This window comes from Anolis sagrei, chromosome X (assembly GCF_037176765.1).
Source record: "Anolis sagrei isolate rAnoSag1 chromosome X, rAnoSag1.mat, whole genome shotgun sequence".
In the NCBI taxonomy this organism is placed as follows: Eukaryota; Metazoa; Chordata; class Lepidosauria; order Squamata; family Dactyloidae; genus Anolis; species Anolis sagrei.
The window spans coordinates 92,052,225-92,196,403 of NC_090034.1; the positions used below are offsets into that span (position 1 = coordinate 92,052,225).

General features: G+C 41.2%; 2 protein-coding genes across 2 annotated transcripts; one reads left to right on the forward strand and one right to left on the reverse strand.

Moving 5' to 3' along the window:
* Positions 1-2,138: 2,138 nt before the first annotated feature.
* On the reverse strand, positions 2,139-108,234 carry LOC132780258 (dynein axonemal heavy chain 10-like). Its single transcript, XM_060783866.2, has 79 exons — positions 107,981-108,234; positions 98,624-98,710; positions 96,098-96,246; positions 93,553-93,661; positions 91,987-92,102; positions 91,623-91,839; positions 91,015-91,172; positions 89,661-89,891; positions 89,215-89,405; positions 88,753-88,951; positions 88,307-88,501; positions 87,899-88,069; positions 85,408-85,584; positions 84,967-85,143; positions 84,658-84,827; positions 84,068-84,219; positions 82,006-82,170; positions 77,009-77,216; positions 76,766-76,922; positions 75,226-75,702; positions 67,688-67,846; positions 66,702-66,818; positions 66,517-66,619; positions 66,039-66,217; positions 65,040-65,251; positions 63,710-63,866; positions 61,830-62,063; positions 61,458-61,580; positions 61,075-61,308; positions 60,721-60,944; positions 57,145-57,414; positions 56,216-56,399; positions 55,916-56,050; positions 55,586-55,738; positions 55,310-55,498; positions 54,985-55,131; positions 54,116-54,307; positions 51,720-51,838; positions 50,107-50,265; positions 47,930-48,065; positions 47,350-47,469; positions 45,712-45,846; positions 43,925-44,141; positions 41,972-42,091; positions 41,396-41,541; positions 40,802-40,954; positions 39,399-39,659; positions 37,629-37,801; positions 37,140-37,233; positions 35,237-35,404; positions 34,695-34,883; positions 34,259-34,430; positions 32,544-32,747; positions 32,285-32,365; positions 29,674-29,871; positions 29,217-29,378; positions 28,415-28,589; positions 26,487-26,668; positions 26,084-26,220; positions 23,604-23,821; positions 23,166-23,387; positions 22,284-22,431; positions 21,263-21,542; positions 20,081-20,310; positions 18,302-18,575; positions 15,941-16,045; positions 14,864-15,018; positions 14,531-14,685; positions 13,584-13,767; positions 12,561-12,761; positions 11,565-11,774; positions 10,910-11,005; positions 10,488-10,659; positions 7,674-7,805; positions 5,037-5,248; positions 4,774-4,941; positions 3,959-4,139; positions 3,033-3,178; positions 2,139-2,480 (listed from the first exon to the last, which is right to left on the reverse strand). Exons 1-79 carry the CDS (start codon positions 108,198-108,200, stop codon positions 2,334-2,336), a joined length of 13,875 nt encoding a protein of 4,624 aa, XP_060639849.2. The 5' UTR covers positions 108,201-108,234; the 3' UTR covers positions 2,139-2,333.
* A 20,008-nt stretch (positions 108,235-128,242) lies between these two features.
* LOC137097926 (epithelial membrane protein 2-like) lies at positions 128,243-138,065 on the forward strand. The gene is made up of 4 exons (XM_067473389.1): positions 128,243-128,498; positions 132,326-132,457; positions 135,803-135,925; positions 137,611-138,065. The coding sequence occupies exons 1-4, from the start codon at positions 128,312-128,314 to the stop codon at positions 137,682-137,684; spliced, it is 516 nt and encodes a 171-aa protein (XP_067329490.1). The 5' UTR covers positions 128,243-128,311; the 3' UTR covers positions 137,685-138,065.
* The last annotated feature ends 6,114 nt before the right edge of the window (positions 138,066-144,179 follow it).

Sequence of the window (144,179 nt, forward strand, 5' to 3'; positions counted from 1 at the left end):
CTGGGATCCTCTTTTCTTTCTTTACAGGCCTGTGTCTTTCTTGGGATGTTGCACAAGGGGATAATTGCTGCCTCTTTGTGACCCATCCAAACAGACACATCCGCGCCTCTTTCAAGCTCTGGGAGCACATTTCCTGGCCATCCATCCCAGCTACAGTTCTGTGGCTGGAGAAGAGAGCAGAGGTTACTCCCACAGACCTCTAGCAACTTGCAGAACCACAACTGGATGCTGCTTGGTCCAGGGCTTGAAAGCCTCACTGCCATATGTCCAACTCTGCTTCTACAAACTTGAACTGACAGAATCTGCAGAATCTCTCGCTTCTGCATGTATAGGACACCAACAGGTTTCTGATCCATATGTATCAATTAGCTAACACTTATAGACTGGTATTGGATAAACAAGAACAACTACTGGGTGAACGACCACTGTTAAGAATGCAATTGTCACTGGCCATATCAACCCATTTAATTTCCTTCTCCCCCTGAAGACGCAGGTTCGCAGCTTGGGAGTGATCCTGGACTCATCGCTGAGCCTGGAATCCCAGGTCTCGGCGGTGGCCAGGAGAGCTTTTGCACAATTAAAATTTGTGCGCCAGCTGTGCCCGTACCTTGGGAAGTCGGATCTGGCCACGGTGGTCCACGCTCTTGTTACATCCCGAATAGATTACCAACGCGCTCTACGTGGGGTTGCCTTAGAAGACTGTTCGGAAACTTCAATTAGTCCAACGGGCGGCAGCTAGATTACTCACCGGAGCATCATATAGAGAGCATACCACCCCCCTGCTATGTCAGCTCCACTGGCTGCCGATCCAGTTCCGAGCACAATTCAAAGTGCTGGTTTTGACCTACAAAACCCTATACGGTTTCGGCCCAGGGTATCTGTCCGAACGTATCTCCCTCTATCTCCCACCTCGGAGTTTAAGATCTTCCGGGGAGACCCTGCTCTCGACCCCGCCTCTATCACAAGTGAGATTGGTGGGGACGAGGAGCAGGGCCTTCTCGGTGGTGGCCCCTCACCTGTGGAATTCACTCCCCAGGGATTTTTTTTTACTTTACTTATATACTCTGTTCTCAGCCCAAAGGCGACTCACAGCGGTTCACAACAAATAATTAGATTATCGTCATCCCTCTTTTCCTTTAGAAGGAAATTAAAGACATGGATTTGGGACCAGGCGTTTGGGCAATCTGGCAGATAAATAAAGGATGACGACGACCGATAGGAATGGAAAATGTGGAATGAAATTATGGACTCTGAGTTGCAAGTGCTGAGCATAAGATTAGTTTTTATTGATTAACTGTGATATATATTGATTGTTTTAACTGTTATAACTGTTTTAATTGCTGTTTATTTTTTATCTGTATTACTGTGTAGGCATCAAATTGTGCCTTTTTGTAAGCCGCCCTGAGTCCCCCCTCGGGGGTTGAGAAGGGCGGGGTAGAAGTACACGAAATAAATAATAAATACGTCCCACCTCGGAGTTTAAGATCTTCTGGGGAGGCCCTGCTCTCGGCCCCACCTTTGTCACAAGTGAGACTGGTGGGGACGAGGGACAGGGCCTTCTCGGTGGTGGCCCCTCGCCTGTGGAATGCACTCCCCGGGGAAATTAGGTCATCAACATCCCTCCTCTCTTTCAGAAGGAAATTAAAAACCTGGATATGGGCCTTCGGGTAAGCTGGCAGATGGATAAAAGACAATGACGACTAGAGTAGGAAAGGACAATGACAATGCTGGATGGATTATGGATTTATGAATTGGCGAACATTGACCACAAGATGATTTTATTGCTGCTATTGTATTGATTTGATTGTTTTAATTAGTTATAACTGTTGTCACTATATTGTAATTTGTATATTGTATTTTGTGAATTGTTGGGCATCAAATTGTGCCTTTTGTAAGCTGCCCTGAGTCCCCCCAAGGGGGTTGAGAAGGGCGGGGTAGAAGCACTCCAAATAAATAAATAAAATAAATTCTGCACTTAGTGTTTGCTCACCCCTGGCAACCACATGCATCATGTATCTAATGACAGACCCTAGCCTATGAAAGCTTATGAAAATTATGTGTTGTAGTCTTTTGTATTTTCAAATATCTTTGAGGCTTTTAAAAAACAAATCGGATTCGTTGCCTGTGCTGAACAAAACAGAGTTCTTTATTTTCAAACAAATGAAAGTATTTAAATATTTGTAAAAATCTTGAGTTATGCTAGGTAAACACAAATGTTCTTCAAAATCACAACCAATAGTCTTCCAAAGGTAAAAGCAAGTGGAACTGAATGAATTCTGTGTGTGGCTGTTAATATATTTCCCCATCCACAGAATTTGCACCAAGTTCTGCTCCTAATCGGCATTCAACGAGAGGCAAACCCCTTGCAGCACCCAGTGAGAAATATGCTTTGTAGTAAAAAGGTCGGCTTCGAAAACCAGGCCCACGCCCATAGCGTTCCTCCGCATGGATGTTGTGTACACTGGGGTCCGGAAAGTGTTCTGACAGGAAAGAAATAAGAGGATTTACTACATACCTGCAAGCCACTATCGTCACACATAAAAATTACTTGCCTTGTTTCTACTTCAATATATTATAAAAACAAAGCTTTGTAGGTAGACAAATTCAAAAGGGTGGGTTTTTTTTTCGCTACAGAGCAGACCATAACGGGAAAAGAGGGTATGGCATTCTAAATATGTATGAAGATGAAAGTGCTTTTATAATTATGGTGAAATGAACTGCAATGGGAACCTGGGATAAATCATGCACAACAACATGCTGATAAATGTTTTCTAATGTACTGATGCACTTAGGAGTGAAGGGGAAGGCTGGAACAGTCACATTCCAGTTTTTGAAAGCTATCTAGTATTTTCTGGGATGGAGGGGAACATTCAGGAAAAAGGAACTGCACCCACAACTATGTTTAAAAGAGTGTGAACCGTATGTAAACAGAAAATCTTGATTGTAAGTAGGAGAAAGGATTCCTGCATCACGTTATTCCATGTCGCCTGGAATTAAATAAAGACCTAAGACCTGCTCTTGGCAGCTTGTACCTGTAGTTTGAGACGATGAGCTTCAATGGGGATTATTTTCAGGATGGGCAAGTCGACAACCAATACTTTGGGCTTACTCTTGATAAGGCAGCCATTTTCAAGGTCCCAGTCGGCTCCTTCCAGGTACAGGCCAGAAACAAAGCATCCTAGTGAAACCCGGAAACACAGGATCTGCGTGAATCCACTTGCAAAGTCGGATATCATTTTAAATATATCATGAGACTGACTACATTATTTAATAAGGCCTTGGTTAATGCTAGATAAAGGTAAAAAATTTCCCTGAAATTAAGTCTAGTCATGTCTGACTCTGGGGGGTGGCGCTAATCTCCATTTCTAAGCTGAAGAGCCGTCGTCCGTAGACGCCTCCTAGGTCATGTAGCTGGCATGACTGCATTGAGCTCCGTTACCTTCCCACCGAAGCGGTATTTATTGATCTACTCACATTTGCATGTTTTCAAACTGCTAGGTTGACAGAAGCTGGGGCTAACAGTGGGAGCTCACCCTGCTTCCCGGATTTGAACCGCCATGCTTTTGGTCAGCAAATTCAGCGGCTCAGCTTTTCAACCCACTGTGCCACCAGGGGATCCCATGGAGAAATTACAACACGTGCCTACATCAGGCTGGTACAACCAGCTTTATAGTAACTGAAACTTGTAACATAAACTGTAGTCCTTACTTTCAATCCGTCAAGCAAATAAACCTCTTAGAAAAATCAAACTACTGCTAACTAACTAAAAGGGAGGGTGTGGCTTGTTCCTCCCATTATTCCAGAAGGATTATTGTTGTTTTATTCTATTGAATCCCACTCCCTGGAAGCCAGGAAGTCCTCTTTAGCGTGCACATCCTGTTTGCAACAAACCAACGTTCCTTATCCAAAGGACACTTCAAATGCTTTCCCACAGAACCAACGCTTCAAATGGTTATACCCTGTCCAGGGCGCTCTGTGACCTCTTCTGCAGTCCTGTATTTGGTCACTTGGGTGTACAGGGTGGAGCGGTCCAGAGGCCAGCTATTCTTCCGGCAGGTGGCCTGAACAAGTGCAGTCAGATATGACTCTGGGATGTGAAGTCCTGACAACCACATGACGCTCGGTTCACCCTCTTCAACCTGAAAACACAAAACCAATTGGCTGAATCCTTTCCAGCTTAAGTCACCATGTCCAACATTTCACATGCCTAACTAGTTTTGGAAATGGCCCTTAGCTCACTGTAGACATGAAATAATGCACACGTCAGGTAAAGATGACTAGAACACAGGAAGCTGCCTTTTATCAGTGTAGACTATCTGGCCATCTATACCAGAGCTTTTTAAACTGTGGGTCCCGACCCCATATGGGGTCCCCTTAGCATAATGTTGGGGTCACACACAAAAAATGGCAGCAGTAAATGTTTTCTGCTGTAGACATTTACATGAATCTGTTAATAATATACTAATAGTGTTTATAGTCAGCTACAGAAAATGCTTCAGCTGGATTCCACAAAACGTTCAGCAAATGCTGGCTTGTTATAAGGAAATGTTTGGTTTTTATACCTATTTTATATACCTATATATCTGGGGACATAAAAAAAATTCTCAGCCAGAAGAGGGTCATGAGTGGAAATGGTTTAAGGAGCCTTGATATAGACAAGTAATGGTTCTCAAGATCCTGTCTCTCACCTGGACCCTCCATATGCAAAGTATGCGCTCTACTGCTGAGCTACAGCCCTTTCCAAATTAAATTTCAATTGCATTGTATACTTACCCACGAGGTGTACTGAAGATACCTTTTCTTAAAGTAAATCATCCAGTTGCCAAGTGTTTTCAGTGTGTCAGGGGCCAGTTTTCTCCAGATGTTTGGGATTTGCCCATTGAAAAGAGCACGGGCCACTTCATCTAGTTCATTGCTCATTCCAACTTCCCCAGCCAAAGCCTAGTAAAAAAAAATGCCATGGAAAGTTTGTTAAATTAACAATAAAAAAAGAAAGGCAACCATGATGAGTTCTTTTCCTCAATATCTTTGCTTACTCTTTGCAATTCAGCCAGTGACTTTGTCATACGGATCATGAGTCTGTTAAAGCGCTCTAGTTCCTGAAGTAACACCACTGTTGTCGGTGTAATGTCCATTCCAAAGCTCTTTCTTATCTGATCGATATCAAAGATCTTGGGCATCTTGTTCTCTATGTCTTTCGCAACCTGGCCAATGTATTCATCCCGACTGATCCCAGTACCGGATTCACCTAAAATTAATGAAATTTGCAGACATTAAATCTTTGCTTGGTTTGAGGAAAAATTCATACAGATTATATTATGCCCAATCTCTTCTCAATCTCTCTGGTTTTCATCTTCTGTATCAAACCAGAATGAACCTTCATGGTAAGTATCCAGTTCTTAGAACTACACTGAGTACTGTTGAAGGCTTTCATGGCTGGAATCATTGGGTTGTTGTAAGTTTTTCAGGTTGTATGGCCATGTTCCAGGAGCATTCTCTCCTGACATTTTGCCTGCATCTAGGGCAGGCATTCTCAGAGGTTGTGAGGATGCCTGCCAGAGACCTCGCAACCTCTGAGGATGCTTGCCATAAATGTTGGCAAAATGTCAGGAGAGAATGCTTCTGGAACATGGCCATACAGCCCGAAAAACTTATAACAATCCTACACTGAGTACTTTTAGTCTGTGAGAAGACTAAATGAAATATGGAACCTGTAGACATATTTTATTACTGGGCTCTAAATAATCTGTAGTTCCCTCCATCATCAAAACATATTACAGACACAGCTCTCTATTTTTAAACATACATTCATAAGACCACTTTATTTGATGACCTAATTCGTTTCAGCCAACCTCACAAAATCTATGCAGATGACTCATTCCATAATATGCTTTAATTGTTTTTGTGTTCATAATCAGGCTGAGAAGTTCCAGTATTCTTATAATCTCATGACGTGTTTTCATCACCGTACATTAATCTATAACAGTCTTTACAGATTGTATAAGTATGAGGCTGGCCACACTCTGTGCACACACTCTGACTCTCTGTCTCCCACACACACACTCCCACAGCACAGGGGAAGGAGGAAGGTGCCATGATGAGGGTAATAGGGACACACGAAACTGACATTGCTTGGAAAGGAGCCCCAAAGACCATCCAGCCCAACCTCATTTGGCAGTAAAGGAAGACACCACCAAAGTCCTCACAAAAGATGGCCAACCAGTTGGGAGCCCTAAAGGCCATCCAGTACAACCCCCTCCTTCTCTCCCTTTCTCTACTTCCCTCCCTTCTCCTTCCTTTACTTCTTTCCCTCCCTCCTTTCCCTCCTTCCTCCCTTTCTTTCCTTTTCTCCCTCCCTGCGCAGGCACAGAGATACCAAATGTGCGAATTCACAGGTGACTACTCAGGAAACTAGTTACAAGTAAACAACTTATAAATATGTGTGTGTGTTTTTGCACTTGTGTTGTAATGTATTTTTTTTATTTTTTGGCTTTTTAAGTCTCTTCTGCTGTGTTTTTCAGTGTTTTATGAGTGATGGTCACTCGTTGGCCTGATAGATGTATTGTGTCTAAATTTGGTGTCAGTTAGTCCAGTGGTTTTTGAGTTATGTTAATCCCACAAACTAACATTACATTTTTATTTATATAGATAGTATTACTATCTATATAAATAATACTATATAACATAAATAATACTATATAATATAATGTTACTACTATATATTACTATATTAAATAGACTCACAGAATAGAGTTAGAAGGGACTCTGGTATTGGGGGAGAACAGGCCGGAAGGAAGGAGAGAAGGAAGGAAAGAAAGAGGTACTGAAGGAAGGAAGAAGAGAAAGTAGAAAGGAAAGAAAAAGGGAGGGGAATGCAGGAAAAAAGTAAAGAAGGAAGGAAGTAGAAAAGGAAATAAAAAACGAAAGAAGGAAGGAAACAGGGAGGGAAGAAAGGAGACGAAAGGAAGAAGTAGAGAAAGGGGGAGGAAAGGAAGAAAAGAGAGAAGGAAGGATGAAACCAAAGAGCGAAAGAAGGAATGAAAGAAAGAGGTAGAGAAGGAACAAAGGAGAGAAAGGGGAAGAAAAAGGGGGGAAGGAATAGGTAGATACCTCTCTTTTATAATAGTCCAGATATCTACCTCTACTTCTAAAATTCTTACTATAGGCCACAGCAATGCATGGCAGGGCACAGCTAGTCAATTATAAAATTGGTTGAAATTTGTACTGCTTCATGTTTTTTTTGGGGAGAGTGTCTGAAAGTTTTCAGAAAATTGTAGAAAATGGAGCACAGCAATAAACATATGAAAAGTACATGCTAACATGGGTTGGTGACCATTCAATGATCAGAGGCATGAATTTCTCCCGTAAACTTGAAGAATTTCACTATTGTGGTTTGTTGTAGGTTTTTTTGGGCTATATGGCCATTTTCTAGAGGCATTCTCTCCTGACGTTTCGCCTGCATCTATGGCAAGCATCCTCACTACCTCTGAGGATGCTTGCCATAGATGCAGGTGAAACGTCAGGAGAAGATGCCTCTAGAACATGGCCATATAGCTGAAAAAACCTACAACAACCCAGTGATTCCTACAACAACCCAGTGATCCCATGAAAGCCTTCGACAATACAATTTCACTATTGATTCAAACCTCACTGAAAATGGCAGACCGGCGTACCTGTTTGAGGCTGCAGCTCCAGAAGGTGTGACCACATGTCCCGCGCTGCCTGCGTGTAGTATCCAATCTCAGCATTAGAATGGAGGCCAAACACCTCGGGGGTATTAGCAAGTGGAAGGGACTCAATCTCTTCTGCAAAACGAAGAGAGAAAAGGGAAAGGGAAGGGGCAGAATAAAATCAATGTGGCAGTCCGACTCCCTTCGGTTAAGGTTATCACAAGCAAGGAGATGGAATTCATTTTTAAAAAGGCAACGCTGTTGTTTATTTTAACTAGCTTAGGTACTTGGCGATGCTTGGGGTAGATATTATGGATGTGGGTGAACTAAAACCCCTATAATCCTTTGTCAAACCCCGCCAGTGTTTTAAGATGGTCATGATAGGTATGTGTGGTAGGTTTGGTCCAGACCCATCTTCAGTGGGGTTCACAATGATCTCTGGATGTGGGTGGATTCCGACTCCTATGATCCTGAGTTAGGCCCCCTCCAAAAAAACCCCCCACCAGTACTTAAAATTGGTAATAGAAGTATGTGCGCCAACTTTGGTCCAGATCCGTCGTCGGTGGGATTAACAGTACTCTCTGGATGTCGTTGGACTACAACTCCCATCATCCTGAGTCAATTCCCTCCACCTCCCCCCCAATCCCCTTCAGTATTGAAAGTTGGTCGTGGGTGTGTTTGATCCAGATCCATTGTTAGCAGGATTCACATGGCTCTCTAGATGTGGGAGCAGCTTGGAAAACACAAACATGCATAGATTGATGGGTGGACAGATGGATGATTAGATAGATAGATATATTTTTACTTTTTTACATACATAGAAATATATCTATAGATAACCACTAAGCCCCAATGAAAGAAAGACAATAAAGGCCTAAAGAAGACCAAGATTCTACATCATAGCCTACATGTTAACTCTACAAATCCATAGCTACAGTGCAGAAAAGTAATAAAACCCAGTGACTGAATTGTGAAGATGAGCATTTAGGCACTGGCAGGAGTGCTTTGAGGCATATCACTTGCCCCTGATGCACATTGCTGCCCATGGTGCTTCAGTCGCTCCACTGGCTATCATGCAACAGCAGGAGCTGCATGAATACAGATGTTGGGAAATTACTCATCCACGTGAGTCCACTTATAAAGGTCTCACTCAAAAATCCATCTGAAACCAACAAGAGTGCTAAAGGAGACCCTTCATAAACAGAGGCTGCTTTCAGTGTTAAGCATTTGAACAACTAAGCGTTGCAGCATTTTCCCATTATTAGCATAAATATCTCCATAGCTTGCGGACTTTGGACAGAAGTTCTGAAGCTTCCTGGGATCAGTATTGGAAAAGAGCCAGAGCCAGAAACACATTCCAATCAGCCTAGCATAGGGTTGTTGTAGGTTTTTTTTGGCTATATAGCCATGGTCTAGAAGCATTCTCTCCTAACGTTTTGCCTGCATCTATGGCAAGCATCCTCAGAGGTAGTGAGGTCTGTTGGAACTAGGAAAATTGGGTTTATATATCTATGGAATGATGTCCAGGGTGGGACAAAGAACTCTTGTCTGTTGAAGCTAGGTGTGAATGTTTCAATTGGCCACCTTGATTAGCATTTGATGGTCTGGCAGTTTTTTGGTGTGGCTTGTTAGTGCCGAGGGGAATCTTTTGTTAAGAGGTGATTAGCTGTCCCTGATTGTTTCCTCTCTGGAGTTTCTAGAGTTTTTTAATATTGGTAGCCAGATTTTGTTCATTTTCGTGGTTTTTTCCTTTCTGTTGAAATTGTCTACATGCTTGTGAATTTCAGTGGCTTCTCTGTGTAGCCTGACGTGGTTGTTGAAAGTGGTCCAGCATTTCTGTGTTCTCAAATAATATGCTGTGTGCAAGTTGGTTCAATAGGTGCTCTGCTATGGCTGACTTCTCTGGCTGAAGTAGTCTGCAGTGCCTTTCAGGTTCCTTGATTCATGTCTGGGCACTGCGTTTTGTGGTCCCTATGTAGACTTGTCCACAGCTGCACTGTATACGGTAGACTCCTGCAGAAGTAAGAGGATCCCTCTTGTCCTTTGCTGAACGTAGCATTTGCTGGATTTTCTTGATGGGTCTGTATAGTTTGTATGTTGTGTTTCCTCATCAGCTTCCCTATGCGGTCAGTGGTTCCCTTGAAGTATGGCAAGCCTGCAGCTTTTCTGATGTCTGAGGTGGAGTATCCATTGGCCTGTAGAGTCCGGTTTAAGTGGTTCAGTTCATCTTGGAGGAGGTGGGGTTCGCAGATTCTTTTTGCATGGTCTGCCAAGGCTTTAATTGTGCTTCTTTTTTTGACTTGGATGGTGGTTGGAGTTTTTATGTAGGTATCTATCTCTGTGTGTGGTTTTTCTGTAAACTGTGTGACCCAATTGTTGAACTGGTTTGCAGATGACTAGGCCATCTAGAAAAGGCATTTTTCTTTCATTTTCTTTTTCCATGGTGAATTGGATGTTTGGGTGGATGCTGTTAACATGGTCTAGAAACCTGTTTAGTTCTTCTTCTCCATGGCTCCAGATGATGAAAGTGTCATCCACATATCTGAACCATATAGTGGGCTTTTTTGTTGCCTAGCATAATTTGTTACCACCGTAAAGAAAGAAAAAAAATTCTTGGAAGGACTGCATATAGAATCATAGAATCATAGAGTTGGAAGAGACCTCATGGGCCATACAGTCCAACCTCCTGCCAAGAAGCAGGTCAATCGTGTTCAAAGCACCCCCAACAAATGGCCATCTAGCCTGTTTAAAAGCCTCCATAGAAAGTGCCTCCATCACCACCACCACAGCTTGAAAGCCTAAATAAGTTTTGCTTACCAACATAATCCTCCTTTGACTCTCCTTCAGGGATCCTGTAGTCAACATCATCATTACAGTAAAAATGGAAGGGCTGGAAGGTGTCAAATATAAAATCCCCCAGGTACTCATCCATGTAGATGGTCAGGATGCGCCGATCAAAGCTGTCAATGGCCCGTCCTCCATACATCACCTATGAAACACAAAGCCCGCATCAGGTTTCCCTCTCTTATCATAAAGGTAAAATAAGATGCTTATGAAGCGGCAATATTTCCGGTATTCCTTACTACCCTGTCACTGGTCATTTGGAAGCCACAACTGTCATCTCTGGCACTTCCCTTTGGGTAGTAGGAAAAGGAACAAGCCTTGGAGAATCAAAGGCAGGGCCAGATGTTACAAAAGGTAGCCATAGAAACTGACTTCTCCAGAATATGCTTGCTTACCTCACCAATAAGATACTTGAGGCTCCCCCATGGGATTTTGTCATCATTTTGCTGGAATGCTTTTGTTAAATACGTATTCAGGATCTCCATGCAAACCTAAAGCAGTCATGAACAGTAGTGGGATGAAAAGGGTACAGGTTATTCACTTGATTCAGCCTTTTCCCCCAAACTGTATTTGCAGACATTCCATCCGGTTGCAAAAACAAGCCGGCTGTGAACATTTATGTAATGGGAAAAAATAATGATAATAATAATAATAATAATAATAATAATAATAATATATTTATATTCCGCTCTATCTCCCCAAAGGGACTGGGAGCAGATTCCAAACATAAAAGGCAAACATTCAATGCCCAAATACAACAACAATACATCCATACTAACAAAATTTATACAAACCACCATATAAATACGAATTATAACTTAACAAACTAAAATTAAATAAAAAGCACAGCCTGTTATAACCGACATAAGACAATTACTCTCATGTAGCACAACTCTACTACAAACGTGTACTCTAAAGGAACTTTACTTTGTACAACAGGGCCAAGAATACAAGGAATGAAGCAAGTTGGAAGCCACAGGGTTTGAAGTAACCGCCACCACGGGCAATGGTGTCCTGCATACTTTTGGGCAGCAGAGGTTCACTTCTTACCTGGAAATCCGATTCATTAAAATCGTAAGGCACATTCCAACCAATCTTCCCAAATTTCCTTCTTTCCTGAACCACAGCATGGAAAAATGCTAAAACATAGACCAAGGACATGAAAGCCGGGTGTGGGCACTGCTCAAGTGCTTCATTTGATATTTTGAAGTATGTGGCTCTCATGTTCAGCTTGAGCCCATTGGGAGGTTCTGTGACCACCTAACAGAACAGGGGAAACCAAAAAGAGAAGCAACTGGATATTATCAAATAACCACAAAGAAGGAGGGACATTTTTGTTAGTGGGCATCTGACAAAGCTGAAAAAAATTCAGAAGACTATACAAATGTCGATGCAGGACATTTTTAAAATCAGAATTCAACAGAAACCTGAATTATTCGTATTGAGAATGTCCAATGAACAAATGAAAGGAATGAATCTGAAGGCGTTGCATGAGATGGTTTTGGCAGTGAGACTCAAAGCGAGAAGTGGATTGGATTTTTAAAAGATCTTTGAAATGGTATACATGGATAAAATGTCCACCTTGGTTGCAGAAAGACATAGGAAGCGGCTGGGTGCCATCATTCTCTGAGTCTGTCTGCCCCACTGACATGGAGGCCTAGTCAGCAGGGACATCGGTCCCTCATTCTTAAACAGGGGGAAAGAGGGAGCGATTGTGGACAGGCTCCAATATATTTGAAAGAGTTCAGTTGTGAAGCCCCCATTCCCTCCACACAGAAAAACAAATAAAGTACACTTACTGTCGAAGGCCTTCATGGCCGGAATCACCAGGTTGCTGTAAGTTTTTCAAGCTGTATGGCCATGTTCCAGAAGCATTCTGGAAGATGGCCATACAGCCCGAAAAACTTACAGCAACCCAAAGTATGCTTAGTCCACACCTGATTTGTGGGAATACAAGACCCAACCAGGCCAAAGCCTATTTCCACGGCAACAAAAGACTTCACACGCACACTCACCCACCCTGATCTTATGGCCCTGAACTGATACCTTTAGAGATTTCTGGAGTATCCCAATTGGAAATCCCTTTGTAGGGTCAGTTGTCAACCACAAACGGAAATCAGGGTGTGGCTTAACAATCTTTTCCAAAGCCTTTTCAAGGTCAATCAGCCACTTCACCAGGAGGTGACAGTTCTGCAACATTAACCACTGTCCACGGGCCACAGCATTCTCCAGCAGCTGCAGAGCAACCTGGAAAAAAAGAAATTGGGCTTAACTTGAAGGTACGTTCTGGGATGGCAGGAGGAGCAATCCACTACCATTGGGGTTAACTGCCATTATGGTTGGAACGTAGAGGGTTAAATCCAATTGTAGAGGACTGCAACTCTTTGCCATTCCAAGAATCAAGAACACATTTCATAAAGGAACGTGTAGGTAAATGTTTACAGGATAACCAGTTTGTACACTTTATGTCCCTCTTAAGTCCCAACCATTCAGCTAAGCACACCTGTGTGATCACTACAAGTCCACATGACAACTGGATTGACATTTCTCTCTCCAGTCCTGGTGCAGTCCATGTGGACAACTCAAAAGCAACAATATCAGCAAATGCTTTGCTTCCAGTTTTTCCCACCATTGCTTAAGTGCCAAAAGGGTGGCACAGTAAGTGCCGCCATGAGCAGTAAGAGCAAGGAGAATGTTCCTTCAATAGTAATGTGGTGTAAAGTCAAGTGGGTTCAAAGCAAAGGTTCTGTCTGCCAAATCTGTAAAAGGAACGCCTTTCCTGCAGTACTAGGTAAGTAGTGCAAAAAGAGCAAGAGAGAAAAATACCCAGCCTCTGACCAGGTAGGATTTGAGATGAGAAGAGGTTTTTTTACATACTCGAGGGGATTCTGCATATGAACTGTAACTCCCACAATCCTTCATCTCTGGGTCAAAATCATTTGGAGTCCCACCCCTAACCACAATCAAGTGGCTTTTTCCTCTACCACTTAATGGAGAGAGAGAAATGCTTACTAGTAAATCCTCCAAAATATCTAAACCCTTTGACTTGAGTTTTGGGGCCAAACTTACCTTCTCTTGCCCTTGTCCCATGGCCAGGAATTTCAGCCTATTTGCCCCAAAACCTGAACGTTCAGCCAGTTTCATGAGATCACTGGCAGGGTCAGATCCAGGGCTTAAAATGAAAACGATGGGTGAACTTGGGGTACTCTGCTCAAAGATTGCTTCAAAGCTGATCACTGGAGGCTGGACATATCTAACAAAAGGAGAAGGAAAACTTAGGTGAGTAATGTAAGAGGCAGAGACATAACTTAGTTCATGTGACGACACCGGGCTTAGATTCTCTACAGCAGGGGTGTCAAACACATTTTCATGGAGGGCCACATCAACCTTATGGCTGCCCTCAAAGGGCTGTTAAATCCATGGAGGGAGAATCCATGGAGACGTTGGGCCAGGTAGATAGATAGATAGATAGATAGATAGATAGATAGATAGATATGTAGACAGACAGACAGATAGATATTTGTATATAATTGTCAGTGTTCTTCAGCTTTAAGCCAATTTGGGTCCCCAAATATTACTGAATGACAGGTCCCATCGCTTTTGATTATGTGGGGATAAGGGGAATTGAAGCCCAACAGCGCCTGTGGTTCTGAAGTTGGGAAAAAGTTCAAGGGCATTTTAATGTCAGACATCATATCCACAAGTCTTGAAAATCGATTAAAACCCCACTTTCCTAGACACTGCAAGTCACAAAAGGTGTTAGTGAGTATTATTACTTTTATTGTTGTTGTTATTATTATTATTACAAACTGCAACTTTCCAGATGTTACTCTATTGCAATTCCCATTAGCTCTAGTCATAATGTCTAATACAGAAGTTGTAATACAGGATCTTGAGGACAACATAAAAATGACATGGCGGGCCAAATTCAGACCGAGGAACTTGCATTTGACACATTCAGAGACACATTGCATTTGACACATTCAGAGGTTTAAAGGCAAAGGTCTTACACTTACTTCACACCCATTGTGAGAGTGACATAGTCAGTCACGGCACGGTACACACGGTCCACCCGGAAGCAACGTAAAAGCAGTAGCTTTTGGAAGTTGGAGAGGCTTTTCCTGTATTGCATGGGAAATGGGACTTGTTCAAGGGCATCAACATCATACCACTGCAAAGGAAATATGGGAGAACAATTCAGTCATTCAATAAACATTGAGTGCTGCCTTTAAGGAAGGATACAATTGCTAGGGATTTTTCATCTCACTGCTCCTCCCTGTCCCTCAAAGTACCCCTCTCCTTTCATAATACTGAAGGTTTGAGTTTTCAGGGTGGAGAATCTTACTCACATTTTTCCAGTCATCTGGATTATTTTCTACGTCATCTGGGAGGCTTCCAAATTGTTCTGGAAACAGTTCCGCAATGCGGATGACATCCTCCCAGCCTTGATCAGAAATCCACGAACATGGCTTCTTTCGAGCACTTTTCTCCAAAGAGATATTGCCTAGAGTCAGGGCAGAAAAATGTGAGCAGCTCCACCAGTGCACATTTTAGAAACTCATTAAGAACAGCAAATATTTTTCACTCAATTTGTGAAGAAAATACAGTATATACCATGAAGAAAATACACTATATAAACCGATCCGAATATAAGCCAAGGCACCTAATTTTACCACAAAAAATCGAGAAAATGTATTGACTCAAGTATAAGCTGAGGGTGGGCAATGCAGCAGCTACTAGTAAATTTCAAAATAAAAATAGATACCAATAAAATTACATTAATTGGGGCATCAGTAGGTTAAATGTTTTTGAGTATTTACATAAAACTATAATTTTAGATAAGACTGTCCAACTTCTTCAATGTAAATGTGCTTACTTACCCTTCCAATAATAATAGTGTAAAATAATAATAATAGAGTAAAATAATAAATATAATAATAACAATAATGGAGTAAAATAATAAATGTAATTATACACAGAGTAAAATAATCTAAATGTAATAATAATAATAATAATAATAATAATAATAATAACAACAACAATAATTAGAGTAAAATAATAAATAACTTTAATTCAGGTATAAGCTGAGGGGGCTTTTCAGCCTAAAAAAGGCTGAAAAACTTGGCTTATACTTGAGTATCTATGGCAATTGTCCTGCCCTTTGAGGGAAATAACCCATTGCCATGACAGGTGTCTTACAACTACTACAAGTGCTAAAGTTGTAACATATGCTGACAATGGGGTAAAAGCCTCCATGTTATTTGAATTGTGTTACCCATAAAAGTATGATGCTTGCAATACTCATCAATCCTGACTATATGATACAGTTAGGTTATCTTAAATAAAGTGGGCTTATTGCCTGAACCAAGTGAGCCTACTGCTGAAGCTTCTTTGTTGCTAGCAAGGTTTGGAAAGTATCTAGCTACCTTTTAAAAAGAAATCCAGTTCATCCTGTGGGATTCTGTAATCCGCCTGCTCAATCTTGATTGTCATGGTAAAGGAGTAGAGTAACTTGTGCCTCTCAAACAAGCCTGTAAAAGCAACCACAACAGCCTTCCTTATTAAACACAATGCATTCCCAACATTTGTTAGGCAAGTTTGACAGTATAGTTTCTCTTTCAACATGCAGGAAATCCCTGACTGATGCATAGGAGTTTGCCAAACTGATGTGGGAAAGGTCTCCTTGAAAATGGAAAAACTTTAGTCCAAAAACACCCATCCAGGGCTTTCTTTAGGTGTAGCTTTATAAGCCTCTTAAAGACCCTCTGAAGTCTGAAACACTTACAATTAACTGATCAACCATACATATACTGGTTCGCCATGCAATGTTACCTTGCCTGGATAGAGATCATCTAGAGTTTTGGACTAAGATGTTATCTGTACGCAGATGATGTCCAAATCTGCCACTCCTTCCCACCTGTTACTAAGGAAGATGTTCAGATCGTGAACCGATGCTTGGCAGCTGTGTCGGACTGGATGAGAGCAACAAATTGAAATGGAATCCAGACAAGACAGAGGTCCTCCTGGTCAGTCAAAAGGCCGAACAGGGCATAGGGTTACTGCCTGTGTTGGATGGGGTTACACTCCCCCTGATGACACAGGTTCGCAGCTTGGGAGTGATCCTGGATTCATCGCTGAGCCTGGAACCTCAGGTCTAGGCGGTGGCCAGGGGTGCTTTTTCACGGTTAAAGCTTGTGCGCCAGCTGCACCCGTACCTTGGGAAGCCTGATCTGGCCATGGTGGTCCATGCTCTGGTTACATTCCGAATAGATTATTGCAACGTACTCTACGTGGGGTAGCAGCCAGATTACTCACCCGAGCACCATACAGGGAGCATACCACCACCCTGTTATGTCAACTCCACTGGCTGCCAGTCCATTTCTGAGCACAATTCGAAGTGCTGGTCTTGGCCTATAAAACCTTATATGGCTCCGACCCAGCTTACTTGTCCGAACATATCTCCTTCTACATTCCACCTCATAGTTTAAGATCAATCGGGGAGGCCTTCCTCTCGGTCCCACCAGCTTCGCAAGTGCGTCTGGTGGGGACGAGGGACAGGGCGTTCTCGGTAGTGACCCCCCACCTGTGGAATTAGCTCCCCAGCAAGATCAGGTCAGCTTCTTCCTTCCTTTCCTTTAGGAAAAAAATTGAAACCATGGTTTTGGAACCAGGCCTTTGGCCAGCTGGCATGATAGTACTTTGGACATCGAACTGGACTATACGACTGTGATAATAATGGAAATGACTATATGACTGTGATAATAATGTTTAATTGTTTTTAATCTATTGTTCTATTTATTGTTTTATATTGCTGTTATTTGTTATATTTGCGGCATTGAATTGTTGCCAGTGTAAGCTTCTCTGAGTCCCCCTCCGGGGGTTGAGAAGAGCAGGGTAGAAATGTTGTAAATAAATAAATAAAATAAATAACCAGCCGTTACTTTAATATTTCCCAACATTATGGTTTTGCCTCCTTGCCAGCATTGGACAGAAGCCCCCAGCCCTCTGTTGTTGAAGATGAACCTTCTAGTGAGCCCCCCATGGCGCAGTGGGTTAAACCCTTGTGCCGGCAGGACTGAAGACCGACAGGTCGCAGGTTCGAATCTGGGGAGAGGCGGATGAGCTCCCTCTATCAGCTCCTCATGCGAGGACATGAGAGAAGCCTCCCACAAGGATGATAAAACATCAAATAATCCAGGCGTCCCAAGGGCAACGTCCTTGCAGACGGCCAATTCTGTCACACCAGAAGCGACTTGCAGTTGTCTCTTCACGACAAAAAACAAAACAAAAACAAAAACAAAAAAAACCCTCTAGTCACCAGCCTTAACTTTCTCTTCTTTGACTTTCTCCTAAAAACCACTGAATCAAAGAGTTGGAAGGGTCTGTCAGGCCCACTTGATCCAACCCCCTGCTCTGAAAGATGCTCATCCACCACCCTCCAAGGAAGTCTCTTCCACTATTAAACAGTAACAAAGTTCTTCTTAATGTTTAAGCAGAATCTCTTGTAATTTGAATTTTTGGCCTGGTTCTCTGAATGTCCTGCCCAGACTCAACTTACCTAAGGACAGAAAGAGCTGATGGCCATACCAGTACTTCTATACGCCAGGGCAGTATCAACACAGAATACCTCATTAAGAATAGCCCATATTATTCAGAGCACAATAATAAAACAGGGCTGAAAGAATGTCTTTTTGGAAAAACAAAATGTTAATATAAATGCCATTTTGTTTTGTACACCAATCATGCTTTCATCACTGTTCCCACCTTCATTTTTCACTGACACCAACCTGTACATCCATAATTGTATACATTGAACGTTAGTGTGTCCATGATGTTTTTCAGCCTTTTTGCCAGAATGGTGTCAGGTATCGATTTCCGAAGAGAGAGACCAAAGACATCCAAGAAGGCAGCCAAGGAGTACTGATACATCGTGTTGACCAAAGCCATTTCCGACAACACAAAGAACAAAATGGCACCTCTCTTGGCAGCTGGACGGTAGCCGTCACGGAGTTTGTCAATGTCTATCGCCGTTTTTTCAGCCAGCTTGAGTTTCTCTGAAACCTGGTTGAATAAGAAATGCACGCATTTTGATTAGATGAAGAAGTTGCTGCGGCAAATATAAGATCGGAACAATGTTGAAAAAATAGTGTAAAGTAATCTTAATGTCAAAATTTTTCAAAGCATTTATCTTCTTCTCAAAAATGATTTGCACTGTTCTTACCCACTTCGAGTCTCCTTTAGGAGAGAATATGTGGGATATGAAGAAGAAGATGGAGGAGCGAGGGGGGAGAGGAGGAAGAGGCATACATTGTACCAAAACTATGTCTTCCTGCAGGGATATTTATATTTATCAGATCAACAAGCAAAGCTGGCCTAAAATCATCCAATTAAAGTATCTCTTCACTTTGGGGCCTCGAACAGAACGCAGATTTTTGCAACATGTCATGATCACATGCAACTATCAGCCCTGACATAGAGCACATGGCCATTGGCAAAAAGGGAGGACAGGATGCTGGAAGGACATATTTATTTATTTATTTACAACATTTATATGCTGTCCTTCTCACCCCGAAGGGGACTCAGAGCAGTTTACAAGTTATATGTACATACAATATATTATATTATTAGCATAGCACAATATTAGTATTATATATTATTATACTGTACTATACCACTATACTGTAATATTGTTAGTAATATTACATGTAATATGAAATATAAAATTATTATATTGTATTATTATTATTATTATATTGTATTATATTATAATATTATTATCAATATTATATGTGCATACAATATATTATAATATCAGCACAGCACAATATTGGTATTATATATTACTATATTGTTGCTGGAAGGAGGGGCTCCCAACTGATGACCCAGGGGACATGGTGGAACTCTGTCTTCCTGGCTCCCCTTCTTCACTCTGGCTCCTTATGAACTCATATGAACTGGTTATAAAAGTTAATTGTCCTGAGGTGGGGAAAGGTGGGCTCTGGTACATGGGAAAGGACAGGGACCAGGCGCCAGGACTTTTGAGTGATTTCTGACAATATAGCTAAGGCCCTATATAGATGAGAAGTAGTGCTAGATTCTTGTATTCTGAACAGTAAAGATGTGTGGTATCTTCAGCCCCTGTGCATCTTGGCGTATTCTTTCAAGAGAAGACTAAACCTATAGCAACATAGTTGGATCAAATCCCTACACAACACCAAACTACTGGCAAATCTAGACCCAGCTGTGAGCAGTAATATTTTCTGGTTCTGGCTCCTGGAAATCTCTTAAATGGAATAACCAGGAACTAAGTCTATTATGTTAATGCAAAGGACATGCTCTATCACTCAGCTGCAGGCTTATGGATACTGCAATGAGAAAATGCAGTTGAGATGAAACATAGACTTTTTTCCCCCATAACATAGAACAGTTCTGCTCCTTTGAAGAATCCATGTGTGCATTTCCTATCAAAGAATTGTAAATACTCCTGACATTTCAACTCAAAGGTAAAGAGGAAAGCAAGAAGTTATTTAGTGGACAGTTCACCAGACAATATGAACTGCTCATACCTCAGTAGCTTTGGCTTTAGTCTCCTCCAGAGTATGCACCAAGTCAACGTTGTCTAGCATATTCCCTGTCGAAGTTGCCAATTCACGGAGGAGCGAGTCTTCCAAGTCTTTCAACAAATTTTTGTTTTCACTTGTTTCCTGAATGAGATGCTCTCTCTGCTCTTCTAGTTCTCGTCTTTCGAATCCCACAATAACACTGAGCAGTTGATCTTCCAAACCTTTCAGAGTAACTGGTAGAAGGGTTTAACAAGAATGAAGTGAGTTTTCCATGCTACCTTCACTCTACTATGCCATTGCAGTTAATCAGTTGTGGTAGCAATTAATTAGTACAGCACTGGTTGCAGAGACTGAGATGACTAAATCAAATTTTCATCAAGTTCAGTGAAGAACCATGAACCACAAAATGAATTGTATGTGGAACAAAAGGAAAAAAAATATTCCCGCAACAGTAAAAGTTAAAGGACACAGTTTATAATAGGCATACAGTTTTACACCCAAGAATGCCCAAGGAATTATGACTAACCTAGGACCCAGTAGAAATGCATATGATGTAGCAACTTTTTTGCTGAACCTAATTAAATCAAATCCTACCAATGTTTGGATAGAAAAATGCTACATTCAGTTCTATGGAAGACAATGGGATATAACTATTACATGTTGTCTTTCCACAACTGCCCTATAAAATGACAAACAAAACAAAATTAAAACTACACAATGAAAAGAGCAATGTGAAGTCTCTCCAACACTTAAATGGAATGGTTGGCTGATAAATGGACAACAGAAATCACTCCCCCTGCCCCTTTAGAAAATGGAAGAACTTAAGGCAATTTATTACTTCTGGAATGGCTCAGCTATAACCAGCTCCTAACTTTCAAAGGGTGAACGCAATACATTCAATAGTTTAAGCAAGGGGTCCTCAAAATTTTAAACAGAGGGCCAGGTCACAGTCCCTCAAACTGTTGGAGGGCCAGATTATAATTTGAAAAAAGCATGAATGAATTCCTATGCACACTGCACATATCTTATTTGTAGTGCAAAAAACGGGCCTTAGTTTGAGGACCCCTGGGTTAAGTTAGCTTTACCACAATTAACTATTTATTGCTTGAGCTCCAGACATATATAATACAACATCAATAATACAGGAGATGGACACTGTTTTGCCAGCCAGCCAAATTTGCCCACCTGTGTAGTTAATGACCATCGCTTTGCCAAACACTGATGGTGAATATTTAGGATTGGCCAGTTTGGTGTTCAAGTACAGCTTGAAATTGTTGTCATAGTCAACCTCCTTGTCACCAAGAACAATGTAGGTTCGGCCCTGGCCAGTTTTGATGTTCTTTTCCAAGACATTATCGATCACAGGATCAATGTATTCATCCACGTCATGGAACAAGAAGGGGTTCCCATATTTTATGGCCATTTCAAGTTGTTTAAGGAAATCAGGGTCATTGAAGGATGACATCTGAGAGAGAACAAGAGACACATTGCAAACATTCCTCGCAATGACATCAGTCAACAAAGCTTTCCTTCTGTGTAGGAGCCATGGTGACGTAATGTGCCAGATGAACTGCTGACATGAGACAGGGTGAGCTCCCATCTGTCAGCTCCAGCTTCTCATGCAGGGACATGAGAGAAGCCTCCCACAGGATGGTAACACATCTGGGCATCCCCTGGGCAACATCCTTGCAGATGACCAATTATCTCACACCAGAAGTGACTTGTAGTTTCCAAAGTCGCTTCTGACAAGAAAAAAGCTCTCCTTTTAACCAAAGAAGTATGCATTAGCATACATAGAAAAACAGATCATGTCACCAGTGACTACACCACTTCCTATCATGTCAAACCAAAGATAAACCAAAGCATTGCTAGCTTTTGTTCATGCAACACATGGCAGCTTACAGAGAACCCTGTGATGGAGCCTTGCTTTGTCCTGGCCTGAAAATATACTGAAATATGATCTGAAATAGGAAGAGGAGCCTTTACTACTCCTTGAGTCTGCCCTCAACAGTCACTCACAAGCTCCAGAATAGTTAGCTATGAATAAGAAGCACATTCTGCAAGAACGCCAAAACCACTGGTGACAAGAAGAACTAGGAGGCCACAGAACGGAGCACACCAAGTTGGGTCTTTTTCCTTTCTTTGAATTACACCTGTCTACCTATATATTTAAGGTCTGGGGGCAGACTTAAAATGTTGGCCTCACCCTCAGGTTATTTTTTTCTTCTTTCCTCTTGATCCAATTTAAAGCTTGCTGCTGTGGATCAATGCACATTGGGAAACGGCTCGCTCGGGTGGTGAGGATGCCATTTTGAACCGAGAGCTCATCTGGAGGCAGGCCTTGAGATCCCCATCTGGAAGTAAAGCAGTTACATGTCTATATAACAAAAGAGAATGTGTATTTTCTGTGAAAGGCTCCCAGGACGAAGAGCAGGCAACCATCAACTGTATAAATAAGCATATGTGACACAGGACACATAACACTGATCAACATACATTTTGGTGCCTCAAATGTGAGCCCTGCTTCAAAGTATATTTGACCTGCTGATTCCATGGCACCAGTTTCCCCCTATCAGCTCTAGTTTTTGAGATGCAGAACATGTGGCATCTACCTGTTGCCATCTGCTTGCCCACAGAAAACCAGGATAACCCTATCTAAGAAACTAGAGCTGATGTTTTATGAGATTGTTTTTATGATGTTTGGCATCCTATGATGCTTTTGTGAGGCTGCCCAGAGTCCCCCCTTGGGGGCGAGAAAGGTGGGGTAGAAATATAGGAAATAAATAAATAATAAATACATAAATAAATAATATTCAAAGCAATTTTCTGAATCAGCGCCCCAAATAATCCCAGGCACAGGCCAAAAAACCAAGACACCAAGATTTTCTTCTTGTCGGGCAGAGATAGGACAGAAAACTATGAAGCCTGGCTAGAAGCTAAACTAACAAGCACCAAAAAGGATGCTTCACAAAAAGGTGCTGCAATATACTCAGTCCACCCACTGGCCTCATCTCTAAAGGCAATGAGAAGAACCTAGGATTTGCAAAGCTGTGTCAATTTGAAAATGGGAGAAAAAGTTCTGACCTACCTGCTAATCTCAACATCATCCGTCAGCAGGTTTTCCAACTTAAAAGGCTGGCTGAGGGGAATTTCTCGGATCAGGATATCTGTCTGCCACACGTCCTTAATCATTTCATCACGAAATTCCCAGGTGAAGGCCCCCTCATAGCTTAGGAAGGCGGCACACAGGAGACAGTCCCCAAGCAGCTTCACTTGACGTCTCTTTAATTCCTCCAAATCATTCAGCCATCTGATAAAAAATTAACCAAAACACATTGATGCGAGTAAATCCATTAACAGTTACAATGATAACAATGAATGAAGAGAAGGCCTGGGATCCCACTGCCCCAGGAATGAGAGAGGGAATTGACAGTGAAGGTTCACTCTGGGATGAATGTGTCTGTTTAACCATCCCATTTTCACCATAAAACTTCAAAGCTAGCAGAAGACATTTGCTCCCACTGACCTGATATTTTCTGATCCCAAGCCTGAGATGAGCTTGTCAGCAGCAATAAGCCGCCGTTCCATAATCTCAGCTTCCTCCTGGAGCTGCTGCTTTCCTCTTATTGCCGCTTCATATTTATCTCCCAGAGCTTTCAGCTCATTCTGGATGGCCGTCAGCTCTGCTTGGATCTTCTCCAGGTCACGTTTGCTTAAGAAGAAATTCCGCTCCAGTCTGGCCACCTGCAGAGAGGAAAGACAACTCAGAAGACAGGGGCTCTACACCAACTCATCATGACTGCCACCAGCTCATCCAAAAGTTAACCACACTCTTCCAAAAACTTTGTAGAATGTTAAACATTCATCCAGGCAGCTGGTTGCCAAGCAGGCAACCTCCTTTCTGCCTCCCACAAACCACATAGCACACTTTCTCCCAACAGGCAGCAGTTCCATCCCAGGAAAACAATCTATACAAATACAACTAAAAAATGATAGCCAATGGACTAGTGCTGTTGGCCACCAGTCTGCAGAAGATTTCCAAGAAAGAAACAGTTGTACTCAATGGACATAAATATGGTTCCAAGGTTGCCCCTGACATTAAGTTCAGTTGTGTCCAACTCTGGGGGTTGGTGCTCATCTCCATTTCTAAGCTGAAGAGCCGCTGCTGTTGATAGAGGCCTCCAAGATCATGTGGCCAGCATGACTGCATGGAGCGCCGTTACCTTCGCGCCGGAGCAGTACCTATTGATCAACTCACATTTGCATGCTTTCGAACTGCTAGATTGACAGATGCTGGGGATAACAGGAGAAGCTAATGCTGCTCCCCGGATTCGAACCTGTGACTTTTGGGTAAGCAAGTTCAGCAGCTCAGCAGTTTAACCCACTGTGCCACCAGGAGCTCCTAAAAATATGGTGCCAATCCCTGGCATATTGAGGAACAAATCCTGTCAGCCCTCAACATTGAACAGCTTAAGAAGCACTGGTCTATTATACTGAAATAGCATTATACAGCTGTCACTTCATTTTGGTGGGTTTACAGATGCAGCACGGTTATGAAAGTGGAAAAACGATTAATATTTCAGGAGACCGGGAAAGGGGGGGGGGGGCAGAGAAAGAGGAGGAACACTAAGGCATGCACACTACTTTGCTTAACCTGAGGAACCCAGATTCTTTGTCTGTGTGCCCCAAGTATCTCTTTCACCTGGACGAAGAAAAGGAGATACCAAGAAGAATGTGGCAAACAGGAAGAAGAGGATGCTCCTGCAACAATATTTATCTGGCAGACCTGGTTTGCTCTCCTCTTCCTATGTGCTGTTTGCTCATATTCCCCCAGGTACTTACTTTCTTTTTTCCTGGGAGAAACAGACATTCATGGAACATAGCAAACGGAAGATGGGTAAGATCTGCAGGTTAAGTGAAGTGGCACATGAAGACAGCTCCTCCTCTTCCGCTGTGCCATGAGTGCATGTTTCACCCAGGTGAAGGAAGGGAGGTACTGGCAAAACAAACACATGGAACGATGGGCCTCTTGTGTGAACCTTCATATGCCAGCCCTAACTTCAGGAAGTAGGGGTGGCATTTCAGGCTTGTGAATAATAAAACCCTAAGTGTAAAACCCACAACAGTAGAGAGACGGCCATAATAATGCCCTGAAAAATATTCTTGAATGTGTAGCCACTTGCTTCACTGGCACAGGGTAGGTATCTGCTAGTAACTGTGGAGTGAGAAATACAGAAATGCCTAGATTGTCTAGGGCCAACAGCAGTTGCTAGGGCTCTTCAGGTGTTCTGGACTTCAGCTCTAAAAATTCCTGGCCATTAGACAAGCTGGCTGGGGCTTCTGGGATTTGAAAGCCCAAACACCTGGAGGGCCACAAGTTTGACACCTCTGTTCTAGGGGATAGATTAAACAAAAGAAATGAATCACAGGCTCTGGAGCCAGATATGACTACCTTGGGGTCCTAATCCCACACCTCTGAGCTTCCCTAGGTTCTCCATGACCTTTACTGTTGGTAGTTTGCCTGTTTTGCATCTTTTCTCCCATTCTAAAAGATTGCTAAAATATCCTCTTTTTTGGTCCCATCCTCTTGCCATTGGACTCATTCACCATCAGAGTGAGTGACAGAATGTCCCCCTCCCCTGAACATCTCCCCTGAACATCTCTAAAACTGAATTCAGCCTTCAGGTTGAAAGAGGCTCCCCATTGCAAATTATCATGTTATAGGGATAGTTCCTTCCTGCACCCTACATTCACACTCTAAGGGCCCTTCCACACAGCCCCAAATCCCAGAATATCAAGGCAGAAAATCCCACAATATTTGCTTTGAACCGGGTTATCTGTGACCACACTTGGATAATGTGGAATTTTCTGCCTTGATATTCTGGGATATAGGGCTGTGTGGAAGGGCCCTAAATCAACTGCTTTTGAAAAAACAGTGCTGATGATGCAACTGCTACGTCATGTGCATTCTGAACCTTCACCTATTTCCACGATTCCCTCTTGTACCTTTTCTCTTTTTGGCTTGACCTCCTTTGCTACATCACAGTAACTCATAACAGCATCAACAAATTTCAGCATCCCCAAGCCAGCTCTGCTCACAACTTCCATTTCTTCAAAGGTTGTGTTTAAGTTCTTGAGAAGCCCTTCAGATTAAGAAGTCAGAGTAGTTAGTTGATTTATGCTCCGTTTTTTTTCCACAATACAGCTCATAACATCTATGGAAGGCAATGGATACATTAGAGCCATACACCTGATCAAGTGCCTGGCACAATCTTTGCACACCTGCCTCTCTACTCATGTTTCCCTATTCCCAAAGAAGCTGAATCCCTGAACAATATGCTGCACCATTTGCAGTATCAACCAGTGAGATTCAGTACAATGTATCCTGCCGCTATGCTGAGCAATTTACCTCGGACTGATTTCACTTGGGCCTGGGTAATACTATCAAAATCAATTTCCATGAGCGAACGCAAGAAGTTGGCCTCTGACATCATCCCTTTGGCATTCTTCCAGTTGAGCTCCTTGTAGCCTCTCATGATGAGAATGCACTCACAGACAGTCTGCACCTGCTTAGGGGGCTTAGCAAAAGACCTAAAATTAAAATAAATAAAAGATAAACAATCAGTCCAAAGAAGCATTGTTGTCATCTGAATAATGTTGACACTAAAATGAAGAGACTCTGAATAGCCTTCCTTTATGTTTTCCTGGTTTGTTTTTTACTTGATTGAATTGCACTTCCGACATCTCTCATTGATCATATGCCAGGATGCTGCTTTCATGATATCCTGGGCAATGTTACTCACTTAATCCTTGACACAAGACTCTGAGCCCCAGAACAGTGCAGATTCGCAGACCACATGCCCATGACAAATCAAGAGAAACTCTACCCAACCTCAAACCCAGGTAAGGGCATCCTGATGGACTACAACTGCCTGGGTGACAGCTAACAGACTGAAACTCAGTCCAGACAAGATGGAAGTACTGTGGGTGGCACAAGTGGTGCCCATCTTCTTCTTGGACGGGATGTTCTTTAAAGATTCAGGTTCAAAATATGCAGTTGCTAACTGATCCACAAACAGGTACAAAAACTGATCACCAGTGAAGAGTCTTCCAGCCATTTCAAAGCTCTACAAAATTTGTTTTATGGGATACTAGTCACAGAATCACAGTGTTAGAAGAGACCTCATGGGCCATCCAGTCCAACCTGCCAAGAAGCAGGAATATTGCATTCAAATCACCCCTGACAGATGGCCATCCAGCCTCTGTTTAAAAGCTTCCAAAGAAGGAGCCTCCACCACGCTCCGGGGCAGAGAGTTCCACTGCTGAATGGCTCTCACAGTCAGGAAGTTCTTCCTCATGTTCAGATGGAATCTCCTCTCTTGTAGTTTGAAGCCATTGTTCCATTGTGTCCTAGTCTCCAAGGAAGCAGAAAACAAGCTTGCTCCCTCCTCCCTGTGGCTTCCTCTCACATATTTATACATGGCTATCATATCTCTTCTCAGCCTTCTCTTCTTCAGGCTAAACATGCCCAGCTCCTTAAGACGCTCCTCATAGGGCTTGTTCTCGAGACCCTTGATCATTTTAGTCGCCCTCCTCTGGACACATTCCAGCTTGTCAATATCTCTCTTGAATTGTGGTGCCCAGAATTGGACACAATATTCCAGGTGTGGTCTAACCAAAGCGGAATAGAGGGGTAGCATGACTTCCCTAGATCTAGACACTATGCTCCTATTGATGCAGGCCAAAATCCCATTGGCTTTTTTTGCCACCACATCACATTGTTGGCTCATGCTTAACTTGTTGTCCATGAGGACTCCAAGATCTTTTTCACATGTACTGCTCTCGAGCCAGGCATTGTCCCCCATTCTGTATCTTTGCATTTCGTTTTTCCTGCCAAAGTGGAGTATCTTGCATTTGTCCCTGTTGAACTTCATTTTGTTAGTTTTGGCCCATCATCTCTCTAATCTGTCAAGATTGTTTTGAATCCTGCTCCTGTCCTCTGGAGTATTGGCTATCCCTCCCAATTTGGTGTCGTCTGCAAACTTGATGATCCTGCCTTCTAACCCTTCATCTAAAGTCATTAATAAAGATGTTGAACAGGACCGGGCCCAAGACGGAACCCTGCAGAACTCCGCTCGTCACTTCTTTCCAGGATGAAGAGGAAGCATTGGTGAGCACCCTCTGGGTTCGTCCATTTAACCAATTACATTTAGTCCCCAAATTGCCCAGCGCTGGCTAGCAGAGTCTGGGAATTATACTCATTAGATTCTTGCCAACATGTAGACATTTCTATGTGAAATCATCTCCGAACCAATGCACCGATGACAGCTTGAGTACCTGATCTCAGTCACATCGGACTTATCAAGCTTCTGCAATTCCAGTTTTGCTGCCTCCAAAATTGGCATGGCCTCTGCCAGGGCTGTCTCAGCTTCCTTCTTCTCCACTGCAATAACTTTGTTCTGCTCTTCTATTTCAGCTGCTTTTTCCACCGCTAGTTTTTTCTTTTCCTCAGCTGAGAAGAGACAGTGGCTTTACCAGTTTGCGCATTGCTACAATACCATCATTATAACAACAGTGTGGATAGATAGATAGATCAATAGACTAGATACAGATACACACATAGAAGGGATATGTCAAACTGGAATGGATTCACAAGGGAAGAAATCCCCAACAGGTATATGAATGAGACAGAACAATGCTTTTGCCCTTCAGTTCCAACATAAGCCCCCATACAATTACCTCCCCTAAGGTGGGGTTACAGTTAATTTCATTAGGTTCTCTGAAAAGAATGAATTTTTAAAAACACAATTAAATACATGGTCAAAATGCTATAGTTCAAACTTTATTTTATAAAAGGAAAATCATTCATGAAGTAAACTCAAAGGGAATGCAATCTGGGGGTCCCAATTGTTTTTAGAAGAAAGAGAACCTTGTGAATGCAGACTTAAAAGGTGACTATATTTTGCAGAAGCAAAATGGATCCACCACACAAAAATGTCTAGAAGTTATCTATATGCTTCCAGGGCATAGACATGAGTGAATGAAAGATCATTGCCAGCACTTTTGTCAGAGATCTAAGTAAACTCTGGCTTATGGAACAGATGTACTGAATCCTAGTGCACTCAGAAGGGACACTTACCAATTGCAGTGTTGGTTGCAATCTCCTGGAGCAAGGCTTCACACGCTGCCGTTTTCTCTGCCAGCACAATCTTTTGCTCAGCAAGCTTCAGGTTGAGTTCATCAAGCTGAATGGTTGCTTCTTTAAGCTTGTCTAAACCACCCTCTAGACGTTTGCACTGAGCTTTAGAAAAGAAAGGAAAGCTTTACAATGAAGGTAGCTGCTGTTCACGCTTTCCTTGAGATATGGCTGCCTTGGCAGCACACACCAAACTTTGAAGACACTCTTAACGTTCATAATTGATGGCAGAGGTGTATAACCTACAACCCTCAGCTTCATTTCAAAAGCTCACTGGAATACAAAAACATCATTTGCCTCCCCTTTTGGATGGAAATCCAAATGACTACAATGGATTAGCAGGAAAAGCAAACAACCCTGTCTTGCAGAATAGTGTAAAGCCAACTAAAAGCATATTTACCCAAAATGAACTGGTTTTTCTCCTGCAGCAGTTTGGAGTAAGTGTTAATGAAATCAAGGAAATTCTTTGGGGTAACGTAGTTGCTCCTTCTAAGTTTCTGAAGAAACTTCTTGCTGTAGAGCCCTACTGAACCATGGACCATGACACTGTGTTCAACGACTGCCTCCATGTTTTCTAGTGGGATCAAAGGATTAAGGCCTGGGAAAGAATGAGAAGAAAAAATCCATCAAACCATACACACGCCTAGTGTTTTTGTCCTCGTAAGAATGTATAAGGGCACTAAGAATTTACATAGGAAATGTGAAACTCACCAAGGGACATTTTGCCATATGTTATGAAAATGCCATAAAGCAAAAAGAAAAAGAAAAAGAAAAAGAAAGAAAAAACTTCTGGAAGATGCATCATGAAGTTAATTCAAGGAATCTTTAAAGCCAAAATGGAACTTGACCCAATTTTATTCTTACTGGGCCTACTGAATGAACAGGCTAAAAGTTCAAGTTTACAATAATGCATCATATGGTTTTTGCAGCGAGAAAACTTTATGTTCAAAAAGGGAAAACACAGATCTAAGTTAAGAGAAAATTGGATTATAAAACTGCAAGAAATAGCAAACAATGACAAGTCGTTTGATAAAAGAGAAATCAACAGACACCTTTTTAATAATCAGGAATCTTTTATGTCATATTAAAAAGAAACAAAATATTATGACACTTGAAGAGTAGTGAAACATTAATGAAGTTAGCGGATAGACTGTAGACATAATATATAATAATAGAGCACGGTAACAACTAATTTTATTGAATATTTATTTTGGTTGGAAGATGGCAAGGCTCCTTCTTTGGAGGTTTTTAAACTGAGGCTGGATGGCCATCTGTTGGGGGTGCTTTGAATGTGATTTTTCTGCTTTTTGGCAGAAGGTAAGGCTAAGATTCTACTTTGATTTCTCCATCATTCCACATGGGGAGGATATCTGGAAAACTGGTACAATGTTTTACATACCAGGCTCTCGTTGACGATTTATAATATTGTTGTTGTTCATTCGTTCAGTCGTCTCCGACTCTTCGTGACCTCATGAACCAGCCCACGCCAGAGCTCCCTGTCAGCCGTCACCACCCCCAGCTCCTTCAAGGTCAATCCAGTCACTTCAAGGATCCCATCCATCCATCTTGCCCTTGGTCGGCCCCTCTTCCTTTTACCTTCTACTTTCCCCAGCATAATTGTCTTCTCTAGGCTTTGCTGTCTCCTCATGATGTGGCCAAAGTACTTCAACTTTGTCTCTAGTATCCTTCCCTCCAATGAGCAGTCGGGCTTTATTTCCTGGAGGATGGACTGGTTGGATCTTCTCGCAGTCCAAGGCACTCTCAGAACTTTCCTCCAACACCACAGTTCAAAAGCATCTATTTTCCTTCGCTCAGCTTTCCCTAAGGTCCAGCTCTCACATCTGTAGGTTACTACAGGGAATATCATGGCTTTGACTATGCGGATCTTTGTTGCCAGTCTGATGTCTCTACTCTTTACTATTTTATCGAGATTGGACATTGCTCTCCTCCCAAGAAGCAAGATTTCCTGGCCACAGTCTGCATCTGCAGTAATCTTTGCATCTAGAAATACAAAGTCTGTAACGGCCTCCACATTTTCTCCCTCTATTTTCCAGTTGTCAATCATTCTTGTTGCCATAATCTTGGTTTTTTTTTATGTTTAGCTGCAACCCAGCTTTTGCGCTTTCTTCTTTCTCCTTGATTAGAAGGCTCCTCAGCTCCTCCTCGCTTTCGGCCATCAGAGTGGTGTCATCTGCATATCTGAGGTTGTTAATGTTTCTTCCAGCAATTTTCACCCCAGCTTTGCATTCATCCAGCCCCGCACATCGCATGATGTGTTTTGCATACAAGTTAAAAAGGTTGGGTGAGAGTATGCAGCCTTGCCATACGCCTTTCCCAATCTTGAACCAGTCTGTTGTTCCGTGGTCAGTTCTGACTGTTGCTACTTGGTCCTTGTACAGATTCCTCAGGAGAGAGACAAGATGGCTTGGTATGCCCATCCCACCAAGAACTTGCCACAATTTATTATGATCCACACAGTCAAAGGCTTTAGAATAGTCAATGAAGCAGAAATAGATGTTTTTCTGAAACTCCCTGCCTTTCTCCATTATCCAGCGGATATTGGCAATCTGGTCTCTCGTTCCTCTGCCTTTTCTAAACCCAGCTTGAACATCTGGCAACTCTCGCTCCATGTATTGCTGGAGTCTTCCTTGCAGGATCTTGAGCATTACCTTACTGGCATGAGAAATAAGGGCCACTGTACGGAAGTTGGAGCAGTCTTTCGCATTTCCCTTTTTTGGTATGGGGATATAAGTTGATTTTTTCCAGTCTGATGGCCATTCTTGTGTTTTCCATATTTGCTGGCATATGGCATGCATCACCTTGAGAGCATTATCTTTTAAGATTTTAAACAGTTCAGCTGGGATCCCGTCGTCTCCTGCTGCCTTGTTGTTAGCAAGATTTATAATATTGGCTTGCGGTAAAATCACAAGAAAAACTACATAGCATTAACATAAAGTCTCAAGTGTCCCAAAACTCACATTGTGCAACCCAGTCTGCAATTAAACTCCTACCTAAAAAGAATTTCGCAACTGCGTCGAGAGCCTGAGCTGGCCAGGGCAAGAACCAATCGATTCCAGTGTTGTTGACAAGGCCTACAAAGGGAACATGATATGAGAGTAAATAATAACACACAAACAGGAAGGAATAAAGTGTTGGTAATGAATAACTGATATACGACCCACTCATATACCCATTTATTGTTTTCTTGTTTCTACGTTTCTGGGACAAAGAGGAGAGATCAGTTTACCTACAGAACCAACTGTTTGGTACCTGGGAAATTTCGACAGCGTGTTCTCAGTGTCTCCCCAACTGGGGACATCCCAAGGACAATGTGGAGGTTGTTGGCACTCTTGTTCACAAAGTACTGCCAGACACTTTCTTTTGCTGGTGCAGTGCCAGCTTTCATGGCTTCATCTGTGATCTGACTTAAAATACCATCTCTCTCATCATCTGGGAAAAGAGCTGGAACCATGCCTGTCAAATAAAGCCAGAAAGTGACTAAGTTGGAATAGTTAAGGTCTCAGGATTCTACTCTGTAAAAAGTAGAAGACAGCATCCTACCCTTCCTATCCTACTAACTGGGGATAGGGAGCATACTATGCCCCTATTAAAACAGCTCCATTGGCTTCCGACAAGTTTCCAGGCCCAATTCAAAGTGCAGGTTATTACCCATAAAGCCCTATATGCTTCGAGTCCAACCTATTTTCGAGACCACATCTCCTTCTATGAACCGGAACAGGCTCTGAGATCTGCTGGGGAGTCCCTTCTCTCGGTCCCACCACCATACCAAGTACGGTTGGTGGGGATGAGAGAGAGGGACTTCTTGGTGGTTCCCCGCCCCCACCCCCCAGCTCTGGAATGCCCTCCCTAGAGAGATTACGTTAGCCTCCACTCTCCAATTTTTTCATTCTAGTCTAAAAACATGGTTTTTTAAACAGGCCTTTGACCTTGAGTAGATTTTAATGGTTTGATTTGAGGACTTAGTGATTGTTTCACTCCGGCATTTTGGATTGTTAATTGAAGACAGCCACTTTTATTCGCAGGCACTGTTGCATTTTATAAAATTATTTTTTTAATAATGTGACGTTTTATGTGCGTTCGTTGTTGTAAACTTGTCACTGTTTATATGCTTATGTACCATTTATTTTATGTGCAGCACTCAGGGGGTGCTTTTGTTTACTATCATTTTTATTTAACTCCTCCTGTGCCTAAAATGGTCTAAATCAATGGTTCTCAACCAGTGGGTCCCCAGGTGTTTTGGCCTTCAACTCCCAGAAATCCTAACAGCTGGTAAACTAGCTGGGATTTCTGGGAGTTGCAGGACAAAATGCCTGGGGACCCACAGGTTGAGAACCACTAGTCTAAATGCTCAAGAGGGATCTCAAACATGCTCCCCAGATGGCATTTTTGAGCACAAAGGTTAATTTCTGGTGGGACTGAATATAGCAAAAAGTGCTGCCCTCCAAGGTCTCCTGGATGTGCTAATTCAGCCTCCCGTGACCGCTTTCATTTTGATTTTTATTCTTAAAGAATGAACCGATGAGGTCACATCAAGAAAAGGGCCAACACACCCAAACGGAATGTTTGATGATCAAGAGGAGACAAAGTCATTAGGGCAACAAGAAATATATTGGTGTTCAATGGATGCAACAGTAGCTTCACAGCAGTGGTCTACAAACCTTTGTCTCAGATCTGCTGTAAGTTTCTAGAAACATTTGCCTTCTCTTGATTCCCTGTAAAGATGTTCCTCTTGTTGAAGAGTGTCAGATATGCATGGCAATTCCCTTAGTGAAAGGAATCATGCCCAGAGCCATGAAAATAGTGCTTGATTACTCCTTATTTCTTCAGCTCATACAACTTGCCAATGACATTGGTTTTTCTTCAATGTGGATTTTCCTGAACCGAACAGGAGATCCTTTCTAACACCATGATATTTCAGTTTTAACAGTGTGGACAACTGAGGATACACACAGACCATATATTACCTGATGTCAGCATGTTGTTGATGAGCTCCAAAAATCCCTCCTCTGCTACATGAGCATCAGTAAACAGGAATATCATTATCTTATTCTCAATCCCAAGTTTGGTATACAACGACTTGAGGTCCTCCCGCAAATTGTTCTCGCTATATCCTCGGCTCAGAACTATTTCAAAAACCTAAAAGATAAGTGCAAATATTGATGTGCTCTTTTCATCTGAGCCTCTGATTTGCAGAATGGCAACTGGGCCATCTCTCTGGGTCAGAATCCCCTTCTTATTCAGGTAAACAAACCCTAAGCCCCAGTTTCCCATAAGTCAGTGGCTGATTATATTTGCCTTCTCTTTTGAAACAGTTTTAATATTACCAAACTGTTCCAAACAGGGAGGGATAGTGATCTGAATTAATTCAAGAGAAAGTAAGGGTTCAATAAATGTGCAGACCTCGCATCCTGCTGTATAAGCTGCTAATCTTGCCAGTGACTGCTTTCCAGAGCCTCCAACACCGACGAGCAAAGCATGACCACGGTCCATCCTGATAATACGATGGACGCGGGTCAAATGCTCCAAGGCATCATCAAACAGGACCAGATTCATTTTAGTATTTATTTCATTGTATTCTTCAAGAATCTCCTACAAAAGAAAGTTAAGGGAGTGAAGGCTTGCAGAAGCAATTTGATATCCAAAAAGGCATGTGAAAAAATAAATACGGCTAGAGTAACAAGCCCATTTACCAAAGCTGGGGTGAGAGCTAAAAAGGCAATCAGCTGGCCTTCTAAAAAACGTCAGTTCTATCTATGACGTTCAGCTAATACTGGTGGATGCAAATGAAGGACTGTGACTGAATTGTGAAAGGGAAGCATCTGCTTGAAGGAAATCTACAGACAACAATCCTGACTGTTTCTGGAGCAGGCAGGATCAGGAAAAAAAGAACACCAAATCAAACCATTAAAAAAAACCCTCCTTCCCCAGTTTAGGTTCTGTACCTCAAAAAGTGCTTTGGCTGCATCGTAGTCCTGGATGTCTTCATAAACACGAGGTTCGCCTTCATTAAGGGCCATTCGAAAATCTCCAAAAAGAATTGGATCCCTCATAGCATGTTCTACATCATCTTTGAAATTATCCTCAATCAAAGCCTGTATATGCCCTTGGACCTGACAGTATAGTTTGAAAAGACAGAATATGAACAAAGTCACATTAAATTCCTTATTTGCAGTCTGATCTGCCACAAAAAGATTCCACGCTAAGTCAGATAATGAAAGGAACAAAGATCTGAAGAATTTATCTAATGGTTACACAGCTCAACAAAAAAAAAATCCTTGGTGTCTTGGGTTTTAGGCCTGTTCCTGGGGTTCTTTAAATATGCTTTAACTTGGAATATGTTTAAATGGTTTTTAACTGAGATTTTTTAAATCCTGTTTATATTTAATCCTGTTTTGATGTTTGCATACTTGTATTTTTAAATTGTATACTAATGCTTTTATGTTAAGCCTTTTTGAGTCTCCCTCAGGAGAGATAAAGCGGAGTATAAATAATAATTATAATTATAATTATAATAATATGTGGGGTGATGATACAGAAATTGCATGGAATAAACGACATCCACTCTAGTTCCTTAAATATGGTAATCCTGGTTTTCTATGGATGAGCAGATGAAAACTGGTAGATAGCATGTGTTCTGTATCTCAAAAATTAAAGCTGATAGGGGAAAACGGGTGCCATTTTCAGAATGTAACCAGAAATAGGGCTAACATTAGAGGCACCAAATATTACACGAGCGTCTAGTAAAAATATATGAATGTCTAAAGCTGACTGGGAAACTTCAGGTGAATGTCTAAAATTGTTCAGCCAAGGCCACTGAGAGGCAGAGTCTCTTTAAGATAGGGTTTCTCAATCTGGGGGTCGGGACCCCTGGGAGGTTGCAAAGGGGAGTCAGAGGAATCGCCAAGACCATCAGAAAACACAGTATTTTCTCTTGGTCATGGGGGTTTTGTGTGGGAAGTTTGGCCCAATTCTATCGTTGGTGGGGTTCAGAATGCTCTTTGATTGTAGCTGAACTATGAATCCCAGCAACTACAACTTCCAAATGTCAAGGTCCATTTTCCCCAAACTCCACCAGTGTTCACATTTCGGCATATTGAGTATTCATGCCAAGTTTGGTCTGGATCCGAGTCCACAGTGCTCTCTGGATGTAGGTGAACTACAACTCCAGAACTCAAGGTCAATGCCAACCAAACCCTTCCAGTATTTTCTGTTGGTCATGGGAGTTTTGTGTGCCAAGTTTGGTTCCATTCCATCATTGATGGAGTTCAGAATGCTCTTTGATTGTAGGTTAACTATAAATCCCAGCAACTACGACACCCAAATGACAAAATCAATCCACCTCAACCCCACCAGTATTCAAATTTGGGCGTATCAGGTATTTGTGCCAAATTTAGTCCAATGAATGAAAATACATCCTGCATATCAGATATTTACATGAGGATTCATAACAGTAGCAACATTACAGTTCTGAAGAAGCAACTAAAATAATTTTATGGTTGGGGGTCACCACAACATGAGGAACTGTATTAAGGGGTTGCGGCTTTAGGAAGATTGAGAAACACTGCTCTAAGACCTAGGGCAAAAGTACTTCCCAATTCTTTCACCAATATTTCTTTTAAGGTTGTAATCATAAAGACCATTAAGGTGGAGTAAATCCTGCTGAAAACAGTGGGACATCCTTCTGAGTAAACAAAGGAAGTATAAATGGAAATGTTAGCTTCTGAGCTTGGAGTCTTCTGTACGAAAAGCATTTGTACAAGCAGCCACATAAGGTTTTATCCTGTTTCCTGCTCATGTTCAAAACAACACAAATTAATTAAAGGAAGAAAAAAGGCAAGGACTAACCAGCGCTTTGTCTATTTCATTAATCAGCCTGTCATGAAAAACCCGCAGGCACTCGTTCCTCCATACTCGCACCATCTGACCCACTGTCTGGAACCTGCGTTGGAAGAAAACCGGCTCAGATTATGGAATGAGATTTAGTGGACCACTCATCCCCACTCACCCCCCCCCCCAATTTGCAATAAAAGTTGCTCCCAAATAGACAGTTCCTACTGCTACATAATATTCAAAAAAGCATTAGACACAAGTTTCATCTTTTTAAAAGAGATTTTTTTTTTGTAATAAAGAAGGATTTATTTATAGCCCACCAGTACCTTCCTTACATCTGTTCTGTCTTCCTTAAGAGTAAGAAAAGTAACAGAACCTATTATAGGAAAATACAGGAGGGCTATGAACTGAAAAGGAAGATATCTGAGCCAACCATCAAATTCCACCTATGGGGCAATTTGATCGCATCACAAAAGGGCCCAAAATTGGATGCAACAAACTCACCGTTCTGGGGTTGTCTGAACAAGTCCATTGTAAACCCTTGACAGGTCTCGCAAGTTAAAAATATAATGGAATTTGGAAGGAGTTGGAGGTAAGTCTCGGACAATCATTTGATATAGGGCCAACGTACATGATGTCATCCTGTCGGCAATTGCAGACACCGATTCATGAAAAGCCTGCAGATACCAGATGGGTGTGGGGAAGAAAGTTTTCAAAAGACAATTCTGGAAATACTTTTTCTTGAAGCTTATTTTTCCATCACCATACTGTATAAGACAGGCCTTCATTCTACCCTGGGAGCCTCCTCCCTTTGTGTCGCACAGAGATATTGATTGATGGCCGCTAACATTCTGGGGGAAATGGAAGGAAAAAGGAAGAGGGGCCGACCAAGGGTAAGATGGATGGATGGTATCCGTGAAGTGACTGGCTTGACCTTGAAGGATCTGGGGGTGGTGATGGCCGACAGGGAGCTCTGGCGTGGGCTGGTTCATGAGGTCACAAAGAGTCAGAAGCGACTGAACAAATGAACAACAACAACATTCTCACTGGTGACTCTCATTGAGAATTATTTATTATTTATTTATTTACCATACTTGTATCCTGACTTTCTCAACCCTGAAGGGGACTCCAGGCGGCCTTACAAAGGCAACAATTCAATGCCGCATGTACACATGCATCCATGAATGAACAAAAACATTAAAACCAACCAATTAAAACATAACATTAAAACAATTAAAATCACATAGTCCAGGTCATATCATTAAGTTAATTTATGTCTTATTGCACTGCTCCATTATCAACCAAAAGCCTGATCCCGGAGCCATGTTTTTAGTTTTTTTCTGAAGGCCAGGAGGGAGGGGGCCGATCTAATTTGACTGGGGATAGAGTTCCATAGATGAGGGGCCACCACTGAGAAGGCCCTGACTCTCGTCCCCACCAGTCACGCTTGTGAGGGAGGTGGGACCAAGAGCAGGGCCTCCCCCAATGATCTTAGCCTCCAAGGTTAATCATAGAGGGGCATACGTTTGGACAGGCAAGCAAGGCTAGAACCGTTTAGGGCTTTATAGGCTAAAGCCTGCACTCTGAATTGTGCTCAGTAGCAGACTGGCAGCAGTGGAGGTGATGCAGAAGGGGAGTTGTATGCTCCCTGTATCTTTAATGCAATTGTCTTGGAAAATGTTCTGAAACCATCCATTGGTAAAGTCAAGTCAAAGTTGCTAAAGGCTACCTGATAAATTCATAAAAGTTTCCATCAACACTTATAGGAAGGGATAACTAAGTCAAAATGTAATATGACTATGGCTGGCACATCATTTTAATACAGAACTACCAATTTACTCTTACATGACTTTAGACATCGTAAACCCTTCCTTTCCAATGTATCTTTGGCAGAGTCCCTCTTATACTTCATCTCAACCACCGATAAAATAAGAGCATGCAGATCCTATGGGAAAATATTATTGAAGTTCACAGTAGATTCTGGGATCCAGCTCAAATAGAGCTAGGAAGTTATTATCTTTCCTTGTCCACGGATTACTAATATGGCACCAAGAGATCAAACATTAGACTTGGACTATGATCAGTTACTTTTATATCATTGTCCTCAGCACCAATCAAAACCAAGCACCTAACCTTAAGACAGATTCCTATCAACAAATGCCAGTGCATAAGTGTAGGCCTGTGGGTGAATTTTTCACAAGCATTTAAGTTCTATGTGGGTCTATCAAATCTGACACAATATTTCTCTATTTACAGTAAATAAACGCAGCTTACCTCTGTGTGGCCTCTTAAAATAGAAGCATAAATCAAGTGCAGAGACACCTCAGAAGGAAAAGGAACATTGAAAACACTGAAGAGGGAAATGAACCGAGGATCAACTTCATTACGTCCTCCTCCCGCTTTGCCCATGGCAGCAATAAAGCCAAGGTCACGGAGGTATTTGCAGTTCATTTCTTTTCCCCGATCATACAAGGCACCTTTCTCTAACAGTAACTTGAGCAATGCAATGGGCTGCTGAGTCCCATATTCATCAACCTTTGGAAAAGAAGGAAATCAAAATGCTTAGGCAAGGGACAGAGAAGAGGCCAACAAGCAATCTACCCCAAAGAGTTCTGAATGATAACTATTTGGATTCCTCTTTTCAACCCAAGCTCACAATATGTAACAATTTTAAATATACTAACATCTAGAAAAGACAATATCAATACATATAAAATCAATACAAATATTAACATTAAATATTTAGTTGATAAATACACAAATAGAACTTGACGTCTAATAATTATGGTTGAAACTCAATTGTTCATCTCAATGGCAACTTGGTAAAATAAAAATTCAACTGATTTGAAGGAGCTACTCCAATTGAGACAAATAAGTGGGTTTAAGTAGCAACTCTATGTGTACACAACCTCTGAGGATGCCTGCCATAGATGTGGGAGAAACGTCAGGAGAGAATGCTTCTGCAACATGGCCATACAGCCCGGAAAACTCACAGCAACCCAGTGATTCCGGCCATGAAAGCCTTCGACAACACATCAACCCTATATGTAGTTGTCTAGAATAAGTCTTAATTTAATTAAATGGAGCTTACTTTTGAGAAGACATGGACATAACTGCAATGCTAAGCTGTTTAAAGATAGGAACCAGAAATATGACAAATAGCTGGCAAACTGCAGAATAAACTTTAACTAGCAGGCTGCAGAATAACCTTATACTGCTATTACTTTATTTATGTACCATTGCTTCCCAAAAGAACTCACAGCAGCATAAATCATCATCATCATCTTCATCATCATCATTATCATCTCTTTTATCTCCACAACTACCATGTATGTAAATAAATCTTCATCTTACATCTAAAAGATGACAGCTGCAAGATTAGATGGCTTTTTGATAAAGAAGACCAATGCATCTAAGATAATCCATCAGTGGGTATAGCCATTACAGAATGAATGAAACCTCAAAGATAAAAAGATGTCTATCTTTGCTAGATACTTGTGACAAGTATGGCATCACTATAACACTATCTGCGAGTTATGTTGGAAAGAAGAAGGCTGGATCAGAGAACCTTGCTCTGACTCAGCATTCCCTGTCCCTTCCATGCCAGCTCCAATGTTACTCCATTTCAAAAAATACAACGTATTGCAGAATTCCTGCATATAATTCAGTCTGTTTACCCTGGGCATATTCATATCATCCATAAAAACAAGGAGACGCTTTCCCATCGGTGGCCCATAGGTCTCTTTGGTCCGTTTCTCTACATTTGCTTCTAAATTCCGTTGAATATCCATTGAAGTGGTGCGGGAGGAGAAGTTAATGATCAGCAACACCTGAAAGTGGAAGATGAAATATGGTCAATGCTGAAATGAAAGCTCATACTAAGAACTGTGCATGCCTTAAATAGGATCCAAATGGGAAAGCAAATCCATTGTTAGGAGACTTTGGAAACTTGGGTCCAAAGCAATGAAGCATGGAGCAAACCATCAGTCTCATGCCTATTTCTGATACAAACCAACACATACCATCTTCTATTCATCAAGATCCAAACTAAGCCCCTTTCCTTATTGTATCAGAAGGCTTAACTGACCTAATCTGCAGCTAGGCCAGAGGTAGCTGCACATTCCCTCCCCAACGTATGACCCTGCTGGACCATCATCTTACCATCCCAGTTGCTGTTGCCAGGTATAATTACTCCAAATTATTTTGATAAGGCTTACTATTTTGATTCAATAAAATCACACCAAGGTCTACACTGCAATGTAGAGCCTTACATTTGTGTCCGGATTGAGTTTTCTGAGGAAGTTCTGTGTTGTTGCTGTCTTTGAGGTCCCCGATTCTCCAACCAGAACAACAGGATTCTTGATTTTTACCATTTTTTCTAGTAGCCAGGTTGTGCGGGTTGTGTCCACTGTGGGAACTAAAGAGTGGGGATGTTAATTTGGAATGTAACAGAGAGACATCAGGCATAATGGATATATCAAGTCAGCAATAGAACTTTAATTAAGCACATTAGATGACATTGACTTTAGAGATACACTCTATTCTATGCTCAAGTCTAATGGTTCTCCTACAGCAAGGAGCAGAGTATACAACCGCATGCATACAGGGCATTTCTGTTCAAACGTGCCCAAAATTGGCTTTCAAATTCCTTTCTGATGTAGATCTTTGAGAGAAAGAAAAGCATACAGTTCCTCAGGAACCAACAGCTTTGGGTACTCCTTCCATTTGGCAAATAATTGTGTGTAAATATGGTTGATTGCATAAAGTTTCAGAATGCATGACAGATTTTCAATTAATCACGCCCACTAAAATTATGCCAAGCTTAATTTACCTTCCTTTACACTTACCTAGAATGTCAATAAATTTCACCTCAGGTGAATGAACATATTCAGGGACCAATTTACTCCAAGGCATCCACCTTTTCATCTGCCCATCAAAGTGAAAGTCATATAATGTCGGAAGCTGGCCTGCAATGTATTAGAAATAAGTAGAGAGAGTTATTGCTGTTAGTCTAAACCAGGGGTCCTCAAACTAAGGCCCGGGGGCCAGATGTGGCTCTCCAAGGTCACTTACCCGGCCCTCTCTCAGGATCAACCTAAGTCTGCCCTTAGTATCATCCCCAGAGAAGGGCAGAAGGAGGGTTACTCGTGAGCAGGAATCGGATGAGGAACAACAGAGGAAGAGAATCCAGGATATACTCACAGCCTCCACAGATGAGGAGTAATTCACGGGTTTCTCCAGGGATGATGGGTCAAGGAGTGATGGGAATGGGGATGATGCACTGGATTGGACTAAGGTAAAGGAGGTGCAAGCTGTGTGTGCGGAGCCAACGTCTAGTGATACATTTATGGGGTTTTCTGGAGGTGAAGACTGGCAATCGGGGAATACTACAGAGACTTGGGGTGATCTAAGTCTTCACAGGAGATGGAGAAGCTGGAGGGATGGTAACAGGAGTTCACGTGTGAATTTGGGAGCAGCTGCAAGGACTAATGATGGGGCGGTGGTTAGCTCATCATCAGATGATGATGATGTGTAATAAAAGTGGGTTCAGGAATGGGAATCCTTTGCAGAAGGCAAGGTGTTGGTTACGTTCGTGTATCGCGTGGACTTGTCGCTGCCTGTTTCTGTGTTGGGCTTTGGGTCTGGGTTCTGCAGCCTGGAGTTCCTGTTCATGTGTGGATTGACTTCTCGTGAGTGTGGATTTCTCCCTTCCTGGATCTTGGACCGGCTTGACTACGACGCTGTTTGACGAACTTTGGAACGACGCTATTTCGGATCTCTCCTACTACGACTCCTGGACTTCGGCTGACCTCGGTTTCTCTCCTTGCGGTTTCCTTTTGCTGTTAACCATTTGTGCGCGGCGCTGTTGGTTTGCTGCAAAGTACTGTGTTTAATCCGGTTCTTTTCTCTGGTTAATCCGGATTATATCTCAGTTTGCTTTTTGAACCAAGTTTGGTTAACTTTTGAGTTTTGGCCAGAGGCCAGCGTCTCTGAGCTCCTGTCCTTTGTTGCAATAAACTTTACTTTGGAACTAACTCTGTGTTTGGCCCTTAAAGGCATCTGTGTCCTGACACATAACAACAACAACAATCCTATCTCATCAGCCAAAAGCAGGCCCACATTTCCCATTGAAATACTAATAAGTTTATATTTGTTAACATTGTTCCTCATTTTAATTATTGTATTGTTTTTAAAGTGTTTTTTACACTACAAATAAGATATGTGCAGCGTGCATAGGAATTCATTTTTTTTTTCAAATTATAATCTGGCCCTCCAACAGTTTGAGGAACTGTGACCTGGCCCTCTGTTTAAAAAGTTTGTGGACCCCTGGTCTAAACACTATGGATGATGAAAATTACTCTAAGCATTTCCAAACAAGAAATATAATATGTTAAATTAGCCATTTGAGCACACAGTCATAGAATCATAGAGCTGGAAGAGAGCCACCTGTCGGGGTGCTTTGAATGCAATTTTCCTGCTTCTTGGTAGGGGGTTAGACTGGATGGCCCACGAGCTCTCTTCCAGCTCTATGATTCTATGACTGGACATATATGCCACCAACGTCTGGGGAAAAGACATTTAAAAGCATCCCATGTTGTTGATCAATTTTACATATTATGTAGCATCATCAGAAAGCGTTGGGTTTTAGTACAAAGAAACATGGCACATGCCCATTTTTGCAGGCCTGGAAGAAAAGGGTTAGATATTACTCACTGTTCTTTAATTATCTAGTATTTGTCCTTAACTGCACAAAGTTTCGTTCAAGTAAAATGTGGTACAGAAGACCAACCATATCCCACCTGGAAGCTCTCCTGGTTTTGCTAGAGTCAGCTCATCATTAACCATTGACATAGAGGAGAGGCGTTTAATGAAGTCATCAAATTTGGATCTTCCAGCTTCCAGGAGACATCCTCCTAAAGAAGAATATAAAGCTTCCAGAAAGTAGCATTCAAGCACATCGGGGTCTTCAATTTCCACTTCTAAGAGGGCGTCCAGCATCTTACTCAATTGTATCACCTGTCACCAGAAGTAACAAAGTGATAATGATATCTGGGGAAATCCTGAAATATCACTTTTCGCAAAATAGACCATTTTTGTTGGAGATAGCAACCTTCTCAAGCTTGCTCTGTTTAATGTTTTGTCTGTTTATAATGTGTTGTTCATTCCTTGAAGTGTATGTCTTCTTTGGTTTGCAGTTTTCTATGTACTTGAGGCAGTGGGAGGGGCTGCAGACCATGTGACTGGTTCAGTGACTGTTTAGAATGCAGTTTTAAAAGGATGCCAGATGAGGAATGACAGTCGAAGCTTGAGTCAGTTTGAGTACAGAAGCCAATGTAGGAAGTTAGAAACTACTGAGGCTTGAGTCCCTTGGAAGTATGACTGTTATGAAAAAGAGCTATACAAAGCAATATAGTTTTGAAGAGATTGATAAAGCCTATAAGTTAAAGATACAAATTGAAACGTTTTAACATTTAACCTGACAAGAAATGTGCCTGCATATTTAAATACATGAAGTTGTGGGTAAAACAAACATGTTATTTTAAATAAGTCTACTTGAACCTTTGCCTGCTGAAAGCATTGAATAGAAACAAGATATTTACGTGCTCAGTTATCATCAATTAACCCAATAAACTAAAGGAACAGTTCTGCAACTCTGCTACCCAATACGTTATGATCCTAACAAGTTAAAATCCATAAGGTAAAGGTTTCCCCTGACATTAAGTCTAGTCGTGTCCGATTCTGGGGGGTGGTGCTCATCTCTATTTCTAAGCCAAAGAGCCAGCGTTGTCCGTAGACACCTCCTAGGTTGTGTGGTCAGCATGACTACATGGAGTGCCGTTACCTTCCTGCAGAAGCGATACCTATTGATCTACTCATATTTGCATGTTTTCAAACTGCTAGGTTTGGGCCTAACAGCAGGAACTCACCCCGATCTATGGATTCAAACTGCCATGCTTTTGGTCAGCAAGTCCAGCAGCTCAGTGGTTTAACCCGCTGTGCCACCGGGGGCCTTGTCGTAATCCATATCCCAATAATTTTAACCCAATTTAAACATTTTCCCTGAAATTCCCTCTGAAATAATCCCTTTCTCTGCCTCTCCCATCTAAAGTGATATTAAAAGGTTTTTTAAAAAGCAAAACAGTATTTAAAATTGAGTGTCAAAGTGTTGTTTATTTATTATTATTATTTATTTATTTAGAGCTTTTATAACCCGGTCTTCTCAACCTCTGAAGAGGGACTCAGGGCGGCTAACAACAAGGAATTCATACACAAATAAGCTAAAACATAATAACATCATAATACATTAATACATTAAAATACATTAAAATACAAATCAAATAATTACATAAAGCCAAGTCGTCAAGGTAAATCACACATTCAACTTTTGATACTATATTTACAGTCTCTCCTGAAGGAGATACTTTTATGCGTCAGGACACAACCTGGAAACTCTTCTCACAGTTGATTCTAATGAAGTATATCCATATTTTACTATAAACAGTAAATCATCTTCAGCCACACAGTTGAACTCAAACATCTCCAAAATTGCTTAATGATTGTGAATTAAGAAAGCAGCATTTCTTACCATATTTAAGTCTGTTTGTGGGACTATGGTCTTTTGCTTCTCCCCTTGCCGTCCATCAACAATGCCTTCTACAATCATGTCAATCAGGTATGGCACATACTTGTCAAAGAGTCTGTCTAATAGTTGTTGTTCTTGCTAGGAAAAACAGAATAAATTCATGTGAAGGATCTACATAGTTCCTGCCCTATGCAGTACTTTAATCTGCTTTAAAACCAATATATCTGATATAACCACAGACACCTAGTTCCATGTCTCTATGAGGTTGACAGAATAGCACAGGTTAAATCCAGTCCATTCAGAAAAAAAGAAAGAGAAGAAATTAGTGAATGGGCCACAATAGTGAAAGATCTACCAGGAAAGGAAGCATCCAAAGCTTTTCTCCTGTAAGCAGATAGTAGGATCAGGAGCTGCAGAAAAGCACAACTATGGGACTGAAACTGGATGGGATCTCCTCTTTTAAGTGAACCGGAAAAGTCTGCTTCAGCTGACGTGCTTCTTCCTAAATGTAGAGGATAATATCCTCCACTGACACAGATGAAGCGTTTCAGTGTCTAACTTGCCTCATCTCTCACCTCACTCTATGAATCTCATTGTCTCTTTTCATAATTAGCAATATAAATACTGCATATGGCAGGCACTTTAGTTGAAGAAGCAGTCTTCTTTCCTCCTGGCATAGGACGAAGAAGAAGAAGAAGAAGAAGAAGAAGAAGAAGAAGAAGAAGAAGAAGAAGAAGAAGAAGAAGAAGAAGAAGAAGAAGAAATTAAAAAATTACCCGCCTCTTCCAATGGCTCAAGATGGGGTACAACAAAGTGAAAAAAAACATCTCAATGTAAAATACATACAATAAAATATGTTTTTCAAAATATACAATTATAAAAACATACTCCAAACTCAGGGCCCAAAGAGCAACATACAGCAGCAAGGAATGCTTTCGCTAATATAGACTTTTTCATAACATAACATAACATAACATAACATAACATAACAAAACAAAAAAGGAACATATATATCAAAGAAACATATCTTCTGGACACAAAATTGTTCCTTTCTCAAAAGCACTGCAGTTCAGATGCAAATCTACGCACATGTAAGGAACTGATTAATTCTCACACGAGCAAGATTTCTTTAATCACATGACAGAAATCATTTCAGAGGACATGGTGGAAATTCAATACCAGAGCAGTGCTGTCCCATTCACACTGTCTAGCTTTGCTTTGTGGAAGACAGAAGGAAAAAAGGAAAAGAGTCAACAGCACAAAAAGTTATGTGTTTTCTAGGTGAATTCACAAAAATCATCTCTCTAGCCAGACAAAGGTGAATCACTTCTTATACTGATTTTCAACCAACATTCCTCATTTCTGTATTGTCGAAGGCTTTCATGGCTGGAATCACTGGGTTGTTGTAAGTTTTTCGGGCTGTAAGGCCACGTTCTAGAAGCATTATCTCTTGACGTTTTGCCGGCATCTATAGCAGGCATCCTCAGAGGTTGTGAGGACCTCACAACCTCTGAGGATGCCTGCCATAGATGAAGGCGAAATGTCAAGAGAGAATGCTTCTGGAACATGGCCATACAGCCCAAAAAACTTACAGCAACCCAATTCCTCATTTCTTCCTAACCAGCCTTTGAAAACCCGTACCTTGTTCTTTTGGCTTGACCATTTCTCCCAGTAAGGTCTGTATCTCAAATTCTTTGGGTCCACAAAGACCATCCCACAGCGCGATACTGTTGCAGGGGAGGCATACTGTAAATCTCCAACCTAGCAATGAAATAGAAGCACATTCGCAGGTATTTATTTATCATGTCAAAAGCAAGTTGAGGGTATGGTTAAAATGCAGTTAAAAATACAAACAAAGGTTTAAAAAAAACTTGGCATTATGCTAAATATCCTTTGACCAGAAGCTGGCCACTTGGAGTGCCTCTAGTAGTTCTGTGATACTAATGAGCAGTTTGAAGTATTAATTAATTTTGCAAAAACAGCAAAAGAGAATGGGAAAATACAAAGGAGGCAATTTAAAATGCCTGTTCTCACGTTGTTTCAATATAATATTTTATGTTCTTGCTGCTTTCTTGGAGCAATGCCTGGTTGTCTCATTGGGCTTGATTGAGAGAACGCTAGCTCCAAAGCCCAGGATGAGCAGTGATATAACGTTTAACAAAAATCCTCATCCTCAATAACTTCAAAGTTTGCTTGAACACTTCGTTTGAAAAGTCCTTACCTCAAACAAAAGGGCACAGTGGGTCTGAAGTCTGATTCGTTCCCCATTCGCCAGTGTCAATAGCTTGTTATCATCCATCACAGAATTCATATTTTCTACCCAGAGTGCATCCACATCCCCATCAAATAAGATGTACCTGTACACACATCAGTGAGAGGAAAGGCTCTTAAAAATAACAAATCCCCAAAGCTACTCTACTGTAAGACAGTTTGATCTCTGTTGTTTCAGTGGACTGACAGAAGAGCAGCAGGAACAGGAAACTATGAATAAGAGTAGGAAAGTAAGATCCAACCTACTGGTTTTGTTTCTTTTATAACATAATCATCATCATCATTTATTACCTGCCTCTCTCCCTAAGGCTCTCCCTAGGTTGACTGAAGAGCCTACCTTGACATGTAATGACATATTGGAGAGGCCCAACTCTATCTCCTGTCTCCTCTCTGCAAGTTTTTAAATAGTTAGATCTAATAATTGAGTGGGTGTTGTGACTATGAATGTTCCTTCAGAGGTAGAAGGAGGAGTGATCTACAGCTGCCAACCCAACTAGGTTTCATCCCCACATGCCAACCCAACTAGGCAGGAGTCAATGTTCTTTTTCAATTTGGTCCACTGATACTCCTTCCCCTCTCAGGTAGTTTTATTATCTAGCCCTGGTCTTACAGATCTATTGCTATCCACCCTGTCTTGTCACTAAATATTGCCCCAAAGAAATGGAAATCATTGTTTCCATTTGATGTTTGATGTTTTGTCTTATGTCTATTATAACAGGTTGTGCATTTTATTTAATTTTAGTTTGTAAAGTTATAATTTGTATTTATATGTAGGGTTGTATAAATTTTGTTAGTATGAATGTATTGTTGTTGTATCCGGGCATTGAATGTTTGCCTTTTATGTTTGGAATCCACCCTATGTCCCTTTGGGGAGATAGAGCGGAATATAAATAAAGATTATTATTGTTGTTGTTGTTGTTGTTGTTGTATTGCAATAAGATTTAAAGTTAGACCTTGAGTTGTTGTTTTTTCATTCCCAAGGACAGATGTGGATTCTCTTCCCGCCAACTCATGGCACAGAGGAGCAATACACCACGATCAAGATTTATTCAGTCCTCTAAATTGGATGGCAACTATGACATAAAACAACACTGCTTTTAGCGCTGTTCCGCCAAATGCAGCTCCTGCGGACTGTTATTTGTCTAGTTTGTGATCTTTAATTAAAGTAGTTAGTTCTTTCCCCCAGCAGCACCACACATACCTTGTAAAAATGCTGACTCCACATAAGCAGTGCTTTGAAACATAGACCACTTTACATGTGGCCAAATAGTCCCAGGCCTTGGCTAATGCTCATTAGAAAATGCACGCTTTAATCCATCTAGCTATTACTGATCAAAATGAATTATTCTCTAATGTTCTCAGATTAAATGAAACAAATTAAGCCTCTGTGTGCTTAAACTGTAAAGTTATCTTAAAATATATCTTAACAAGCTCATTTCACATCCAGCTCACTGTCCTCTCTCCTTTCCTCCCTAGTCCTTCTCTCTATCTTGAATTTCTATTATTTAATGGAGAAAATTATTATTATTATTATTATTATTATTATTATTATTGCTATAAACTTTATTTATACCCTGCCTTTCTCCCTGTGTGGACTCAAGGCAACTAACAACCACACAATCTAATGACAATTTAAACCAAAGCAAATATAAAATTAAAAAACAACAACTAAATATTCAAGTATGGATATAAAGTTAAAATAGAATAAAAATACAATTAATACAATTAAAATTACATTTAAAACTCACCACCCTCCCAAAATCCCACACACAACCTTACTGTCTACACGTGCAAAGGGCAAAACCACATCAGGTTGGCAGCAAAAGACTGTTGGCTCCTACCTAGTCGGGCTAGGATGCCAGGGTGAGGCCCATTTGTAGTGGATTGCTGTTTCATGCCAACTTGAAAATAATTTATTCCAAAATGACAGCATTTATTAGAATTCATAGGGAAGGAGAATGCAACCATTCTGTCCCTGAGAGCCACAACCAGTGCTGGGCAGCAACCACACATCAGGTGTGGGTGGACCACACTGTATAATCCTATCATACAATATATTCACTGACCCTCCAAGGATTCCACTTAAACCTGAGTGGAAAACACTAATCTTACTCTTAAAGACCATACCTTCTCTCCTTCTTGTCAGTGGGTTTATTTATTTCCCGGAATATGTTGGACAACACACCATCTGTCCAATCCCGTGTGGTAGGGTCCAGGATACCATACAGCTCAATTACACTCATGGCTTTGGGGTTCAGTGTATAAAGCTTAGTCAGCAATCCTAGTCTAAATGGACAACACAGAAGAAAATGAAGACAATAGTAAAATGTAAAAATATTTTTGTTTAAAAAAACTGAATATTTCCATCAGGAAGAAACCAGGTGCCTCTGGAGAACTTGTGTAGAACTTGAAAACAACAGACCTCTCAATTCTGTTCCCTGAAAATGACATTCTATGACATGCTATTTCTGAACACGAAAACTCCATATACCCATCAGAATTGGGAGCAATTTTTCCAGGACTTTGTCAACAGAGCCAAATACACTGTGAGATCAACCTGAACCAGTATCTTCTTACTCTCCTCCTCTTGTAAAGAAACCCTAGCATAATAATAATAATGCAAAGACTCTGGCACATGCCAGTCAAGGTGGTCCCAGTGGTGATCAGCACACTGGGTGCAGTGCCTAAAGACCTTGGCCTGCACTTAAACACAATCGGTGCTGACAAAATTACCATCTGCCAGCAAAAAAGGCCACCTTACTGGGATCTGCACGCATTATTTGCCGATACATCACACAGTCCTAGACACTTGGGAAGTGTCCGATGTGTGATCCAATATAACAGCCAGCAGAGTGATCTTGTCTGCTGTGGACTCATCTTGTTGTGTTTCAAATAATAATAATAATTGGCACACTGGGTGCAGTGCCTAAAGACCTTGTCCTGCACTTAAACACAATCAGCGCTGACAAAATTACCATCCGTCAGCTGCAAAAGGTCACCCTACTGGGATCTGAGTGCATTATTCGCCGATACATCACGTAGTCCTAGACACTTGGGAAGTGTCCAACGTGTGATCTAATATAACAGCCAGCACAGTGACAAGCTGAGCAAAGGAATTAGATGCTTTTGAACTGTGGTGTTGGAGGAAAGTTCTGAGAGTGCCTTGGACCACCAGAAGATCCAACCAGTCCATACTTCAGGAAATAAAGCCCGACTGCTCATTGGAGGGAAGGATAGTAGAGGCAAAGATGAAGTACTTTGGTCACATCATGAGAAGAAAGGAAAGCTTACAGAAGACAATTATGCGGGGGGAAATGGAAGGAAAAGGAAGAGGGGGCGACCAAGGGCAAGATGGATGGATGGCATCCTTGAAGTGACTGGATTGACCTTGAAGGAGCTGAGGGTGGTGACGACCAACAGGGAGCTCTGGCATGGGCTGGTCCATGAGGTCATGAAGAGTTGGAAATGACTGAACGAATGAACAACAACAAACAGTTTGTTTGCTGTGTACTATTCTAGTTGTGTTTCAAGTAATAATAATAATAACAACAACAACAACTTTATTCTTGTATCCCACCTCCATCTCCCCGAAGGGACTTGGGGCGGTTTACATTTGGCCAAAAGTGCCTAAAACAGAGCTTAAAATAAACACACAATAGAACACAATAAAGTAAAACATAATGCACAATGTTCTGCATAATGGCAGAACAACCATTAAAACCTCCGTGAGCTTTACTCACTTTGTCTGAGCCTGACACAATGTATTGATGACCACGGACTTGCCGCCTCCAGTTGGGCCAACGATCATTGTGGTGTGACGAGTCAACATGGTTTCATACATCTGGACAACTTTATCCACCTGACAAGTTTTGCAATGGTATAAAGAAAACACACATTAATTGAATTTAAAAGCAAAGATGTCCCCTAGTGATCTTCTTTGTAGCATCAAAGGTATGTGGCAGATGATATTTTATGAGTGTAAGGTTCATGATTCAGGTTACATCTTGAATTAATGCAGTTTGACACCATAGAATTCAAACACCATATAGCATCCCCATGCCTGTTCTTATAAACTCCATGCTTTAAAAGCCTGCCTGAAAATAAGAAGGGTGCAAGTAGTCATTTAACGCAGTGGTTCCCAAACTGTGGTCTATGGACCATCAGTGGTCCACAAGAACTAAAATATGGTCCATGGCCTCACCGTTACTACACCATTGCAACGAGACCGACTGGTCTCACGAAACCCTCTTATAGTGTCGAGGCAACAGGGATGTCGGGAGGGAAGGGGCTGACTACCCACGAAAGGTGTGAAAACAAGCCTCCTGATTGCTGCTTCTCCTCCTCCTCCCTCTCCCTGAGCGGAGCCGTTCCATGTGGTGCCCGGAAGTGGCCGCACCTTGGTGACTTCGTTTTTAGGCCTGTTCCTAGGGTTATTTGGGGTGCTGATTCAGAAAATTGCATTGGATAGACCACATCATCTCTCAATTGTTAAATATGGTTTTCTGTGGGCGAACAGATGGCAACTACTGGATGGCATATGTTCTGCATCAGAAACTAGAGCTGATGCGGTCTATCCAATGCAATTTTCTGAATCAGCACCCCAAATAACCAAACCGAATCTAAAGTTGACTAAAACCTGATTCATAACCCTTTTGTTACTAATGTTCGAGAGTGGTCCCTGATCAAACTGGTCCCTGGATTTAACCACTGATTTAAAGACTGTTTTGGATGTCTCTGAACCTGTTTAGATCCCAAATACCTAAATCACATTTACTGCATTTCTAAGACACACTTTTTCCCTACATAAACATCTCCAAAAATGGCACACTTCTTAGAATCCCAGCTGTATCTTATGTATTTTTGCCTTTTTTGGTGGTACTGAAATTAAAGTGCATCTTATAATCAAGTTATGTTTTTAACTTGGATTGTTTTTAATATTAATTATATTTAATACTGTTTTAATATTTGTATATCATACATTTTAAGTTGTATTGTAATACTTTTAATTGTGAGCCGCTTTGAGTTTCTGTATGGAGGGAGAAGGCGTGATATAAATAATAATAATCATCATCATTAATGATATCTTACAATTGAACAAATGCAGGTAAAAGGAATGCCTTTAAAATAACTCTCAGAAGTGCCATCTGAGTTCAGCAGGACCCATTTAATTGAAACACCTTAACATCTACTGAAGTCCTGGCAAAACTGCACAGTTCTACAGACCATATGAAACTTGATAAAGGTGGAGCTCAAGTAACCACCCTGGGGAGGGAGCTCTATAGTTGGAGTGGTGACGATCATGATGTTTTCTTCCCTGCATCATCCCCTTTATATATTTTTCCATTGTATGCTTTAGAACAGGCCTTTGTAACCTTTTTCCACTCACGGCAACTTTCCATCCAATAAATTTGTATGTGAATTCATGTATATAGGTATATAAAAGACTTATAAAAATCCAACAAATCAGCATTTGCAAGACTTGCTAAACAAGCTGTTTTTGCTTTTTGTGGTGAAGCAGAGTCCACTATAAATACTGAAAGTTATTGCTAACAGATTTGTGTAAAAGGTTGGCATTCAGAAACCTTTCACTGTTGCAATTTTTGTGACCCCCAACACTGAACTAAGGGGATGCCATTTGGAATCAAGACACACAGTTTAAGAAGTGAGGCTTTAGACTATAAGACCTCAGACTTAGATTTTGTCGGTATGTGAGCTTACGTAAGCTGCTTTGGGAGTTATTGGAGCAGCATAGTGGAGTAAACATGGTATAATTTTATAATTAAATAAACTATACAAATGAGTGACTTGTGTTGATATCTCAGCACAGAAGTGTAAGCACCCCCAAGTTCCTGTTAGTAGCAGATTTCAAATGATGAAAGGGTGATATAACACAGAAAAAGCCCCATAACACATGACAGGGATGAGTCCAACCCAAAATATCTCAAGGTAAAGGAAAATGCAAGAACACCCCAAGTCATAAGTCAACATAATCTAACAGGTTATGGGTATATGTGAACTGGAGAACAGCCTTCCTTATGATACAGCCTGACTTTCAGGATGCCAACTGATATTAAGCAAAACAAAAGATGCTAAACATTTCATAAACTTTGCGTTTCTCCGCTTTTCTTTTTAGTACCTGAATAGGTAACACAACATAGCCTCCTTCAGCCAGCACCTGCTCGACGGCATCATTGAATTTAGGGTACCGAACTCGAGGGCAATCTAGCCCAGGAAACAGGTCGGAGATCAGGCCGAGAAAAAGAGGAACGTCTTCAAAAACAAATTTGGGGAGATTCATGTCTCGCAGAGCTCTCATCAGGACAACATCCTAGAGGGGCAAGGAATTTTTTTGTAAAGCAAATAATTAATATACAAATTGCCTTTCTTGAACAATTTTCATACCCTCAATTGAGCAGGCTCACACTTTCCAAGAGGTCATCCCATTTCCAGTGAATGAAGAACACCTACTGTCATGATCTTTCACTCATGCCATCCAACTAAGCCCTGACAAAGAACACATGGCCTTTGGCCAAAAGGGAGGACAGGATGCTGCAAGGACATTTGAACTGGCCATAAACATCAATTGCATTGAGCTGGGAGGAGGTAGGCTCTGGTATGTGGGAAAGGCACCAGGGCCTTTTGGGTTATTTAGAATGTTATAGTTTAGACCCTATATGCATGGGCAGAATTGATAGGTTCTTGTATTCTGAACAATGAAGATGCATAATCACTTTAGATGCTGTGTGTCTTGGCATATTCTTTCCAGTGAAGACTAAACCTATCTCAACACAGTTTGAGCTAAGAACTCAGACACCTACCCGAGGAGAAGGCTTGAAATCCAGGTCAGACATTGTGTTGATAAATTAAAACTACATTCCCTCAGTTACTATTTAAACATAGCTAACTGTTTCATCTAGTCTGCCACTAACCAGGGAACTCACCAAGCAAATCCTGACTTATAATTGGGGTATAAAAAGGAGCAAACAAGCCAGTCATGAGAATCACCTCATTGAGATCTGCTGAGCCTCTCTTCAGTTCTCCAGCCATCACCAGGACTGACTTCAAAGCCCGAAGTCCAAAATCATAGTGATGTTGCTTAGAAAGCTGTTCTCTTGCCAGTTTGTATAGCACTGTCATCTTCTTGGCCAATGTCTAGAGGATAAAAAGGGGTATAAATATATGCACATTTTGTTTTGTTTTTTAAGCCCCACACTCTGCCACTTTCACTCATACTTATTCACATTTACAAACATGGGTCTCACAGAACATATCTCATGCACATCAACCACAAACAGTTTGGGAATATTGTTTTGTGAAGGCATCGGCCTACCTTTGCCAAGAGAAACCCTTCAGAAAACAGCATGATTTCACAGATTTGCTGGAGATCTGGCACAATTACAACCACAGGTCTGAAAAGAGCTTTTACAGACTCAGGGAGCTCAGTACGGCCTGCGTAGCCAGGATTCATTGTGATGAAAATTCCCATTCGAGGATCCAGAGAAATTTCTTGCCCTTCAAACTGAAACATAAACCCAAAGTAAAGATCCAGCATTTGCATAACTAGACAAGAAGCTTCTTGCTGAATCCCCATTTTTCTGTTCTTTACCTGAAATGTCTTCAGTTGGTTTATCAGAGCATTTCGAATCGTCTGAATCTGTGAGGAGATGACTGAAAGCACAGAAGCATCGATTCGATTGAATTCATCAAAGCAACCCCAAGCTCCACACTGAGCAAGGCCAGAGAAAATTTTGCCAACTGCCTAAAAGCAAAAAGAGGACAAAGCACTGATACGAATATTACTTCCAAACTATTTTATACCAATATTCTATACCTAGAGCCCAAGTCTGCAATAACATGTCTACAGAGACTGACAAAAAGTGGTTTTTAACTATTAAAAAGAGAGACCAGCAAGAGAACACCAAGTTGATATTCCTACCTTGAAGTCCATGCCTTCTCCGCAGTTGGTGACTACACAAAGCAAACCTAATGCTTTGGCAAGATCCTTGGTTGTCTCAGTCTTTCCAGTTCCTGCTGGGCCTGCAGGGGCTCCTCCTAAATACATGGATAAGGCCTTTGCGGGGGAAAAGAGACAGAAAAATGGGGCTAGGAAGGAGAAATTTTATGTTTAAAGTATTAGCAAAATATCTGACAGTAAAGCTCCTTTTTGCAACAACCCGATTATACTCCACATTTCAAGGGATCTGAAGCTAGCAGAAAATGAATCTTTCTAGTTCACCTGGGTGAGTGTTAGATAAATCCGGTCAGTGAGTGGAGTGATGACCAGCCGCCCATTTAAACCCATGTATTCATAACCATAAGAAAAGGTGCCTGTGCATTGTCGCACATTAAGTTCATCAGGCTCTCGATCCCAATAAAAGCGCAGTTGGCTCTCCCACTCAAATTCCCGGGCTTCCATTATGCTGGAAAGAGGAAGGAAAAGGGAGGGAGACATTACAGACTCTCATATAGCATATAATTATTATTATCATTATTATTATTTCATTTCTATCCCACTTTATCTCTCTAAAAAGAGACCCAAAGCAGCTAACACCAAAAACAATACAAATATATACTTTAAAATCTAAAAAAACATACAAACATTAAAATAGGACTAAACACTGAAACTATTAAAAATAAACAGTTAAATCCATTAAAAACCTATTCACATAGCTAATGACCTTCAAGGTATGTGTATTATAGAAACATGAATGAATTTTATTTTTAGACATGAGACTTATTCTTCAAGTTATCTCTTGAGGTACATAATATGCAAATACAGGTAGTACAATTTTTTTTGCCCTAAATCCTGAGCATTTTGACATATGACAATAGGCAGGTCATCACATCATCAAAAAAGGCAGCATTAGCAGAAATATCACAAGATAAAAATAAAAGTGCGTTTGCAAACACAGACATAAATACCGATGCCAATATTCTTCTATTAAAATTGAGGTTTCTAAGACTATGAGCACCTATTATGACAATTATACTTATCTGTCCTGCTTCTAAAAATGCAGGAATTATACAGCCTTCCCAATTATGTCCAATTACAACACCCAGAATTCTTCCCCATTTACAATGCTGTCTAGGAGTCCTAGAACTTGTATTCAGCAACATCTGGAAGGCCACACAATTCTCATCCCCGTTGAAAAAGCCTTCAGTTACCTGTCTCTGACAAACGTATCCACTATATCCCTTGCGTGGACATCAATGATGAGAACAGTGTTGTATTTCTTCCTGTCGTTTTTACTAAGGGGCTTGGTGATCCGTGTTACAAGCGAGTCGATTTGCTGGTGCATCTTCGTGGCATAGTTTTTCATGGCCTGTTTTTCTCCCATCTTCACTTTTCGAAAAACATCTTCCACCTCCCAGGTCCACCAGACTTGATTGGCCGCCAGCACCATCATGCCTTGGTACATCAACATCCAGTCAACTCTAAGGCAAAAGCAAAATTCCAGGGATGGAACAGTGGAAAGTAACGGAATGCATGATGTCTCCAGATTAAGATCTAAGCTACACTTGCTTGCTGGGAGCAAAAGGATAAATATGAAATAGTGCAGTACAACCCATCAGCCTGAAGAACTATCTACCATTTGAGTCTTCCTCTCTCACATAACTGCCTCCTACTACATTAAATCTGCTTATGTTTCTCTTCTATGCATCCATTTTTTCTCTTTTGTATCATGTCCATGAAAGTATATGGGAGATAACCAATACATGCCAAGTGTTATAAGCTCTATTTCAGATGAAGGATTGGGCAAACCCATCTCTAAGTATCCCTCACCTAAGAAAACCCTATGAAATTAATGGGGCTACCATAAGTCAACAGGCAATTTCAAGGCACACACATACATTGAGTGCACTGCTAGAAAGGTGGTACACCAGTGACATAAATCAATAAATAACATGTAACAATGGCATGCTGTGAATATTAATGCAAGTCCTGACATAATAAAAGAAAGAGTAGCCAATCATCCACAGATGGACAATGCCATGTTCCTAAATCAGCAATATAGGACTAAACCGGTGTGCAGAAAGTATACTTTTAAATACTAGATGTGATTTGGCACTATACATGAGGTCTGCAAACCGAATAGCACATGCTGGCTTTTGATACTGCCACCACTTTCAGGGCAGACAGTGGGAGATCCAAAGCAAAGGCTGAAGTGCTGATGTGCACATATCATAGAATCATAGAATCTAAGAGTTGGAAGAGACCTCATGGGCCATCCAGTCCAACCCCCTGCCAAGAAGCAGGAACATCGCATTCAAATAACCCCCAACAGATGGCCATCCAGCCTCTGTTTAAAAGCTTCCAAAGAAGGAGCCTCCACCACACTCTGGGGCAGAGAGTTCCACTGCTGAATGGCTCTCACAGTCAGGAAGTTCTTCCTCATGTTCAGATGGAATCTCCTCTCTTGTAGTTTGAAGCCATTGTTCCATTGCGTCCTAGTCTCCAGGGAAGCAGAAAACAAGCTTGCTCCCTCCTCCCTGTGGCTTCCTCTCACATATTTATACATGGCTATCATATCCCCTCTCAGCCTTCTCTTCTTCAGGCTAAACATGCCCAGCTCCTTAAGCCGTTTCTCATAGGGCTTGTTCTCCAGACCTTTTATCATTTTAGTCGCTCTCCTCTGGACACATTCCAGCTTGTCAATATCTCTCTTCAATTGTGGGGCCCAGAATTGGACACAATATTCCAGGTGTGGTCTAACCAAAGCGGAATAGAGGGGTAGCATTACTTCCTTAGATCTAGACACTAAGCTCCTATTGATGCAGGCCAAAATCCATTGGCTTTTTTTGCCGCCACATCACATTGTTGGCTCATGTTTAACTTGTTGTCCACGAGGACTCCAAGATCTTTTTCACACGTACTGCTCTCGAGCCAGGCATCCCCCATTCTGTATCTTTGCATTTCGTTTTTCCTGCCAAAGTGGAGTATCTTGCATTTGTCACTGTTGAACTTCATTTTGTTAGTTTTGGCCCATCTCTCTAATCTGTCAAGATCGTTTTGAATCCTGCTCCTGTCCTCTGGAGTATTCGCTATCCCTCCCAATTTGGTGTCGTCTGCAAACTTGATGATCCCGCCTTCTAACCCTTCATCTAAGTCATTAATAAAGATGTTGAACAGGACCGGGCCCAGGACGGAACCCTGCGGCACTCCACTTGTCACTTCTTTCCAGGATGAAGAGGAAGCATTGGTGAGCACCCTCTGGGTTCGTCCATTTAACCAATTACAGATCCACCTCACCGTAGTTTTGCCTAGCCCACATTGGACTAGTTTCCTTGCCAGAAGGTCATGGGGGACCTTGTCGAAGGCCTTACTGAAATCCAGGTACGCCACATCCACGGCATTCCCCGCATCTACCCAGCTTGTAACTCTATTGAAAAAAGAGATCAGATTAGTCTGGCATGACTTGTTTTTTATAAATCCTTGTTGACTACTAGCAATGACCGCTTTTGTTTCTAAGTGTTTGCAGACCACTTCCTTAACAATCTTTTCCAGAATCTTGCCTGGTATTGACGTGAGGCTGACCGGACGGTAGTTGTTTGGGTCATCCTTTTTTCCCTTCTTGAAGATTGGGACCACATTGGCCCTCCTCCAATCTGCTGGAACTTCTCCCGTTCTCCAAGAACTCTCAAAGATGGTTGCCAATGGTTCCGAAATGACTTCCGCTAGTTCCTTCAATACTCTTGGGTGTAGTTGATCTGGCCCTGGGGACTTGAACTCATTTAGAGCAGCCAGGTATTCCTGGACAACTTGTTTCCCAATTTGGGGTTGGATATCCTCAAATCCCTCATCCACTCCGTCTTGCTGAGGTTGAAGATGACTTTCTTTTTGTGAGAAGACTGAGGCAAAGAAGGTATTAAGTAATTCTGCCTTTTCCCTATCCCCTGTCAGCATTGCCCCATCTTCTCCTCGAAGAGGCCCTATCGCCTCCTTGTTTTTCCTTTTTCTACTGACATAAGAAAAGAATCCCTTTTTATTGTTTTTAATGTCCCTGGCAAGCCTGAGCTCGTTTTGTGCTTTAGCCTTGCGGACCTTTTCCCTACAGGTGTTGGCTATTTGTTTGAATTCTTCTTTGGTGATTTCTCCCTTTTTCCACTTCTTGTGCATGTCTCTTTTGTGTCTCAGCACAGTTAGAAGTTCTTTGGACATCCATTCTGACTTCTTTGCACTTGTCCAATTTTTTCTTTTTGTTGGCACAGTTTGCAACTGCGCCTTGAGTATTTCACTCTTGAGAAACTCCCATCCATCCGTAACCCCCTTGTCTTTTAGTATCTGTGTCCACAAAATGCTGCTCAGTGTTTCCTTCATTTTTTGGAAATCAGCTCTCCTAAAGTCCAAAATGCGGGTTTGACTTGTCTTAGTTTCGACCTTTCTTTGTACCTCAAATTGCAGGAGCACATGGTCACTTGCCCCTAAGGATCCTACCACTTCAACTGCATCTATCAGGTCCTCCACATTTGTTAGGATGAGATCAAGAGTAGCCAATCCCCTTGTTGCCTCTTCTACCTTCTGGACCATGAAATTGTCTGCAAGGCAAGCGAGGAATTTGTTGGACTTTGTACTCTTGGCCGAGTTTGTTTTCCAGCAAATATCGGGATAGTTGAAATCGCCCATGACTACTACATCTCTTCTCTGTGCCTGTTTGGTCAACTGTTGGCAGAAGACTTCATCAAGTTCTTCCTCCTGGCTTACTTACTTTTAACCTGATGTGCTGGATTTGATCATCTCACCTGCTCCTGTCCTCGCAGTACCGAAATATGGCTTCTTTTGTAATAAGTCTGTTGGTTCTCCTCATTTCGACAAGTACAGATGTCATCCAGTTCTCCACTCGACCATCAGCTACAATTGATTTCCGGAACTCCATCACTTCACCTTCAGCTGAGATCATAGCAGTGGCTATCTTTGTACCACCTTCTTCATCATGAAATCTTAGGGAGGCTATGTTGTCATACATCTGAAACATGACAAGAGGGGAGGTGATAAAGCTGCATTGCCATTGTGAAATTCAAGCATCTTCCTCCATTATAGCAGAGAGGCAAAACTCAAAGGCTTTGAACTGGTGCTGGGGTCATTCATCCATCTACCTTGATCATGTGTTCCTGGACACAGAGTGGGTCACTGCTGCCCAAAATGCTGAGGAGCTCATCATCTGATATGAAGAAGAATCTGGGGAAAGCGTTTCTCTTGGAATCCAGGTAATCGTTCAAGCTTTTCTGGCACTTTTCTAAGCCATTACTGACATTCTGTAGGTCCGCAAGACGATTTGGAGCTTCACAGCACCTCTTTATCACAGGATCTTTGACAGTTTCTCCCATTATCTGCAGATGACAAGAAGTACAAATACTAAGTTCTGTGAGTTACAACATTAAAAGGTCTGTAAGAATATGCATGTATGAGTATGCATTAAAACCATGTGTGGAATTCATATTCTTTGCTTCAATGCTCCTATAAATGGGTGTCTACTTGCCCTTTTGAATATCCTATCAATGTTGTCGAATTTTTTAGCTTCATCAGGCAACTGAGATCGTATGTCTCCACCAATAAAGATGCTTTCGAGGTACATCCATTTTCGCTGAACTATCATCCAGACCTGGGGAAGTCAAACATTTATTTTTAAAAAGGGGGTTAACTGTTTATTTTAAATACTGTTAATACTTAATTCTATTTTAATGTTAGTATATTTTTAGGTTTTAAATTGTACTGTGTTGGTTTTACTGAAAGCTGCTTTAAGTCTCCTTTTTAGAAAAAACCCAAATAATAATAATGTGGAAATATCCAACATAAAACTATACATGGCTACAAAACCACCCACAAAATAGATTTCCTTTTTGTTTCCTACCTCAATCACTTCTCCAATTAAGGAGAGTGTTTTTTCCCAGCTGTGAACCGTTGACAGGAATGGACCGACAAATCGGCTTCCAGAGATACTTTGGAGATTGACGGCATTGTCATCCAAGATTTGAATGATGTCATCTACTGCTCCCAAAATGAAGCCCCGTTCCTGCGTGCCTTTGAAGTACCTTTGCACTGTAAATTTCATATTCTCCCAGGTATCTACAATTTCCTTCACTCCCTAAAGGATAATAATAATAAAAATGTTCACACACAAAGTGTGAAGAGATACAAAAATTCTGGAGTCAAATTCTAAACCAGATAGAATTACATATTAAAATAAAATTTGATATAAATATGCAAATTTTGTTAATAGAAATATATGGTGATAGAAAAGTTAAGAACCAAGACCAACAAAAGACAGAGGTACTCCTGGTTAGTCGCAAGGCCGAACAGGGTATAGGGTTACAGCCTGTGTTAGACAGGGTCGCACTCCCCCTGAAGACGCAGGTTCGCAGTTTGGGTGTGATCCTGGACTCATCGCTGAGCCTGGAACCCCAGGTTTCGGCGGTGACCAGGGGAGCATTCGCACAGTTAAAACTTGTGCGCCAACTGCGACCGTACCTTGGGAAGTCTGACTTAGCCACGGTAGTCCACGCTCTGGTTACATCCCGCCTTGACTACTGCAACGCTCTCTACGTGGGGTTGCCTTTGAAGACAGCCCGGAAGCTCCAATTAGTCCAACGGGCGGCAGCCATGATACTAACAGGAGCGGGGCGCAGGGAGCACACAACTCCTCTGCTGCACCAGCTCCACTGGCTGCCGATATGCCACCGGGCTCAATTCAAAGTGCTGGCGTTGGCCTTTAAAGCCCTAAACGGTTCTGGCCCAACTTATCTATCCGAACGTATGTCAGCCTATCAGCCCACCAGGACCCTAAGATCTTCTGGAGAGTCCCTGCTCTCTATCCCGCCGGCTTCACAAGTGCGGCTGGCGGGAACGAGAGACAGGGCCTTCTCTGTGGTGGCCCCTCGGCTTTGGAACACCCTCCCTATGGAGGTACGATCAGCCTCCTCGCTGATGGTGTTTCGGAAGAGACTGAAGACATGGATGTTTAAACAAGCATTCGGTTAATCCGTTGCAACGAATTTTGATGACTAAAGGCTGGTAATCATGGACGACGAATTTTGGATTGTGATTTTAGTTACGAGATGCATGGGATTATTATTGGTGGCCCAATAATTTGTATTGTATATGTGTTTCATGTTTTAAATTGAATACTGTTTTTAATTGTTTTTAACTTTTTAGTTGTTGTAAACCGCAATGAGTCGCCGACTTAGGCTGAGATATTAGCGGTATACAAGCGCATAAATAAATAAATAAATAAATAAAAGGTGATGATGATGATGTTTAGAGCAGCACATGCACTAATAGCTTAGGGTTGGAAAGAAAAAATGAAATGGACACTTGGTATGAATATGTGTGGGACCAAATACAATTATTATGGACATCATAAGAAGCAAAAAGACATGGTCAGACAAACAGAAGAAAATTAAAGAAATTTGGACTCAATTTAAAAGATGGTTACAGGTCATTAAACCAGATGATGAAAGCTGGAAGAAAAATTGGATAGAATCGAAAGAAGGCTCATGTAACGGGGGAAAAAGGATTACATTGTCAACAGGGAAGAGGGAGGTGTGGGAGTGGGGAGGGAGAAGGGAATGAAAAAGGACAAAATGCATGGTAATTATGGTTACGTATAATTTTTATAAGAATAATAAAAAATATTTTTTTAATTATGAGGCAAAAAAATGTTCACAAGCTCGTAAGCTCTAATTATTGTCAGAAGGGCCTCAGGAACAGAGGAGTTGAATAGGGGAAATGTACCTTTTCAATGCTGAGCTCTTTGACAGCACAACCAACAATCTCATTGATAACATCAGTGTGTTTGTGCAGCTCCATAGCAAACATGTTCTCTAGAGTGAATGTTTCAGTTGCCATATCGAAGCTTGTACCTGTTCGATTCATCAGTTCTTTCCAGTGCCTGAAAGAAGTTGGCAGATTTGGCAGATAAGGTGATTTGGTTCAACTTTCACAGTTTCAGGGTGGAAAGCTACATTACCTTGGCATTTCCTGGTCCCAAGTCTATATTAGTCAAAGTAATGCAAACAAAAGAGTGGAGAAAGTATTTAGAGATCCACACTGCCCCACATACTGTATTTCAGCACTTAATAGTTGCACTTTTTAGTCCCTTTCTTGACCAAAAGGCGGGATAATCCAGCCTCAAATGAAGAGTTTGTGTGCTTGTTTAAAATGCCTACCCTCAAAGGAAGGAGGAAGATTCCCTCTCCCTCCCTTCATACTTTCTCTGAAAACAAGGCAACATACAAAAACTTGAATGTAGCTCTTTGGTGGAAGGAGGGAAGACTGAGCTCCGGAAACTACAATTTCATAGTTTTTAAACTGTCTTACCGATGGAGAGAGGGAGGGAGAATGGATCAGCCCCAAATAGATCTGCAACTGTTATGCGAGGAACACAAAAATACCAGTTCTGCCAACCAAAAAATGCAAGGAGGTAACTATTGAGAGGTGGCAACTATTATGCGACGAAATACAGTACATATATAATTCATTTACAAAGGCAAGTCATTGTATTTCAAAGACAGAGGGCAAAGGTGGAACGAGACACCTGAGCATATGTTTGGGGAAACCTTCAGATTTGTAGAGTACTCCATAGCATCTGAATCACATTATTTAGTCTCTAGTTGGCACTCACCATACCAATCAAAGCACAAAGATATTCACTGATTCAATGTTGTTATGTCCCACTTTGGACTAAAAATACATAATATAAATATACAAAAAATGCACCTGTTGAGGAATTTTAGCCACATTTCGGGTTGTTGTGAATGAACCTGTGCATTAAATACACAGGAAAGGCAAGTTTTCTAACGTTTTAAAACACCTTCCAAAGTTTAAAGAGTTTCAAAACTGTGGGTTCAGGTTTGCCCCTTGTATTCACCAATTTAACAATTCTAAATGACAAGCTATTTTAATATCATTTTATACATGGGCCAACCTCCAGAACAGCAAAGAAGAAAATTGTAGCAGCCTTGGTTATTTATAGAATGTAAAAATGATACACAAAATATATCATGTCAAGATCTTTGGCTTCAAAATGCACAGAGAACCAAGAGCAAGTGAACTGGAATCAAACCTTTCTCTTAATGCCTCATTCTTCAAATCCAACAGCAAAGGAATAGAGTCCTTAAAAGACTTCATCTTCACTTCCAGGTGATAAGCCACAGGCATACTTCGAACGTGTTTGGGTAGTTTTCGAAGGGATTTCAGATACCCCTCAATTCCTTCCTGCAGCACTTGCACGTTGAGGTTCACCCACAGGGTCTGAGACCATTCATCTTTAGCAGTCTAGAACAAGGAAGAAATCTCCTTTCATCACACCCAGCAGACATCACATTTGTCTTAATACATTTCTCTCTGATAACATAAAAACTGTTCTTGTTACTTATGGTGCATTTGCTATGTAGAATTAATGCAGTTTGGTATCACTTCGATTGCCACAGCCCACTGCTATGGGATCATAAGACTTGTAGCTTTACATGATCTTTAGTGCTGGGATCTCACCAAACTACATCTCCCTGAATTCCATAGCACTGAGTCATAACAGTTTAAGTTGTATTGAACTGCACAAATTCTACAGTGCAGATGCACCCTCTGAAAGATATTAAGTGATATACAGTGAAAGCAGAAGGTAGATTTCAGCAGAAGATAGATTAAGATCTATTTGTAGATCTGAAAAACTCACAACACATGGTAACAGCTTCTGATCCCCAAGTGTTTGAAAAGCAACCTGCTGCCATCATTAATTGCAATGCTGAAAAGGTTCATTGGTTTTCTCTTGCTTTCTATTTCTTCTATTTTCTTAAAAGACAAACATTGGAACTAACAAACTAATGTCCCCCTTTTTAAAAAATCATCTCAAAAGGTTTCTAAAAGTATCTTCTGAATGTACCTTTAGAAAGTAACTAGAAGTCATTACTCTTTGCATTACCACTGCATTTTTAATATTTGGTTTACTTTTGAAATGGGACTTCATTAAATGCCCCTTCACTAAATAAAACCTATCTATCTGCAAATACTTAGGTTTCTTGCAACTGCTCCCAGGACTAAACATCTCTTTTCAAAAACCACTCACCTGTTGCATCTTATAGATTTCATAGATCTGCCTTAGTCCTTTCATCTCCTTCTGGATTTTAATAAGATCGGGATACATGGTGATTGGAAGGTCAAACAGTTTCTCAGCATTTGCCAGCTCTTGCCGATTTTTCTCATGTTTCTCCAGTTCTTTTTCAAAAATCACCATAAGCTCCAACCCTGCAGATAACAAAGAACATTATTATTATTATTATTATTATTATTACCTTGCTTTTCTCTCTGGATCAAGACCCAAAGCAGCTCACGTCCTGAAAAACAATACCATTTTAAATCTCCTATTATAGGAGAGAGTTTAATGCTGTAAGCATTATGATACAAGTGGCATTATCCACCAGGCTTTCAAATTTTACTTTTGAGGATTACAACCCCCAGAACCCCCAACTGGACACAACAGGCCCAGTAACTTTTGACCATTCCATTTCAAACTGTCTAATGAATACTGGCGTACACTCTTTTACCTCTATCAAGATTGTCACCAACAGAACCAGGACCTTCGGTAATAAATCTCTGGTAGAAATCATCAATTTCCTTACTATAATTTGTAATCTGGATTCTTGTGATCTGAAAGAAAGTAATCCATATTGAAACTCCTATTCATTTTTCATATGTATTTTCATTAACATGTAGGTGAAAGTGGTAGTACCTCAGTAAAAGTCTTTTTGATACTCCCAAGGCTGTGGTCAACTGTTGATGCGTCAGAAAAAAGTGTGTCCCACATCTGCTTTATCTTATCCACCAGTAGTCGTTCTTCTTCTGTTGTCTACAGTGGAGAAATTGTAAAATGTTATAGAGAGATGTGTCAAAAGATTCTTAAGTCCAGAATGGAAGCACCCACAGACAAACTCTATCCCTTCCTGAAACTCCTCCTTTTCTCAGATCCACACCCACCCACCGATGCCATTAAATAAAATCAGGAGATATCAGTTCTACAATTTGCAGTATGACCCTGTAATTTACTAACTAACCTTCCAGAAGGCCACCCATATCTTGTAATTTTCAGATTTTCAGCCAGAATCAAGCTGATTCTCTAGATCAGTGGTTCCCAACCTGTGGTCCATGGTCGATCAGTGGTCCACAAAAACGAAAACATGGTCTGCAGCCTCACCATTACTACACTGTTGCCTCGAAACCATGTAGCAACGAGAGCAACTGGTCTCACAAAAGCCTCTTAGGGAATGGGGATGTTGGCAGGGGAGAGGCTGACTACCCACGAAAGATTACTACTACCACATCAGCTCTAGATTATTAAACATGGTTTTCTGTAGGTGAGCAGATGATGACTACTGGATAGCATATGCTCTGTATCAGAAACTAGAGCTGATGTGGTCAGCACCCCAAACAACTAAACCGAATCTAAAACCAAAAACAGATAAGTAACCCTTTTGGTACTAATGTTAGAGAGTGGTCCCTAGTCAAAGTGGTCCCTGGTCAAGTGTTTCCTGGTCAAAAAAAGGTTGGGAACCATAGCTTTAGACAATTAAACTGATTATTCCGCTACTGCTTTCGAACAGCACTGAAACCCTAGTCCACTACAATAAGAAAAGAAACAGAACCCTGGACTAAGAATGCTTTGTCGTTCTGACATACAAACACTGGAGCTTGGACTGAGTTCAATGAAATCTCACTTACTGGAAGGTTGTACATTGCAAGGGTGCGGTATCTTTCCTGAATATCCAAATATTCGAGCTCCACTTCCAGGGACATATCTTTGATCTCAGCAATAGTGCCCAGGACAAATTTGAGATCTGACAAGGTATTGGGAGGTGTTGCAAGGTTATGGGATAATCTCTAGGAAGTGAAATTTTTAAAGAAACATCAGAGAGACTTGTGTGGATGAAAATATGTAGCATTTTCAATGAAGTGATCATTTGTTTGTGATAAATACAACTGTATATCCCTAGAAACCACTGATGGAGTATGAATTGCCCAAGGCACCCAATGGGTCCACATGACCCAGCAGATATTTGAAACCTAGATTACCTGAGCCCCAGTTCAACAATCAAGTTGTTACTGCACACAGTATTCTTCTTAGACATATGCTTAAAGGACGTTTTACGGACCAAGGTCACAGTGGGACCCAAGAGGAACAATGGAATAGGGAAAAGGAAGGACTCTAAACCACTGCTGAAATCTCTACTGAACCCCTTCCTTGAGAACAAAGCCAGAAGACAAACAACCCCAGAAGGAAGAGGAAAGGTTGTTTTTTCTAATGGAATCAAGGGAAAAATATGTAATAGACTCCCACTCTCAAGGAAATAAAAATAGGGAGTCAGAAAGAGAACTAGAGGATAAACAACAGAAAGAGAGGGCTAGAAAGACAGAAGAATCTAAATGAGGGGGAGCCGAAGCATTTGACGTGGGCATGGAGAAGAGGAAGAATTGAGGATGAATCCTATGGCTATGTAATTTAATCTCTTCATTGTAATCACATGAATCCTGATAGATGGATGGATGGATGGATAGAGATAGATAGATAGATAGATAGATAGATAGATAGATAGATAGATAGATCCTTCCTGCAGTCTGAGAGCCAATCCTCACCTACTACTTTCCAAAACAGAACCACTGGGCTCAACATGCCAGTGTTATGTAAATAGTGCCCAGAGTCTTTCTACACACATCTGTTTACATTCCTTCATCCATCCCATCCCATTATATCAATTTAAGTGCGCATTTTATAGATAACTGATGGTCCCTTGAAAAATCTCCTACCTCGGGGGGCAGAGTCAGCCATGGCTGGGTAAAGACGTGTCCCTTGTCGCTCTTGAGCAAAATAGCAATAAGCAGTGAAAAATGACCCGATGGATTTATCTTTTTTATGGATTGGAAAGAAGGGGAAAGCAGTGGAGGATCTAATGAGCAGAAGCAAATCTTCAAAAGGTAAATGATAAGCTCATTAATAAGCTCATGATTTATGAATGCTGACGGAGATTGAAAATGAAAGTAAGAAGTCGCCATTACCGAGCATAAAATGTTCAGATAATTACAAAAAGACTTTAAGTAATAACTCTAATTGAAATTGGAATGTTATAACAGATAATAAAAGGCAGTACGTCATTCGATTCTTCCTTTGAAGAAGCAAGCAGAGAGAGTTGCTTCTCTTCGCTCGGGAGAGTGATAAGGAGTGATAAGGAGAGAAGCCTTTCCTACAGAACTGTAAAACTACAAATTGAATGCAAGTGGAATTCCCTGGAATCAAAGGCAAGCATAAGCAAAGGTATACACAATTAAGGCTTTCTTTTGGACTATGCAGAGTAGAGTAAAATCAATTAATTAAGGCTGTATAAACAAGTGGATGGGGGTAAATTTGACTGGTGTTTGAATGAGAAGGAAGAAACAAAAACAAGAAAAGGAGCAGGAAAGCCCCCCAAGAAGGAATCCTCTCTGGATACGAACAAAACCTTCAGACAGAGCTTTTCCTAGGTTGGAAAGGGTAACTCCAGAGACTTCAGTGAAAATGAGCAGGAGTTCTCCTGCTAAGGGCAAACAATTTCACCAGCTACAACGCACCCCCCCCCCCTCCCCTGCCACATCCACATCGACATCGTTACCATCCTTAACTACAGGAGCAGAAGGAAGTAGTGAAAAGAAAGAAATGGATAATAACCAGTTGTCAAGCAAAATAACAGAATAAATTAAAGAAGAGGGTGAAAAGAAAACAAGGGAGTTGAATTTGATGTCTGATAAAGAAAGACAAGGAAACAAGAGAGAAAGGAAGATATTCAAGCTATGAAACTGGAGATCCAGGCCAATGCTAAATAAATGAAGGCGCAACTGGACGCAGAAAGGAAAATCTCAGATGACAAATTTCAGACTATACAAAGAACTCTGCAAATAATACATGGAGATATACAAACAATTAAATTAGAAACTGAAAAGAACAAACAGGAACAAAAAGCACTCAAACAACAAATTCAGCAAACTGATAACAGACTTTCAGATATGGAAAGAAAGTTTGTGTATATGCAAGATAACCAGAGAAGAAACAATGTTGTAATTAAAAATTTTCCAGAAGGGAACAGAAAAGAAGATTTGAAAACTGAAATGTTGAAGTGGTTGCAAGAAATTACACCAATGTTAAACTGGACGGAAATGGATTTAGAACGAGTTCATCATCTTCTGGCTGGAAGAAATAAAATAACACCAAGGAACATAATAATTCGATTTCATAACGTTGCTAAAAAAGATTTGATGAAAATACTGAGGAAGAACCCAGAATATTTAAAGATGGGAGAAGTAAAGCTGGAAATATTAAATGATTACTGCCCTGAAACTAAAAACTGGAGATATTCAATGAAGCCAATTACGATTCAGTTAATGAAGGCTGGAATATTGTACACCTGGGGAGACCCCACCTTCCTCAAATTCCAATGGAGAGGCAAAAGGTAAAGAATTGATTCTTTGGAACAAGGACTTCAACTATTGAAGGAGCTCGGAATAATAACAAAACAAGACAGAGACTGAAAGGATGAGGAGGAGAAAGGAGCAGAGGGAGGAAGAACACCATAGAAGGAAGGAGAATTGGAGGGAACAATCGGCGGCATCGGAGGAATTGGGCTGTAAGAAGAAATTTAGAAACACTGCAATCAAAAATCTAATTTTTTTTAAAAAAAGATGAGCACTCGGGGGGAGGGAGACTCTGGGCCACAGGATGATTTCACCCCCCCCCCCCACTTGGGAAGGCCGGGGGTCATGGTTGGGACTAGAAGTCCCAAAGAATGGAAGGGGAGGAAGGGGGGAATGAGGGGAGGAGGGGAAGTAGGGGGGAGAGGGGAACAAGGGGGAGGGGAGGGGATTATAAGTGACAAGGGTTCACAATGGATCAAGCCACAAAAAAGTTTTTAAATGAAAATGGAAATGATGTCCAATAAATTAAGAATATCAACACTGAACACTAGAGGTTTAGGAACGGTAATTAAAAGAAGGAGGATTGAAACCTTACTGAAGAAGGACGCAGCGGATGTTATCTTCTGACAGGATACACACCAGAATAAACCGGGTTCGAATAAATTAAAATCGAGTTGGATAAGGAGCTATGAAAAATTCTTTGGGTCATCAAAATCAAGAGGGGTAGCTATAATAATTGCAAAGAAATGCAACTCTGTCATAAACAAGGTATCGAAAGATGAGGAAGGTAGATATATAATAATGTATGGTGAAATAGGGGAGGATAAATATGTATTAGTAAATGTATACACACCAAATGTAAAACAGCAAGAATTTTATGAAAAAGTACTAGGTCAAATGGAGAACTATCACCAACAATATGTAATATTTGGAGGGGACTGTAATTGTTATATGGACCCAAAAAAAAAAAGATAAAACTACGCAAATGTCAAAAATTAGAAATATTGAAACAACGGACTTAAGTAGAGTGATGAATAAATGGCAATTAAAGGATGTGTGGAGATTGGTAAAGGGAAATAAAAAATATACATACTACTCAGCTGTACATAACGTTTATACAAGAATAGATTATATTTTTGTTTCTAAAAACCTTTTAAGTAAATTGTTAAATGCTGATATTGGAATTATTAAGATTTCGGATCATGCCCTGGTGTCAATTGAGATCAAACATCATAAAATGAAGCTAAACGTGCTCCAAAATAAGGAAACTCTGAGATTACAATTTTTGAACTTTCTGAAATAGGGAAAAAACAATCTGGATTTACAACAGTAGGACATAATACATCAGGCAATTTTAGCTTTTCTTTGCCTGGAAGGAGAATGAAAAAAACGCTGTTTATTTCCCCCTGTGCGGTTGGGCTTATTCTGATAAGGCTGGAATCTATTCTTTGTTCCATATGAATGCTTTTGTTGCATATATGGTTTGTTGCTTTGGGTTGTGCGTTGTCATTGTTGTCCTCCATAGAAATTACCATTATTTTTTCTATAGTATGGATGCGATGTCTGCCATCGGGACTTTTGCGGAAAGTGTCCTTGTCATGGAAAACCATAGATTTGGATGGTTTTCTTCATCTCCTGCATATGTTTCAATTTCTCGTCGGTTGTTGGGTTAAATAAGCCCTCTTTGTACATTGGAAGGTGTTCAGAAAGAGAACGTCCCTCTTCTGATAAGTAGGAAGCATGTAACAAGGCGTGTCTCCTTATTGCTGTCAGTAGTAAATATCTTCCCTGCTGCCTCTGCCATATGCTTAGCAAAGTCTTTTTGAAATTTTGCTAATAGTACAGCCTCCAAGTGGAAAGCTCTTGGTAGGCGCTGTTCACTTTCTGGTAAGATATCTATGTACGGTAATATTTTATTCCATAGGAAAGTTTGATACGCACTCATATATGTGGCGTAGTGGGCCATTCTTGTATAAAGTCCTGCAGCCATGTGAGCCTTTTCCCCCATTGCATCTATTTTCCTTCCTTCCTTATCAGATGGTGTTGGGTTAAGTTTTTTGGCTTTTTGTCCATGGCCTACTTCAGCTATGACCGTGTTTGGGATCGATGGTCTAGCTGCCCAATTTGCGGAGGACAAGTCAATCCTATATAGATTGTCTATTTTTTTTGGCATTGCAGGGGCTAATGATGGGGAACCTTCTGGCATTTTTGTGAGTTTTAGTAGGTAAGGTAATGCTGGAAGAGCAGTATTTGTATTAGTTTCCTGTTGATCTGCTGGAAACATTGGATCATCTACTGATTCAGGTGGTTTTGGAGTTGGTAAGTCAAGTGCACGAATCATTCTTGTCAGTAAAGATGCGAACTTTGTATAATCCTCACCATTAGGTGTATCCTTTTCTGTTTCTTTTGTTTCCTCTAAATTATTTGGATTTTCATCTGAGGATTCTGATTCCTCTAAGTGAATCATTTCAGGTTGTATATTTGCTTGCATTGGCTTTTGTGTACTCACTGTTTCAGAAGTGTGGATATCTGTTTTTCTAGACTTTTTTTGGCTTTGATTGCTCTATTGGCAAATCTTCTGTGTTTATTTGATTATTTATATTGGGGCCAGTTGTGGGTGGCCACTGCACAGGCATTGGGGCTCCACAGAAAATCATTTGCCCATTGGGCGCTATTTGCCAAAACCCTTGCTGGTTTAAAAGTGCCTGAGGAAGCAAATACTGCTTATTCATCCACATGGAGGATGAATGAGACATGCTTCTTTGGCTCCTTTGGCTCCTCCCCCGTTGATACCGCTTCTTTGTTCTTGAGGGGGAGGAGCTGGAGGAGGAGCTTGAACTCGACGTCGAGCGGCTTCGATGTCGACATCTGCCAGGTCTTATTGAATGTCTGGAGGGAGCTCGATCCCGAGCGCGTCTTGGGCTCGTTTGTAGAGGTCTAAAAGGAGGTGTAAAGGGGGGAGCCTCTGTTATTGATTCCAGGCTATTGCTCGTGTAGCGAGCCAAGACAGGAGGAGTTGCTGAGGCTTCTGAAACAGCCTCCCTTGTTGTGCCCTCTTTTGGATAGGCATTGGTAAGTACTTGAAGGGTCGCCCCTTCATGTGTTTCCATTGTTTCTTCCGTGTTCGCCAGATGCACCATTTTGCTTGGCGCTTGGCTTTGCAGAGCTGCATCTCCCCCTCGAGGGTTCCTGCGGCTTTTTTTTTATTACTTATTTTAGCCGTTTCGCCTCCTTCTGAGGGCTTAATTGGCTTGTTCTTCTTAGTTTTTATTATTTTCTTTTTCTTCACCGCTGATTCAGTCATCTCGATGTTCTTTTCCACAAAGTTTGCCTGAGGTAGGTTTACTTCCCCCGGCTTATTAGGCAATAAAGCCTGTTCATGTAATGCCGCTTTTAAGCGTCGTTCTCCATTTTTTTCTTGTTTGTGGTGTGAAGGCTTTGCAAATAGTGCATGCCTGGGAGAGGTGCTCTTCTCCCAGGCCTGTTAGGCAATTTGAGCGTGCGTCATGGTCCAGATATTTGTTTGGATACGACACACACTTTTTAAAAGAAGTAGTAGCCATGGCAGAGCTATTTAAGTTATTTTTATATTCGATCTCCTTTCCCTTGCTGCTTTTTGCGTGGATAGGAAGAACTGACCGTAGCCCCTCTGAAGGGCTATTTATGGGGACGAGGAAGGTGGACGGGGCTACGCTAACTGTCAAATTGGTCTCAAGATCTTTCTGTTGCTGCCTGTGCGAGCACAGGAATATACCACATGAGCAAATTAGCTGACCACGAGGGGAAAATAAAATTGACACGGTTCCATTGTATACAATTAGAACAATGGTTTAAAAATTGGGGAAATAATAAAAATGGAAGTAAGCTTAACCAATTTGAACAAATAATACAAAATGGAAGGGTTGTAGAGGAGCATGAAAATTTGAAAGGAATAACTAGTAAAATATATAAGATAATAATTGAAATAAAGAAAGGAAAAACAAAAAATAACAGCTTCAAGGAGGTCTGGGAAGAAGATTTAGGGATAAAAATAAATGAAACAGAGTAAGACATCTAAAAAATTTATCAATATGGGTTAAAGAAAATTATTATAAGTTAATATGGAAACGGTACCTAACACCAGTAAGAATAGCACATATAAATAAAAACTATTCAAAAAAAATTGTTGGAGAGGATGTCAAGAACCAGGAACATATATACGTATGTGGTGGCAATGTAAATATGTAAATAATTTTGGGAGGAAAGTATTTAGAGAAATAGAAGATATAATGAATATTAAAATAGAAAGAAGTCCTAGTATAGCTTTATTATCATTATATAACAATAAACAATTGAAAAAAGAGGATAAAGAAGCAATAACAAATTTATTAACAATGGCAAGACTGCTTATAGCAAGGAACTGGAAAAAAGAAATAAATATACAAATAGAGGAATGGTATAAGGAAGTATGGAAACTGGCAATAAATGATAAGCTGACATGTAAATTAAAAGTTAAAAGAGGTATATGGAAACAAAGTTATTCTGATGATGTATGGAGAAAAATTATTGAAAAGGGATTAAAAAATAAAAAAGGAAAGTTACCTCCACAAGAAGAATGGAAATTTTGGACAGATGACATGTAAAAGCTGTGGCTTGAGAGGGGGGAGGGGAGCACAGTGGTGAAAAATATGTATAAGCAGAAAAAAACACTAGATGCCAAAAGTATGTTAGGTTGTATTGAATAATATGTATCTGCTGTAAAACAAATGTATAACAAATGTATTAAGCCATGACAAAATAATAAAAAATATATTAAAAGAAAAAAAAGAAAAATCTCCTACCTCAACGTTTTCTTGGAGACTGTAAAGTGTCTCTTTGGCTGATTCATTGAGCAGCTTCCCAAGCGAACTCACCCAGCCTTTGGCATTTTCTTGCAGTGTAAAAGCCAAAGGCGCAAGTGCAAGGCGGACACACTTCTCATCTTTTACCATGGGCTGCTGCATCACTTCTACGGCAACCTTCGTGTAGAACTGCAACTTCTCGTCAAAGACGGCACAGGCTGGCTTTTTGGCAGCAAACTTCTCCATGACAATGGCCTTGTCAAGTTTCCACAAAGGGCGATACCGCTTCCAGCGGTTCAAGTATTTTGAGAGGGAGCTCAGGATCTTGTGCATGTTCTGAGTAATGAGGATGGCCTGTTCAATGATTAAAGGGTTCTGGGAGATATCGTTAAAAAAGCTAAAGATGACGGTCTCGTTATCGGGGGTTTGCTGTGGTGGGCAGTCGATACAAGTGCCATGCATCCAACGAACAAATTGCTATATGGGAGAGAAAAGGTAATGGATAAGCTTTACTGAGCATCTCATGATGAAACAATTAGTATGGCAAAGGAGATGCTTTCCTCAAAATCAGCTGCAGTTGCATCACCCAAAGCAGCACAGAAACATGTGCAAGAAAAGAAACCCTTTGTCCAGCTTTGCTGTCTGCTTCTCATCCACTTCATCTAGACCACATTTGCAAAATTCATGGCTCACGGGCCAAATTCAGCCCACCGTGTCATTTTATGTGGCCCTCTAGATGCTGGATTTCAACTCCTGTATTTGTCATCATTAGATATTATCATGACCAGATTGATGGGAGTTGGGATGCAGACACATCTGGAAGGCTGCAGTTTGTTCTGTTTAGTCAGGAGGTGGAGTATGGGTTTAGATACAAGGCTTGTGGACAGGATAGCTGACTTTTAAATGTCCTTTAACCTTTACCCAACCTCAGAGCCACAAGGGCTATTGGGGTGCAATTTCCATCATCCCCAGTTGCATGACAGATAATGAAACGTGATGGGCGCTGTCGGTCAATAACACCAGGGGACACAAACTGCATAAAAATCTAAAGAACACTGTCTATTTATGTTAAAAAATAGTTGGCCCTCTGTTTCCACCGATTATCCCTCCATGGATTCAACAGCCCTTTGAAGGCAACCATAAGGCTAATGTGGCCTTCCATGACAATGAGTTTGACATCTTTTCCCTAGACTCTTCCAACTTTCTCAACATAGCACATTCTGTTCTCCCTCCTCGAGTGCATAGATACAGCCAAGGAAACCCACTGGGTCATCTTGAGCAAGTCTCACTCTCTCAATCTGAACAACTCTTGCCAATAAAAGCCCTCCTTTGGATCGGCATAAGTCACAAGCACACAGCCGTTGCACAAAATACTACAAACTGCATCATTTCCACGGTTTCTCCTCATCTGCAAACCTATAAAAAGTATACCTAACTGCATCCCTCATGATTGAAAGACAGGTACTACCACCTTGTAAGGTAATAATCCCCATTCCCATTCCTGCCCCAATAGGATCAGAACTGATCCCATAATTCTCACCTTGGTAACATCCACACAATCTCGAATGCAATGCATACACATTTTTTCAATTTCATTTGCATTTGGCTGGAGGAGGATCTCAGGAGCAGATAAAATGGTTTCTGTTTGAAAAAGTGGAGTATGCCTTGACACTGCTGCATTGAAAGATTGCAGATTCCTGTATGGGGAAAAACTAAATTAGACTGACCTCCTGGGAGAATCAATTCAGGCGGAAACAGAAAGAATGGGTGAGAGTAGACTTACTTCAGGACAAGATTTGTCAGGCTCTGATAGATCTTCTTTTCCCAATAGGCATAATAATGAACCAGTCTCGGGGCTCTGCCTGTATTTGTATTTGAAACCAGCCCCTCCATTTTTGTCAGCAGGGGACCGATAGAACTGTACTTGCGAGCCATGTGGTCAATATCTCTGGATCTTTCATGCTTAACATACTCAAAGTATTCTTTTACCCCTGTCAAATGTGAGTGTACAAAAATAAAGAAAATGTAAGTCACTATCCTATGTACAAAATTATTCATTGGAAATGACCTTGACAAAGAATTCATATGTAAATAGCTCTGTTGAATTCATTCAATACCTCCATAACCTCTGTGCACATACATTCAAAGGTAATTGTTATTTTACCATCTTTTTCAAGGGACCATTCACAAAATTTTCAATCAAATGAGATCTTTTTTAAAAAGTTCTAATTGTTTTATTGTGTATATAAGAAATAGAACAGAAATCAAAAAAGAAAAAATGTAGAAAATAAACAGGTTTACAAAACAATATACAGCAAACACGTTAAACATGTGAAAAATCGATATTAGCTGTACAGCTATTGTACCTTAATATATCCTTATCCCTCTAACCCTGCACACATGAACTCAACCCTCTGAAACCCTTCAATGTGGATGACATAACTAACCCCTGAGGCTACTTGCTATAGATGTGGGCACAATGTCACAAGAAAATGCTTCTGAAACATGGCCATACAGCCCAGAAAACTCACAGGAACCCAATGATTCCCGCCATGAAAGCCTTCGACAACAGAAATCTACCTTCGTCTTCTTTTGCAGATACCCAAGGGCCAGCCTCCATTTGTTTGCAAATTCTTCATTATTTCCTCCTCTGCTACTGTTTGTCAGCTTGATCATTTGGATATAATCTAATAACTTATCTCTCCAATCTTTAATAGTATTTTCCCCCTTCCATATTTTAACTATTATTAGTCTTGCCGCAACAATGCAATCTTGATAATTTCTTCATCTCTTGCGCTAAGACACCTTCTAAATAGTCCTAATAAACAGATTTCCGGGTTTTTCTTGACCTTTCTGGTGATCATATTGTTTGTTTCTTTAACCACCTTTTTCCAGAATTCTGGAATGATATTACAGTTCCACTACACGTGGAGAAAAAATCGTTTCGCCTTTTTATACCTCCAGCAGGCCCCTCATCCTGTTTTCTCTATTTTGGTCAATACCTCTGGAGTTGTATAGGTATAGGTTGTATAGGATCTATTAAATATTTTAAGCATATTTTCCCTAATTGAATCTTCTTCCCTTCGATATCCTTTTCTTGAATATATCTCTGCCTTACTTGGCAATTGTTAAGACTCTTCTTTTGTTCACTCATAACCACCTTTGTTCAGGGTTTACTTATCTTCTTTTAAATATTTTGACCAGTCTGTTTGGATCACAGGTCTGCCGGTATTTCGTTTTATCAAATAGGTTAATCTATCCATATCCTTTATCTTGAGCAGTTTGTTCAGCCATTCCTCCTTTGTGGGGATGGTCTCCAGCTTCCAATATTTGCCGTATGTTATTCTGGCTGTGCAATAAATAAGAAGTTTTCCCCTATTTGATTCTGGGAATTGTGCTCTCTCGTGTATTCTTAGCAGGTATAATTCAGGCTTCATTGAGAACCTCATTTTTAATATTTTCTGGATATCTTCATGAATCATTTTCCAATATAGGGTTGTTTTGTTACAGCTCCACCACATATGGTAGAAAGAGCCTGTGCATTCGTTACCTTTCCAGTGTAGGTGTATCTTAATTTCTTTGTCCAGATGTTCTGCCACTCTTCTAATTTTATCTGCCTGCCTATGTTCCTGGCCCACTTAATCATTGAACTCTTAATTTCTTCAGTCTCAGTTGCCCAGTCTATTCATCTATTGTATAATTTAGTTATAACTTTTTTTGCCCGAGTCCTTTAATTTACACCAAAAAATCCTCATTTGGGCATAAACTGATTTTTTTTATCTTCTTTGTAGGATTGCTTAACTTGGAAATACAGGAACCATCTGATATTTCCGCTAGTGGTTTTAGTTCTAATTCATTCTTTACATTTTTCCATAGTAACTCCCTGTATGCAGGCCACTTAGTCCATCCTAGAAGTCTTCTTTGGTTGGCCTCTATAGGCAATAGCCACATCATAGTTTTGGTATAGAAACAGTCTTTATATTTATTTACCGAATTTTTTTTCCACTTTTAATTTTCCATACCAAATATAGCATGCCATCCCCGCCTCAGGTCATGCCCTTCTAAAGTTAGAGTTTTGATTTTTGTTAGCTCAATCCAATCTTTGACCCAAGACAGCGCGGCAGACTCATGGTAGATTCTGAGGTCTGGGAGGCCAAAGCCTCCTCTATTTCTCAGTGATGTCGTAATGGTATGTTTTATCCTTGGCCTTTTCCCTTGCCATACAAAGCTCATTATATCTTTGCTCCAATCTTTATATACCTTCATGTTTCGGATGATGGGAATATTATGAAACAGGTATAGTATTTTGGGCAACAAAGACATTTTTATTGCAGCTATATAACCTAGCAGCGAAAGATTAAGGTGTTTCCATTTTTCTAATTCTAACCTGATTTCTTTCCTCTTATCCTGGTAGTTGTTTTTCAATAGGTGGATGTTCCTTGCTGCAATCCATATACCTAAGTACTTAATTTTCACTGATGTTTTTAATTCAGCGATTTCCTCAAGTTCTTTTATTTTCTTTTGAGGAATATTTTTCATCACGAGCTTTGTTTTATTAATTCTAAATCCCGCTAGTTGGCCAAATTCTTCGATTTTTGAGATCCATTTGCAGATATTTTTCATTGGATCTTCAATAATGCAGATTACATCGGCTGCAAAAGCACAAACCTTGTATTCCTGCTTTTCAATTTTCACTCCTCTTAGGTTTTCATCTGTTCTTATAGTAAGATTTCAAGGGCAAATACGAAGATTAGCGGGGATAGCGGGCAGCCTTGGCGTGCACCTTTACTGATTTTAAATTCCTCTGATGTACTTCCGTTTATCATTATACAAGCTTTTTGTTCCCCATAGATTGCATTTATGGCATACTTGAATTTGAAACCTATATCTAGTTCTTTTAATAATGTTTTTTTAAGAAATTCCAATTTAGGTTGTCAAAACTCTTTTCAGCATCTAGGGTCATCAAACTTACTTTTTTTTTATGGTGCATCTCGTAATATTCGATGGTATTCAAAATCGTTCTTACGTTTTCTTTGATGTTCCTTCCTGGTAGGAAGCCTGTTTGTTCCTTGCCAATCCAATCTGTTAGAAATGTCTTGAATCTATTGGCCATGATGTTTGCGAAGATCTTATAACCTGTGTTTAATAAAGAGATTGGCCTATAGTTTCTGATTTCATTGGTGTCTGTTCCTTCTTTATGTATCACAATGATCTCTGCATTTTTCCATGTATCTGAAATGGTTTTGTTGTTTAAGGACTGGTTCATTATTTTCTTTCAATTATGTATTATTTCCTCCTGTGCTATTTTTTAAAACTAGCTGGGAAGCCATCTATTCCTGGTGCTTTGTTGCTCTTAAGATTTTTTACTGCCGTTTTAATTTCCTCGTCTGTGATTTTCTTGTTTAAGTTTTCTCTCTGTTCATCGGATATTTTCTGGAGCCTTTGCTTACTGAGATATTCTATTATCTTATCTAGAGGGATATTTTCTTTACTATATAATTTCAAGTAAGAATTTAAAAATTCCTTTGGTATACCTTCATCCGTTACTATCGTTTCCCTTTTTATTTTAATTCTTAATATGTGTTGGGCTTGTTTTTTCTTCCTTATTTTCCTGGATAGCCATTTGCCTGGCTTATTTGCGTTTTCAAAAATGTCTTGTTTTGCATATTTTAGTTGCTTTGCTATTTGATCCAAATCTAAGTTTCCCATTTCTTTTTTTAGTATACTCAAATGTCTTTTTATTCTGGTGTTGTTTGGGTTTCTTTTCAGTTCTTCCCCCTTAATTCCTATTTCCTTCTTGATGTCATTGATTTTCTTATTCTTTTCCTTCTTTTTAGTGACATTCAACTGGATTAGGCGTCCTCTGATTACTGCCTTATATGCATCCCAGATTGTTTGAGGGTTAGTGTCTGTTGTGTCATTTAGGGTAAAATAATATTTGGATCTTTCTTTGATCTTTTTTATAGATTCTTCTGATTTTATCAGATTGTCGTTTAGGCGCCAAGTTTTACTCTATATGTTCTGTGTCAAATGGCATTGTGAAGACAAAATTGTTTATATAACTCCGAGACTTCCTTTAAGAACCCCTTTCCTTTAATAATTGCCTCTCAAAGTCCAAGCTATCAAACTGCATCCATTCATCGAGAAGTGCATTTTTAAGAAGCAAATAAGTCCATATAGAAAGATCCTAACAGACTACTTAACTTCTGAAACATTGCTGAACGAAGCATCCATCCCCCTGGATGTAGTATATTCCTACCAAGAAAGTATTGATTATTGATTTCCCCTTTCAGAGAAACAGCAGAGATTGATCAAACCACAAACCAAGGGTAAACAAGGATTAGGGAGACTGACTCATGTTTTAAGATAGAGAATTCTGCTTCTAAAAGCACAATTTCTCTTCTTATTAAAGGAAAAAAATATTGGAAGTGCCGGGCAGCTTCTCATGGCTAAAAGATGAAGCAGTGGACTGACTACATGCAACCTATGAGCTGCATGCTGCCCAATCTGTGCCAAGAAGTTTCACATATTTTCTTGTGGATACTTATTTATGCCTCTTCTTAAATCCAAGGAGAAAAATTATATATCTTCTTGATTGACTTCCAGAGAAAGTAGCTAATACTATTTGCTCATATATATGTGACCAATGCCATACTTAGACACTCTATCCTCCATGAAGGAGAAAAGACTATGAAACCAACTCCAGTGGCAGGTAGAATTTTTTCCACTATACTAAGGGCTTTATGAGATTGGGGACATGATAAAAATGGACAGACATACCTGGAAGATAATCTTCATCGGTGGAAGGTGGGCTTTTGAACAGATTGGTTGTTTCTATTAATAAAAGTTTATTGGATATGTCTTCAGCATTCTTGTGGATCTGATGAATGAGGGATTCAAACTTGTCAATGGCCAGTGTACACCGTGCAATGTAATCCGCAATACCTTTGAAACAAAGTTGCCCAGGTCACTGTTTTGTCTTTACTCAGCTTTACAGTCTTTCTATGTGAATGTGTATGTATACACATTCTACATATATTTTGATCTCAAGGAGGCTCAAAATATTTAAAAAGTCAAATAATACACAAACAGAAGCAATCCAGCAAATTATATTAAAATTAACACCAGTAAGGATGAAAAAATCAGTACCTTGAAATGTATGACATTGAAGTGGATACAATCACTGTGACACAAGATCGAAAAGATGTCGATGACATGTAGAATGGTTCACAAAGGGCTGACATTCTTTTTTTTAGTCCCAACTACAGTAAACCCATTAAAATCAATTCCTGAATGATAACATCATTGCTTCAATGGGTTTTCCCAAATCAAAACTTTTAAGAGGATTTAGACCAAGGTCATCACTACAAAAACTAACTCTCTAAAGCAGGTATGGGCAAACTCAGGGAGCAAAACTCAAGCCTGAGGATCGGATGTGGCCCCTTGAGCTCTTTTCTCAGGAACTCCTCTCCCTCATCATCCAATCCTTCCTTCCTTACCTCCCCTTTTCTCCTTTCAGCCTTCCATCCACCATTTCATCCTTCCTTTCTTCCCTCCTTCCCTCTCTCCCTTTCTTCTTCCTTCCTTACTGCCTTCCCTTTAGTCTTTCCTTCTTCTCTTTCTTCCCTCCTTCCTTCCATTCCCTCCCACCCTTCCTTCCTCCTACCCTTCTCTTCCTCCTTTCCTCCTGGGGGATGTTTAGATGGGATAAGAGACAGTTGAGAGGGAACATGAGAACCATGTTTCAAGATTTCAAAAGATGTCCCATTGAGGAGGAGGGGGAAACTGACTCTATGCTGCTCTAGAAACCAGGGCACAAGGGAGCAATGGGTTCAAATGGCAGGGAAAGAGATTTGACTGAAAAAAATAGGAAGAACTTCCTGAGAGTAAGAGCTGTTGGAGAGTGGCATAGGCTGCCTGGGAGTGTGGTGGAGTCTCCTTCTCTGGAGGCTTTTCCGCAGAAGCTATCTATTGGGAGTGCTTTGATTGTGTCTTCCTGCATTGCAGGGGGTTGGACTGGATGGCCCTTGGGGGACTCTTCCAGTGCTAGGATTCCAGGATTCTATATCAGGAATAGGCAATATAGGGTGTCACAAATACCCTTTTTCTCTCCCATCCACCATCTAATCCTGACCAAGGCCAACCCTTTTGGTATCCAAACGCTGACATCTTCCCATCACTTTCTGCCTCCAAAAGAGAAGAAAAAGGAGAGGAAAGGGCAGGGAGGGGACTAGGGGAGAACCCCTTCCCTCCTATGAGTCTTCTAATTATTATCTAGTTCATGTAAAATTTGAAAGCCACTGGAGAACTATCTCACATTGTCTCCTTCAAAGGGTATTAATTGAATCATGAAAATTTCACAGATTTTATGAATGGTGTGCAACCATTATGTGAAACATTTTTTTAGGGTCAAGAATCATTCACTGTTATCTTTACAGAAAGAAATGAAAAAGAAGCTGACATAAAGTTCTGCCAGGTTGAAACTGAAAATTTAAACTCCTAAGTTTAAAATTGGCTCCAACCCTCATGACATTTAGGAAAAGGGTGAAGACTTTCCTCTTCGAAGCAGCTTTTAACTGAAGCCAAGCACTTTATGGACTTTGAAATATGGGAATTTCAGACTGCTTTATCTTTAATATTTAAACCATGGACAGTTTTAAGCATTATTTAATATTACACATGGGTTTGAATTAATTTCTTTAATATTTTATGCACATTTTTAAATATGTTGTGAGCCGCCTTGGGTTCGCTCTGGTGAAAGGCGGCATAGAAATCTCTGAAATTAATGAATTAATTAATTAATACCTTTAAAAGGTTTTTTTAACAAGATATGCTGTATTACCTAAAGAGTTCCAGTTGAGCCTCTTGTAACCAGGTCTGAAAACTCGCCAAAGGTCTTGAACATGATCTTCCACAAGCTGAGCCTCTGCTTCATTCAAGGTTGCTATCAAGTGGTGATAGCGATCCAACATATGTTTTAAATTGTCTGTATTTCTAAAAAGAGAGGCACAAGGAAACTGCTAAGAATGGCCTCATTCAGGGTAAAAGGTAAAGGTTTTCCCCTGACATTAAGTCCAGTCGTGTCTGACTCTGGGGATTGGTGCTCATCTCCATTTCTAAGCCGAAGAGCCAGCGTTGTCCGTAGACACCTCCACGGTCATTTGGCCGGCATGACTGCATGGAGCACCGTTACCTTCCCGCCGGATTGATTGATCTACTCACATTTTCAAACATTACCTCTATTATTATTATTATTATTTACTACTAATGAGGTAATCAAAGATTCAGGACTTTATTGCACAGTTGTTTTGAACGTTAAAAAATCATATAACTTTATAAAACCAAGTGGATGGAATAACTTAACCAGGATATGGTCCTCTGCTAATGGTTTCCGCTCATTCTGACAAGAGCAAGTTTACAATCAATACTTACCTGAGTAATCTGTCCTCCTGTAAGGCCACGTTCCTTGCTATTTCAGGCACAGGAAACCCCAGGTGTTCCATGTACTTTGTTTCATTGATGATCTCTCGAAGCTTGGGAGAAAAGTTGACTGTGAAACGTGTCGTTTTTTCTCCAGTCTCTATGTCCTCAAAATACGGGCCCTGTATCCAAGGAGATTAACCATCACACCAAGGAGAAAAAAGCATTACCATAACAGGATCCACAATTTATGGACATGTCTTCAACATCATAGCTTCCAGAGAGTACACGGGATATGTACAAGAAATGCTTTAAAGCTACCTGCTCCAGGGACTCTGGATTTGACTGAATAATAGCTCCAGAAGGATGCATTTTAGCAAGCAGAGTCTTTTTCAACAGGAGGGGAAGTTTCTCTTCTGTAGTCTCTCTCCATAGCTCGTATTTCTGATCTTCATATGCTTTCATCCTCTTTGCCACTTCAAGATATTTTTGTTTCACCTAAAATACACATTTCCACATTACTGCTCTAATTTTCAATTGTTTCCCTTTCCATTTGTGCTTATTGAAAATGCTTGTGTCTTGTCTGCCCTTTTTGTCCAAAGAAGCTGTCAGACAATCTCACAGAAAAAACTTTCAAAGCAGAAGTGACCAAATTATTCAGCAACTTTCCAGCTCACAACTACGTATATCCCCGCCATTCTGGTTCACTGAAGTGATGTTATTCACATATAATAAAACTCAGGGAAAAAATCTCAGACTTACCTCCCTTCCACGTTCAGTACTCAGAAGTTCATCTACTTCTTGGAATCGAATTATGGTATGCTTGATACGGTAGAACAGGGACCGTGACCAATAAATTGCCCCTGCCATTGGAGGATGATTTTTGCACAAGGGTGGATTCATTTGCTTACTGACAAAGAGGGTGTTAACTATTGCAAGCTGTGAATGGAAAAGGAAATCCATGAGCAATCAGAATTTAAGACTCAACTGAAGACCCATCTCTTCTGGAAGGCCTACCCAGTCAACTTTGAACCAGGCATTTTGGATTTGCATTCTATTGCCACTGAATGTAGAACTTTGTACCATGTATATTTTATTGTATGTATTTTATGTTTTGACTTTGTTTACCCCACCTTGAGCCATTAGGAGAGGTGGTAACCATTAATATATTATTATTATTATTATTATTATTATCATTATTATTATTATTATTATTATTATTATTATATTTTACAATTATTTTATTTTATTTTTTAAGAAATCAAGATGGCATTTTAAACTACTACAATGCACTCAATGTGCAGTAAACCTTGCATGTAACTCAGACACTGCATCTAATACAAAATGCAATAGCTTGACTGTTGACAGGAACACTTAAAAAACAATACAACGTTGGTTCCAAAGTAACTGCACTGCCTTTCAATACATTTGTGGTCTAAAGTCCTGGTAATGACACCAAAAGACATTAACAGTTGGGGACCTTGATCTTTGAAAGAGACATATCTGACTGCCGGGGGACTGAGCTCTCCTCTTCTTTATGCCACTGATAGGAATAATACACTGTGTGGACATTGGAAAGGGCCTTTCCATGCATGGCATTTCAGCTGCAGATGTATGAGAAGGGCTGGTGCAATTTAAAGACTGGAGCCTTAGCAGATTTTCCCATAGCCTTCCTCATATCACATAGGAACAGGGGAAGGGAGGTGGAAAGAGGAAAAGGAAACAGTCTCCCACCCCTCCTTTTTTTAAAGGGAGTACATAATGAAGACTGAAGAATGAAAGAAGGGAAGAGAAGGGAAGAGAAAAGAAAAAATAACAGAAAAGAGCAGAGAAAATATGCTAGCGTTTGGAAGCAAGTGAAAAAAAAACTAACATGAGCAAGGCTAGGAAGAAACTAGGGGCAGAGTTTGGGACTAAGGAATAATAATAATAAGAAGAAGAAGAAGAAGAAGCTTTATTTGTATTCCGCCCTATCTTCCCAAGGGGACTCAGGGTGGATTCCAACATAACAATGATAAACATTAAATGCCTTCGTAAAACAAACACATACTGACATAAAATCCCAGAGGAGCCCCATATATGAAAATAACATTAGAACCTAACATCAAATTAAAGCCTAACATCAGTAAATTAAACCTATAATAATCAGTAAATTAAACCTATATAATAACATAAAATCCACATCCACATTAATTTAAAACAGCCAACAAGAGTTCACAAAACAGTGTGGGTTGGTTGTGTAGTCAAACAATGGTCATTGGGCTGGCATGGACTAGGAGAGTCCAAATACGAAACAGTTCTCAACCAAGCCCTGGTAGCAATCTCGCTCTTACTTCCTATCATGCGGATCTTACTTAGCCTAGGCAACAATAGGATGTAACTCATGATGGGATGCTTCCTTTGCCATATATAAAGAAAAATAAATGACAATAATCGTCAAGTAGTAAGGTTCTGGGGATTGACTCATGAGGAGAGGCAAGTAAGAAATATAATAATAATAATAATAATTGTTATTGTTGTTTTGTTGTTGTTGTTGTGTTGTTGTTATTGTTATTGTTATTATTATTATTATTATTATTATTATTGAGGTGGTTTTCAGTCCGAGTGGGTAAGAAATAGGTTTGTGGCCTAAAGCAGGCAGGGGTCAGAGTCAAGGAGTGGGAGCTTAGGTCTTGTGGGAACTGAGTAGCCAACTGTTGAATCTGAGAATTTACAGAGCCTGGTGAAAAGTGATTTGTCTGTGAAGTCATCTGAGAAAATGTTCAGGCAGACCAGTACTGCATCCTAAAGAGAAAAGAGTTCAGTCTGATGGTTTTCATTAAAGATTTTTATGGAAGGTTTAACAGCAGAGGAAGTAAAGTACTAACCCCTCCAATCATCTTACAGTATATTGCCTGGGGATTCCTTAGTTTGGAAATATTAACAGAAACTAGCCTTTCCTCCACAAATGTTAAGATTTGCCGGAGACCATTTAAGTACTGAAACATCTATGCATTTATAATTTAAAACATATAAAAATTGTAAAAGGAAAATGCCACACTTTTGTAGCTGTGGGAGGGCTATGGAATTGGAGACCTCAACAAGCAAAGTGGGACAGTGAGTAAGAAGTATCACCTGTCCCACAAGCACCAAGGTAACACTGTGAGGTAGAATTTTGTTGCATGAATTGCCAAAGGTAAAACTGTGAGGTGGGATCTTGTGCATGAATTGTCAAAGGATACCCAAAGATGTGATGAAAGGAACAGCAAAATACCTCTTTACCATACTGCACCAGAATGTCATTGAATTTCATCATCATCTGCTTATTGATGGTTTCCCGAGAGCGGATGTGCTTGAAGTTTAAGAGCATGTCAAAGGCCGCTTCTGCAGAACGAAGAGTCTTAAATGACTCATCAATGAAGTTCTTGGCTTCTTTTTCTATATCCTGAAAATGAAGCAAAACATTTTAAAAGAACAGAATATCGCAGTGATGATATTTCATTTCATGAAAAAAATAGCATAAATGCGAACCCTAACACAATAAAAGGTATACTGTAGCAAAGACAGTGGGCTAAAAAGTGAGCTAAAAAGACAATTAAACTTTGCTAATTCTAGGAGGAACATAGGCAAGAATGTTTCGCCAGAAGCCAAAGAAATATAACTCAAAATCTCAATTTCTTACCACAACTTCTAGCCTAAATTCCTCCATTGCAATCTTCCACTGAGTTGCACATCTGATGTTGAAAGGATCAAAAGTCAGAACCTCCATAGGTCTGACAAGGCCATCAACTCTTTGTAAGACTTCATCAATTCGTTTTGGATCCCCCGTGACAGATTTCAATTCAGGACCAAATATGTTGTAAAATTCCTCTATAACCTATTGCAAGGAGAGGTTATTTTAGCAACTATACATTTGGCACTTTGTTGCTGCCTCCATTCACTGATCCAAATGCAAATCCACAAGAGTAGGCTCCAAATAAAATGCTACATTATATCCATGAAATCTAACAGAAGTCCTCAGGAAGTAGTATTAAAGAAGGCACAGCATCACAGGCTCCAGTGTGGCTCAAGCTCCTCAAACTGTGTGAACCCCAATTTCACTCTTCAATAATCTAGATATGCTGTTACCTGTAAGACGTTATACAGGTCTTGACAAATCGTAGCCATATAATCTGTTCTTTCAAACAAACGCTTCCTATCGAATTCCCACCGTGCATCTCTTCCCGAAGCTTCAATTTTGGCACGGACGTCAAAATAACACTCCTTCCAAATTTCAAGTGTTTGCTTAGCTTCTTTCATCTTGAGTTTGGCAAGTCGTCTGTCTTCTCTGCAGGTCCACACGAAGACACAATCAAATTAGATTTAATCATAACTAAAAGTAAGATTAAGGAGAACTTAAAGTAAAAATGGGAAAAGGGAGGGACAGGAAGTGGCTATGCCCAAGACTGGCTCCTGATTTGCAGGGAACTAGCATTCCATCTGCAATGGGCCTCTGTGACCAGGGCTACCAATGCAAAAAAAAAAAAAAAATCCCAGGAAAAAGATGCATATCACTAATGTACCTGGACCAATTCACATATGGCTACATACTTGAACAAAGTTCGTAAATCCACCACTTTAGCAACTCTTGCCGAAATCTCCCAAGCAATCCGCTCCATGAGGGGGACCATGCGTTCATCCTTGTTGTAATGCCGTGAAATAATCCAAACCATCCTTAAGGCATTCAGCAGTGATGGGATCGTATCCAGGACAACGCTGAAGCTGGTTCCATGTGTTAAATTCTTTGGAAGGGATGGCAAATATTGTAAATCAAGAAAAACATGAAAAAGGAAGGAAAGAAGAAGAGGTTGAGCCAGCCTGGGGGAGACATTGAAAGCCTCCAAGGAACTAGAGTTGCCTTTCAAATAAATATTACATAATAATACATAAATATTACATAAATAATACATAAATACTTCCAAGATTCTAGTTGCTCAGAGATCTCGTTCAAGGAAAAAGAGATCTCTGCCCCTGCCTCTCCAACAAGCCATGCATACCTTTAGGTGTCGCTGAATAGTGGAGAGGAACCTCACGTTGTCTACCGCTTCCACTTGATGCTTGCTTAGTTCATTGACAACTACTTGCAAATTTTCTACAATTCCAGTGTTGGCAATGTCCAGCACCTCCAAGACCCTTTGGACTGCTGGAAACCTGATTTGCTCGGTAAGGGCACTCAAAGTGGCACTTCTCTCGTGCCAGAGCTCTATTTCAGCAAGTGGACCATTCCCCTGAGAGTAAGAGGAAATCAGACAAGACACAGAACACTGAAATAGAAGCCAGATGCCATGCCATCATTTCTCAAAAGCTTGAAGTTTTCTTTGTGTGTGTGTGTGTGTGTGTGAACCCATTGCCTGTAAAGCTCTTATGAATAGGGTACAGCTCCACAGTACAGACAGAGCTTAGAAAAAGGACGACCAAGCCTTCAAAAGTACAAAACACCTTCTCTAAATGGAAACAATGTACATATTGGGAGCTCTTTAATTTACCAATAAGGTGACTGTGAGGACATATAACAATTAGCAGGCAATGAAGGTTAATCAGTACAAACTAAGGTGTCCCTCCTATCCTATTTTGTGATGGATAAAGCTCAGTGCCAAACAGTCCAGAAACAGAGCTTATCTTATGCCCAGAGCTGGCTTTCTCCTTTATATAGCAGCACTAGCCTTTCAGTCAGCTGAAAAAATACTGTCTGGTGTGCAAGCTAATCTTTCTTGCAAAAAACTAGCCCAGGAGCTGTCAATCTAAATACCCTAGTCCCTATTTAAAGTAAACTGAACTTATCACTGGGGTGTATGTATGTGCTGGGTTTTCAGTGGGTATACTCTAGTTGAGACTAAATTGGGTATTTATGTCATAGGCGACCCCCACCCAGGAAGATGTTGTGGGACTACAATTCCAAGCAGTCTCAACTAGCAGAGCCAATGGTAAGGGATGCTAAGAACTACTTGCTTATGATTTCCAGAACTCTTTTTTTTTGCTGGCTGGGGTGTATCTGGTGAGGCTTATATCATATTTTCTTTTTCTGCTATTCACACATATTCAGTAAGGGACTATGTGCTATTCCCGTTCTCTCCACCATGGGGCCTACAACAAATCTCTGGTAGAAAATCCCATTTCAGGGGCAGTCACACTGCCAGGCAAAGAAATGCTGAATCTGTTGACAGATGCTGCCCTAAGAGGCAAGTTCCTACACATATGAAAAACAGGGCCATATCAATCCATGTCGACTGGATGTGATGTGGGGTATGGTCCAATATATGTAGATAGTACTCAGTTGGTGACCACTTTTGTAATATTTCATAAAAATGAGGAATAAGAATGCAACTTGCTCTGATAAACCTATTAATTCACCTGGGGGACTTTTTTTGCTAGTTCTTCAACTACTGACGTTATTAACTTAATCCAACCATTTGCAAGGTTTTCCAGTGTTTCAACAATATCCCGATCACTGGCAAGTTCATTCAAATCACCGTCTAAGCATAAGGTGGGCATGTTTAACTTAATTTCCCCTGTTGAATAAAAATGGCATTAGCTTCAATTAAATACAGAGTCACAAGAAGAAGTGAGTAATAAATGTATTACAATACTACTACTACTACTAATAATAATAATAATAATAATAATAATAATAATAATTTTTGTGTTTTTATTCTTATTTTATTCCATGATTTCTACTCACAAGGAACAACATAGGAAGCTTCTGCTCTAGATTTATTATCTTTCCACATTTATGCCATAGTATTAGTCAACTCTTTAGCTGCCCAAAGCTTGCTATCAATCCCTTTAACATTCCACCCCAACTCCAGGTTTCAAGAAAACTGGAATGGAATTGCAAATCCATCTTCCTCTATGGCTACCAGTCTACTTTAACCCATGACACAGACATATATAAACCTAAATATGTTTCCTTCGTTCATACATTAACATGAACTGCAGATAAGAGCCTTTGAAGCATTTACCTTCCATTTGTAGTATGGTTCTCTGAACATGGTTTAGGAATTTCTGCATATTCATTAAGAACTCGTTCCTTAGGTTTTGAAGGCTGTCTAGTCCTGATGACCTCATCAAGATCCTCCCAACAAATGGGAGGCCTCCAACCAAATGGGAGGCCTCCAACCTTTCAGCTTCTGGGTCACTTCTGCGATATTGGTTATGACACATTGCAGGCAGAAAGACCTGAAAAAACAGGACTTGTTTCCACCACCTTCAATTCTGAAGGAAATGGCTAATTTCACTTGCAACTTTTCACACTATTACAGGCAAGCAGTCATTAAAGGCAAAGAATCAATCCCAGTTATCTTGAAACAAAAACAAGCCTCTCACCAATCCCAAGAGCTGCTTGAGCATCACCAAAGTATGACCGTTTAGTATGCCGTACTCCAGGACTTCTGGAAGAACGTCGTTTGCTTCTATTAAGTCATTTGGTTCAGTAACAGTTTCTGAACAGTAAAAGGAAACAGTAATTTGAGGAGTTGTTCTGATACACTGCTCTTGATTAAAAATTGAATTATAAATTCATGTTAAATTATATTTATTTATTTATTTATTTATTACAGTTACTTTTACCCCGCCTTTCTTAATCCCCTAGGGGGGACTCAGGGGCGGGTTAAAAGTATATGGTACACATCCGATATTTCACCATCACAGAAAACAGGCAGGAGGATACCTATTGGAATTCTGTTTCTTACTTTGCCCATAGAAAATTAGTATAATTGCATGGAAGTTGAGCTCCATGCCTCATTTCCTTAGAGAAGGGTTTTCTTTATATGGAAAAGTATTCAAACATTATATACAAACCTATAAGAACTGTGCCATAGGATTTTTCTGCGCTAGTCTCTATTATTAATGCCTCTTCATATACAAATATTCAAGTGCAAGTATTGTTGGCTTTTGTGGTACACAAACACCAACTACAAAGGAAAGAAGGCTCACTAGTTCAGGCATTTTTACAAGGGCAACAAGAACCACCTTATTAAATCCCATTTTATGGCACCTGAAAGACTAAAATATTTGTGATTTTATAAAAAAAAATTGGAGTATATCAATATTCTCATGAAGCATACTGTAGTTTACAAAAGCTTATGTCACAATAAATTTGTTTTATTCACAGGGAACAACATAGGAAGCATCTGTTCTAGATTTATTATATTTCCACATTTACACCATAGTATTACTCAACTCTTTAATTTGCCCCAAGTCTCTTACAGATTTATGTAGCTACTTCTCTGGAGTTAGCTAAATCCAATCCTCAAAATATCTCTGGACTACATAGACTCTCAGAGAATTAAAGATTCACAACACACAAAATGAGAACTATCAGAAACTGGACTATATGAATGTCTAGTCTTTCTGTGTTAAACCATTAATTTTCTATTCTTTGGCTGCATTTGCATTGCAGAATCAATGTAGTTTTACACTTTTAACTGTCGTGGCTCAATAGTGTGGAATCCTGGGAGTTGCAGTTTGATGAAGCACCAGAATTACTTGGCAGAGAATGTTAAAGACCTTGTAAAGCTACAGCTTCCCTGATCCCACAGCATTGAGCCATGGCAGTTAAAATAATGTCAAAGGGCAACAGCAGCTCTGCTGACTGGGGCCCATGGAACACCAGCTCCAACAATTATCTGGAAGACCACATATTCCTCACCCTGCTATACACAATATGAAACTTCCTAAACTTTCATGTAAACCCTCCTGTTTTCTGAAATCTTTTTGAAATACCAGTTGAAGCCTGTTCCTCTATTGACAAGAAGGGTATCACCAAGTTTCAAGAAGTGGGTATCCAGGTCTCTGTTATTTAAAGTCTTTTTCTTAAAAGAACCAGGTTCCCTTTCCCACAAACTCCTTATCATCTAGAAGTTTCCAGAATAAATCATCCCTGTAAAATACCTGAAGTGTCTCTGAGAAAAAACACAATGTCGTTCTCCACAAAGTCGTCTGAGAAGTCCGTCATAGCCATGTAATAATACTGATTGTACACCTCCCGTTTTACAATTTTCTGAAATGGATGGCAACAAACGCAAAAAGTTGGAATGACTCAGAGTATAACTATTCATAGTAATTTTTCTAAACTGTTGTCTGCTGCAGAATGGCATCCACATGGAGTGTTTTCCAAAATAGTTGAGAAAACTAATCTTTGTTATCATTGACACATACATTCGGAGTCAGGCTATTCTGGGGCCTTGTGTAACATAAGGGTTTCTGTTTAACTGCTTCAACATGCAAAATAAGTATAAGATACACAGGACCTACCCTGCTGTCTTTGTCTGAATCCCTGTCTGGGATTCAGACAGGGATGCAGCCCTTTTCCTCAAAAGGAATGCAAACATGTGAATCCTCCAGGAAACAAAAAAAATCTTTTCACAATATTATCTTTGTACTGTAAGCGTTATCTATTGCTTTTCTCTATTCTCAATAAAAAAAAATTTCTAATGCTTCTTCCCGAAATAATAACTCTCCTTTGAAAGGGATAAATGCCAAATTGTGATGTGATCTGCATCCCAATGGTGTAATCATAAAGGTTTTCCTTCTTAAACTGAATGGATTAAAACTGTGAGTTGCAAACACGATGGAAGCACACGCAGCATGTTACAAACTCTGACACCTTATTTTATTCTTTTCTAATGCTCTGTTCAAAATTTGCAAATTTTAATTCTGTACTTCTAATTTTGGACCCCCCACCCCACAAAAAAAGATGGGATCCTAACAGAGAGATGGGATCCTAACAGAAAAAAAAACAGAAAAGAACATGGAGTTAGTGGTGACCCATATGCCTTATAGCCAGAGGATGATGGTTTAACTGATGATTTAGAGAGGGTTGTGGATTTTCCTGTGGCACAAAGTGATGGGCCCTCAAGTCTGGGAAATTCAGGTCAGGGAAATGATGGTTCTCTCTGTGAGAAAACTGGCTTGGAAAGTGTAGGGCTTCAAGGCCAGTCAGAGGAGCCAGAAGGAGCAACAGCAGATAAGGAATTGAGTGAAGATCTGAGTGATAAGGAGGGTTCCCAGGAGAAACCACCTGTAGATCAACAAAAGTTGTGTACAAATCACAGCCGAAAATAGACTAAGTCAGTCAGAGAGATTATGTGGGAATGTTGTGGAGAAAATTCATGGGAGACGTAAGGCTTTCATGGGTGCCCATTAAACAACAAATTGCTTACTTTAATGGCAGTTCAGGCAACACTGCCTTAGAGTGAGAAGCTAAGCCTGAGATCTCTTGGTCTTGGTTTAAGTCAAGACTTGGTTTTGGATTTTAATATCCTGGAAGTTTTCTATGTTCTTGTTCATGTACTCCTGTTCAAGTTTTACTAGTTATATCTTCTTGCTTGTTAACTTATCCTGTACCTGTGATTTCTGGCTGTTCCTGGACTTTGTCACCTCTGGAACTTTATGAGACATTTGGATTATTATTTGGTTATTACCTGTTGCTAAACCTTTTTGGATTATATATCTTCTTTTCTTATTCCTGATTTTTATATGCTTTTAATGTGTTTTACAATAAACTGATTGCTTATATTCCTGGACTCTTGTGTCGTGCGGTGGTCATAGGTGTTTCCAGGCCTGGAGTGCAACAACAGCCTTGATCCGACATTCTCAGTTGCTTGACTGGATGAAGGAAATCTTGAGGAGCAGCACTTTGATTGCGTAAGCAAAGTGGTGTAACAAACGTATCATCACTGAATAAATGCAGGCAGAGTTGCCTTACCCATGCATGTAGTTGTGCATGCATAGATTTGTTAATAATGAGGTTCTGACCTGACTGGCGTTACTTTCAGTTAAACCTCCGTATAGGATTCCAAGCTTGTACTCTTAACAATTGATATTTGAAAGACGTTATTTGGCTGTTTATCTTTGTGACTGCGTAGAGGAGTGCATTATTTTAAAAATATAATAACTTCCCCGTCTACACAAACCACTAGCTCTGTGTTCTGAATTGCAAAGTCTCTTCTGGAGCACTGCATTTCATAACTCTATGCATTACTCAAATTGAGCTATAATAGAGATAATGGTAAAAGACTAAAAGAAATCAGCATGGAAAGAGAAACAGAAGAGGAGCATTCTGGGTCCAAGATGGAATAATTTGATTCTTGAGATGTTGTTGGACTACAATTCCCACCATTCTTTACTGGTCATGCTGTTCATAACTGATACGAGTTACTTTCAACAACACCTAGAGGTCCACAAGTTCCCTGTCCTGTTTTACAATGAAGTTACAGCAAAATCGCTTCAAACAAAAACTCTGAAAAATGCCATGGCTTGAGGCTGAACTGAAACAATAGTTTTTTAATGGGGTTAATGACAACATATTGTATTTAATCCTCACTCTTCCATTCCGCACATGATTAGCATGGCCTCCTCACTTAAATTTTCAAAAGAAACAAAGCCCATATTTCTGGCTCACTGCAAAGTCAACAGTGAAGGTGGACAGACTTACTTTACCCATAAAACCTTTTGATTCCTCTGAAACCGGTGTATGTGCTGAGTCAGCTTTGCTTTTCCCAATGGAGCCCGCGGAAGACTGACCAGATGTAATACGTTTTCCCATGGAATCAGACAGAGTGCCTCTGCTTTTCCGGCTTTTCTCTTTAAAAAGGGGTATAGTCAGAGTAAAAGAAATTAAAGACAAGAAAAGAGTTCAAGAAGACTTAAGCAGCCTTAAGCACAGGTTGTCATCAAATGGAAATAATCAACCATTCAGCTTTGTACCAATGTGGACTCAGAAGTACACTAGTAGTCAGTATTAACTGGTGCAATTTTGGCATTTCTTTCTAACCTCTTAACCTTCACTAAAATCCTTATCAAATGAAGTTTCTGAACCATCTTAAAAGACAGCCTTCTGTTATGTACATTACACTGGAAGTTTAGAAGTAAGTAGTGTTTAAATAATAATCAAAGATCAGTCCATTAAGTTTATGTTAGTACAAGGGCTTTTCGACAATGATGCCACCGATGTTTTCTCAGATAGCATTCTTATCAGCACTTATCAGCTGTAGGACCAATTTACTATCAAGATCAAGTTCCTGACACTCACAGCCCTATATTCCACACAACCCTATATCCCAGAATATCAAGGCAGGAAATCCCACAATATCTGGTTTGAACTGGGTTATTTGAATCCACACTCAGATAATGAATGGGGGATTTTCTGCCTTGATATTCTGGGATATAGGGCTGTGTGGAAGGACCCAGAAAGGAGTAGAAATCTCTCATCAATACCTTATGTGCCCCCTTCCACACAGCTGAATAAAATCTGCTTTGAACTGGAGTATATGGCAGTGTGGACTCAGATAACCCAATTCAAAGCAGATATTGTGGGTTATTCTGCCTTGATATTCTGGATTATATGGCTGTGTGGAAGGGCCCTGTAACTAACCCTTCAGGAAGGACTGGAATTATTGCAACACTACCTTACATTTGTAATCCATCAAGGCGACTGAGAATATTCTGTGTAAATAAGGTGGAATGTGGATCAAGGGCTTCAAATGATGAGCTACAGGAGGAAAAGTGGACTAAGGGCCCTTCCACACAGCCCTATATCCCAGAATATCAAGGCAGAAAATCCCACAATATCTGCTTTGAACTGGATTATCTGAGTCCACACTCAGATAATGTGGGATTTTCTGCCTTGATATTCTGGGATATAGGGCTGTGTGGAAAGGCCCTAAGGGATAGTATGATGTAGTGGTTTGAGCATTCAGCTCGTGACTCTGAAAACTAGAGGTCAAATGCTTGCTCAGCTATGGAAACCCACTAGGTGACCTCTGAACAAACCTTATCAAGAAAACCCTGTGATGAGGTCCCCTCAGGGTTGGAAACAATTGAACGTGCACAAAAAGTTGTCTAGGAAAGTGTGTCAAATGCAAACAGACCACCACATTTATGTCTACATTTTGCATGTTTCCTCTGTGAATTGTAGTAATCATAATATGTAGAGCTCTGAAAACAGTTCTGTGAGACATCTATGTGAACTGTATTGTTCAAGATCCCTGTCACTACTTCAGATTATGCTATGTCTCTCCGACACACACAACCTGGTCATCCTCCTCTGTCATTTGGAGTCAAAGCAATGTGACTAGAGATCCACAAACAATATTTCATGTAGTTTATAAGATGCATGACAAACCCTCAATATAGCAAATAACACTACGTAGCACATTTTTGTTCCTAGGTTATAAACATCATTTCCTAATTGGTTCTATCATAAAAACAGGAAAACAAAGTTTATTAAACTGAAAAAGGTTGTTTTGCGGGAGGGACACCCTGCAGCCCATTTTGCTACACTTTTTTCAATTAATATCTCATCGAGTCTCAACCAATTCAACTGAGTTTGTGGCTGCCACAAAAACAAAGTTTCTGGAGTAGAACTACTTTCAAAGTAGGCACTGCACAACTAAACAGGAAATAACACTTTCAAATCAAAAACATCTTTTTTTCAAATTGTGTTACATAGTGTAATTAGGATTTCTACAGAGTATCCTTCCTTTTTTCTTGTAGCGTTAACTGCAACTTTTGCTAGTGGTGTGGAAAACTCAGGTAAGTGAAAGACATTAAGGAAAAATTAAATAACCTTTTTCAGTGCTACTAACCCCATCTTCACGGGGCTCTAATTAGGTGTATTTTACATTAACAGACCAATATCATGGGTCTCTGGATTCTAATATTGTTTCTCTCTCCTTCAAATTTAAGGCTGGTCCTCTAAGGCAGAGTGAAGTAACTTGATTTGAGGTAACTTATTTCATTTATTTTTTTTCTGTAGTTATTGTATGGGAAGGGAGAAGTATTTCTTGGATTTATTTTTTGTTTTGCCTTAGGTGCCACAATAATTTGGCCAGTCTTGAAATAGAGGGGGCAAGAAGAGTCGGTTATTTTTCTGCCTGAGACATCAAAATGTCTTGAGCCAATTCCCAACAGGTCTCCAACTACTAGGAAGGCTTTTCCTAATTTCTTTCCTCTTACGTACTTCCACCTGACATGGAAAGGGAAGAAACGCCATACAGCTTATCTGAACGACTTTCTGCTTCTCTAAGAGCCTCTTCAAACGATATATCTGTTTAACAACAAAAACGACAAAAAGAACATCTATTATACACATATTACAATTAAAAGGCATATATGGAGTTATTCCACAAGGATGGATCTCCATTCAAAGCAGAGAAGTGGAGAATATATATGACAAATCTTCAGGGAAAAGGGAGAATATATATGACATATATTCAGGAAACAAGGAAGGGAGAGTATATAACAAACATTCAGGAAAAAAAAGAAAAAGGATAATATAAATGACAAATTTTCAGGGGAAAAGGGAAAGGGGAAGATAAATGACAAATACTCAGAAAAAAGGGAATGAAGAATATATAGTATGTCAAATGTTCAGGAAAAAAGGAAAGGGGGATATCCTATCGGATCTGTTGTTGATCCACTCCTTTGGACTTCACACAAATCTACCCTTGTAATCAGAGGTGACACGCCCCCCCTCCAAATAAAAGATGGTTCATAATCAGGGAATTCATAGTTTTGCCAAGAACACCAGGCTGGAATGATATAAAAAGAGTTAAGTTTTGGCCAATCTGCAGAAGGACTAACAACTACAACAAGGACCCATCTCTTCCCAACCCTGCATGCCCCCTTATCCTAATATGAACCCCTGTCTATGCCCCATTGTTGTTCATTCGTTCAGTTGTCTGCAACTCTTCATGACCTCATGGACCAGCCCACGCCAGAGCTCCCTGTCGGCCATCACCACCCCCAGCTCCCTCAAGGTCAGACCAGTCACTTCAAGGATGCCATCCATCCATCTTGCCCTTGGTTGGCCCCTCTTCCTTTTTCCTTCCACTTTCCCCAGCATAATTGCCTTCTCTAAGCTTTGCTGTCTCCTCATGATGTGGCCAAAGTACTTCAACTTTGTCTCTAATATCCTTCCCTCCAATGAGCAATCGGGCTTTATTTCCTGAAGTATGGACTGGTTGGATCTTCTCGCAGTCCAAGACACTCTCAGAACTTTCCTCCAACACCACAGTTCAAAAGCATCTACCTTCCTTCACCCCATGTCCCCAATATGCCCCATGTCCCCAATAATTTCATATATGTATGTATAAAGCATGAGGTAAGTTGACCTTTTTATGAACTCTGGCCAGCTCTTCCTGACTCAGGTGCCACAAGCTGTCCTGGGTCTGCATTTTTGTTGAATGGGCAATCAAGCATTTCTATACATCCCTGTATAGACTACCACAACGCGCTCTACGTGGGGCTGCCTTTGAAGTCTGTTCGGAAGCTTCAAATGGTCGAATGGGCAGCAGCCAGGTTGTTAACTGGAGCGGCGCTCAGGGCACACAACTCCTCTGTTGCGCAAGTTCCACAGGCTGCCAGTTTGCTACCGGGCACAATTCAAAGTGCTGGCTTTAGCATTTAAAGCCGTAGACAAGTGGGTCTCAACCTTCCTCATGCCGCGATCATCGGGAGAGGCCCTTCTCTTGGTCCCACCACTGTCACAAGTGTGGTTGATGGGAACAAGAGGGAGGGGCTGCTCTGGAACTCCCTTCCTAGAAAGGTGCAATCAGCCCCCTCCTTGCTGGCCTTTCACTCTCAAGTTAAAACCTTTCTATGGAACCAGGCCATTCCTGAAGATCAACAATAGGTAATGACCAGATAGATACAGGTAATAGTATATTTTTGGAATGCTATTTCAGACCAGCAATATTTTAACACAGCCTCAAGGAAACTGAGTTTTTAGGACACTAGAACAGCTCTTTTAATGGATAACCTTAATGGCCTGAGGGTCAGATATTTTTTTAAAATTGTATAATCTATATATATAAATTTGTTAGGGGCATCCAACGAGGAAACAAAACTCAAAAAACCCCCAACGAAACTGTACCAAAATTGCCATGCCCATAACACAACCCACAAGGTACAAACATATCTACTCAAAATGAAAAACAACACAACAACACACTCACAAAACGGCAAAACAACAAAACTCAAAAAACCCCAACGAAACTTAACCAAAATTGCCATGCCCATAACACAACCCACAAGGTACAAACATATCTACTCAAAATGAAAAACAACACAACAACACACTCACAAAACGGCAAAACAACAAAACTCAAAAAACCCAACGAAACTTAACCAAAATTGCCATGCCCATAACACAACCCACAAGGTACAAACATATCTACTCAAAATGAAAAACAACACAACAACACACTCACAAAACGGCAAAACAACAAAACTCAAAAAAACCAACGAAACTTAACCAAAATTGCCATGCCCATAACACAACCCACAAGGTACAAACATATCTACTCAAAATGAAAAACAACACAACAACACACTCACAAAACGGCAAATCAACAAAACTCACAAACCCCCCAACGAAACTTAACCAAAATTCCCATGCCCATAACACAACCCATAAGGTACAAACATATCTACTCAAAATGAAAAACAACACAACAACACACTCACAAAACGGCAAAACAACTGAGCATGCGCATTGGTGCCCAGCCGCAAGTTCCCTGGCGCGCGCACACAGTTCCCTCTGCGGAAGCCATGCCCACTCCAAGCCCCGCCGCGCCGCTTCCTGCACACACACCCCCCCCCGCCGCACGCACACACACAACCCCACGCTCCATCACTCCCCCCGCCGCACACACACACGCAACCCCACGCTCCATCACTCCCCCCACCGCCACACACACACGCGCAACCCCACTCCCCCCCGCTGCCGCACACACACACGCAACCCCACGCTCCATCACTCCCCCTGCTGCCGCACACACACACACAACCTCACGCTCCATCACTCGCCTGCCCCAATCTTACCTCCTTTTACTTCACGCCACCTCCAAACCCCACCGCACCCGTTCCCGCCCTGTCAAAATCCAGGAAAGACAGGAAGGAAGGAAAGAAGGAAGAAAGAGAAAGGGAGATAAAGAAAAGGGGGAAGGAAGGAAAGTTAGAGAAAGAAGGAAGAAGAAAAGGAAAGAAAAGGAAAGATGGAAGGAAAGAAAAGAGAGACAGCAGAAGAGAAAGAAAAAGGGGGAAGGAAGGAAAGAGGTAGAGAAGGAAGAAATGAGAGACAGAGGGAGGGAAAGAAAAAGGGGGAAGGAAGGAAGGAGAGAAGGAAAGAAAAAAGGGAATGAAAGAAGGAAAGAGGTAGTGAAGGAAGGGGGAAGATGTAGAGAAAGAGGGAGGGAAGGAAAGAAGGAAAGAGAGAAGGAAGAAAAGAGACCAGAAGAGAAAGAAAAAGGGGGAAGGAAGGAAGGAGAGAAGGAAAGAAAAAAGGGAATGAAGGAAGGAAAGAGGGAGTGAAGGAAGGGGGAAGATGTAGAGAAAGAGGGAGGGAAGGAAAGAAGGAAAGAGAGAAGGAAGGAAAGAGGCCAGAAGAGAAAGAAAAAGGGGGAAGGAAGGAGATAGAGAAGGAAGAGGAGAAGGAAAGATGGGAGGGAGGGAAGGAAGGAGGGAAAGAAGGAGGGAAAGAGGGAAGGTTGGTCACAGCAATGCGTGGCGGGTAAAGGTTGTTATTTCTATGATTATTATGATGCTATTATTCCTATGAGACCCTTTTAGGGGGAATGGGAGAGGTGTCAGGTCCCGGAGGCAATGCATTGCATTATTGTTATTGTTATGATGGTGGTGAAATAAAAGGAAATAAAAAGCGAAAGAAGGAAGCAAACAGGGAGGGAAGAAAGGCAAAGGAAGAAAGGGGGAGGGAATGAAGGAAAGAGAGAAGGATGAAACCAAGTAGTGAAAGAAGGAAAGAAAGAAAGAGGTAGAGAAGAAAGAAAGGAGAGAAAGGGGGAAGGAATAGGTAGGTACCTCTCTTTCATAATAGTCCAGATATCTACCTCAACTTTGATAAGTTTTACTATAGGCCACAGCAACGCGTGGCAGGGCACAGCTAGTAGTATAATATTTTGATTTGTTAATTTGTTAAATTTGGTTTATGTTGTGTGTATTTCAGAGCCCCCAGTGGCGCAGTGGGTTAAACCGCTGAGCTGCTGCACTTGCTGACCGAAAGGTTGCTAGTTCAAATCTGAGGAGCGGGGTGAGCTCCCGCTGTTAGCCCCAGATTCTGCCAACCTAGCAGTTCGAAATCATGCAAAAGTGAGTAGATCAATAGGTACCACTCCGGAAGGAAGGTAACGGCGCTCCTTTCAGTCATGTCGGCCACATGACCTTGGAGGTGTCTTTGGACAATGCCGACTCACCGGCTTAGAAATGAGCACCAACCCCCCAGAGTTGGACATGACTGGACTTAATGTTAAGGGAAAATCCTTTACCTTTACCTAGTGTGTATTTCTGTTTACTTTGCATCTACGATGTTTTTGGTTGTATTTTCTAGGGCTGGGCGGTTTCGTTCGTTAATTTCATAATTCGTTATTAACTCGTATTTAAATTAGCTTACGATCTGATATTGAGCCATGCAGGAGCAATTAAAAATCGAAACAAATTTTTCAATTTATTTCGTAATTGTTTCATAATTGTTTCCGTATGTGTGGTGCAAGTTTTAGGGTTGTTGTTTGTTTTATCAGTGATAAAAAATAAATTATCACACCAACAGTCAACAGCAGAGGGAGAGGGAAGCTTCAGAAGTTCCCCCTGTCCCATTTGGAGGGGTTTTTTTTTCATATTGCGCAATCGCATCCGCCATTAACGAATCGATTCGTAATTGTTTCGTAATTGTTTCGTAATTTACGAAATTTCATATATTTCGAACTTTTTTAAAGAAAAATTTCAGAATTCTTTTAAAAAACGAAACGCAAAAACCCCCTAAAAACGAATCGAGTTTAGAAACAAATTTTTCCGTGGTTACCCAGCCCTAGTATTTTCATGTTATGATGTAATGTTGTCCTCTTTAACCATTGTACACTGCTTTGAATCCCACCCATGGGAGAAAAGCGGGATAAAACAGTTCCAGCCCAGCTCACCTGTCCGAACATATCTCTCCCTATGGATCATCTAGGAGTTCAAATCTAATCTAATCATTTATTTTGGTCATAGACCAGCACAGGAAATGAAAGTCACAGTTTCAAACGCACTTGGTATGTTTAGTACATTTAAAATATAAATATAAATATTGAAGCTCAATAGGGGTATAAGATCATCTGGAGAGGCCCTGTTCTCTGTCCCGCTTTCTTCGCAGGTGGGGACGAGAGACAGGGCCTTCTCAGTGGTGGCCCCCCGGCTGTGAAATTCTCTCCCTAGGGGTATTAGATCAGCCCCTTCCCGCCTGACCTTCTTCAGAAAAGTGAAAGCATGGCTTTTTGAACAGGCCTTTGGGAACCTAGTGCAATAGATAAACACGGGTCTATGTGAAATCGAATACAGGAACAGCTAAGATGATGTTTTTGGGCGATGAGGCTAATAGTGAAGGTAGTGGTTTTATGTTTTAAATTTTTTAATGTATTTATTTTATAATTCTGTTTAAAATGTTTACTGTAATTTTTACATTGTTTTAGTGGCACTGAATAGCTACCTATGTTGTAAAGCCACCTTGAGTCACCTTTGGGTTTGAGAAAGGGGAGGTAGAAATATCATAATAAATAAATAAATAAATAAATAAAAATAAAATGTCCCCAAGATATGGTTCTCTATTGGTGGGGAAGCAGAGCACTCTGCAAATGCTCCACGCTCTGGTTACATCCCGTATAGACTACTGCAACGCTCTCTACGTGGGGTTGCCTTTGAAGACTGCTCAGAAGCTTCAAATGGTCCAGCGTTCAGCAGCCAGGTTGCTAACAGGAGCGGCACTCAGGGAGCATACTACTCCTCTGTTGCGCCAGCTCCACTAGCTGCCAGTTTGCTACTGGGCACAATTCAAAGTGCTGGCGTTAGCCTATAAAGCCCTAAACGATTCTGGCCCTCCTTACCTCTCCGAACGTATCTCCTCCTATGAACCGACTAGGACACTAAGATCATCTGGGGAGGCCCTGCTCTCTGTCCCGCCTGTATCACAGGCGCGCTTGGCGAGGACGAGAGACAGGGCCTTCTCAGTGGTGGCCCCTCGGCTGTGGAATGCCATGCCTGCAGATATCAGATTGGCCCCCTCCCTGCTGGTGTTTCGGAGGAAAGTGAAGACCTGGCTGTTTGAACAAGCATTGGATTAAACAGTGTAATTGAACATAGGAATACGGAATAATGGATGATGAGACTGGATTCTGATTTTACTGTTGAGGCGCTAATGATTGTTATTCTGATGTTTAATGATTTATGTTACAATTGTTTTTAATTGCCCTATACTTGTCTCGTGATGTTTTGTATCGATGTTGTTCACCGCTTTGAGTCGCCTGAGGGCTGAGAAAAGCGGTATATAAATAAAGTAAATAAATGCTCAGAGGCACTCAGGCTGGCTCCACACTGCCCTCTCTCCCAGGATCTGATCCCCGGTTATCTGCTTTGATCTGGATTTTATGAGTCTACACCAGGCATGGACAAACTTGGGCCCTCCCTCCAGGTGTTTTGGAGTTCAACTCCCACAATTCCTAACAACCTCAGGCCCTTTCCTTTCCCCCCTCAGCTGCTTAAGTTGAAAAGGAGAGGGAAAAAGAAAAGGAAGGGGCCTGAGGCTGTTAGGAATGGTGGGAGTTGAACTCCAAAACACCTGGAGGGAGGGCCCAAGTTTGTCCATGCCTGGTGTAGACTCATAAAGTCACCTTTGGGTTTGAGAAAGGGGAGTTAGAAATATCCTAATAAATAAATAAATAAATAAATAAAAATGTCCTCAAGGTGTGGTTCTCTATTAGCGGGAAAGCAGAGCACTCTGCAAATGCTCAGAGGCACTCAGGCTGGCTCCACACTGCCCTCTCTCCCAGGATCTGATCCCCGGTTATCTGCTTTGATCTGGATTTTATGAGTCTACACCAGGCATAGACAAACTTGGGCCCTCCCTCCAGGTGTTTTGGAGTTCAACTCCCACAATTCCTAACAACCTCAGGCCCTTTCCTTTCCCCCCTCAGCTGCTTAAGTTGAAAAGGAGAGGGAAAAAGAAAAGGAAGGGGCCTGAGGCTGTTAGGAATGGTGGGAGTTGAACTCCAAAACACCTGGAGGGAGGGCCCAAGTTTGTCCATGCCTGGTGTAGACTCATAAAGTCACCTTTGGGTTTGAGAAAGGGGAGTTAGAAATATCCTAATAAATAAATAAATAAATAAATAAATAAAAATGTCCTCAAGGTGTGGTTCTCTATTAGCAGGGAAGCAGAGCACTCTGCAAATGCTCAGAGGCACTCAGGCTGGCTCCACACTGCCCTCTCTCCCAGGATCTGATCCCCGGTTATCTGCTTTGAACTGGATTTTATGAGTCTACACCAGGCATAGACAAACTTGGGCCCTCCCTCCAGGTGTTTTGGAGTTCAACTCTCACAATTCCTAACAACCTCAGGCCCTTTCCTTTCCCCCCTCAGCTGCTTAAGTTGAAAAGGAGAGGGAAAAAGAAAAGGAAGGGGCCTGAGGCTGTTAGGAATGGTGGGAGTTGAACTCCAAAACACCTGGAGGGAGGGCCCAAGTTTGTCCATGCCTGGTGTAGACTCATAAAGTCACCTTTGGGTTTGAGAAAGGGGAGTTAGAAATATCCTAATAAATAAATAAATAAATAAATAAATAAATAAAAATGTCCTCAAGGTGTGGTTCTCTATTAGCAGGGAAGCAGAGCACTCTGCAAATGCTCAGAGGCACTCAGGCTGGCTCCACACTGCCCTCTCTCCCAGGATCTGATCCCCGGTTATCTGCTTTAAACTGGATTTTATGAGTCTACACCAGGCATAGACAAACTTGGGCCCTCCCTCCAAGTGTTTTGGAGTTCAACTCCCACAATTCAGGCCCTTTCCTCCCCACCCCTCCAGCTGCTTAAGTTGAAAAGGAAAGGGAAAAAGAAAAAGAAGCACTGCCTGAACAACAAGCAAAAAGTGGGTGCTAGAAACAATATCTTACGAAATCTGACTGGCACAACCTGGGGTTCACAGCCAGCCACAGTGAAGACATCTTCCCTTGTGCTATGCTACTCTGCTGCTGAGTACGCATGCCCAGTCTGGAACACATCTCACCACACTAAAACAGTGGATGTGGCTCTTAATGAGACATGCTGCATTCTCACGGGGTGTCTGTGCCCTACACCACTGGAGAAATTACACTGTTTAGCTGGTATTGCACCACCTGACATCTGCCGGGAAGTAGCAGCCAACAGTGAAAGGACCAAGGCAGAGACATGTCCAGCTCATCCCCTGTTTGTGTATCAGCCAGCACGTCAACGACTTAAATCTAGAAATAGTTTTCTAAGATCTACAGAGACACTCGCTGGAACACCTCAGCAAGCAAGAGTCCAAAAGTGGCAGGCTCAAACCCAGAACCTCAACCAATGGCTGATACCAAATGAGAGACTCCCCCCTGGGCACACAGAGGACTGGGCAACTTGGAAGGCGTGGAACAGACTGCGCTCTGGCACCACAAGATGCAGAGTCAACCTCAAGAAATGGGGCTACAAAGTGGAATCCACGACATGCGAGTGTGGAGCAAACCACTGACCACCTGCTGCAATGCAACCTGAACCCTGCTACATGTAGGACCTTCTTATAGTAACACCAGAGGCACTCCAAGTGGCCAGCTACTGGTCGAGGACATTTAATAAACTATCAAGCTTGCAACCTTCAGAAATGGGGCTACAAAGTGGAATCCACGACATGCGAGTGTGGAGAGGAGCAAACCACTGACCACCTGCTGCAGTGCAACCTGAGCCCTGCCACATGCACAATGGAGGACCTTCTTGCAGCAACACCAGAAGCACTCCAAGTGGCCAGATACTGGTCAAAGGACATTTAATCAACTACCAAACTCACATATTTTGTATTTTGTCTGTTTGTTTGCTTTGTTCTGTTAGAAATGTAATATAATCAACTGGTTGCTCCTGACACGACAAATAAAATAAGTAACTCCAAAACACCTGGAGGGAGGGCCCAAGTTTGCCCATGCCTGGTCTCCACTGCCAGATAATCTGGGATCCGATCCTGGGCGAAAGGGCAGCCTCTGTTGGCTCACCCCATCCCCTGATGTGCAAGAGAAGCTTAGGAGGCCAAGGCTCAGCCCCAAAGGCCTACGAAGAGGATGGCTTTTGCACTGAGAGGGAGCCAAAGGAATGAACCACCACTGCAGGCTCCCATGTGTGTTTTGGACTTCATCTCCCAGAATTCCCGGCTGCTGCCTGAGCTGAGGAGGCTTCTGGGAGTTGAAGTCCAGAGCCCCTGCTTGACGGGAAGGGAGAGGAGTCCGTGAGGGTGGCTGCTTTTTCCCCAAGAGGCGAGGCGAGGCGAGCCGAGGCGACGCACCGACTTCCACGTCGACCTCGTCGAGGCGGGTCTCCTGCCGGAAGAAGAGGGCGAGGGCCTGCCCTTTCTGGCCCGCGCTGCCCACGTTGAGGAAATGCAGGAGCAGGTCGGCCTCGGCGCCGTCGTTGCGGTTGAGCAGCTCCTCGAAGGGGGCCGTCTCCTTGATGCCGAAGGCCTCCTTCAGGCGCTGGCCCACCCACTGCACCCGCACGTCGTCCATGGCCGAGACCGCCGCCCGCTCGGAGCCACGCCGCTTCCAGCCGGGTTTAAGCCAAGAGACGCTCGCCGGTCCCCATGGCAACCGAGGGGGCGGGGCTTTCGCCCCTCCTCCCCGTCCAGGCGGCACCTGACTCCCTCTAGCGGTGGGTCCGAGAATGCAGCCTTCATGCACCTCCCAATGGGGATGGCCTTCTCCACCTTATTATTACTTTACTTATTTATTATATATTTATTTATTTACTTTACTTGTATACCGCACTCTCTCAGCCCGTAGGCGACTCAGTGCGGTTTACAGCCAGGACAATATACAAGGTGCACAACATTAGCATTTAAAACAGTAACTAAAGCAACTATATCAATATAACAATACAACAGTACATCAATATAACACCTATACATCTATACATCTATATAACTAATCCATCACGTCTCATCAGTAAAGTCATAATCCGATCTCCTCGTCCATTATTCCAAGTTCCAAGATCAATCAGTTGGTTGCACTGCTTAATTAAATGCCTGTTCAAAGAGCCAGGTCTTTACTCTTCTCCTGAACGCCAGCAGGGAGGGGGCCGATCTAATGTCTGCGGGAAGGGCGTTCCACAGTCGAGGGGCCACCACCGAGAAGGCCCTGTCTCTCGTCCCCGCCAGCCGTGCTTGTGAGGCTGGTGGGATCGAGAGCAGGGCCTCCCCGGATGATCTTAATGTCCTAATTGGTTCATAGGGGGTGATGCGTTCGGACAGATAGGTCGGGCCAGAACTGTTCAGGGCTTTAAAGGCTAAAGCCAGCACTTTGAATTGTGCCCAGTAGCAAATTGGCAGCCAGTGGAGCTGGCGCAGCAAAGGAGTAGTGTGCTCCCTGAGTGCCGCTCCCTGAGTTACTTAGGAGATCCCTCATTGGACGAGTAAGATGGTCTTCCTTGATGACTATTTTTGTGGGTTTGTAGGTGGCTGTGGAGCCCTATTCTTTTTTTTTTTAATGTAATTTTTTATTAAAGTATTTGAAAATAACAGCGAAAGAGGGTGAATATTGAAAAAGGAAATAGCACAGTAGGAAAAATTTGAAAGACACCACCCCTCCCCCAAGTCCAAAAATTAAAAAAGAAAAGAAAAATAGGGAAAAAAAGAAAAAATATGATAAAAAGATATATATATATATATATATATATATATATATATATATATAATAGGAAAAAACAATAAAAAATCTAAAGATAAAAAAAAGTATTATCAAAAATTTAAAAAACGGTTGACTTCCATCTCTCTATCAGGTGTTGCGTTCTCAATAATGTTCCCATTGTATTCACACGAAAATGTTCCTCTTATTTACTTCTTTCTTTCTCATAATTTTCATAGAGGGTCCAATCGGTCCTCTTTATCGGATTCCCGGTATTCTTTTTCAAGAAAAAAGTTAGTTCATCCATTTCTCTTATTTCTCTAACTTTCCCTAACCATTCTTCAATGGTAGGGATACCATCCTGTTTCCAAAGTTTTGCCAAAGATATTCTCGCCGCCGTCGTAATATAAGTAAATAATCGATCTTTTCATCTAATTGTAATTCTAAGTCCGTGAAACCTAATAGATAATATTCTGGTTTCTTCTTGAATACTCTCTTCAGGATTTTTTGTGTCTCTTCATGCACCATCAACCAATATTTCCCTATTTCTTTACATGTCCACCACATATGATAAAAAGTGCCTATCTGGTGACAACCCTTCCAACATTTATCAGAAGAATTTTTATTATAAGAGATAATTTCTTTGGAGTGGTATACCATCTGTGGAACATTTTTATCCAGTTTTCTTTTAAATCTGTTGCATAAACATATTCTTGACCTGCATCTTCTCCCACAGTGAAGGCATTGGTTTCCAGGTGGAAGGCGGTCCTGGTCGGGATTGGCTTGACGCGCCTTCCTCCTGGCACGTTTCTCTCTTTCACCCTCCACTCGTGCCTCCTTGAATTCTGCAGCACCGCTGGTCACAGCTGACCTCCAGCTGGAGCGGTCAAGGGCCAGGGCTTCACAGTTCTCAGTGTCTATGCCAGAGTTTTTAGGGTTGACTTTGAGGCCATCTTTCAATCTCTTTTCCTGTCCACCAACGTTCCGTTTTCCGTTCTTAAGTTCAGAGTAGAGCAACTGCTTTGGGAGACGGTGGTCAGGCATCAGGACAATGTGGCCGGTCCAGTGGAGTTGATGGCAGAGGACCATCGCTTCAATGCTGGTGGTCTTTGCTTCTTCCAGCATGCTGACGTTTGTCCGCTTGTATTCCCAAGATATTTGCAGGATTTCCCGCAGGCAGCACTGATGGAATCGTTCCAGGAGTTGCATGTGACGTCTGTAGACAGTCCACGTTTCGCAGGCATAGAGCAGGGTTGGGAGGACAATAGCATTATAAACAAACACCTTGGTATCCCTACGGATGTCCCGGTCCTCAAACACTCTCTGCTTCATTCGGGAAAATTCTGCACTCGCAGAGCTCAGGCAGTGTTGTATTTCAGTGTCGATGTTGACTTTGGTGGAGAGGTGGCTGCCAAGGTAGTGGAAATGGTCAACATTTTCTAATGTTACACCATTAAGTTGTATCTCTGGCATTGGGGAGGGGATGGCTGGTGACTGCTGGAACAGCACTTTGGTTTTCTTTATTATTATTATTATTATTAAACTTTATTTGTACCCCGCTAGCATCTCCCGAAGGACACGATGCAGCTTACAAAGGCCAAGGCCTCAACACAACAACAGCATAACAAATACAACTCAAAGCAAATCAAAAACATAAAGCAATAACAAAACATTACACCATAACACAGTAAAAACTAGGGCCGGGCCAAGTAATGAGTACAGATTAAAAAGTGCTGGGTGTGACAGGTGGTATGTTGGATTTCAGGGCAAGTGCAATGTGCAGAGAATCTTAAAACTCTAATAAAGTGCTTCTGGGACATAATGCTGGAGTATTCCTATTCCGGAAAGGCACATCGGAATAGCCACGTCTTCAAGCTCTTCCTAAAGACTGCCCACTGGGGCTTGTCTGATGTCCTTGGGGAGAGAGTTCCAGAGTCGGGGGGTCACCACGGAGAAGGCCCTGTCCCTCGTCCCCACCAATCGCGCTTGCAACGCAGGTGGGATCATGAGCAGGGCCTCTCCAGATGATCGGAGAGATTGTGTGGGTTTAGAATCGTAGAGTTGGAAGAGACCTCATGGACCACCCAGTCCAACCCCCCTGCCAAGAAGCAGGAAAATTGCATTCAAAGCACCCCCAACAGATGGTCATCCAGCCTCTGTTTAAAAGCTTCCACACTCCGGGACAGAGAGTTCCACTGCTGAACAGCTCTCACAGTCAGGAAGTTCTTCCTAATGTTCAGGTGGAATCTCCTTTCTTGTAGTTTGAAGCCATTGTTCCGTGTCCTAGTCTCCAGGGCAGCAGAAAACAAGCTTGCTCCCTCCTCCCCATGACTTCCTCTCACATATTTATACATGCCTATCATGCCTTCGCTTAGCCTTCTCTTCTCTAGGCTAAACATGCCCAGCTCTTTAAGCCACTTCTCATAGGGCTTGTTCTCCAGACCCTTGATCATTTTAGTCGCACTCCTCTGGACACATTCCAGCTTGTCAATATCTCTCTTGAATTGTGGTGCCCAGAATTGGACACAATATTCCAGGTGTGGTCTAACCAAGGCAGAATAGAGCATGGGGAGCATGACTTCCCTGAATCTAGATATTAGACTCCTATTTCTGCAGGCCAAAATCCCATTGGCTTTTTTTTGCCGCTGCATCCCATTGTTGGCTCATGTCTAACTTGCTGTCCACTTTTTCACACGTACTGCTGTCGAGCCATGCTTCCCCATTCTGTATCTTTGCATTTCATTTTTTCTGCCTAAGTAGAGTATCTTGCATTTGTCATTGTTGAACTTCATTTTGTTAGTTTAATCTGTTAATCTGTTCTTATTTTACTGCGATTAGAATAATATAATACTAATACTTTATCTGTAACCTGTCCTATCTCCCCCGAAAAGTGGTAAACATTTAATGCTAAAGTGTTCTGTCACGCGCTGGGCCTGAGATGAATTGCTTTAAAACAGGACGTGCAACTTGAGCCCAGCGGGAAGCCAGGGCCCCCGAAGAGAAGTTCTTAAGGATTTTCCACCACAAACAGTCTTTAGAGGGCTTGTGAAATGTAACGAAGTCTTTTATTGATGAACAATCAAATAGAAACTTCTCTCGTCTTCAAAAGGTTAACAAATGCTTCCAGGCTTTTGTGCTACTGGTGGCTTCTAACTGTTACTTTACTCTAAAAGAAAATTCCTTTCCAACTTCTCCCAGGCTGTCTGTGAACTAGGCCTAACTGATGTGGGCTCCACTACTGGGTTGAACTGTGTCTCAAAGCACTGAGTGGACCTACCAGTAAGACCTGAAGGCTCTTCAGCTGGAGTTCTTTGATATTCAAAGCTGTTTTTCCCTCCAAATTCCTCAGAGCTTTAGGGCTGTTTCCCTGGGAATCTTTGGGAATCTTTGGTTGCTCTTAAAGACTGTTCTCCCCCAGAAAGTCTTAAGGGTTAAAGCTTTTGTACAGGAGAAGCCTGTACACGTCCTGTACATTAGTTTTCCTTGCTGAGACTGACCAAAATGTTTTTTTCCCCTCTCAGAGCCCTGAACAGGGGGCGGAACCAATGCTTAACGATGATGGACAGGAGGCTTGCCCTATAACTTTGCGCCGGCCGAACCAGTTTTTAATAGTGTCTTGATGTATGTCATTTGCTGTTTATTTTGCTTAATTGTTTTGATTTGCTTGTTTACTGCTGTGATATGTTTTCTTTGTATTGTGTTAGTGGCTTCGGCCTGTGTAAGCCGCATCGAGTCCTTCGGGAGATGCTAGCGGGGTACAAATAAAGTTAATAATAATAATAATAATAATAACTGCAAACTTTAACAGAAAGCCACCCTTCTGCAGAAACCCAAACCTTGGGCTGCAAGCAAACATTTAATACAAAGCAAATAAAGCTGGGGCTTCTGGTATAGCCGTACCAGCACACCAAAGTGAACAAAACAAATCACAAGTAAATAGCATCAATGCAAACTTAAAAATGTAAATGACAATCAAATAATAGTTAAAAACTAATAAAGCCCATAATACACATTTTCATCAAAAGGATCTAAATAATTAAAGTGCATTAAAAGTATAACAATATAGCATAATGTGATGATATACAACAGCCAAACAGCACCAAAGTGCATTTCCAGTGTCCGAGCAAGGAGATATTAAGTTGTTCTAATCTCCTCCTCTCCATAAGCTAAGGTACAAAAATGGATTTTGAGAGGTTTTTTAAAGGAGAGGAGGGAAGTGGCCATTTTTACTTCAAAGTGGAGTCCATGGCATGTGAGTGTGGAGAAGAGCAAACCACAGACCACTGACTACAATGTGGTCTGAGCCCTGCCACATGCAAAACGGAGGACCTTCTTACAGCGACACCAGAGGCACTCCAAGTGGCCAGCTTCTGGTCAAAGGAAATTTAATATAATGCCAAGTTTTAAACTTTCTTTGCAGTTTTTTATACATCATAACAGTACTCTCAATTCGCTTCTGACACAATAAATAAATGAATAATTGGTGATCACTTGTGTCAGAGTCGGATGTTCTTCCAAGCGTAGGGTCTTGGCAGTGGGTGGCTGTGGAGCTCTATTCTTGATCTGCATGTTCTTCCACAGTGAGGGTATCGGTTTCCAGGTGAAGGCGATCCCAGTCAGGGTTGGCTTGACATGCCTGCCTCTTGGCACATTTCTCCTTTTCGCCCTCCATTCCTGCCTCTTTGAATTCCGCAACACTGTAGGTCACAGCCGACTTCCAGTTAGAGTGCTCAAGGGCCAGGGCTTCCCAGTTGTTGGTATCTATGCCACAGTTTGAATTGAATTTGGCTTTAAGTCCATCTTTAAATCTCTTTTCCTATCCACCAACATTCCGTTTTCTGTACTTTGGGTGGAAGTAGAGTCGCTGTTTTTTGGAAGATGGTGACTGGGCATTCAGACAACATGACCAGGCCAGTGTTGAAGGCGGAGGATCCTCGCCATAGTTTCTTCCAGCACGCTGATGTTTGTCCGCCTGTCTTCCCAAGAGATTTGCAGGATTTTTCAGAGGCAATGCTAATGGAATTGTTCCAGGAGTTGTGTGTGGTGTCTGTGGACTGTCTACGTTTTGCAGGCATATAACAGGATTGGGAGGACAACAAATACCTTGGTCTCCCTATGGATGTCCCGGTCCTCAAACATTCTCTGCTTCATTTGGAAAAATGCTGCACTTGCAGAGGTCAGGCGGTGTTGTATTTCAGTGTCTTTTGCAGAAAGATGGCTGCCAAGGTAGTGGAACTGGTCAACGTTTTCAAACTTTACACTTTTAAGCTGTATTTTTGGCATTGCAGAAGGATTGGCTGGTGAATGCTGGAATAGCACTTCAATTTTCTTGATGTTCAGTATGATCAACAGATCAGATAATAAACAAACAAAGTAGAACCAAACAAAGATGAATAACATATTTGAAAGGATTTATATTATATAATTTATATCATTATATCATTAAATTTATATTATTAAATATAAAAATAGATATTATTAAATACAGGTAAAAATTCCCATAAGTTTATGATGCCATTTTTTTGGTGACAAGTGAGTGCTGCGGCACAAAAGCTGGCCATTTTAGCTGTTACCATTAGATTGTGATCTGTCAGCAAGTAGTGTATGTAAAACACATCAGTTCTTCCAGGAAAGCTTTGTAGAATTGGGTGGAGAAAAGTATGCTGGGTGGAAGCCACTGTAGAAGGGACAGTATAACAATAAATGTCTTATCATCTCCACCGAGCCATCACCACAAGGACATACGCATGCATCATAGGGGACTTGGCAGAGCCTTTTCAGGTTGTGAGCTGCTTTGGGTCTCAAACCGGATACAAAAGCAGGGTGCAAATAAATATAGGAATTATAATAATAAAAATAGCATGGGTGGAATGCTTTTTTCCTGTCTCTCTCTCTCAAAGGACTAAACATGAAAGTAGGGAGACGATGAAGTAGGGATCTACATATTTCTGTCACCTGGCAACTCTGGCTGTAGGACGATAGTCCCTTCAGGTTGGAAGATATGTTTGAGAATGGAATCCCCTTCTTTCTCTGGTGGCTTACAAACAGAGGTTGGACGGGCATCTGTCGGGAGTGCTTGCTTGTGTGTTCCCACCAGTCAGAGGGTTGGACTGGTGGCCCTTGGGGTCTCTTCCAATGCTAGGGTTTACACATTGTTATGGTTTTTATTCCTAGCTACTTTGACTCTCCTTTGGCAGAGAAAAAGTGGGGTATAAAAATAAGATTCTATGATTATTCTTCACCAGTGACTCCATCGCCTTAGATTGATGAGCATTGCAGTTTTACATCTGCAAGGTCACACATTCCTACTTTAATGCTAGGACTAGAAAGCCGCTTTGGTTAACTCCATTAAATCTGGCCACTTGAATTCAGTGGAAAGGACCACTGAATTCAAGGCAGTGACATCTCCAGCCCATCCTCTGTTTGGGTATCAGCCAGCACGTCAACGACTTAAATCAAGAAATAGTTTTCTAAGATCTATAGAGACACTCACTGGAACACCCCAGCAAGCAAGAGTCCAAAAGTGGCAGGCTCAAACCCAGAACCTCAATCAGTGGCTGATACCAAATGAGAGACTCCCCGCTGGGCACACAGAAAACTGGGCGACTTGGAAGGCGCTGAACAGACTACGCTCTGGCACTACGAGATGCAGAGCCAACCTTAAGAAATGGGGCTACAAAGTAGAATCCACGACATGCGAGTGTGGAGAAGAGCAAACTACAGACCACCTGCTGCAATGCAACCTGAGCCCTGCCACATGCACAATGGAGGACCTTCTTGCGGCAACACCAGAGGCACTCCAAGTGGCCAGATACTGGTCAAAGGACATTTAACCAACTACCAAACTCTCAAGTTTTGTATTTTGTCTGTTTGTTTGTTTTGTTAAAAATGTAATACAATCTGTCTGGTTGCTCCTGACATGATAAATAAATAAATAAATAAATAAGGCATCTAATTGTTGCCGGTCTGTACACCACCCTGAGTCGCCTTTAGGCTGAAATGGGCAGGATAAAAATGACGTAAATAAATGAATGAATGAATATTCTTTGCATCCCAGAATGATATTACTAACCAGAGCTTGGAATTTTCATCTTTTTTGGACTACAGTTCCCAAATTCTCCGAGTCAGCACGGCCACTGGATGTTCTAGCTGGGGAATTCTGGGATTCTGCATAATAAGAAATAAAACAAGGACTTTGTTCCAGGCTAATGATTGTTCATGGACACTCCCTTTTTATTATGTTTCGATACATTCCACTTTGCATTTTGTCCTATGATAGCATTTCAGTGCAGGACAGAGGTGTCTGAATATTCATTTCAGGGCTGCTTATAATGTTTCTAAAGCTTATTCTTTTCCGGTTTTGTCTTGTTTTTTTTCTATCTCTCAGCTCTGCTTTGCTATTTTCAACCATTTTCAGTGATTACTGGCTGATTCGTGAGACCCCTGATGGCACTATTCATGAAGGTCTGATGAGATCCTGCTCTCCGTTAGGATGCACATCCGTGGATCGAGGATCAGGTAAGTGTTTAAAGAGTAGGGTAGAAAAGTAGACATCAGGCCTTTCCTGGGATTGAATGCAAGCAGATAAGAAACTCACCTGAAAATTTTCCACTGTTGTGAGGCTTACAAAACATTATGGAGAATTAAAAAACACCCTCAGTAATGTCTCTAACAGCACTCCCATTGGCATAAATACGATACCTGCCCAGGTGTATGCTGCCAGCAAGATTTTAGCAAAGATGTGTATAAACCGAGGCGTACAGTTTAAGATGCAAATGCACAAAAACCCCTCTGCATAATACCGTAAGGATGAGAAAAAGATTTGACAATATGTAAAAACAATTAAAATGCTTTAGAATGCTTTACACCAGTGGTTCTCAACCTTCTTAATGCCATGACCCCTTAGTACAGTTCTTTATATTGTGGTGACCCCCAAACATAAAATTAATTTGGTTGCTACTTCATAACTCTCATTTTGCTACTCTTATGGGTCGTAATGTAAATATCTGGTATGAAGGATGTAGTTGCATTCACTGTACTAAATTTGGCACAAATACCCAATATGCCCAAATTTGAATACTGTATGTATGGGCAAGTGTGTATGTTTTGTATGTTTTGCATGTTTTGATATGGTCAAAATTGACCAATCAATAAAGAACTGTTGTTTTGTTGAATACTGATGGGGTGGTGAGGGGGATTAATTTTGTCATTTGGGAGTTGCAGTTGCTGGGATTTATAGTTCACCTATAATCAAAGAGCATTCTGAACTCTACCAACAATGGAATTGAACCAAAATTGGCACACAGAACTCCCATGTCCAACAGAAAATACTGGAAGCGTTTGGTGGGCATTTTTGCTTGAGTTTTGGAGTTTTAGTTCACCTACATCCAGAGAGCACTGTGGATTCAAACAATAATAGATCTGGACCAAACTTGGCACGAATACTCAATATGCCCAAATGTGGTGGAGTTTGGGGGAAAGCGACTTGGTATATGAGAGTTGTAGTTGCTGAGATATATAGTTCACCTACAAGCAAAGATCATTCTGAACTCCACCAATGATAGAATTGGGCCAAACTTCCCATGCAGAACCGCTATGACCAACAGAAAATACTCTTTTTTCTAATGGTCTTTGGCAACCCTTCTGACACCCTCTCACAACCCTCCCAGGGGTACCAATCCCCAGCCTGTGAAACACTGCTTTACACTCTGATGAAAGGAAAAAAGATTTTTTACAATCTGAGGAAATATCGCTTTTGAATTCTTGGTTGAGTAAACAGAACTTTCTACACAGAAAGAGCTCTTTCCTATGGAGGGAAAATCTATTTTCTTTGCAAAAATACTATGTCCAAATTTTGCACATACACAAACTGCAAAGCTCACTGCTGGAAGAAAATTAAAATTAAAATTAAAAATTATATGTTGCTTCCTCTGAGAATGAAATCAGTAAAAAAAAAAAACCTATCTCCTTGAATTTTCTATCCAATGGCACAAGATATCAGGGGATCATTCCCCTCCCTCCCCCCCCCCCCCCCCCAACGTTCAGAAATATTAGTATTATTACTAATCTTAGAGATTTTTAAAGCGACTTGCAGTTTCTCAAGTCACTCCTGACATAAAAAAAAACCCCACAGATGATAGCCAGTAAATTGAAGGACTTTCGTAGAATCATAGAGTTGGAAGAGACCTCATGGGCCATCCAGCCAAGAAGCAAGAAAATCACATTCAAAGCACCCCCGGCAGATGGCCATACAGCCTCTGTTTAAAAGTCTCCAAAGAAGGAGCCTCCACTACTGGAGCAGAGAGTTTCACTGCTGAACAGCTCTCATTGTTAGGAAGTTCTTCATAATGTTCAGGTGGAATCTCCTTTCCTGTAGTTTGAAGCCATTATTCCATGTCCTAGTCTCCAGGGCCGCAGAAAACAAGCTTGCTCCCTCCTTCCTATGACTTCCCCTCACATATTTGTACATGACCATCATGTTGCCTCTCGGCCTTCTCTTCTGCAGGCTAAACATGTCCCGCTCTTTAAGCCGCTCCTCATAGGGCTTGTTCTTCAGACCCTTGATAATGGTCTCTAATTATTCCTTAAACTAGTGGAAATGTAGAGATTAAGAATCGAAGCTAGTCCCAAATGTGTGATTCTTCGTTATGCATTTGTAAGTCTTATTGAATTCTGTTCATCATATTCAATATCTATAACTTGTGATTTTTATGGTTATAATTTGAGGTAATTTTTTAAGTGGGTACTGTTAGCTGCTTTAAGTTTATATGAGGACAAACTGGATGCACATCCATCAACCAGTCAATCAGACAAGCAAACAAATAGCGGTTCTTTGTTGTTGTGTTTTTGCAGAACTCTTCTCAACTGTTCTGATCCTGCTTGCATTTTCAGCAGCAATTCAAGGTGTCCTCGTTTTCGGCTATTTGCTGAATTTTTTCTTCAAGGTGTCAGTCAAGGATATACATGTAGCATGCATCCTAGAAGGTATCTGTAAAAAACCGAATTCCGTACAGAATAACAGCTCTGGGTACAACTGAAATAGCCTATTCAGTTTTCTTTTACTTAGCCCCTTGTGGATATTAGTAACATGTTTTCTTATGGCACTGGCCGTAAGAAACAAGATACGCCTCCTGTAAGGACATAAGTGGACAAGATCATAATTCTACTAATTTTTGCTGGTTTTCAATGATTATTGTGGGAATATCCTGGGATTTGCAGTTTGGTGAGGTACTTGGAATTTGCTGTGGGCACTCAGAGTCTATTTATTTATTTATTTATTTATTCATTAGGAGCATTTCTATCCTGTCCTTCTCACCTCCGAAGAGGGACTCAGGACGGCTACCAACAGGCACCATTAGGTGCGGAACAATAAAAGCATAAAATACACTTAGCATACATTTTAAAAAAAACAATTATAAAAACATCAAAACAGTTTGCCATTTCATGTCGTCTTCCAAACAATCCATTGCCGTCAGCTAAAACAATCCATTAAAACAATCTATTCTTCAAACATTTGATCCCATAACCAGGATTTGAGCTTCTTCTGGAAAGTCATGAGGGAGGGGGCAGATCTGATCTCGTGGGAGGGAGTTCCACAGCCAAGGGCCACCACCAAGAAGGACCTGTCTCTCGTTCCCACCAAACATGACTGTGATGGTGGTGAGACCAAGAGCAGGGCTTTTCCAGATGATCTTAAGGTCCTTGGGAGTTCATAGAGGGAGATACATTTGGACAGGTAACCTGGGCCTGAACCGTTTAGGGTTTTATAGGTCAAGGCCAGCACTTGAATATATAATGTTGAATATATTGAATATAGAAGAGAATTCCAAGAATCTCACCAAGATACATATCCCAGGATTCCATAGGATGTGGTTGTGGCAGATAAAGTAGCATGAAACTGTGTAGACGTGGAAGATCTATTGTTGTTTAACACTGAATTTAGTGAATGGGATACTTGAGAACTTACTCCTACTGAGAGTTTTGGGACATAATAATAGTAATAATAATAATAATAATAATAATAATAATAATAATCTTTATTTAATCAACTGGAAAAGCTGACACAATATGAAGATTTAAAGACTGAACTGCAAAGACTCTGGCACAAACCAGTAAAGGTGGTCCCAGTGGTGATCGGCATCCTGACCTGCACTTAAGCACAATCAGTGCTGACAAAATTACTATCTGCCAGCTTACTGAGATCTGCACACATTATTCGCCGATACATCACACATTCCTAGACACTTGGAAAGTGCCCAACATGTGATCCAATACAACAGCCAGCAGAGTGATCTTGTTTGCTGTGGACTCATCTTTATTTATATCCCACCACCATCTCCCCGAAGGGACTCGGAGTGGCTTACAAGGCACTCCAGGGCACATATAACATACAACAGGTAAAAACGGTACAAAAGTATAAAACAAGTCACATAATCTTATTAACAACCCCTGTCAACACATGTAGCATAAAATCAAAATAATACAATTTTAAAACAACAGTAGATAAAACTAACTGCTGTCAATTTACAAGGTGCCAAGTGTCAGCTTCAAATGGGCCCATTCAACCAAATAACTGTCTGAACATCCATGTTTTCAGGTTGGAACAGAAGAAGGGTGGGAGCTAATCTAATCTCTTTTGGGAGGGTATTCCAGAGCTGGGAGGCCACCACAGAGAAGGCCCTCTCTCCAGGCCCGTAGCCAGGATTTCGTTTCGGGGGGGGGGGCTAAAAAAAATTCAGGGGGGGTTTCGGGGGGGGGTGAGTTTTTGGGGGGCTGAGTCTGAGTGAAAGAGGGCCTACCCTAGCAAACCTTTTGTATTATTACCCCAATACCCCCTGCATATGGGATATATTGAGTATGGTGATCAGATCATGATATGCATAAACATAACAGATTAAATAATCCACCAGTAAGACCTTTTCACGAACCACCATGAGAATTTCAGGGGGGGCTCAAGCCCCCCAAGCCCCCCCCCCCCCCCCCAGCTCCATGCCTGCCTCTCTCTCTCATCCCCACCAACCATGCTTGACACAGTGGTGGGACCAAGAGAAGGGCCTCCCTGTTGATCTCAGAGCCTACACCGGTTTGTAGAAAGAGATGCAGTCTCGAAGATAGGTTGGAACCAAAGTGTATAGGACTTTATAGATAATACCCTGCATCTTGAATTCACCCTGGAAACTTGTTGGAAGCCAGTGGAGCTGCTTCAGCAGAGGCGTGGTATTGTCTCTGTAGCTAGCTCCAGTTAGTAGCCTGGCAACCAACCTTTGCACTAGCTGCAGTTTCTGAACCGTCTTCAAAGGCAGCCCCACGTAGAGTGCATTACAGGAGTCCATTCTGGATGCAACTAAAGCTAAGACATAGCCCAGCAATTGGCTATAGATGTTCACGTATTTTACATTTCTGACAAGTATCTTTTTTGTAGTAGTCCCTTTGTGCGTTGGCTGTGTTGCTATAGAGTTAGTTTTCTTGAAATAATACTTCAAGACACAGAGGATTGTTCAGAATACATGGGTCATGCTCTACGGCTCATATAGATGGGACTTTATCTACAATGTCATAAATCACAGGAATCTTCTCATGCCTTCCCTTTTCCACATATCAGAGCAATTGATCTTTATGGCCAGCTAACCTCACCTTCCAGTTGCCTGTCCCATTTGTCAATGACCCTTCTTTTATCCATATGCCATGAGACTGTACCAGATGTCATAGTTGCATGATATGAGTGATTATGACATTTGGGAATAACTAGAAAGCAAAAAAGAAGAGTTTTTAAAAATGATAACCATAGTGACTGAAAAGGACTAGTTTTGGAATCTTTTTTTTTTTTACTTTGCACATTAGTAGTTATAAATAGCTTCTTAAAGACCATGTTCCGTGAACAGTTAGATATGAGTTGTGTATCATAAAAATGAGTCATGCATTTCAAGTCACTTCTTCCCCACCAACTTTTTTCTATTTGCTCCTTCCTAGCAATCATCGTGATGATAGCAATGTCTATATATACAGGGTATTTCACTAGTGATGTCTCTGCCGAATCCCGTGGATGGTGTTTCAAGCTCGCCTGGTTTGCCTTTCCCACCTCACTTGCTGCAGGTGAGAAGTAGAATCAAGTCCTCTTAGATTCCTTTTATGGGGAAAAGTGGAGAATAAGTCAAATGGATAAATATGTTTGAAAATAACTTAATTTTCACCTAAAATTCTTTATCTTCCCAACAGGCATTTTATCACTTCTTCATCCAATATTAGTCAGAAAATGGAGTGATTAAATATTGGTGCCAGTTATTCCAAGAAACTGAAGACAGAAAGCTGGGAATGGTTGGAAAGAACATGGAATTCAAGCCGACTGTTCAAAATCTCTGCAGATGAATTTGCCCCAAGAGCTCAGTGCTTCAAATTACATAAACTAAATTAATTAGGGAAAGTATGTTTCATCCAATTCTGTCTCTTAAAACAAAGGTTCATCTGAGATCTGTGCCTTAGTCATACTGATTAAGCCTTGCAAATTGTCTTTTTGATGATCAATCAGAAAATAAAGGAAAACAAGCTTCCTGTGGAATGGACTGGAAGCCTATCCTCCCCTCATTTATCCATGTCCCCCATACTACACCCCCTTCTTACCAAGCCCCACTGTAGCGCTATTTATTTATTTCTCTTTTTTTCCTTCTCTCGTACGTTATCCCACTTCCCCTTCCCCGTTTCCATATTTTAACCTGACCCACTCCCATCCTCCCCGCACTACTCCCATGTTCTTTTAATGTATGGTTGTAAAATACTTGAAATAAAGATAATTAAAAAAAAAGAAAATAGAGGACTCTGGAGTTCCAGAGAGAAAGGATGACCATGGATAAGACCCCCTCTCTCGTTCCCACCAATCATGCTTGAGATGGGGGTGGGACTGAGAGGAGGGCCCCCTCTGATTTATTTATTTATCATGTCAGGAGCAACCAGATAGTTGTATTACATTTTTAACAAAACAAACAAACAGACAAAACATAAAGTTTGCAAGCTTGGTACTTGATTAAATGTCCTTTGATCAGTACCTGGCCACTTGGAGTGCCTCTGGTGTTGCCGCAAGAAGGTCCTCCATTGTGCATGTGGCAGGGCTCAGGTTGCATTGCAGCAGGTGGTCTGTGGTTTGCTCTTCTCCGCACTCGCGTGTCGTGGATTCAACTTTGTAGCCCCATTTCTTAAGATTGGCTCTGCATCTCGTGGTGCCAGAGCGCAGTCTATTCAGCGCCTTCCAAGTTGCCCAGTCTTCTGTGTGCCCAGGGGGGAGTCTCTCATTTGGTATCAGCCATTGATTGAGGTTCTGGGTTTGCGCCTGCCACTTTTGGACTCTCGCTTCCTGGGGTGTTCCAGCGAGTGTCTCTGTAGATCTTGGAAAACTATTTCTTGATTTAAGTCGTTGACGTGCTGGCTGATATCCAAAAAAGGGATGAGCTGGAGATGTCACTGCCTTGGTCCTTTCACTATTGGCTACTACTTCCCGGTGGATGTCAGGTGGTGCAATACCGGCTAGACAGTGTAATTTCTCCAGTGGTGTGGGGCGCAGACACCCCATGATAATGCGGCATGTCTCATTAATTTATTTATTTATTTCATTCACTTATACCCCGCCCTTCTCACCCCGGGGGGGACTCAGGGCGGCTTACAGGGGAGGGCACAATTAGATGCCCGAACACATAACAAGTAATACAAAAAATAACAATTCCACACTCAAATTAAAACATCAGTACATAGTAAAATCCTAAAAACCTAAAACAATCTCATGTCAGGGTCCATATGTCAAAGTCCATAAGTCCGTTCTATTCCGTTTGTCTTTGTCTATTCCCAGGTCCTTGATTTAATTGTCAGGGTGACCAAAAGCTTGGTCCCACATCCAGGTCTTTAGTTTTTTCCTAAATGTTAGGAGGGAAGTCGCCGATCTGATCTCCCCAGGGAGTAAGTTCCACAGGCGGGGGGCCGCCACTGAGAAGGCCCTGCTCCTCGTCCCCGCCAGCCTCGCTTGAGAGACTGGCGGGGTCGAGAGCAGGGCCTCCCCAGAAGATCTTAAACTTCGAGGTGGGACGTAGAGGGAGATCCGTTCGGACAAATACACTGGGCCGGAACCGTATACAATTACAATAAAGCAAAAGTACACATAAAAAGACATTAACATCAAATAAAATGCTTAATAATAACATAGTAATGAAATGAAAATAAGAAAAATATGATAAAAACAAATGATAAAATGGTAATGGAATTAGACAGAGCGAGCTAGGCCAAATTCTATGGGTAAAAATTAAGAGCTACATCCACTGTTTTAGCGTGGTGAGATGTGTTCCAGACTGGGCGTGCATACTCAGCAGCAGAGTAGCATAGCGCAAGAGCAGATGTCTTCACTGTGTCTGGTTGTGATCCCCTCTGATGATCACAGTGTCCTGGTGGGTTTATAGGCAAGGATGAGGTTTGTCAAATAGTCTGGGCCTGAACCGTTTGGGGCTTTATAGGTTATAACCAGCACTTTTTATTTAGCCTGGAAGTGGAGCTCTGGGTATAAGATTTGTAACTGGGAAAAAGCATGTGCTTTTCCAACAAACATGCTCAATCTCGTTTGTCTATTGCCCTATAACAAATAATTGACCCTGTATGCATAGTGTGATGATGATGATGATGATGATGATGATGATGATGATAATCTTTATTTATACCCTGCCACCATCTTCCCAGTGGGACTCGGGGCGGCTAACATGAGGTCAAGGCCAAACAATTACAATAAAGCAAAAGTACACATAAAAAGACATTAACATCAAATAAAATGCTTAATAATAACATAGTAATGAAATGAAAATAAGAAAAATATGATAAAAACAAATGATAAAATGGTAATGGAATTAGACAGAGCGAGCTAGGCCAAATTCTATGGGTAAAAATTATAAAACCAATGGGTGAGAGAGATAGAAGTTGCTATGATGAATGGGAGGCTCAGATGGGATATCAATAAAGTTAATCTCCACTGAGGGATAAGATGAGGAGCATCAGAAAGACAAATTGGTTCTGGGACGGAACATGGCATTGAAATTGATTGCTCATTCCCCAAAAGCACACCGGAAAAGCCAAGTTTTTAAACTTTTTCTAAAGGCTGCCAGGGTGGGTGCCTGCCTAATCTCCCTGGGGAGCGAGTTCCAGAGCCAAGGGGCAACCACAGAGAAGTGTAACTTATGTGTATATGGTACCAACAGAATGTCAGCTAATATTTTTGGCAAGATGTCAAGAAAATAAATTATTTATCTAGAAAGCATAAAGTGCATAAAGGCCCACCCAGTTTGTTTTCCTCCATCCCTTCATTGGCTGAAAAACTCCCAATGACCCACTGCAGAGCTAAGGATTACAGCTCCCAGAATCCCCTGGCAATGACCAAATTAGGATCTGATGTCTTTAGAAGTAGTTTAGTGGCAAGTCATTTAAAAAAATTCAAGCTCAAGCTGTATCAGTTCAATATCAATAGGCCTAAACATGTTATTTGTATGTGCCTTCTCCTGTTATGAGTAGTTAAATGGGTTAGCCAAACAGCTCAAATGTTGCTCTGTATATTTTGTGTCTATAATAAACTGATAAAAATGAAGCAATTGTGTCTCCATCTCTGTGTGCTTTTGATGCTTTTATCTGATAGGTTAGATTTTTCACATGGCACAAGGACCACTTTGAGCAAGGACCACTCTCCAACATTAGTACCAAAAGGGTTATGAATAAGTTTTTGGTCAGCTTTAGATTTGGTTTGGCTATTTAGGGTGCTGATTCAGAAAATTGCATTGAGTAGACCACATCAGCTCTAGTTTCTGATACAGAACATATGCCATCCCGTAGTCACCATATGCTCACCACAGAAAATCACATTTAATAATCTAAAGCTGATGTGGGCTATCCAAGTAGTTGGGACTGGTCAGCGACAGGAAAGGGGTAGCAGGCGGTGCAGAAATAAAATAAAATAAAATAAAGAGGAAGGAGGCTCACAGACCAGATTTTGTCCTCGTGGCCCACTGGTGGTCTGCGGCCCACAGGTTAAAAACCACTGGACTAAACAATCTTAATACAATAAGAAAATCCAAGAAGAAAAAGGTATCTAAGTGACAGGTTTCCAATGCAATTTCCAACTGTGCTGCACTACAGGATCTTGAGTTTTGTCCTTTCCTTGCTTAATGTTGCCCTCCTCCTAGCTACCCACATTTCTCATGCTATTTCTCAGTAAGATATTTAATCAGCTCTTGATATTGGTCCATATTTTAGGAAGTAGTTCGAAGATAGTTTGGAAGCTTCAACTGACTCAGAGATCGGCAGCCAGATTACTAACCAGATCCCTGTACAGGGAGAGATCCACTCCCATGTTGCAGCAGTTCCACTGGATGCCAGTCTGCTTCTGGACTAAAAACAAAGTGCTGGTCATTACCTTTAAAGTAATGGTAATGGCCCAGCTTGCCTGTCTGAACGTATCTCCCTCTACGTCCCACTTTGTAGTTTAAAATCATCTGGGGAGGCCCTGCTCTTGGTCCCACCAGCTTCGCAAATGCGTTCAGTGGAGACGAGGGGGGCAGGGCCTTCTCCGTGATGGCTCCATGCCTGTGGAATTCGCTCCACAGTGAGATTAGGTCGGCTTCATTCCTCCTTTCTTTTAGGAAGAAGCTTACGTCATGGTTCTGGGACCAGGCTTTTAGAAATGCAGGCATGACAGAACTTTGGATGATGAATCAGACTGGAAATGGCTATATGGTTTGACAATAATGCTTAATTTGTTTTTAACTCAATGTTTATTTATGGTTTAAAATTGTTGTTATAGTTGTTTATATTGTTTGTGTGTTGCCGGTGTAAGCCACCCTGAGTCCCCCTTCGGGAGTTGAGAAGGATGGGGTAGAAATGCTGGAAATAAATAAATAAAGCCCTAAATGGCTCAGGTCCAGGCTATTTGACTAACTGTATCTCCTCCTACAAACCAATTCGGGTACTGCGATCAGCAGAGCAGGCCCTGCTCTTGTGGTTGTTTTTATATTGCTAACTCAGCCTAGATCAAAAGATCCCAGAGAGGCATACAGATGTAGTTTCTACGCAAAAGTTTAAGTTGCTAAAATGAATAACAATTGTTAAAATCAGCAAAAGGAATCTGCAACCTGATTAGGAAGTTAAAACAGATTGATCTCAAATACTACCATGTGTGGGTATTTGAGATCAATCAGTGAGACCCACATACTTTGGAAAACAGCCAAATGTTCACTCTGTGCCTAAAGGAAACCAGTGTGGTCAGCAACTGGTCCCTGATGGGGAAGGCATTCCATGAGAGTGGTGTCAAAGTGGAGAAGGTGCCTCTTCCAAGTCCTCATTCAGCATTTTGAATGCACTGGGGGGAATTTAATTAATAATTTAATTAATTAATAACCTTTATTATTAAAATTAATTCATTTTACTAAGGGTATTGTTTTGACACACTCAGTAAAAACCCAGACAGGTCCCATGTTTTGGATCTGTGTGGATGGGCCCTTAGAGAAAATCAAGTCTGAAATCTCTGTGAAAGCCAAGATGATGAAATGGAAATTGTTGTACTTTGGATGAACCATGAGATTACAACATTCACTGGAAAAGTCCCTACTTTGCGGATTTTCACTTTTCATGGGTGGTTCTGGAACATAACACCTGCGATAAGGGAGGAAACACTGTATTGGAAAGAAACACATGTACCTCATAAAAACCATAATTTACCAGAACATGGCCACTGGCCACTGGATGTTCTGTCTGGGAAATTCTGGGATTCTGCATAATAAGGATGAGAAGAAGATTTTACTGTATATAAAATCCAACCTCTGGTTAGTAAAACAAGGACTTTGTTCCAGGCTAATGATTGCCCGCTATTCATGGACACTCCCTTTTCATTATGCTCATGCTTCTATTCCTTCTTCTTTTGCATTTTGTCCTATGATAGCATTTCAGTACAGATCAAAGGTGGCTGAATATTCATTTCAGAGCTGCTTATAATGTCTCGAATCCTTCTTCTTCTCAGGTTTTGTCTTGTCTTTTTTCTATCTCTCAGCTCTGCATTGCTATTTTTAACAATTTTCAGTGATTACTGGGTGATTCGTGAGTCCCCCATTGGCACTATTCATGAAGGTCTGCTGAGATCCTGCTCTCCATTTGAATGCACATCCGTGGCTCGAGGATCAGGTAAGTGACTCAAGAGTATGGTAGAAAAAATCCCTGAATATTATTTACTAGGAATCACTGATGGGGATATAAAATTAGACTCAAATGAAGACATTCTGTTCATGTATTTGATGACAGCCGCTAGGATAATCTATGTGAAACTTTGGAAACAGAAGGAAATACTGGAAAGGGACCAATGGATAAAAAATAACTGAAATTAAAGACATGTACAAATTAATCTTTTTAATAAAGAGGAACACAGGAAATCCGATTAAGCAAACAAACTGGTTACAGGTGGAGGAATATGTAGAAAAGAGAAATAAAGAAATCCAATTGTGAACAATATAATAAAATTGGACAATTCGATTTTTTTCCTTTTTTCCATCTTTTTGGAACGTTAGTTACAATTTGGAAGATTACATAGATAATAAAGTTGAATTCGCGAAGGATTAGAAGGAAGTCACAAGATTTTTCTTCTTCTTTTCTTTCTTTTTTCTCTTCCTATTTTGGTTAGATATTCATAGTTTGCATTCTTTTCCCCCCCTATTCTCGTTTCCCACTTTTCTTTAAAACGAATTGTTTCCCCAATTTACTTGGAAATTATATATTCTTCTTTATACCAAATAAAAATTTATTTTTTTTAAAAAAGAGTATGGTAGAAAAGTAGACATCAGGCCCTTCCTGGGATTGTACACAAGCAGATAAGAAACTCACCTGAAAAATTTGCACTGTTGTGAGGCTTACAAAACATTATGGAGAGTTAAAGACCATCTTCAGTAATGTCTCTAACAGCACTCCCATTGGTATAAATGGGATTCCTGCCCAAGTGTATGCTGCCATCAAGATTTTAGCAAAGATATGTATACACCTAGGTGTACAGTTTAAGATTCAAAAGGACAAAACCCCCTCTGCATAATATCGGAAGGATGAAAAGAAGATTTGGCAATATGTAAAAATGATTAGAATGTTTTAGAATGTTTACACCAGTGGTTCTCAACCTTCCTAATGCCGCAACCTCTTAATATAATTCCTCATGTTGTGGTGACCCCCAACCATAAAATTACTTTCGTTACTACTTCATAACTGTAATTTAGATACTGTTATAATCCTAAGTGTACAGTTTAAGATGCAAATGCACAAAAAGCCTTCTGCATAATTCTGTAAGGATGAGAAGAAGATTTGACAAAATGTAAAAAAATCATTAAAATGTTTTACAACATTTTAAACGCTGATGAAAGAAATCTGAGAAAATATTTTTTTTTAATTCTTGGTTGAGGAAACAGGACTTTCCACACAGAAAAAAACCCTTTCCTATGAGTGGGGGGCATTTTCTGTGCAAAAATACTATGTTAAAATTTTGCACATACGCAAACTGCAAAACTCACTAGTGGAAGAAAATTGTAAAAATTATGTGTTGCTTCCTTTGAGAATGAATCGGTAGGGAATTAAAAACTGCCCTGGAGGAGGGTCACAAGGGGGCGGGAGAGGGATCACCAAAGACCATCAGAAAGCACAGTATTTTCTGGTAGTCATAAGGTTTCTGTGTGGATAGTTTGACCCAATTTTATCATTGGTTAAGTTCAGAATGCTCTTTGATTGTAGGTGAACTACAGAGGCGGCCCTAGGTAATTTTCAACAGTAAGCAAACAGTATTTTGGTGCCCCCCTCCCCCCAACCAATCACTGAAATATATTTTGTGTTCGTCGTGGGAGTTCTGTGTGCCATATTTGGTTCAATTCCATCATTGGTAGGGTTCAGAATGCCTTTGATTGTAGGTGAACTATACATCCCAGTAACTACAACTCGCATATGTCAAGGTCTATTTTACCCCAAGAGCGTCCCTGGGCAAAATCAACTATATTGCAAATGCTTACTTTGTGTAATGGGTTGAGCCGCCCCTAGTGAACTATTAATCCCAGCAACTACAACTCCCAAATGTCAAGGTCTATTTTCCCCAAACTCTACCAGTGTTCACATTTGGGCATATAGAGTATTCATGCCAAATTTGGTCCAGATTCACCATTGTTTGAGTGCTCTCTGTATGTAGGTGAACTACAAGTCCAAAACTCAAGGTCCATGCCCGCCAAACCCTTCCAGTATTTTCTGTTGGTCATGGGAGGTCTGTGTGCCAAGTTTGGTTTGATTCCATCATTGATGGAGTTCAGAATGCTCTTTGAATGTAGGTGAACTATAAATCCCAGCAACTGCAACTCCCAAATGGCAAAATCACCCCCCAAACTCCACCTTGAGCGTATCGGGAATGTATGCTTGATTTGGTCCAGTGATTGAAAAAACATCCTACATATTCAATATTTACATTATGATTCATAACATTAGCAAAATTACAGTTGTGAAATAGCAACGAAAATAATTTTATGGTTGGTGGTTATAATAGGCTACGCAGATGGCAATACGATCAATCCCACCATCTGACACCAAATTATAAAGACTCCTTTACGATATGGCACCAATCAATATAACTGGACAGGGGGCAAACAGATCCCACCAACTGTCCTTCCTTTAATAAAGAATTCACTGGCACCTATAGAACGTTTGAGGAGATGTCTCTCTGTTTAAACTTTCGCTGCCACCATAAACTAAATGAACAGGAACCCTCTAGCTATTTAAAGATATTAAAATCACTTCTAGGACCACCAAGTACTGTGTCTTCTAAATGGCTTCTTTGAAGGAAAACAGATGAGGTTGATTTAAAAAGGAAAAGGGACTAAACCCACAAATGTATACTGGACTCAGGCTGAAGTTCAAAAATAACAAGGAAAGTTTATTTAATATAGTACAGAATGAAGTGAATGCGGTTAAATAAGCTTGGCTGTTACAGATAAAAATGTTCTTGTTCTTGGAAGCGTAACGGTTGCCTGAGAATGGTTCTTTCTTTGTTACAGTTACTACTACAAAACCCAGCTATTTCTTCCCTAAATAGCTGTACCCAGTTTGCCACCGTTCACTTGGCTGGCAAACTTCAGGCAAACTGCCTATTCTAATCACGAACTCCTAAAACTGTAATCCTGCTCTAACTCTAACATCAACCAGACTGACTCTGACTAAAACAGCTTCTTTCTTTCCCTCCAAACAGTCCAACTCCGTCCCCCTTTAACAAACCAATCCTGGCTGTTTCCAGGCTGGCTCAGGCCTAGGCCACTCCCCCTCTCTGAACTGGAGTTTTCCCTAAACTAAGATGGCTCCTGCTGCCCTCTGCCAGGCCTTCTAAGCTGAAACTAACTAGCCTGCCTCTCCTAGGCCCTGCCACCCACGCTGGCAAGGTAAGGGATCTTCACAGTGGTCACCACAAGATAAGGAACTGTATTATGAGGTTGCAGCATTAGGAAGGTTGAGAAATAATGCTATACACTCTTGTGAAGGATCTCTAGTATAACATCCAGAAACACGATCTCTATCACAATATATTCTTACAACTGGAGATTGATGGGTGAGAACACATCAACTGCTTTCCAAGGGACAGGGAAATAGATCCCTGTCATTCATCACAGATGATACCCAGTAAGTGGACACTGAAGGACTTCATGGTCCCTAGTTATTCCTTAAACTAGTAGATTTGTGCATGGATTGTGAATAGAAGCTAGTCCCAAATCTGTGATTTTTTTGTTATGCATTTGTAACTCTTGGTGAATTCTGTTCCTCATGTTCAATATTTGTAATTTGTGATTTTTTAGGGTTGTAATATGAGATAATTGCAATAGGCTGGGACCTGTTAGCTGCTTTCAGTTTCTATGAGGACAAACTGGATGGACATCCATCAACCAGTCAATCAATCAATCAGATAAGCAAAAAAAAAAAAGCTGCTCATTTTTTGTTTTTGTTTTTTGCAGACCTCTATGATTCTGTTGTGATCCTGCTTACACTTTCAGCATCATTTGAATGTGGCATCGTTGTCGTCTTTTTGCTGATTTTTTTCTTCAAAGTGTCAGTCAAGAATATAGATGGATCATGCATCATAGAAGGTACCTGTAGTAACATGGTTTTCTTATCACACTAGCCATAACACTATTTATTTATTTCATACATTTGTACACCGTCCTTCTCACACACACACCCCGGCTGGGGTGGGATGGGGGCGGCTCAGAGCAGCTTAACAACATTCAAATGTTAACCACAATCATAAAACACATTTTGAAACAGTTCATTAAAATACATCACATTAAGAAACATTTGATTTAAATCATGCCAGTTTAAAATCAGTGTTTGGGACAGTCCATTGTCGAACATATGGACAAGCTGGACTGTGTCCAGAGGAGGGTGACTAAAATGATCAAGAGTCTGGAGAGCAAGCCCTATGAGGAGCAGCTTAAAGAGCTGGGTATGTTTAGCCTGAAGAAGAGAAGGCTGAGAGAAGACATGATAGCCATGCATAAATATGTGAGAGGAAGTCATAGGGAGGAGGGAGCAAGCTTGTTTTCTGCTGTCCTGGAGACTAGGACAAAGAACAATGGCTTCAAACTACAAGAAAGGAGATTCCAACTGAACATTAGGAAGAACTTCCTGGCTGTGAGAGCCATTCAGCAGTGGAACTCTCTGTCTCAGAGTGTGGTGGAGGTTCCTTCTTTGGAGCTTTTAAACAGAGTCTGGATGGCCATCTGTTGGGCATGCTTTGAATGCGATTTTCCTGCTTCTTGACAGGGGTTTGGACTGGATGGCCTATGAGGTCTCTTCCAACTTTATGATTCTATATCGCATTAAGTCTTATTCCCAATTGCTGCTGTTCAAATGCTTGGTCCCATAACCAGGTTTTGAGTTTCTTTCTAAAAGACAGGAGGGAGGTAACCAATCTGATGTCACTGAGGAGGGAGTTCCACAGACGAGAGGCCAGCACTGAGAAGGCCCAGTTTCTCGTCCCCACCAGTTGCATTTGTGATGGTGGTGGGATCGAGAGCAGGGCCTCTCCAGCTGATCTGAAACTTTGTGATGGTTCATAATGGGAGAAAAGTTCTGACAGGTAGTCTGGGCCAGAACCATTAAGGGCTTTAAAGACCAGCACTTTGAATTGTGCTTGGTAGCAGATTGGCAGCCAGTGGAGCTTGTGTAACAGAGGGATTGTATGCTACCTGTATGCCACTCTGGTGAGTAATCTGGCTGTCAACCATTGGACTAGTTGGAGCTTCTGGGCAGTCTTCAAAGGAAACCCCACATAGAGTGTGTTGCAATAGGCTATTTGGGATGTAACAAGAGCATGGACCACTGTGGCTAAGTCAGACTTCTCAAGATATGGGCACAACCGGTGCACAAGTTTTAGTTGTGCAAAAACTCTCCCAGCTTCCACCGAGACCTGGGGTTTCAGGCTCAGTGATGAGTCCAGGATCACTCTCAAGCTGAGAACCTGTGTCTTCAAGTCGAGTGTAACCCCATCCAGCACAGGCTGTAACCCTATGCCCTGTTTGGTCTTGCAACTGACCAGGAGGACCTCTGTTTTGTCTGGATTCAGTTTCAATTTGTTCGCTCCCATCCAGACTGTCACTGCTGCCAAGCACTGATTCAGGATCTGAACAACCTTCTTAGTGACAGGTGGTAAGGAGTGATAAAGCTGAACATCATCTGCGTACAGATGACATCTGACCCCAAAAGTTTGGATGATCTCTCCCAGCAGCTTCATGTAAATGTTAAACAACATGGGGGACAGTACTGGTCCCTGCGGGACCCCACAAGTCAATGGTTGTGAGGGTAAGAAGGTGTCCTCCAGTAACTCCCTCAAAGAAGGACTGGAGTCACTGCAGAACAGTACCTCCAAGTTCCATATCCCGGAAGGATACCGTGATCAACAGTATCGAAGGCTGCTGAGAGGTCCAGCAGAACTAACAGGGACATACTCCCCCGTCTAGTTCCCAGCATAGATCATCTACTAAGGCAGCCAAGGATGTCTCGGTACCATGTCCCAGCCTCAAGCCAGACTGTGCCAGATCGAGATAATCAGTGTCTTCCAAGAACCCCTGGAGCTGCAAGACAACCACTCATTCCAGAACTTTGCCCAAAAAAGGGAAGATTGGAAACTGGCCAAAAGTTGCTCAATTGGGTGAGGTCCAGTGATGGTTTTACAAGGCATGTCACCTGTAAGTTTGTTTATCTACTGGCCAATATCTATTCTACTAATCTTTCCTGGTTTTAAAGGCTTGTTGTGAGAATATTGGACCGGGCTGTTGCGCAGCTAGTTAGTAGCCAACTGCATTAAATCGCTACTGACCAAGAGGTCATGAGTTTGAAGCCAACCCCGGGTCGGAGTAAGCTCCTGACCATTAATAGTCTAGCTTGCTGTTGACCTATGTAGTATGAAAGACAGTTGCTTCTGTCAAGTAGGAAATTTAGGTACCGCTTTATGCGGGGAGGCTAATTTAACTCATTTATGTCACCATCAAACCTTCCAGCAGTATGCATACAAATAAGGAAGTATTCCATCAAGGACTCGGTGTCACAAGTGGACGGTAAAGCAACAGCTCCCTCTGTGGCCGGAATTGAGCATACCCTCATAAAGCCGGAAAGCTGGAATGTTAAATTGCCTCTGTGTCTGTCTATATATGTTGTATGTCTACGACATTGAATGTTTGCCATGTATATGTGCATTGTAATCTGCCCTGAGTCTCCTGTGGGGTGAGAAGGGCAGAATATAAATACTGTAAATAACAAATAATATCCTGGTGCCTCACCAAACTACATGTCCCAAGATTCCATAGGATGTGGTTGTGACAATTAAAGTAGCATGAAACTGTATAGACATGGAAGATAGTAATCTCCGACAGACGGAATCTCACATGGGATGTAATTGTTCCCATCACCCTTCTCTCTACTCATCTGGAGGGGAAAGCCCAACAGGAAAGAGGTTATTGCAGCAATGGAAGCTTCCCATGGGAAAAAATGGTTCTGTTTCATGAGAACCATGAGTAGGAGTTTGAGTATAGATCTAGGACTCTGAAAGACCAGGGTCCAAATCCCAGCTCAGCCATGGAAACGGACTGTATGACTTTGGGAAAGTCAGATTTTCTCAACCTTTACAGAATCATCGAATCATAAAATAATTGAGTTGGAAGAGACCTCGTGGGCCATCCAGTCCAACCTCCTGCCACAAAGCAGAAATATAACTAGGAAGCAAAGTTTGTAGAAATAATAACCATAATGATTGGTAAGGACTAGTTTTGGAATCAATAATTTCTTTGGACTCTGCACAATAGTGGTTATGAGTAGCTTTGCAAAAGCCATGTTCTGTGAAAAATTAGATATGTATTGTGTATCATAACAATGAGCTCAGGCATTTCAAAAGTCACCACTTCACCACTAACCTTTCTCCATTTGCTTCTTCCTAGCAATTGCAGTGATGGTAGCAATGTCTATATATACAGGGTACTTCACTAGTGATGTCCCTGCCGAATCCCGTGGATGGTGTTTCAAGGTTGCCTGGTTTACCTTTCCTTCCTCTCTTATTGCAGGTGAGTTAGAGACTTGGAGTGCATCTACACTGTCAAAAGAATGCAGTTTGACACCAATTGAACTGTCATGACTCAATGCTATGGAATCGTGGCAGTGGTAGTTTAGTGAGACACCAGCGCTCTTCGGCAGAGGAGGCTAAAGACCACATAAAACCACACCTGTCATGATTCCATATGATTGAGTCACAACACAAAGCAGTGCCAGACTGCATTAATTCTATGGTATAGATCCCTCAAGAGAGAAACTGAAAATGACTTATGTCTGGACAGGTTGAGTGTATATTGGGATCGTAGTTGGAAGGACATCCTGAGAGTGCTCTCTCCCAAACCATAGGATTTTTTTAGAGTGAGAACCCTCAATCCAGCCCCAATTTTCCCATTTTATGAAACTTATAGGGACTTTTTGGCTTCACCCCTTCCACCCTACACCCCTTAAGGTGGGGGTACCACAGTGCCTACAATGACTACTTAACCTTTATCATGCCTTGGAATCTTATTAATGACTCAAGGAAACCTATTTAAATGACACAATTGCAAAGCCAATTCCTGCACCGATCAGAAACAATATGGGGAAGGTGAAAGATTCCTACCTGGCCCTTGTGCGACCAGTCTATACTCACACTGTCCATTGTTGCTCTTAGGGGTTCACAACAGGCTTTTTCTAAGGATCAGAGGATCAGAACCTTTTCTGTTACAGCTGCCACAAGTTAATTGGGTGCATATAACAAGGCACTAGGTTTGCAAGTTTTTGAGTTTTGCGTTTAGCTTGATGGTTTGTTTTGAGTTGAAGAAACCTTTGGCTGTTGCTGGGAGAGGTTACGCAGCGTCCTGAAGCTGAAGATTGAAGAAGTTTGGAGTGCTAGAGAAACTGCTTGTTTATGGCAAGATAAGGACATTCTGTTGTTGTTCATTCGTTCAGTTGTCTCCGACTCTTCGTGACCTCATGGACCAGTCCACGCCAGAGCTCCCTGTCAGCCGTCACCACCCCCAGCTCCTTCAAGGTCAGTTCAGTCACTTCAAGGATGCCATCCATCCATCTTGCCCTTGGTCGGCCCCTCTTCCTGTATTATTTTGCTATATGTTTGCATATTGACATGTAAAGAAGAAGACTCACCAGAGATATTGTTTGTTGTATATTGGTTAGAACAATTCTTCTGTTTTGCTTGGTGTTTTTGATCTACAGTGAATAGAACTATATTTTGTTTCTACTTAAAGAACAGACTCATGTGTATTTTTTGAGCTTTTTTATCATACTGAGAGTAACAGGGGCTGAGACATTCTGCAGGCCACTAATGCAACTCTGACATCCATAAGGTGGGAAGGTGGGTCACACTGACACGAGACAAACTGGAAGGGGGAAACAGAGCCACCCCCTCCAACTTGTTGCTCTGTCCCCTTGCATGAATGGGCCAGCAAACCAGTTGGCCCCAACCAAGTCTGGCTCCTTCATGGGGTCATTTAACCTCCCCCCGCCCCCACACACACACTATAAGTTTTGCTTGGCTGCAAGTGGGACCACTTTCAAAACTATTGGAGAAGTAGAATTGAGCTATTTTGAATTCCTTTTATGGGGAAAAAGTGGAGATTAACACAAATTGATAAATATGTTTGAAAATAACTGTAATATTCAAAGTTCCTGAGAATCTCCCTTCAACTTTCACTTTCATTCTTTATCATCCCAACAGGCCTTTTAGCAGTCATTCATCAAAGATTATTCAATGAAGAAGATGAACTGGTAACAGTTATTCCAAGAAACTGAAGACAGAAAGCTGGGCATGGTTGGAAAGAATGTGGAATTCAAGCCTGCTGTTCAAACTTTCTGCAGATGAATTTGCCCCAACAGCTCAAACATTCGAATTACATAAAGTTAAATTAAATATGAAAATATTTTTCATCCAATTCTGGCCCTTAAAACAAAGATTCATCAGAGATCTGTGCATTAGCAACTAGTCATAATGACTAAGCCTTGCCAATTTGTCTTTCAGTGATCAATCAGAAAACAAAGCACTCTGGGTACAATATATGTATCTGAGGAAAAGCATGTACTATGACAAACAGGCATCATTTACCATATGCTCAGTCTGGTTTGTCTGTTGTCCTATAACAAATAATTGGCCCTGCATGCACAGTGCAACTCAGACATGGGCAAACTTTCTAACCAGGGGGTTGCATGGAGGGCCGGATAAGAGTGAGTGGGTTGGGGGGGGGGGGGTCCCCAAGTCTCCTCCCTGCCCTTTCCTACCCTTCCTCTTTTTTTTCAGAGGCAGAAAGTGAAGGAAAGATGGGAAATGTTTGGATCCCAAAAAGGTTAGACTTGATCAGGATGAGATGGTGAATGGAGAGAAAAGGTGTATCCATTAGACACCATATTGCCTACTACTAATATTGAATCCTAGACTTGGAAGAGACCCCCAAGGGCCATCCAGTCCAAACCCCTGCCATGCAAGAAGGCACAATCAAAGCACTCCCGATAAACAGCCTCTGGAGGAGGAAAAGCCTCCAGAGAAGAAGATTCCACCACACACTGAGGCAGCCTATGCCACTCTCCAACAGCTCTTACTCTCAGGAAGTTCTTCCTAATCTTTTCAATCGAATCTCTTTCCCTGCCATTTGAAACCATTGCTCTCTTGTGCCCTGGTCTCTAGAGCAGAAGTAAGTCTGTTTCCCCCTCCTCCTCAATGGGACAACCTTTAAAGCTTGAAACATGGTTCTCAACTTCCCTCTCTACCTTCCCTTCTCCCAGCTAAACATCCCCCAGGAGGAAAGGAGGAAGGAGAAGGAGAAGGAAGGGAGGGAGGAAGAGATAGATGGATGGATAGCTGGATGGACGGATAGCTGGAAGGAAGGGAAGGAAGGAAGGGAGGGAGGGAAAAAAAGAAGGAAAGACTAAAGGGAAGGAAGGACAAAAGGGAGGAAGGGAATGGAGGGAGGGAGAAAGAGGGAGGGAAGAGAGGGAGGGAAGGGAGGGGGAAAGAGAGAAGGAATGAAAGATGGATGAAAGGAAGGAAGGAGAAAGAGGGCAAGAGGAAAGAAATGATGGAAGTGTGGAAAAGGAAGAATGGAAGGGAGGGAAGGAGGAAAGAAAGAGAGAAGGAAGGCAGGATGAAAGGGAGAAAGGGAATGGAAGGAGGAAGAAAGAGGGAGGGAAGGAAGGGAAAGAGGAAGGAAAGAGAGGAAGTAAGGACAAAAGGGTGGAAGGGAAGGAGAAAGAGGGAGGAAAGGAAAGAAAGATGGAAGGATAGGATGGTGAGAGGGAGGAGGGCCTGAGAAAACAGCTCAAGGGGCCACATTTGGCCCCCGTGCCTGGGTTTGCCCATACCTGGTGTAACTTATTGGCACTTACAACGCGTTGGCCAATATTTTCCGCAAGAAAACATGTCAAGAAATTAAATTATTTATCTAGAAAGCATAACATACAGAAAGACCCACTTAGTTTTTCTCCATCCCTTCATTAGCTAGGGAAAAAAACCCAATGGCCTGGTGCAGAGCTAAAGACCTATTATTTTTAGGAGTAAAGCTCCTAGAATCCCCAGACCATGACCAAATTAGGATCTAATGTCTTTAAAAGTGATCTAGGGGCAAGTCACTTTTAAAAACAAATCAACTATTAAGAATAAACAGACTGAATAAGACAAGGGGGGGAAAGGAGGGGAGAGATTGAACCAAAACCCAAAAGAAATTACCGGTAACAATTAATGTTCAAGCTCTCTGTGGCCCCTTCCACGGAGCTGAATAAAATCCCACATTATTTGCTTTGAACTGGAATATATGGCAGTGTGGATTCAGATTACCAAGTTCAAAGCAGGTATTGTGGGATTTTCTGTCTTGATATTCTGGGTTCAGTATCAATGAGCATAAATATATTATTTACATGTGCCTTATCCTGTTATGAATAGTTACAATGGGTTAGCCAAACAGCCCAAATGTTGTTCTATAATATATTGTATCTATAATAAAATGATAAAAATTCAAAGCAATTGGGTCTCCATCTGTGTGTCCTTTTGATGCCTTTATCTGATAGGTTAGATTTTTCTCTGGGCAATGGACTAAACCAGAATTTCTCAGCCTGAGGGTTGGGACCCCTATGGGGATCGCGAGGGGGTGTAAGAGGGGTCGCCAAATGCCATCAGAAAACAGTATTTTCTGTTGGTCATGGGGGTTCTGTGTGGAAAGTTTGGCCCAATTCTATCATTGGTGGGGTTCAGAATGTTCTGTGATTGTAGGTGAACGATAAATCCCAGCAACTACAACTCCCAAATGTGAAGGTCTATTTTCCCCAAACTCCAGCAGTGTTCACATTTCGGCATGTTGAGTATTTATGCCAAGTTTGGTCTAGATCCATCATTGTTTGTGGAGAAGAGCAAACCACTCACCCCCTGCTGCAATGCACCCTGAGCCCTGCCACATGCACAATGGAGGACCTTCTTGCAGCAACACCAGAGGCACTCCAAGTGGCCAGATACTGGTCAAAGGACATTTAATAGAATACCAAGCTTGCAAACTTTGTGTTTTGTCTGTTTGTTTGTTCTGTTAAAAATGTAATACAATCTGTCTGGTTGCAACTGACATGATACATAAATAATTGTTTGAGTCCACAGTGCTCTCTGGATGTGGATGAATTACAACTCCAAAACTCAAGGTCAATGCCCACCAAACCCTTCTAGTATTTTCTGTTTGTCTTTGGAGTTCTGTATGCCAAGTTTGGTTCAATTCCATCATTTGTGGAGTTCAGAATGATCTTTGATTGTAGATGAACTATAAATCCCAGCAACTCCCAAATGACAAAATTGATTCCCCCCCCCCCCCGCCTGCAATCCCACTATTATTCAAATTTTGGTGTATTGGGTATTTGTGCCAAATTTGGTCTAGTGTATGAAAATACATCCTACATATCAGATATTTGCATGATGATTCATAACAGCAGCAAAATGACAGTTGTGAAGTAGCAACAAAAATAATGTTATGGTTGGGGTTATGGTACAAGGAACTGTATTAAGGGGTCATGGCATTAGGAAGGTTGGGAAACACTGGACTAAACTGTTTTAATCCAAGAAGAAAGTATCCAAGTAGCGTGTTTCCAATGCAATTTCCAACTGTGCCACACTCAAGAGAATTGAAACCAATTCTTTGTATTTAAGGGCCCTTCCACACATCCATATATCACAGAATATCAAGGCAGAAAATCCCACATTAGAGTGTAGACTCAAACAACCCAGCTCAAAGCAAATATTGGGGGATTTTCTGCCTTTATATTCTGGGATATAGGGCTGTGTGGAAGGGCCCTAAGTGTTGAATTGGGCAGAGAGAAACAAGTCATGTCTTATCAACCTTTCCCTACAAGTTCCAGCACCAGAATGGAAGTTCCATGACAGTTGGCTGTCACAGACTGGAGAAACCATGCTGGGTCATTTCTCCCTGTTCTCCCTGTTCTTTCTCTCTGCCATTTAAGGCTGCTATTAAGACAAAGAAAGGATCCGGTGAAAGGGAAACCAGTTGTTCTACGAGGCCAGATGAACCCCTACAGGATCTTCAGTTTTTCCCTTTCCTTGTTTATTGTTGTCCTGCTCACAGCTACCCACATTTCTCATGGCTGGACATGGTTTAACCCTAACCTTGAAATTTATAGTGCTGGACTATGGGTTACCTGCTCAGACGTTGGCCACTGTGACCCCTTGCCTTCCATTAATGGTATGGTATATGGGGTAATATCAAAGAGTTTCCAGGGAGAGGTGTGAACTCTGTTGTTGTATGTTTTTGATAAGCATTTGCCAGTTTCCCCATATTTTAAAAATATGAGAAAAATCTCAAACTCACAGATTATAGCCTTACAGATGTTGCACTTCTCCATTCTTGTTGCCATTATATGCTTTCAAGTTGGCTTTCAATAGCTCTGTTTGAGTTGTTTTCTTGACCAGATCTATTCAAAGGATGTTTGCCGGTTTTTCCCTTAAAGGCCAAAGATGTATGACTTGCTCAAGATGACCCAGTGGTCTTCCATGGCTGAGTGGGCACCCAAGCTTGGTCCCCTGAGTTGTAGCCCAGGGCTCAAGTCACCACAAAATGCCAGCTCTTATCCCTCTTTCGCAATTGAGAAAAAAAGGCCATATTGCTAGATTTCCCACTATACTCTCGTCTTCAATGCATGGGAACCAGCCTAGGATCAGGGCAGAACTTGAAAATGGCTACTATTTTAAAACAGGATCTCCCATTGTTATCAGGTGAAGAATACTGGGGGTGTTGACGAAAAATAAGGATTCAAAGTGGTGACCACTTTGTCATGACAGTTACTTCTGGAAACTGCTGGAAGATTTAGTATCCACTCGGTAAAACTTCATCCAATTTTTCTGTCCATAAAACAAGAGAGATATTTGAAGACTTCACCTGGGTAGGGTCCCCGTCGTCCCCCCCCCCCCCCCCCGTCAACATTATAATGTGTCTCTTATGATTCACAAGGAAAATAATGTGATCCTTCTAGGGACAGTGGTTTAGGTCTTCTATGTTAGCAAAGAAGGAAAATACAGTTTGGGCTTTAGTCTGAAATGTAATATATACTCCAAGATGATAAACCTTTCCATATATCTTCTAAAATATGAATCAATATCAGGAGCAGATAAAATACCTTACTGAGAAATGTTAGAATTAATACTATGGGAGCAAGATGAAGATGATGATGATGACTGAGTAATAGTATCCTTGTTGTTTTTATATTGCTATTCCAGCCTATATCAAAAGATCTCAGGAAGACATACAGGTTTTTACACACAAGTTTAAGTTGCTCAAACTACTAAAAATAGTTAAAATCAGTGAAAGTTATCTGAAACTTTGGAGAACAGTCAGATCTTCACTCTGTGCCTAAAGGAAACCAGTGTGAGCACCAATTGGAAGCCATTCCATGAGAGTGTTGCCAAGGTAAAAGAAGGTGCCTCTCCCAGGTCCTCATGCAGCATGTTCAATGCTCTGGGGGGATGCAGAGACAGTCCTCATTTCAGGTAGCAGATTTCAGGGTTATATTAGGGTTATAGCCATTCCTAGGATTGAGTCCTATAAACATACATTAAATTTGGCCTGGTCAAAATCTTACCTATGGGTCACACGTGACTAACAAAGCTATTTTTGTGTCCCCAAGGTGGTCAAAAGATTTTTTTTAAAAAAATCTCAGGCATTCTAGGGAAATTGAGGGCATTTTCACCATATTTTGTGTCCCTACCCAGAGGCCATTTTAGGCTCAGGCAAACGTTTTTTTTTTCTTTTCTAAACTAGATGGATGTGACTTGTGATCCCCTGCTAAGATGGCCCAGTGTGGTGAAACATAAAATACTTTATCTCTTGGAAGATTGGTGACACTGGGACAAAATGTACTTTTGGGTAGTTATATGGATGCAGTGGATTTTCTAAGATCTCAGTGGGCTAATGCAACCCTTTAGGCTCTCAGAATTGTCCACCCTGACATCAAATCAAGTGATTCCTCTTCCCAAACTGGGAAGTATCCAGTTTAATCTGAATTGATTAAGTCTGATCAAAGATTGATAGGATTAAGGATTGATTAAATCTAATTGGTTTTGACAACATCTTCTCCAGATGTTTAACCTCCAAAATCTCTTCACCTGCAGGAGATGGAAGATAAAAGCCTGGAATTATATACAATAATGTTTTACACTCTCTTCTTTTTTTAAAGTTTTCGTGGATATCACGCGAAGCTTCATGACATTGGGCCTCCTCTCTGCCATCATAGCTTTGGTGTGGTCAGTGGACTGGGACCATGTCATTCACTGCGACTTCATTTTTATTCCAAAATCTCTGATGACATCTATCTTCGGGTTTTTTTCAGGTATCACTTTAAACTGTATAAGAACAGATGGGCATCTGCTGTGGGTTTGTGACTGCTGTTTGAGCATTGAAGAAAAGGAAGTTTAAAGTAGCTATCCAAAGTGCTGAAATGTGATGCAAACATAGGTTCACCATCTTGGATAGGCCTTTTACAATAGTGGCTCTCTGATTAAAGGTCTGGAAACAAAGCCTTCTGATGAACAACTTGGAGAGTTGCCTATGTTTAACTTGGACTAGATGATATTTCAATTCCTGCTCTAAGATTCTATGAAACTTTGATCCTCCAGATGTTTTCATAGAATCATTGAGTTGGAAGAGACCTTGTGGGCCATCCAGTCAAACCCCCTTTGAGAACAACAGATTGAAGAGTTTTTTGGAATGATATATTTATTGAAATAGGTAATATTATAAGACTAAATATTACTCC

Coding starts and splice junctions, on each gene's coding strand:
- LOC132780258 (XM_060783866.2), bottom strand. CDS start 108,200: ATGGACGACGTGCGGGTGCAGTGGGTGGGCCAGCGCCTGAAGGAGGCC. Junction 55,739..55,915: donor GAGAAGGCATGGACTTCAAG/GTAGGAATATCA, acceptor TTTTGCTTTTAG/GCAGTTGGCAAAATTTTCTC. Junction 5,249..7,673: donor GGAGCTGCAGCCTCAAACAG/GTACGCCGGTCT, acceptor CATTAATTTTAG/GTGAATCCGGTACTGGGATC.
- LOC137097926 (XM_067473389.1), top strand. CDS start 128,312: ATGTCTCGAATCCTTCTTCTTCTCAGGTTTTGTCTTGTCTTTTTTCTA. Junction 128,499..132,325: donor ATCCGTGGCTCGAGGATCAG/GTAAGTGACTCA, acceptor TGTTTTTTGCAG/ACCTCTATGATTCTGTTGTG. Junction 135,926..137,610: donor TCCTTCCTCTCTTATTGCAG/GTGAGTTAGAGA, acceptor TCATCCCAACAG/GCCTTTTAGCAGTCATTCAT.